This window comes from Canis lupus, chromosome 9 (genome assembly GCF_048164855.1).
Source record: "Canis lupus baileyi chromosome 9, mCanLup2.hap1, whole genome shotgun sequence".
NCBI lineage: Eukaryota > Metazoa > Chordata > Mammalia > Carnivora > Canidae > Canis > Canis lupus.
The window spans coordinates 50,562,330-50,696,383 of record NC_132846.1 but is presented as its reverse complement, the minus strand read 5'-3'; the positions used below and the strand labels follow the sequence as shown (position 1 = coordinate 50,696,383).

General features: G+C 39.7%; 1 protein-coding gene and 2 long non-coding RNA genes across 6 annotated transcripts; 1 reads left to right on the top strand and 2 right to left on the bottom strand.

The window, feature by feature from the left end:
• Positions 1–8,369: 8,369 nt before the first annotated feature.
• Positions 8,370–38,640, bottom strand: LOC140640284 (uncharacterized). The gene is made up of 3 exons (XR_012036953.1): positions 38,059–38,640; positions 33,789–34,011; positions 8,370–8,981 (listed from the first exon to the last, which is right to left on the bottom strand). It is a non-coding gene; the product is annotated as an uncharacterized lncRNA (long non-coding RNA).
• A 29,088-nt stretch (positions 38,641–67,728) lies between these two features.
• GPATCH2L (G-patch domain containing 2 like) lies at positions 67,729–123,360 on the bottom strand. Of its 4 annotated transcripts, none has more exons than XM_072839423.1 (11): positions 123,221–123,360; positions 120,142–120,813; positions 106,433–106,497; positions 100,669–100,845; positions 99,025–99,104; positions 96,080–96,138; positions 93,077–93,131; positions 90,758–90,843; positions 79,035–79,129; positions 76,863–76,990; positions 67,729–72,727 (listed from the first exon to the last, which is right to left on the bottom strand). In XM_072839423.1, exons 2-10 carry the CDS (start codon positions 120,801–120,803, stop codon positions 76,872–76,874), a joined length of 1,398 nt encoding a protein of 465 aa, XP_072695524.1. In that variant the 5' UTR covers positions 120,804–120,813; positions 123,221–123,360; the 3' UTR covers positions 67,729–72,727; positions 76,863–76,871. The 4 variants fall into 4 exon arrangements, with proteins under 4 accessions (XP_072695524.1, XP_072695522.1, XP_072695523.1 ...); XM_072839421.1 differs by lacking the exon at positions 76,863–76,990 and adding an exon at positions 122,575–122,786 and having other exon boundaries at positions 123,221–123,349; XM_072839422.1 differs by lacking the exons at positions 76,863–76,990; positions 93,077–93,131 and adding an exon at positions 93,188–93,227 and having other exon boundaries at positions 123,221–123,359.
• Positions 113,827–118,475, top strand: LOC140640283 (uncharacterized). Its single transcript, XR_012036952.1, has 2 exons — positions 113,827–113,948; positions 118,309–118,475. It is a non-coding gene; the product is annotated as an uncharacterized lncRNA (long non-coding RNA).
• Positions 123,361–134,054: the final 10,694 nt, after the last annotated feature.

Genomic DNA, 134,054 nt, shown 5'->3' with positions numbered 1-134,054 from the left:
CCCACTTGGTCGTTGACAGGTTTCAGTTCCTTGTGGGCTATTGGCCAGAGGCCACCCTAAGTCCCTGAGGCTTCTCCATTGAGTAGTTCACAATGTAGCAGCTTGCTTTGCCAGAGCAACTGACTCAAGAAGAGCTGGAAAGAGAGGGGATGGAGGGAGTGAGCATGACAAAGGGTACAGTCTTCTGTGACCTGATTTCTAAAGTGGCATCCCATTACTTTTGCCATATTCTGTTCGTCAGAGGCAAGTCATTAGATCCAGCCCACACCCAACAGTGAACAAGGGTATGAATACCAGAGGTAAAAATCAGTGAGGGCATCTTAGAGGTGGCCTACCCAACTAGTCATTTGACTTTGGCAAGTTATCCAACCTCTCAGGGCTTCAGTCTCTTCGTCTGTAAAATGTTGATAATTTATAGCACTTAGCCTCTGGAGATATTGTGTGGATTAAGTATATGAACACAGGTAAAGAACTCAGAACAGTGCCTGGGAAGAGCATGTGCTCAATACATGCCAGCAGTTGCAAATATGAGAGGAGAGGAGAAACGACAGAGAATGTTTTTGAGATCCTGGTGTGCACCCATCAACCTAGGTTCCTGCCTGCTCTGCTGCTGCTGCAGATGACTTTCCAGTAGCATGGGGGTGGATGCAAGTTGACAGGTCATCAGGATGAGGATGTTGGGATGAGTGGGGGGGAGTGGAGTTGGGAGAGGGAGGAACTTGGCAAGCTGGGCTACTCCTGGAGCCCAGGTCTTTGCCTCCTAAATAGGCCCAGTGTTCAAGTTTATTTCCCTGGTGGCATCTATGTACTTTGAGCCTTCCCTATGTACTAGGGACTGTGCAAAGTGACCTGCAGGAATTATCTCATTTAATCTTCATGACATCCCTGTCATGTAAGTACTATTATACTTTCAATTTATAGACGGCGCATACTCCTTTGGGGGAGGATTGTAAATCAGAGATTTAGAGCTTGAAAATTGAAGCTCAGAGAGGTTGAGAAACTTGCCTGGGGTCACACAGCTCTGAAGTGGCATAGTAAGGAGTCAATTTGAGGTCTGTTTGACCCAAAGCTAGTATTCACTGGACTAACAGGCAACAGAGAACAGAGAACACACTCACAGTATCTCCATTCTCTAATGCATTGACTCCCACGCCCTGGGCTTCTCAGTGTGACAAGCAGGTTCTCTGGCCTCTCCGGATCTGCACATGCCCTTACCCAGCCTCCTCTCTTCCAGTCCCACAACCCAAATGTGTCCCTTACGTCCAGATCCAGTCAACCAGCCTCAGCCCCCTCAGCCCCTCACACCACTTGTCTTAAAAGCAATCTCAACATGGCTATGAAAACCCTATTCTACTCCTTTAGATTTCTTGAAGTGGACACAATCTGACTCCACACACTTTCCAAAGTCACCTTTCTTCTCCACCCTCACATTAAACCTCTTTCTTGAGATTATATTCATCTATCTTGAGCTCATGAGCTGGCCTTGCTGACCTCGAATCCTTTGAACATCACTGAGACTTTCCTTCCCACCGACCACTAGGTCTAGACCCCTGATCAAGCAACCCTTCACCACATCAATGGGATGCTGGGTGCCCTGACGAGCGGCCCTCCTGGAGGAGAGGAGAATTTTCTCTACCCCATCACCAAGATGGAAGAGAAGGCCAAAGGCCCAGATGAGGGACAAGAGAATGATGGAGATCTCGGTATAGACAGAAGGGGAGAGAGTGTGCTCCAGGGAGGCTATAAATTCCCTTCTAATTCCAAATAATTCCGATTACACGGATGAGTAGTTTTCAATCAGGAAGATAATCTCAGAGATAGATGGCGGGATAATTGTTCGTAGCGCCGACGTAAATATTGTGTCGTTTCTATTAATCTCCGCGAATCGGCTGTCAGAGGTGTCACTCATTCATCACAACAAATTAAAAATAAAATTTTAAGAGAGAAAGTCACGCCTGGGGGTGGGGTGGAAGAGGCTGGAGTCGCTGCAGGAACTGTGAATAAGAGGGGGAGGTGTAGCCAGCAAGCTGTTGCTGGAAATAAATTTGGCTTACCTATTTAATATATTTATTTATGAAAGCAAATGGTAACAACAGTTGTAGATCTCTATTAACCTCCCTATAGTGTGTGCACATATGTGAGCATGTGCGTGTGTGCACATGCATGGGTGGGGGCATCCTGTTAACAGTGCCCTGAAGTGACACAGATCTTCAGACTGGTCTGGACCAGGGCATGTACATCTTGGAGGCAGGTCACCTGAGTTCTGCACTCCCTGGCCTCATCCAATAGGGGTGGTGGGACAGGGGGAGACCTGGGCAGTGAGACTCCCATTCATAGTAGAGATCAATATGGAAAGAACAGGAACTGGACCCAATGCGGTGTTCCTGAAATTAGCTAGGGATGTTCTGCAATGTTGTGGTCTTGCGGGGTTACTTAGGTACTCAGAGGTGTAAATCCAGAATAAAGACTCTTTGGAGATTTACCCAAGCAGTAAGGATAAGAGCTCATTCTTTCGTCTCTTATTTAGATTCCTTGAAGTATGGGGTCCCTCCATGAGAAGGCACACCATTCCTAGGCCTTCCCCTCTACACCATGACCCCTCCATGCCTAAATATCATCCCTGAAGATATATATGTGTATTCCACCCCAGTGGAATTTTGCCTCTGCAATGAGGCATATTTTCCAGCATCATGGCGAAATGATCAGCTCTATTCTTCATATATGTACTTATTTGTAACAATTATACACCCACACATACTTCCAAAATGTATTTGAGAACATTTACCAAAATGCATACAAGGCCAGTGTGTAAGGTCCTTGGGAGCAGGTCCCTAGGCCCCAACACTGAGCCTATTGTCTGGCACACAAAATGCATTCAGTCCACCCATCTTTGTTGAATTAGTGAGTCAGTGGAGCAGTGGATGGAAATCAGGGTGAAACTGAGATAAAGGGGCAGAGTAACGTGTGGAATAAATTCAGTGCCCAGAAATATATACCAGAATGTCACATACAACTGTTTGAGCTGGGTAGAAAATTTAGAGTTAAGTTTCCTAGAGACGAAACAAAAAGGAAAATTCCTTCATTATAAAGTCCACAATGTTCCTAAGATAGTGATCCTCAGCTGTTCAACAGAAGCACAACTAAAGTTTGAGAGAAATTTTAACTTTGAGGCCCATCAAGAGGGCACCAAGCAATAAAGGAAATATCAAGCTCATGTGGGTCTTTTCTCTTGGTTTCACAGAATCCCTCAGAGGGAACTTTTCCACTCTCCAGCTTGGGTTACAACCGATTGCTGTGATTCCTGCTCCAGACGTGTGAGTTCAGAGCCTTTCTGGCTCAGTTTCCCTAGAAATTGAATCTCTCTTCTTTCTCTGGGGTGGGGTAGAGAAATCCCTTGTCCAACCCACCCGGATGGGTTGTCTAAAGGTACCGTTCCACCTTTAAGCCAATCCTCTATTTTTATTTTTTATTTTTAAAAAATATTTTATTTATTTATTGGAGAGAGAGAATGTGCGCACACAAGCTGGGGGGAAGGGGAAAGGGAGAAACAGACTCCCTCTGAGCAGGGAGCCCAACATGGGGCTCAATCCCAGGACCTGGAGATCATGACCTGAACAGAAGGTAGACGCTCAACTGACTGAGCCACACAGGCACCCCGGGCCTCTGTTTTTAGTAACAACTATCTTCTCATTTTCAAAATACCTGGTGCCTCTAATACTTAAGCTCTTTGAGGGCTCCACTTAACCTGCCCTGGGCTCCTCTCTAACCCCTACCTCGACCACCACTCTGGACTTTAGGCTTCAGGGTTCCCTGAAGTGGTCAGAAACCACTTTTCATTTGTTTTCCCACTTTCAATACTTAATTGTTATCATGTCCTCCTCATTCTCTTTATCCTTATGGATCCACACCTCTTGAAAATCCATTTACTACCCATTTAGCTGGGTTGTGGGGAGGAATGGTAATAAATGTATGTGTTCTGGGTTGCTGTACTTAGTCCTGCATCTCAATAGCCTTCTTATAATAAATATACTTGTGTTTTTCCTACAACCAACGTGACAGACAGAGCTTGTGCCTTTGCCAGCCTGTCTTCTCTTCTTAGGCACTCAGAGACTAGCTTTCCCTGCCTCCCTCGTCATTTGGGATCAAGTAGCCAAGTTTTCAGGAATGGAAATGTAAGCTCAATGCATTCTGCTCACTTGTTCCCTACCCCCCCACCCCTGGCACCTTCATCCTCAAGAATGAAAGAAGTCAGAGATAGCTGGGGAGCCAGGCAGAAGCAGCCTGGATCCCTGAGTCTGTTTTGGAGGGGAACCATCTGCTCCACATTAGACTGTAAGGTAAATTCAAAGTCAAGTTTTACCATGTAAAACTCCTAAGACTTTAGGGTTTATTTGCTGTTGCATCATGGCATGGAATATCCTGACTAATACAACTGCTTTTTTTAATAGCATACGCAGTTAAAGCCACAGGCATATTACCAATGGATGGTTGTATGGGGGGAGGGGGGGCGGGTTGCAAAGCCATCCAGTCAAAGTACATAGCTCTTGGGTAGTTCTGGCTTGACCCATGGGTGCAGTTTTAGAATATCTGGAGAAACTATCAGACTGTAAATGCTCCAAACAGTTCTCCATGAGATTTACATTTTATTTTTGTAAGCGTTGGCCAGTTAAATCTTTGAGGTTATATTCCTTATCAAGAATTTATAATGCAGATATTGTGTTTCTAGTTAAGTGTTGAAACATATGTTTTGAAAATGAGCCAGACAGGAGGTGGGATTAGCAACCTCTTATGGAAGTGAAGTTGCTAAACCAGTACTCATGCTTGAACAGAAAACAGCAGACTAAGGAAACCCATCAAACAGAGCCAAAGTGCTCATCAAACGACAGTCTGAACATTTCCCTGAGATCTGCACAGGGAGGTGGAGGTCCCAAGATGGATGGTCACAGTGGACATCTGTGTTTTATCCGCCCATCGCTTCCCATAGCAAGAGTCTCTTAAGCTGCTTCTGAGGACCTCCCTTCTTTCTACCAGTGTGGGTTACGTGGGGTTGACCCTGGCTACCCACGGACAAGTGATGGGGTCTGGCCAATCAGCACAGCTGTTTCTCTAGGCCAGTGATTTGTTCAGAATGAGCATGGGATCTGAGAACGCTTGAGGAGAGTAACCAACCCCTGGGGCCTTTACTGAAACTATTGGGAAAGAACTGTTGTTTCCCTGGGCATTAAGCTGAAGGAACAGGAGCTGGGGTTGCTGAAAACCCTATTGTCACCACGAGGGGAGCAGTTTCCTGGGAATGAAATGAATCCAGAGGAAAGCAGAGCCAAGAGGTAGAGGGGTCAGGCAAACGTAAAGCCCTTTCTGTCTCTAGATCTGGGGGCTGCATTTTATTCTCTTTCTCTCTGTCTCTCCTTCCTTCCTTTCTTGTTTTCTTTTTTTCTTTTTTCCTTGGCCACTCTGGGTTGCGTTTCAGCACTTGCAACGAGAAGGGTCTTGACCCAGAAAGATCTTTCAGTCCACCTGTGGCTCTTAGTAGATGCTAAATACATTCCTGAATTCATAAACAAAAATGAAGAGCTGGAATAAGAAGGGGCCCTAGACACCACTTGAACCCCAAAGATACCCCTCACTACCCCTTCTACATAGTTCACTCCCCTTGCTGTTAATATTAATAGAACACATGCATCTCCAGTATGCTTCTAGCTGGGGTGACTTTGCTTTTGTTTTTGTTTCTAACCAGACTCCTTGGCATTCAGAGAAATAATCAGAAATGTATATGGAGGCAGATCATTAAAAAAAAAAAAAAATCTATGTGGTACAGGGAGAGGAGGTCACATCCTATACCCTTAAACCCTATCATCTAATTTCACTGCTACTTATGGGTCTTGGTAACTGTTTCTCTCTTTTTATAAGTCAAATCACTTCTTTAAAAAAACAAAAACAGAAGTTATAGCAACAGCTGCTCTCATTCATTAGCGCTCACTATGAATCAGGCCCTTAACTTTCACAATGGGCCTGTTAAGTAGATGTCTTTATACTCATTTTATAGGTGAGGATATTCAGTAGTTAAGTAACTTGCCCTGGGTCTGTCAGGGAGTGAGTGGCATAATTAGGATTTTAAAAGCTGTTTCTGAAATATATACATACCATAAGATTTACCCATTTTAAGTGTACAATCCAGTGATTTTAATAAGTTTTATGCAACCCTCCCCACCTAGTTTTAGAACATTTCCTCTCTCCTAAAAAGATCTCCTTTGTGCTCCTTTGTTCTCACTCCCTGTTCATCCCCTACCCCCTATTCCCAGCCCTAGGCAACCACTCATGTGCTTTCTGTATCTAGAGATTTGCCTTTTCTGGACTTTTGATATACATGAAGTCATACAGCATGTGAACTTTTTGCATTCTGGCTTCTTTTGCTTAGCAGAAAGGTTTGTCCATGTTTATAGCGTGTATCAGGACTTCATTTCTATTTATGGTTGAATCGTAGTCTACTGTATGGATCTATCAGATTGAGTGTAGCCATTCATCAGTTGATGGATATTGGATTATTACTGCTTTTTGGCTATTACGAATAATGCTTCTATGGATACTTGCATCTGTGTCCTTGTGTGGACAAATGTTTTCATTTCTCTGGGGTAGATTGATACCTAGGAGTGGATACCGCTGGATCATATTTTGGACTTGAGTCTAGGTCTGTCTTTAACTTACTACCCTATGCTCATTTTTGCCTTCTTCCTTTAAAATCAGTCTCTGGCAACTCAAACCCTGAACATTCCCTTCCAGTCCCTGGCAACTCAAACCCAGAACATTCCCTTCCAGTTATCACCCTTTTCCTACACAGAGAAATGTGATTTCCACTGAGTGAGACACTGAAAAGGTGTGCTTTGATGATAGCTGTATGGAAGAAAACCCCTTCTTAAAAGCACAGGCAGAGAGAAGTGCTGTGGTTGACCCCAGCTGTGACCTCAGCTGCCTTCATCCTCAAGGGCAGAGGGCTGTATCACACTCTGGGATGTTTCAGCACAGCTGCCTTTGCCCTCGGGCCTCTGTCCCTGGTCAGTAGGTTCCTCTCTCCACCTTGCTTCTTCCATGCCTTCCAAATGGAAGTGACACTTTGAGCCTGGGGAGTGACGTAGGGGTCGAGGGAGGACTAGATTGCTGACAGACACTGGCTGTCAAGGGCTGTCAAAACGCTACTGATCATAGCTGAGATCCTCCCGGGTCAGGTTCAGGACTAACACTGCCGCTTTCTGCATGTGGTGACCAGTTCTCAATGGAGTCTTTGATGGGCAGCCCAGTGTTTGTCATCATGGTGTCTGGCCTGCCGGGATGACCCGGGAGCTGTAAGCATGGGGCATGTGGGAGAGAATGGCATGGATGTGGGGTGGGGAAGGGTACAGAAGAGAATGCTTTGTCTTCCCCACCAAACTGTAAGTTTCTTGAGAGCAAAGACTGCTTGCTGCACCCATGGGGCCTCACAGTACGTGACAGATAGTGGGTGCTCAGTAAGTATTTGTGGGTTGAAGGAATCAGTGAGGGAATGAATGATTATTTGGATAGCTTCTGCAAGGAGCAAGTTCCTGGAAGTTCAACAGTGGAGGCGGTTACTAACCAAATAATTATGGTTACTCTCCAGCTAGTTGGGGGTGTCCTATCCTTGGGACAGAGTGTCTCTTCAGAGCACATGAGACATGGGAAGTATGGAGTGGAAGAATCAGCCACTTCTGTTTAGAGCCCCAATGATAAAAGTAGGAGTGCAGCCAGGGGCATCACTGAAATCCAGGCCTCTCTGTGGCTCTGCTGGGGCTGTTTGCTTAGAGAAAAGAGCCTGGGTGGCTTGAGTACCAATCAGCTCTCACCTTTCTTCCCTCCTCCATCTTCCACCTCTCCTTGACAAGCAGCAGCTGGACCTTCCATGTAGGAGCAGCCATCAGTGGTGGGGATGAGTCTCCATGCCCTCTCCTGCCATCAGGGAGATCTGCCTCGAGAACTTGTGTGTTGAGGTCCACTAAGGACATGTTAATGATCATGAAAAAGTCATCAAAATGAGGTGATGAAGGTGTCTTCTCTTCTGGCCAATGTGGCAGTTTAGAATATTCTTTCCTCCCACTGATTCAAGATCTAAACCATGTGGCAGTGTTCTAAGGCTTCCTTTAGAACTTCTAGCCACAAGTCACTCCACAGAAATCAGACCATAATACAATTTACATAATCTCTCTGAGCTTCAGTTCCTTCATGTGTATAATGGAAATAATAATACCTACTATTCCCAGTTATGGTGAGGGTTAAACAAGCTGACATGGGTGAAGTTCCAGGCACAATAGCCAACTATTATTTTTTTTAAAGATTTTATTTTATCTATTTGACAGAGAGAGAACACACGTACAAGTAGGGGGAACATCAGAGGGACAGGGAGAAGCAGGCTCACCACTGAGCAAGGAACCCAGTGTGGGACTCCTCTGGAATCATAACCTGAACCAAAAATAGATGCTTAACCAACTGAGCCACCCAGGTGCCCCAATGGCCAACTATTATGCACATCTTCTCCTCTGCTCCACAAAGCTGGCTTTCTTTCTCTAGGAACTGAGACCATGTTATTCTCCTACCCCACTGCATTATCGCCCCACCATAGAATGTATAATACATTCTCCTTGGCATCTGTGCCCCTCCAAACACTTACTCATCTTGCAACCTTCTAGATGCAAGACCCCACCGCCCCATGGTTTAGTATCAGGTGCCAGTGTGGCTTGCAACAGAGATGCTTGTGATTCCTTGGTACTAAAGCTATAAATCAAAGCTTCAACTCTCCCCAAGAGCATCTTCCTATCAGCCTTGATCACCACCATGATCATTACTATTTTCACAGCTTCTCAAGCACATTTCACTCTGCTATGCTAACAGTCATTAATGTGAGGAATAAATCTTCTGGAAGTCAGCAGGCAGCTCTCCCAGAACTCAAATGGTATCTCTTCAGGTGATTCTGCCTTTAAAAAAAAAAAAAAAACAATGAATGAGTATGTTTTCCAAAAATGAAAGTGGAAAGGCTGAGGCATTGTGCCCTGCTCTGTCTGAGAGGTCATTATCCCTCTATCAACTTAAGAGAAGACTTGGCTTAATGGGATCCTGCATTTTTAAGGTTTGGTTTACCAAGTGATGACAACTCCTGGCAATAAATCAGAACATTTTTCACTCCTCAAAATGTACCTAAATAGTGGATTCATCATTTTGTTGGCTGTCCAGCATAAAATCTCCCTAACCATTACTATCCCAGTGTGGAAAGTCTCCATTGGGTGCCTTCTTGGGAGGATCTGCCATCATTTACAGGGAATCACCCATGGGATACCTTCTTGGGTAAGAGAGTTCCTGCCCATCATAATGGAGAATCCTCCAGAGGGTGACATATTGGGGATAGTGAGAACCTATGGGGATTTCCCATGGGGTGATATCTTCTGGATAGTGAGGGGCTGTCCCTTATTAAGGAAACTGGAGTTGAATACTGACTCTTCCAGTTCATCCCCAACAGTGGGCAAGAATGTGAATCTGAATTGGCCAATCAGATACTCTCTCCCCAGAGCAAGTAAGACAAAGATGTAGGACTGTTGGAGGCCATATTTATCTCAGCAAATACTGCAGGTTATAGACCAGGCAGTTCCTGCTTAGGTGACTGGTTGAAATTCCTGTTGTTCAATCGTCAAAACAGCTTCCTGTCACTGCTTCCTGACATTCCCAAGCCTGGCTTTCCCCCTCTCCTAATACATTTGTGAGCCCTTAGTATTCCTTCAGAAAATTCCCTTTTATCTGTAAGAGAACCAGAGCCTATTTCTATTGCTTGCTACCAAGAATCCTGCCTGATGCAATTTGCATTATAATAGCTAGCATTTATTTAGTACTTTCTGAATGTGGAACATTGTACATCTCATGGTAGGACTACAGCTACAAGACATCCCATCTGGGTGGAAAAATGTGAAAAAATTTCCCCCTCTGGCAGATAAATTGTAAAAGATGCCCCTTCTTCTATGCTGATACAGCTGCGCAAGGAGGCACAGGGCTCAGCAGAACATGTGGTGGGTCCTTAGGGCAAGGACAACCTCCATAGGCGTATCTGGCAGCCTTGATGCAATTCTTATAACTACTCTTCAAAACACTTGTTTCCCACAGTTTCTAGGAAACCAAGGCCCGGAGACATTAAGTAACTTACTCATTTCACTCAGCTAGCAAATAGCAGAGCCAGGAGACAGACCAAATTTGCCTGACTCCAGAGCTTTCCAATAACACAGCGCTGCCTTCCTATAGAGCAGAAGGGAGAGCAGATACATGGAGATGGGCCTAGTTATTGGGGTTAAGGAACCAAGAATGGACAGAATGTGGAGCCAAAAGAAAGATGATTTTAGGGTGAGATCCAGCCCTTCCAGTCAGTGGCACCTGCTGACCAGTGTCCACAGCATTTGTTCAAGGCTGCCTAATCAGCATCTGAGTGGAGTTGGGTCATAAATATGCTGTACCCACTGAAGTTTATCAGGGAGGACAGCAAAGCCATGAGCACAGGAGACTCCATCTCCATGCTGCTTCTCTTTCCAATATAAGCTAGAGTAAAGGTACATAAAATACAACTTCCCGATTACCCAGCAATTCCACTTCTAGATTACCCAAAAGAAATAAAAACATATGTCTATAAAAAGATTTCAACACAAATGTTCACAGCAGTTTTACTCATAATAACCCCAAACCAAAACCAATCTAAATATTCACCAACTAAAATTGGATAAACAAATTATGGTAGATCTACACCGTGGAATTTTATTTGGCAATAAAAAGGAACAAGCTGCTGATATGGACAGCAAGTTGGATGAACTCCCTAAACATTAGGTGAGTGATAGCAGCTGGCCACTAAAGACTACATAGAGTATGATTCCATTTAAGTGAAATCCAAGACCAGACCAAACTAATCTATGGTGAAAGAAGTCAGAACACTGGTTGTCTATGGTGGGGTGGGGACAGAGGACTGACTGGAAAAGGGGACAAGAGAATTTTCTGGGGTGATGGAAATATTTCATACCTTGTTTGGGGTGGCAAAAGTGTATACCTTGTTATAATCTGTGGAATTGAGCTGATCATGCATTTTATTATATATATATTATAACTGAATTGTTATTCTTTGTAAATGTCAGTTTAAGAAAAAAGAAGGAAAAAGTCCAGAAGCTGCTCTTCTCTGGGGCCATGTATCTCCCCCTCCCCCACAGGGGTGGCCAAACCACAGATGACACCTGGTGCTCCCCAGACCTGCTCTCCACCCTCAGGCAAGTCCAGTGATACTGAGCCTCCAGCCTTATCACCCTGAATGATCTAATTATCTCCACAGGCTTCTAGCTGGGAAGAGAAGAGCTACAGAAACCTCTCAACATCCAAAGAAGTTCCTCGGCTTTGGTTACAGTTGTTCTGTGTAGGCTGCCCAACCATCCTGACAGCGCCGACAGATGCAGCCTCAGAGGGTGAAGCCACAGCTCGGGTCTTCTGGTCCAGGGCGGCCCTCTGGGAAAAAGACCCATTTGTCTCAGCCTAAACTGAAGAAGGCAGCTGAAATTCCAACCGCCTGCAGGGAAGCACTTGATGAAGTATTTGGAATTTGAGGGGGTGGAGGGGACTCGTCTCTCCCAAGAGGCCTTGTCTTGTGAGAGAAAGAACACATGCCTTGAGGCAGAGACATGGGCTCAGATGCCAGCTGTGCCACTTACCAGGAGTGTGGCTGGGAGTAGGTGACAGCCTCTCTGAGCTGGGAATGGTGCCCATTTAGACACCTACCTATGAAGTCCCTACCCACCCTCACCCTGACCTAATACATGGTATGCAAAGGGTTCTTGCAGACCTTCTTCTATCTTTCCACAGATATCCAGTAACACATGTGTAAAGGGGGTCTGTGTACATATGAACACCACAGTCCTCGCCTTTGCATCTCAGGCTAAATGCCAGGCCCTCCTAGTCCTCAAAAACTAAATTAAATGCCCCTTCCATATTTGATTTGAAGCACACTTATCCCAAACTATTATTATATATTCCTTTGGGCTCATTTATCTCATGGCTTTCTGGTCCCCAGGCTACTAGAGTTCCATGAAGGCAGAGATCAAATCTGCTCTCTTTACCCACTATTTTCAGCAAGCACATAACACAATTTAAGACATATAGTGAGTGTTCAATTTGTGAATGAACAAATTCATAATCACAGAAAGATAGTTCGAAACTTAATCTTTCCAGAACCAGGAATGTGATAAAACCTGGTATGTAGCTATATATTGCTAAAGATATGAGATGTTTCTGCACAAAGACATATGTTATAGACATCATTATGGTGAAACTCACAGAAATTTATTTGCAGTTGGGATCTAGCCATAACCTAGCATCTGGCAAAAGAGTTATTTTTCATTCAAACAACCTGTATCTCTAAGCGGCACGTGCCCATAACAGAGCATATGCCTTTTTACTTTTAAAAGCTCAATAAATCATTTGTGATATCTTTAATGGAAATGAAATTAAATTAATACTATCAGCTTTTATTTTTTTATGCAGTGCACATTTTCAACATTTATTGAAAAGTAGTTCAAGGTCTGTAAAATCCAGTGCTTTGGAATGGTTTGGGGTTTCAGGGTTAATTTCCATACTAATTTAAGCTATAAACATGATTAGGAAGTAGATTTACTGCCAAATATGTATACATAAATGTATTCTGAAATCAAAGGTGCATTTGGGATTATCAGTGGATATAGATTTCCATGGCAAAGGAACTCTCAATTGATATGGGTGGGGGTGTAAAATTGGTCCGTTTTTACTGGCTACATTTTTATGGAGGTCAGTTTTTGAAGTTTCATGCCACTCCATTGTCCCTCCCCTTTCTTAAAATCACTCCCTATGACTCACTTCTTCTGAGAAGCCTATTCTAAGCCTTCTTCAAGGAAAGCAAACTCAGATATAACCCTGCTTGCCTGCCCATGAGCTCTCTCCCAAAGGACACTATAACTCTGAGTTGAGTTTGCAGAAACATTCTGAACAAGGAGCCAGCTTACCTCTTCTCAGAGCCTGTGCTCTGGGCTGAGCAGCCCCTGTCCACCCAGGCTTCTCAGCCTTGAGTCCGTAATGCCTGATATTTTCATTTCTGAGCATGTAGAGTGAATAGGACACTATCCTGAGAAATTTTGGAAGATTGTCTCTGCTCTAAAAGGCCAACCTCTTCTTATCCCTATCTTACACATAAGGAAACTGAAGCCCAGAAAACCAAATAATTTCCCCAGGGTCACACAACAACTAATGGTAGAGAGTCAGGAAGATCATTTTCAGGCTGGTCTCTCACTCCACTCCAGTGCAATGAACTAAGCAATCTCTGAATTTCATGTTCTTGGGTTTGGAATTCTGGAAAGGTGTCTGCAAAGATGAACAAAGGGAAAGATCTGAAGGAGCCAGGCAGACCCACCCTTACTTACTCATACAGCAGAACTCAAGTTCAAGAGGGGAGAAATGGGTAAATGGGACACAGCAGGGGAATCCCCCAAAAGAGCCACATGTGCACAGGTAAAGCCACGGGAAGTAAATTGTACCTCTTTCATCCACCAACTTGCTAGCTGTATGTCCTTCCCAGTTCTCTCCTCCCCATCCCCCTCACTCTCTCACTCCAGAATTCCTTGTTCACACATCCTCTGTACTCAGCCCTGAGCCTTACCTGCCCCCACCTCAGACCCTGAACACACTTTGCAGCATGCCCAATGTGCAACCAGCTATAATTAACCTCTGGCCTCTATCACCTATTGAGCTCCTATGGTTTCTTACAACTCGGCCAGTTGTTGATGAAGCTGGAAGCTAAATCCTTGCCTAGAAGCTGAAGGAAATGGTATAGTAGGAGAAAGGATGTGGGTTTTGGAGTCACATAGATCAGTACTTAAATCTAGCTCTCAATTTACTAACTATTTGATCAAAGTATCCTCTCTCTGCCTCCGTTTCTTTATTATGAAATGAGAATAACAAAAGCTACCTCTTAGGGTTAGTGTGTGGATCAAAATAAGATGAATAGGAAAGCCTGGAATGGTTATTTATTTTTCTTGCTCTGCATCCTGTCCCCCCTTCTTCTAGAACAATGCCTTGGGTTTTCTGTATGGTGTCACTCTTCCCACTCTTAGTCTATGTGATTTGACTGAGTTGACTCTACCTTTTGACCAGAGTGAGCAACCACGGGGGGGGCGGGGGGGGGGGGGTGTTATAGGCCGAAGTCCAGCTAATTAGAATCTCAGTCATTGGTTCAGTGATGGGCACATGACTGAATCTGGGCCAATGGGAATTGGCCCCAGGACTTTTTCCAGTACCACTAGGATAGAAGCTTTCTTTTTCCTAGAGTTGATAAGTTGGTATAATAACAAGCCAAAAGCCATGTCAGCCACCTTGGCACAAGTGAAGGGAAGCCTGCTTGAGAATGATTTTAACACAGAAGAAAATGGAGATGAAAAAGGGAAAGCACAAGATTCTAGACAAGGGGCTAGGATCCAGCTTTAACAATTTGATCAACCTCAATTTTTCAGATACTGAAGATGAAAAATTCTTTCTTTTGGCTTTATCCACTGTGAGTTGGCTACTGTTATAGACTGAAATGTGTCTCTCCCAAATTCATATGTTGAAGTCCTAACCCCTAGTACATCAGAATATGACTATATTTAGAGATAAGGACTTTTAAAGAGGTAATAAAGTTAAAATGGAGCCATTAGGATGGGCCCCAAGCCAATATGATTGGTATCCTCATAAGAGAAAATTGGATATACAGAGAGACACCACAAGCATGCACAAAAGAAAGGGCATGTGAGAATACAGTGAAAAACAATTATCTGCAAGTCAGAGAGAAGGCCCAGAAGAACCAAACCTGCTGACACCTTGACCCAAGACTTGTAGCCTCTGGAACCATAAGAAAATAAATTGCTGTAATTTAAGCTACCGGTCTGTGGTATTTTGTTATGGCAGCTATGATAGTTAATTTTATGTGTCAACTTGATTGGCCTATGGGATACCCAGATAGTTGTAAAACATTATTTCTGGGTGTGTCCTTGAGGGTGTTTCTGGAAGAGATTAGCATTCCATTCAGTGGACTGCATAAAGAGATCTGCCCTCACCAATGTGGGCAGCACATTCCAATATGTTGGGAAGTCTGAATGAAACAAAAAAGGCAAAGGAAGGTGAATTCTCTCTGTCTTCTTGAGTTGGGATACAGATTCTAGGGCTTTGACTTAGAATAGGGAGTTACACCATCAGTTCCCCTGCTTCTCAGGCCTGTGGGCTTGGACTGAGTTTTTCCTGGTTCTCCAGTTTGCAGATGGCATATTGTGGGGCTTCTCAGCCTCCATAACAACGTGAACCAATTCCTGCAACAAATCTCTTTATCTGTCTATCATCTATTCTGTTGGCTCTATTTCTCTGGAGAACCCTGGTTAATACAGTAGCCCTAGCAAAATAATACAGCTACCAGAAGAATCTTGACTAATACAGCTTTCCTTTCTTACAATCTATGAAGAGAATTGTAAATAGCAACCTTTCAATAACAAGATATGAATATGCCAGAAGTTTCAGAGATGGGAGAGAATAGGGTGCTAAAGTAGTCAGAAGGGACTGGAGGAGGAAAAAGACAAAACATGGGTTGAATTTAAAGAATACTAGAAGAAATAGAAGAAAAGATAAAGGCATTTAAGTGGAAGGAACAACTCATCTGGGAATGAGCATTTTATGTATGGGAAATAAGATAATTAACCAGGGTGGGAGAAAAAAGGAAGACTGGGTATTTAGAGGTTAGAATATGGAGGGTCTTAAAATCCAAACTGAGGAGTTTGGAATGTATATTGCAAATGACAGAGTTCACTGTTGGTCTTGAGGTGGAGAGGTGACAGCCTGAAGGTGGTGTTTGAGGAAGCTTAGCTGCCTGTGGCAACAGGGAGAGGCCAGAGTCAAGGAAGGCATCTCTGAAATATGGACCCTTCCAGAATCCCACAGGGAGATGAAGAGAGTGGAAAGCAACCCACCAATTTGCTTGACACCAAGGTCTAGTTCCAGGCATAGGAACAGTCTCTGTGGGTGGTGGGGAGGCTGATGGAATGCATTGGGGTTAGAATTGGTTGAAGTTTTAGATTTGGTGGAAGTATTAGTTTGCTAATGCTTCCTACATTTCCTACAGAAGCCTCTGCCTCCTGCCAGGGACACAGCTGGATGCCATTGTCACTGGTAAGGGCATCCAGCTAACCCACTCCACCATTTCTGCCCTATCCCTAATGCCAATCTCTGTCAGAGCTTCCCAGCTCCATTAACCCCCATGGACTCTTTGAATATGCCTAATGTAAACATGGTGGTCTTTCTACTCCCAAAAATCCACCCATGCATCCAAAGCACCCTCCAAATCCAACCTCCATCCTGGGAGAGGATCCTTCCAGGATCCTCCTCCTACTGCCTTCTGCAATTGTAACTCCACAGAAACCAGCACCAGAGTCCCTTTCATCCAATGAGTATTTATTGAACATCTATAATGTGGCAAGCAGTGAGGTTGGCTCTGGGGACACAAAGATAGAATTCAGGTAAGATCTAGGTGGGAGTTCCTCTGCTGAATATAAGACTTAGTGTGAAGCTACAGTAATTAAGATAGTATAATATTGGCATAAGGATAGGAAATGGAACTTTAGAACAAAATATTGTCCATAAACAGACCCATACATATAGGGTCACTTGATTTACAACAAAAGTGACACTGAAAAGCAGTGGGGAAAGATGGTTGTTTGAATAAATGGTGCTGAGTCAATTCAATATCAATAAAGAAAAGAAAAAGAAAGAAGACAACCCCTATCCCATACCATACACAAAAATCAATTCCAAGTAGACTATAGCTCTATAAAGAAAACAGAACAATAAAGTTTCTAGAGGATAAGACAAAAAACACTACCCACAAAGGAAGAGATCAATACATTTAACTTTACTAAAATTAAGAACCTCAGTCCATCAAAAGACACCATCAAGAGAGTGAAAAGCAAGCAATGGATTAAGAGAAGTTTCTGTGCCAAACATGTAACCAGCATAAGACTTGAATTCAGAATATATAACTCCTCAAAATCAGTTTTTTTAAAAAAAGGCAAAGATGAAAAAGAAAAATGGGTAAGAGGTTTGAACAGGCAATTCAAAAAGAAGATTCAAAAGAGCCAATAAATATATGAAAATGTTCATGTCATTAAAAATCAGAAAGATGCAAATTAAGGTCAGAATAAGTTACCACTATCGACTTTAAACATGTGACATCCTTAGTGCTAAGGAGGCATGAAGCAACAGGGACTCATATGCTGCTGAGGAAGGGAAATTTGTAAAACCACAGTGAACATAGACATACATTTTGACTCAGAAAGTTCACTTTTAGGTCTAGTTCCATCACCTACTGCTTTTAGATCTACATCCAAGAAAAATATGTGTACATATGTGTACATGGGCACCAAAAGACATAGGATTTCATAACACCCCAAAGCTAGAAACCACCCCCAAAGTCCCTCAACAATAGACCCAATAGTGCTCCTATAATGGAACACTATACCAAAATGAAAACAAATGAATTACAGCTACATGTGACGATATCAAGTGGAGTAAAAGAGGCCAGACACAAAAGAGAATTTGTATGATACCCCATGTAGCTCTATTCAGACACAGACAAAACTATCTGTGGTGCTAGAGAGCAGGGGAGCTGTTACTTGGGGGGAAAGTGGAGGTGTAACAATTAAGAGGAGGACTGGGGGATTTCCTGGGGTGGTGGTAATGTATAGGCAGTGAATACAGAGATCTTTGTTTCATAGCCACTTATTGAGCTTTACACTTTATGTTTTATGCAATTTTCTGCATATGCGTTTTACTTTACAAAATAAAATTTAAAAAAATGTTCATGCTCATACCACCAACAAACTCACAGTCAAGTTGGAGAAGCAGAAACAAACAGGCGCTATGACACAATGAGATAAATGTGATGGCAAGCCAGACTGCCTGGCTTCCCTTCCCAGCACTGCCATCACCTAGCCATGCGATGACAAGTGCCTTCAATTCTGTTGGCTTCTTTCTCTTATATAAAATGGGAATGATAACCATACTTGCCTCATGGTGTTGTTGTGAGAATTAGATGAGTAAATAGAGGTAATAAAGCTACACTACACTTGGCATAAAGTCATAGATCATATTTTTGTCACTTATTACCATCACTGCAGGTACCGCAACTGTTAGTATCACAGGAGCTCACGTGGGGGCACACAACCCAAACAAGAGGCAATAGTTTCCTGCATCTGTTCTGTGTGCTCATGACCATTCTCCTGCCAGTTAATACACCCAGAAAAGTGGAAGAGGAAGGCATTGGGTTATTCTTCCTTCACTCCCCACAGCATCCTGGAATCAGCCATAGCAATCAATTCTCAACCCCACTTTGCTCAGAATCAGGCAAAGAAACACTACAGCTACTATGATGCCCAAGTTATCATGTCAGTGCCCTGTACACAATAGGTGCTCAATAAATGTTTATTGAATTGCTGTAAAATAAGGAGATGAGGGTAAATGAAAAAGTAGGGGAACAGAAAAAACTGCAAAGCAGGTGGGAAACCCATGGGCACCAACAACTGTAATGAGAAACTGAGGTACCAGTTGTCCTTTGGCTGTCCCCCTTTCTCTCCTTGTGACCAAAATCTTTGTTCTCCCATCCCTCATCCTGCTCAAACCTGCTGCTCACCCAGACTAGAGGTCACGTTGTGATCTGCCGAGCCACCTACTGCTCAGATGGCAATGTGAGGGAGTTGCTATTTGTCTTTGTTACTGCTGCAAGTGTCCGAGAAAAAACAGCTTCAAAGATCACGTCTGTTGGGATAACCTATTGATTTGTGTCACGTTTCTCCCAATCCCCATTTTATTGTTGTTCAAGACGGGGTCAGGGTAGGTCAAAAATAACTCTTTCCAATGGAGGCAACAGACTGAGGAATTCTAACAGGAATTCTAAATTCTCTAAAAGGTGTGGGCTGGGGACGTAATGGAAGACCGAGGTAGCCCAACGCCAAATTGGAGACTTTGGGGAGGGACAGTCAGGATGAGGTCTGTGACACACAAGCTTAGGGAGACAAGAAAAAATTAACTAGGAAGATAAAATGGATTACAACTCAGGATCGACACCCAGAACAAGCTTGTAGAAGATTTTTAAAAATCCGTTTTTTGTACTGGCCAGACCAGTTTGCTGAATACAATCTCTAAGTGTTAGCTAACTATTCTATGATCAGTGAAAGGGAAGGCATTTCATATTTATGAAGACCAGATCACCCTCAAATACTTCACCTATTGCAGGGATCAGTGAACTATGACCAAATCCAACCACTGGTTGTTTTTGTAAATAAAGTTTTACCAGAACATAAGCTTGCCCACTCATTTATGTATTGTCTATGACTGTCTTGCTATGGTGGAAGAGTTGAGTAGAGGCCTCAGGGACTGTGTCGCCTGCAAAGCTGTACTTACTATCTGGCCTGTTGCGAAAACAGTTTCTAGGTTCTTAGTTAATTCTCACATCTCCATTTTATATTAGTAAACTTTAATTCTTAAGGGTAAAATAGCTTGCTCAGGATTAGATTTAAAATTGGTGCTGGGATTTGAATACAAGTCTGCTTGATGTACAAAATCTTCCCTTGGACATGTGCTAGGAGAAGGGAAAAATACTATGTTCACTCTGAATAATGTCATCTGTATAAGTCAAATATCTAAGTCACACGTCTATACGAGTTAAATTTGGCCCAAGGATTGTTCAAATCCCACTGTATCACTAGAATGTCATTAGTTGAGTAGCTATTGAGGTTAAGGGAGATATCCTCTTAGGTTAAGAAACCTTTGGGTTATACTGAGATTTTAGGGTGATGGCCCTTGTCACTGAGTTAACTTTTGGTCCATTTCATCTTCACAGCTCCAATTTCCTCCTTTGTCTTGACTAACACTGACATGTTGGATGGGGAATAATTATAAACCCTTTCTTACAGGGGACTCCATAGAGGCAAAAAAAGCCATGACAAGCATAACCAATAGTAGTTAAGGATAGAACCCATGGCCTCTATGCTTTGTGTTTCATGGGCCTCCTTTCCTTGGAAGCAGAGTCATCCCCTCAGACACTGGGCACAGCTAATACAATACTCAGGATGAGGAAAGTGGCAAACTAGAAATATTCAGAATGTAGTGCTTTCCGAAGAATCTCTGTTTCTTTCAGATAACTGATAGGAATAGATAGGATAACTGATAGGAACAGGTAACTGATAACTCAGAGGGGGCGGGAAACGCTCATTGTGGTCAGAATGGAATGAGGAAATACACTACTATTTGACTTCAGGAAAAAAATAATTGCTAAGTGGGGGACGAGAGAAATACAGAGGGACTCACAAAGGAGATGACATTATATAAGCTTCTTGAGAGAGATTGCTTAAGGATAACTAGGAAAGAAGGAATCCACACAGTGTAATTTTTGAATAGCTACTCATTCCAAAGAATACCACTGTACGTCCCAGGCCCCAGGTGCTCTGGAAGTCTGTTATTTTGGAGTCATTTATATAATGCTGCAAGTAGCTTGGTCATGGAGCTTGCAAAAAATAGAGCCTGGGCATTGCAGAAGGATCGCAAAGGCCAGGAGAGAACAACTGGTGGGGTATTTCCTTGGATGGTGTGGAATAATATCCACCAATGCAACCACCATCGCCACCAACTCTAATTCTGAAGCAAAATATCTTTAGGAGTGTGACTCTGTTCAGAGTCAACCTGGGGACCCCGAGAGACACTAACCTTACCTATCTTGGGAGTCAGGATGTCCTCAGAGTAAGCCAGCCCTCTCCCAACTCTCCAAGACACCCTTGTACTCCTCCCACAATTCGATCCCTCCCTTGGATGATCCTGGAACCAGGCTTCTCATCCCATCTCCTTGCTAGCTCGAGAGCACGGACCATGGGACCTTGTGCACACTTTACTCATGCCACACAACTGCCCTACTCAGGATTGCTTGCTTGGACAGCAGCTCTGGCACCCCTGCCCTACTGGGACCCTGGGGAAAGTTTAATTATACTGATGGGAAAACAGGAAGACCCAGGCACCGGCATGCAACTGACAAACACAAAGGAAAGACACAGGGATGGAACAGTGAAACCCCTGCTGAAAAAAAAATCTCAATTTACTTTGTTTCTTCAAATTTCCCACCTTAATACTAAAAGTCAAATGAGAAGAAGCAGACCAAATACGCACCAAAAAATGGAAAATGATATGCGTCCTTAACATCAAACCGAATCCTGTTTTCTCTCCTTGGCAAGACAACCCTTTCCAGTAGAAGAAATTGAACCCTCGTGGTCTTTAAATGCTGCTGGGGGTGTGCATGTTCAGGTCAGAAGTGGCTCTGGTCTCAGGCAGAGGCATCTCAGGAGTTAACCAGGGGTATTTATTTACAGGTTAAAGAGGCAAGCTCCAGAGTGAACGCTGTGCTGAGGAGACGCCGAGCGTGAGCTAACAAGACGCTCTCTCTAGCGGCATTCTGGGCGATTACTCCCGAGCACCCAGCCATACCAAAATCAATAAACAATTTCAGCGCAGCCCAGGGAACTTTGCCACACTTAATAAAAGTCTCCAGCTGCAGTTATGGCTTCATTTCACCTTAACGTCTTCTTTAACTGTCCCTTCTTTTCAAGATCAATTAGAGGTACATGCAAAGAGAATAAAGAAATACGCACATGCAGGTACACGCACTAACACATACACCATAAGCAAACAAGGTCAAGACTAGTTATGTGTGCAGGTGGGCTCTCTCCTCCCATCCACAATTTCTACTTTAAGATGACCAACGGGGAATAAGTCTGGGGGTAGTGTTGGGAGAAGGGAATTGGATGTAGGGGAGAAAGGAGAAGGAAGGAGATGAGAGATTGGCCTCACACTTCCTGAGTACACATAACTAATCCCAATATAAAAGGCACTCTACTCTATTTAGATCTTTTGCTCTCCGAAAATCACTCACGATATTTTTTGACTGCTTCCCTACTCCCCAGAATATCCATTTAAGAATAGATAGAAAAGGGGATCCCTGGGTAGCTCAGTGGTTTAGCGCCTGCCTTCGGCCTGGGGCATGACCCTGGAGTCCCAGGATCGAGGCCCACGTCGGGGTCCCTGCGTGGAGCCTGCTTCTCCCTCTGCCTGTGTCTCTGCCTCTCTCTCTGTGTGTCTCTCATGAATAAATAAATACAATCTTTAAAAAAAGAATAGATAGAAAAAAGGAGAGGAAATGAGGCCAAACTGTATTAATGTTATTGCAGTGACTTGAATTGAAGAATTGGGAGATAGTGCCTGAGATAGAGACGTTGGCCGGAGAAGACGAGGTTCGATCTGTTCCGTAAAACGATGTGTGTTGTTGGACTATTTGTGTGTTTGTTTCACACAATTAAAAACCTACCATTACGTTGACTTTGGAACCAGAACTAGTGCTTGCTTAACTGACCAGTCATATCAGCCATTTTCCAGGCTTGGTTGGATATGTGACAAAACTAAATAAGGATCTGTTTAATTTTTTAAGAATGGTTCTAGTGTATGTTACACTCTATACATCTGAAAGTTCATTATATATGCACATCTCTATGTGCAAACCCTTTCTTCTCACTTTAGAAAATTACTGGACTCTAAGATGAACCATTCACCCTTTTAGGAAGTCAATAACACTAATTAATTCATCATCTTTCTTGGATTCTTTGCCACTAAAGTGTGGTTAGAAACAAGTAGGAAGCTCTATCTGCAAGGAGCATGAAGATAAAGACCTTCCGTGAAACAAACACACTTTAGAAAAACAAAAGGAGTCACTCAGATGACGGGAACAGAGATGGTAACAGGACATTTGGGGTGAATATAGAGAGCAACATTTCCTTCCCCTCCTGCTCTTTCTCCAACCATAACCAACTCTGAGCAGTGAGCTCCAAGAACCTATAAAGAGAGTCATCTTCCTTCAGGTATAAAAGTCTCTGGAGAAGGAGACAGTGTCTCTGGTTGCTTATCTGGTGATCTCTCCTTTCCCTAGACTGCAAAGGCACCCCGGCTACTGGGTATGTGACATTATGCACAGTAAGGGGAAGGCTTTTACCAAAGGCTCTTAGTCCCAGTGTTCCTCCTGCCTCAAGGTGTGTCACTACATCATTGCTTGTTCTCTGATCTGGTCTTTCTCCAGTTTTCTGAGGGCTTGAATCCATCATTGAGACAGCTATATCCTCTATTCAATTCTCTGTCTTCTTTCTCCAAAATTCTCATTCCCACTTGTCATTCCTGGTAGACTCCCATATTCACCAAGTGTATATTTCAATCAGGCTTTGGGTGACCCCAAACATTGAGGAGGGTAGAAGATATTAGAGCAGTAATTATAGCCAAGTTCACATTTCCCCTTGCCAGTATAGAAAGTGGCTCTGTTGAAAAGTTCCATTCATAGGGGTAGAAAAAATATTTGCACGATTCCTAATGCCACTACCACACGTTGGAATGCTAAAAATTGTTGTTTGGTAGAAGATTCTTTAGCAGTTTAGAGTCAAGAATATAGACATACCAACCACAGAAATAAAGCGGAATTTCTAAATTTGTCTACTTTTCATCCAAACCCAAACTAGATATGTCAATTATGATTCAGGCACTAGGCATTTCCTCAGGTTCTGGTGGCCTTTTATTGTTTATTGGGCATGACAGGTTCATGACACCTAGCTTAACACATTAGGCAGGAAATCCTAAACCTACTGGTAGCTCACATAGGATAAACCACAGGCATACCTACCTTTCTAAAACTCAGTCAATAAACACATTTGTAAAAATATTCCACAAAATGAACACTGATCTGCAGGTTCCAGTGGAAAAACCCAACTACAAAGGTGTGTGTTCTTGTGCCTTCCTCATGCCTCTACCCTATTTAATATTTTCATGGTGAGCACAGAAGGGGAGGCTCATGTCTAATTCTATCTTTTGATGCCCTGCAGGAGCTCAGGATGTGCAACTAGCTTTATAAGCAACCTTCACAAGCACACTTGTTTAAAAAATAATCAACTGGGACTTCGGTTAGAGTAATGCTTAGCTACCGAGGACTAAGAAAGGCAAAGTGGAGACTAGTACAAACTATATGAGGTAGCTAAAATGAAGGGGCAATTGGACACTTTGGAGCTCACTGTTCAAAATAAAGGTAAAGACCACCATTATTTTGAGAAGTGCATAAGAGTTGTAGGACAACATACCTTCAAGTGGTGATTCAAATGGCATAAATCACCAAATTCACAAATGACAAGATCTGATCTTTGTATGTTTTCTGATCTCTGTATGGTTCTATATATCACACAGAGCTTTGAAATATATATTTGGAACCAAGCAACATACATAGAAACTGACTTCAGCTATAAATCAATTTCTGGTTTACTGATTACTTTTTAGGGAAATTATCTGACACGTGTATATATAAGCTGTAGGGGGTGATTGAAAATCTTTCTGTAGTAAAAGAGAAGACTAAATATAATAAAACAATGTATTGACCTGGCCTTTCCCAACCTCAGCCACCTCCAACACCCACCCCTAGCCCCCACCACAATATCCTTGGCACTTGAGAGTCTCAATCAAACTCATCCACTTGCTAATACTCCTGGTTCTACATAGTGCTGCACTCTGTGGTTGCTCCTTTGGAGTAGGTCTTTAACTCTTACCATATAGCATCAGTCCTGCAGGAATATTTAAACACCTGCACAAAGAGGATTAGTGGGGCAGCCCAGGTGGCTCAGCGGTTTAGCCCTTGCCTTCGGCCTGGGGCCTGATCCTGGAGACCCAGAATTGAGTCCCATGTCAGCCTCCCTGTGTAGAGCCTGCTTCTCCCTCTGCCTGTGTCTCTGCCTCTCTCTCTCTTTGTGTCTCTCATGAATAAATAAATAAAATCTTAAAAAAAAAAAAAGAGGATTAGTACTTCTACTCCTACTTATTCTAGTAGCACAGGACTCTGCTTCTTAGCAACCATAGTCCCACTGTTGGGCTGGGTGGGATCCCCTGTTGGGCCAAGAACTAGCATGAGTCTTTTCTTGGTTCTTCAGGGCAAATGATGAGCAATTACAAAGAATTTTCTTTTCATTTGACAAGTATTGAAAGTGCTGACCAACTTAAGAGAACACTGATGACTAATGCCACGTTGATAATAAATTGTCCTTTCTAAAAGCTATGGGCATCTTGACTCTGCACATGTATGTTCAGGAGTTAGTCTGCAATATGGCCAAAGACTGTACAGATAGCAGATGGCTTAGCAGATCCTGGACCAGAAATCCCCCAGGGAACCCTGGGAATGTGCTAATGGAAGTTTAGGAATATGAAATTTCAGTCCTTAATACCCTTCTTAGGACCAGTCAAGATTGAAACAAATTGTAATACACATTTTAGCATATACTCTTGTGATTAAAAAAAAAAATTCCCCTGGGGAGCATGGCTTGCTCAATCAGTGGAACATGTGACTCTTGATCTCAGGGTTGTGAGTTCAAGCCCCACGCTGGGTGTGGAGCTTACAAACAAACAAACAAACAAACAAATAAATAAAAATTTTCAAAAACGAAAAACCAAATAAACAAAAATAAATTCCCCAACGCTGAAATGTTTCCCTTTATAGAAATTCTGAAACTTGTCCCTAGTTTGGGAAGAGAGTTTGTAGAAGAGCAGAATTAATATCACTTTGCAAACCAATTTCTTTCTAAAGTTTGAATGAGGAAAAGCATTCAGGAAAAGGTAGTTTGTTGAAAACAGAAATGATTCTAAGAAAATCAATACCACATCTAAGAGCCTCAGCCTGGCAGCTTTTACTGGACTGTTCTCACACACAAATCTTGTTTTTCTTCTCCAAGCATTCTAACTTGGCTCATCTCCCCCCATCCCAGCATTATGAAAGAAAGAAACCCCTTTCTTTCTTTTTTTTTTTTTGAAACCCCTTTCTTTATTAAGTACTCTTCTTTACAAAGGCCTGCTTCCATTTTGTCAACTACTATGAGAAAGAAGTTGTGGCAACTTTCAGAATTCAGACTTGTGAACTACAACTGAACTACACCTGTGGATGAATTCATTGCTGGCCCATATTCCAAATGGGAATGGGGATCCCCAGCCACCCCCAGCTGACCTCATACCCTTTGTGACCCCAGCATAGCATGTTTGACAGTTGGCTTGCTAGGGTAGGGTTCCTATATTTAATTCTATTACATATACAATGAAGATGCATAAGTACACACACATATACATATAATTATATAATGATTATTTGTTAAGTACCCATTATGTGCAGAGTAGGTTGTTTGAGAGGACAGAGACAAGAGAGTATACAAGAGAATGTGAGCATAAGAGTGGGGATAAAAAGATGAATTAAAAAGACAACAGCTGGGATCCCTGGGTGGCGCAGCGGTTTGGCGCCTGCCTTTGGCCCAGGGCACGATCCTGGAGACCCGGGATCGAATCCCACATCGGGCTCCCGGTGCATGGAGCCTGCTTCTCCCTCTGCCTGTGTCTCTGCCTCTCTCTCTCTCTCTATGTGACTATCATAAATAAATAAAATTTAAAAAAAAATAAATAAATAAAAAAAGACAACAGCTGTGGGGCACCTGCCTGGCTCAGTCTGAGGAGCCTGCGACTCTTAATCTTGGGGTTGTGGTTCGAGCCCCAATTGGGTATAGAGATTACTTAAAAATAAATAAGTAAAACTTAAAAAAAAGACAATAGCTGAAAAAAGGCAATATATATATCAAAACTGAGTACACATCCACTCTATGACCAAGTCCAAAGATATGTATACATATATTCACTAAAAGAATGTATAAGAATGTTCAAATAGTTAATTATTTCTAATAGCCACAAACTGGACACAACCTAGATGTCCATCAACAGTATAATGAACACATAAATTATGAGATATTTATCTGATAGAATATAAATCTCAGTGAGAATGAACACCTGATACATATGACAAACTGGATGACTCTCATAGACTTAATAATAAGCAAATGAAGCCAGACTAAAGGAGCACGTGCTATATGTTTTCATTTGCACAAATCTTAAAAGCAGGCAAACTGTTCCATATTGTCAGAAATAAGGATAGTGATTACCCCTGGGAGGAAAGGAAGAGTGATTAAATTGGGGCAGGTACAAGAGTGGCTTCCAGGGTACCTACAATGTAATATTTCTTGATCTGGTGCTAGTTATTCAGATGTGTTACTTGTGAATATTCATCAAACTAGAACTTGGACTTCATGTATCTTCCTCTTTTAAAAACTTTTTTTTACTTTTTAAAATAAAAATAATATATCTAAGATGTACAACATGATGTTTGATATATATGTATATAAAGATTACTAGTCAAGCTAATTAACATATTCATCTCCTCACATAGTTACCTTTTTTTAATGTGTGGTGAAAGCTCCTGAAATCTATTGTCTTAGCACATTTCCAGTACACAATACAATATTAAGTATAGACATCATGCTATGCATCAGATCTCTGATTCATTCATCATTTATAACTGAAACTTTGTATTCTTTGATCAACATCTCTCTATTTCCCCCATCTTCCCATTCCTAATAAACATGATTTTAGACTCTACTTCAATATATTTGAATTAAAAGATCCCACTTAGAAGTGAGATCATGAGGCATTTGTCTTTCTTGTCTGGGTTATTTCACTTAGCATAATGTCCTCCAGTTTTATACATGCTTATTGCAAATGTTGCAAATATTTTTAGGCTTAAAATTCTTTTAAGGCTGCATAATATTCCATTGCTTGCATGTGATGGGGATGCAGATATCTCTTCAGAGTACTGATTTCCTTTACTTTTGGTACATGCCCTGAAGAGGGACTGCTGATCATACTGTAGTTCTATTTTAAATTTTTGAGGAATCTCCAGACTGTTTTCCATAATGGCTGTACTCATTTACATTCCCACCAACAGTGTACAAATATTCCCTTTCTCCACATCTATACTAGGACTTATATCTTTTTCATAACAGCTTTCCTAACAGATGTGAGGTGATATTTCATTGTGATTTTTATTCACATTTCCCTGATGATTAGAGATGTTGAGACCCTCTTCATATATCTGTTGGCCATTTTCATGCCATCTTTGGAAAAATGTCTATTCACGTCCTTTGCCCATCTTTTAATTAAGTTGGGGGTTTTTGCTATTGAGTTGTATGAGTTCCTTATAAATTTGAGATATTAACCCTGCATTAGATATATGATTTGTCAGGTGCCTGGCTGGCTCAGTCAGTAGGGCATGTGACTCTCAGTCTCAGGGTTGTGAGTTCAAGCCCCATGTTGGGCCTGGAGCCTATTTAAAATAAATGGAGACACGGTTTGTAAATATTTTCTTTCAATCTATAGGTTGCCTTTTCATTGTTGATCATTTCCTTTGCTGGACAGTCACTTGTTAGTTTTATGTAGTCCTACTTGTTTATTGTTGCCTCTGTTACTTGAACTTTAGGTGTCATGTCCAAAAAATCATTACCAAGGACCATATCAATGAAATTTTTCCCTATACTTTCTTTTAGGAGTTTTATGGTTTCAGGTCTTACATTTAAGTCTTTATTTTTTTAAGATTTTTATTTATTTATGAGAGACACACAGAGAGAGAGAGAGAGGCAGAGACACAGGCAGAGGGAGAAGCAGGCTCCTGCATGGAGCCCGACGTGGGACTTGATCCCAGGACTTGATCCCAGGACTTCAGGATCACGCCCTGGGCCAAAAGCAGCACTAAACCGCTGACCCACCTGGGCTGCCCTTAAGTCTTTAATCTATTTTGAGTTTGTTTTTGTGTATGGTGTAAGATGAGGGTCCAGTTTCTTTTGCATGTGGAAATCCAGTTTTCCCAATATCATTTTTTGAAGAAACTATCCTTTCCCTGTTATGTCCTTGTCCAAAATTCATTGACCATAAAACTTGGGTTTATTTCTGGGCTCTCCAGTTTGTTTCATTGGTGAATGTGTCTCGTGTTATGCCAATACCATATTGTCTGGATTACTATAGTTTTGTAGTATAATTTGAAATCAGGAAGTATGTTGCCTCCAACTTAGATCTTTCTTAAGATTGTTTCATCTATTCAGGGCCTTTTGTGATCCCATACAAATTTTAGAATCATTTTTCTATTTCTGTGAAAAATGCCATTGATAGGGATTGAATTGAATTTTTGTATTACTTTGGGTGTTATGAGCATTTTTAACAATGTTAATTCTTCCAATCCATAGACTCAGTATAACTTTCCATTTACCTATGACTTCAATTTCAAATTTTATAGTTTTCAGTGTACAGATCTTTTACTGCCTTGGTTAAATTTGTTCCTAAGTATTTTACTCTTGATGCTATCATAAATGGGACCATTTTCTTGATTTTCTTTCTACATCATTGTTGGTGTAAAGAAATGCAACTGAGGGACACCTGGGTGGCTCAGTGGTTGAGCACCTCCCTTGGGCCCAGGGCATGATCTTGGAGTCCTGGCATTGAGTCTCTCATTGGGCTCCCTGCATGGAGCCTGCTTCTCTTCTGCCTGTATCTCTGCCCCTCTCTCATGCCCCTCATGTGTCTCTCATGAATAAATAAATAAAAGTAAAAAAAAAAAAAAAAGAAAGAAATGCAACTGATTTTTTGTATGTTGATTTTGTATTCTGTAATTTTACTGAATTTATTTATTAGTTCTAGGAGTTTTTTTATGGAGTCTTCAGGGTTTTCTATATATAGGATCATGTCATCTACAAATAAAGATAGTTTTAATTTTTCCTTTCCGATCTGGATGCCTTTTATTTCTTTTTCTTGTTTGATTGTCCTTGCTAGTACTTCCAGTGTTATGTTGAGTAAAGGTGGCAAGAATGGGCCTCCTTGCCTTATACTAGAACTTAGAGGAAAAACTTTCAGTTTTCCCCATTCCTTAAGGTATTAACTATGGGCTTTTCATAAGTGGCCTTTATTATGTTGAGGAAGTTTCCTTCTATGTCTATTCTGTTGAGAGTTTTTATCATAAACAGATGTCATATTTTATTGAGTGCTTTTCCCTTTTTTCCCTTCATATTGCATTTATTTTTTAATAATAAATTTATTTTTTATTGGGGTCCAATTTGAGTGCTTTCCTTTATCTACTGAGATGACCATGTGGTTTTTTAATGTGGTATATCACATTGTGTGATTTGCATATGTTAAACAAATTTTGCAGCCCAGAGATAAATCTCACTTGGTCATGTGTTCATGTGTTCATTCTTTTTGATGTGTTGTTAAATTTAGTTTGCTAGTATTTTATTGAGGATTTTTCTTTTATATTCATCAGAGATAGTGGTGTATAATGCTCTTTTCTTGTGGTATCTTTGTCTGACTTTGGTATCAGAGTGATGCTGGCTTCATAAAATGAGTTTGGAAGTATTCCCTCTACTCTTACTTTTTAGAAGAATATAAGAAGGATTAGTATGAATTCTTCTTTGAATGTTGGGTAGAATTCAGCCATAAGCTATCTAGCCCTGGGTGTTTCTTTGTTGGGAGTAGGAATGTATATTCTGCTGCTGGGAGAAACGTTCTGTATATGTCTGTTAGGTCCATTTGGTCTATAGTATTGTTCAAGGTCATTGTTTCATTCTTGATTTTCTGTCTTGATATTCTATGCATTACTGAAAGTAGGGAGTTGAAGTCTCTTATTATTATTGTACTGCCGTCAATTTCTCTCTTCAGATCTGTCGATATTTGTTTTGTACACTTAGATGCTCTGATGTTGGGTATATATATATATATATTTATTATTATTTTAAAGATTTTCTTTTTATTTATTTGAGAGAAAGAGAGTGAGAGCACAAGCAGGGGAGCAGCAAGCATAGGGAGAGGGAGAAGCAGGCTCCCCGAGGAGCAGGGAGCCCGATGTGGAGCTCCATCCCAGGACTGTGAGATCATGACCAGAGCTGAAGGCAGACGCTCAACCAACTGAGCCACCCATGTGCCCCTATATTTATAATTGTTTTATCTTCCTATTGAATTGATCCCTTTATCATGATGCAATGGCCTTCTTCATCACTGGAGATAATTTTTGACTTAAAGTATACTTCGTCTGATGTAAGTATAACCACTCCTGCTTTCTTTTGGTTACTGTTGCATGGAATACCCTTTCTATTCCTTCATTTTCAGTTTATGTGTGTCTTTAGATCTACAATGAGTTTCTTGTAAACAGTATACAGTTGGATATTGGGTTTTTATCTATTCAAACATTCTGTATCTTTTTATTGAGGAGTTTAGTCCTTTTCCATTTAAAGTAATTATTGATAGAGAAGGATTTACTATTGCACTTTTTAAAACAATTTTCTGTTTGTCTTATAGTTCTTTTGCCTCTTTTCTTATGCTGCCTTCCTTTATAAACAAAGTCTTTTATTATTATTATTATTATTATTATTATTATTATTATTCAGTTCCAATTCCTTTCTCTTTTTCTTTTGTGTAACTTCTATAGGTATTTTATTTGTGGTTACCAAGGGGCTTTTTATCTTTTCCTGTATGTATGTCTTACTTCAATAAAAACATAATCCTTGCCCTCCAGATTATGAGAGGATACAAGGAAAAATGAATACAGTGATAATTTTAATATAGGTCTTAAAAAGTATCCTCACCAGGTTTTTGTGCTAATCAGGACATTTTCAGCTGCAAGTAACAACAAAATCAATCTAACTGATTTAATCTAGAATATCTAAAAAAGGACTTCATGTCCATGGCATCCAAAGGCAGGGCAATAACAAGATTGGCTAATTCGTGGTCTGACAAAATCATAAAGAATCCAGGTTCTTCCTATCTAGTGTCCATCCATCCTTTGGCTAGCTCCCTTTATGTTTATAAGATGGTTGCTATGATTCTAGAAATCATACCCACACAGATAATGGCTAGCAGAACTGTTCTTTCCATATCTTTGATTTTAAAATATTTATTTATTTTTTTAAAAAAGATATTTGTTTATTTGACAGAGAACAAGCACAAGCAGGAGGAGTAGCAGAGAGAGGGGAAGAAGTAGTCTCCTCGCTGAGCAGAGAGCCAGATATGGTGCTCAATCCCAGGACACCGGGATTATGACCTGAGTGGAAGACAGATACTTAACAACTGAGCCACCCAGGCACCCCTAAAAATATTATTTTAACCCTTATTTTAAAAAGCCTAGGGGATCCTGGGGTGGCTCAGCGGTTTAGCGCCTGCCTTTGGCCCAGGGTGTGATCCTGGAATCCCAGGATCGAGTCCCACATCGGGCTCCCTGCATGGAGCCTGCTTCTCCCTTTGCCTGTGTCTCTGCCTCTCTCTGTGTGTGTGTCTCTCATGAATAAATAAATAAAATATTTTAAAAAAATAAAAGCTTTTCCCAGAATGCAGACATTTCCTCATTATTCATTGGCCAGAATTATATCACATGACCACTCCTACACCAATCACTACAAAGGGCATTGGGACCACTATAGATGGTTTCAACTAATCAGGGTTTGCCTGTGTCAAAATGAGGAAAGGTATCAGAAGCTAAACCAGGGCTCTGCTCCCATGAGCAAGAAGGAAAGTCTACTGGGTAGGCAGCAAACAGAAGCACAAGGTAACAGTGGAGGTTTGGATGAGGAGAGAAACATCTGGTTGAGAGACTAAAAAATAGTTTCATGGAAAAGATGGCTTTAGGGATAGGACCTGGAGGATATAAGGATTTTTAAAGGTGAAGATGGAGACAAGAGCTGGGGAATAATTTCAGACTAGCTGGCAAAGGTATGAAAGTCTGATGGGTGTTTGAAGCACAGCAAATAGTTCAGTTGGGTCTGTTTAGGAAAGTTGTGGGAGATAATGTAGAAGGGCCTTGGTCACCTAACTGAGCAGTGGCAACTTAATATAAAGTAATGAAGAGTCACTAAAAGTTTCTTTGAAGGAATGTGACAGGATTGGAATCTCAGTAGTGGTGTTATAAAGGTCTGTCTTATTGTAATGTATTAGTTTTACATTATTATATAACAAATTATCTCAAATTGTAATTCCTTAAAATAACAAACTTTTGCATACTACCCAGAGCAATCTATAGAATTCAGTGTAATCCTTAGAAAATGCCAACAGCAGTTTTCACAGAATTAGAACAAATAATCCCAAAATTTGTATGGAACCACAAGATTCCACATAGTCAATGCAATCTTGAGAAAGAAGGACAAAACTGGAGGTATCACAATCCCAGATTTCAAGATATGCTACAAACTGTAGTAATCAAAACAGTATGGTACTGGTCAAAAAAGAGACACACAGATCAATGGAACAGAATAGAGAGCCCAGAAATAAACCCATGTTTATTTGGTCAATTAATCTATGACAAAGGAGGCAAAAATATACGATGAGGAAAAGACAATGTCTTTAACAAACAGTGTTGGAAAACTGAATACTAAATGAAAAAGAATGAAACTGGACCACTTTCTTACACCACACACAAAAATAAACTCAAAATGGATTAAAGACCTAAATATGAGACCTGAAACCATAAAACTCCTAGAAAAAAACATAGGCAGTAATTTCTTTGATATTGGCCTTAGCAATATTTTTCTAGATATGTCTCTTTGAGCAAGGAAACAAAAGCAAGCATAAACTATGGGACAACATCAAAATAAAAAACTTTTGCACAGTGAAGGAAACTATCAACAAAATGAAAAGGCAATCTACTAAATGGGAGAAGATATTCACAAACTTTTATTATCTCACAGTTTCTGTGAGTCAAGAATTTGGAAAGAGCTTACCTGGGCAGTTGTGTCTCATGGTCTTTCATGAGGTTGAAGTCAAAACATTTTCTGGGATTGTAGTCATTTGAAGGTTTGACTAGGGCTGGAGGGCCCACTCCCATGGTGGCTCACTCACAGGCTGTTGGCAGGAGGCTTGAGTTCCTTGCCACCTGGGACTCTCCATAGGGCTGCTTGAGGGTCCTCACAACATGGCAGCTGGCTTCCCCTAAACTGAATGATCCTAGGAGGTGGGGAAGCAGAAAGAAGCTGCAAAGCTTTTATGACTTACCTTCAAAAATTATCAAGTTTCAGGTAAAATATTACTTCTGCCAGATTCTGCTCATTATAAGGGAGTCACTACATAGAGCCAAAAAAATGGGAAATTAAGCTTCACTCTCTAAGGGAAGAGTATCAGAGAATTTAGTGGACATATTTTAAAACTACACACAAGTAGGTATTGATTCCCTGCTCTTGAATTGACTAGCATCAGTAGCAGAACCACAGAAGATATATTGGTAAAGATGGCCAAGAAGCCCAAAGAATGCAAGGTGTTATGGGGCTAAGAAATTCTATTCCTGTTTGATCTTTGTCCTCCTGAAACCCTATTTGGTTGGTGATAGTGGCCAGACTCTGGCCAAAAATGGACTCTGACTAGCAAGTGATTTTAGTTTCAGATGACAGGTTGGGAAAGGAGCCTGAATCTTTACCCAGCAAAACAGAGTTTTTAGTCTGTCACCTGCCTTCATATACTTATATTTAACACACACATGGATAATGTTATCTCTCTAATTTTCAGAAATTCTCAAGCATCTGAGTGGCACCCCATGTTACTTTGCCCAAATGAGAAGTGTGAAAAAAACCAATGTAGTCAGTATAGAATAGTATGGTATGCTATAGTGTAGGGAATAGTATAGTTTAGTAGTATAGAATGGTATAGTATGTTATGGAGTAGTATATTTTAGTATAGAATGTTACTGTGTGGTATAGCGTGGGATGGGATGGGATGGGTTGGGATGAGATGAGATGGGATGACTTGTGATGGAATGGGTTGGGATATAATAGAAGAATAGAATAGAATAGAACAGACATGCATGCTCACAGCCTAAACTTTTGCTTCCTTGTAACATCAGTGTCAGCTGTTCTGAATCTTGCCCAGCCAGATTTCTAGTTTGGGTTCAGATTATTCAGATTATTAGCCAAAAGACAAAGGCGGGATCCCTGGGTGGCTTAGCGGTTTAGCACCTGCCTTTGGCCCAGGGCGCGATCTTGGAGATCCGGGATCGAATCCCACGTCGGGCTCCCGGTGCATGGAGTCTGCTTCTCCCTCTGCCTATGTCTCTGCCTCTCTCTCTCTCTCTGTGACTATCATAAATAAATAAAAATTAAAAAAAAAAAAACAAAAGACAAAGGCTATTTTTGCCTGGCTTGGGATGAAAAATCAGATGGGAACTTCCAGATGGACCACCTGGCTCCTGGCAGTTTAGGGCAAAGGAAATGAAAGGTAGTTTCTTTAAAAACAGTGGTTCTCAAAGTGTGCTGCCTAGACAAACAGCAACAGCACCACCTAGAAACCTGTAAGAAACACAAATTCTCTGACCCAGCCCAGACCTGCTGATTCAGAAACTCTGGAAGTGGGGCCAGATGTTTTTAACAAGGCTTTTAGGTGATTTTCATACATGCTCAAGTTTGAAAATTACACTTTAGAAAAATCCTATGCCCAACTCACTGCATTTAATTTTATAATACCTGAGTGTGAAAATGAATAAAGGAAACCTGATTTAAAATGGAGTCAGTGAGGGCAGCCCAGGTGGTTCAGTGGTTTAACGCTGCCTTTGACCCAGGGCCTGATCCTGGAGATCCGGAATCGAGTCCCACGTCAGGCTCCCTGCGTGAAGCCTCCTTCTCCCTCTGCCTGTATCTCTGCCCCCCCCTCCTCTGTGTGTGTGTGTGTGTGTCTCTCTCATGAATAAATAAATAAAATCTTTAAAAAAAAAAGAACTTTTTAAAAAAAAATAAAGAACTTTATTTTAAAAATAAATAAAGAAGAATAAAGAAATAAGAATAAAGAAATAAAGGAGAATAAGAAGAATAAGAAGGATGAGGGAGAAGGAGGAGGTGGAGGGGTAAGAAGAGAAAAAAAATTGTGTATTTTTAAACTTAAGTCCTTAAGATATCAACTCTTTCTACAATCACAAAATGCAAACACCAGTGATCTTCACAGCAGCCTTAAGAAAGTTAAACATTTTAAATAATTTTATGCCTCCAAAACTCAACATTATCGACAGCATTGTTCACATATTTAAAAGAATAAACATCTGGGATGTCTGGGTGGCTCAGCAGTTGAGCGTCTGCCTTTGGCCCAGGGCATGATCTTGGGGTCCCTGGATCGAGTCCCACCTCGGGCTCTCTGCATGGAGCCCGCTTCTCCCTCTGCCTATGTCTCTGCCTCTCTCTCTCTCTCTGTGTCTCTCATGAATAAATAAATAAAATCTTTTTAAAAAATAAAAAAGAATAAAAGAATAAACATCCTACCAAAGATGTGCTTGGTACGTCAGAACTTTCTCCCAAACTATAGATGGTACCCAACTTATGATGGCTCAACTTACAAGTTTTTGACAATGGTGAAAAAGCAACATGCATTCAGTAGAAACCATACTTCACATTTTGAATTCTGATCTTTTCCTGGGCTAGCAACACTTTCTCGTGATGCTGGGCAGTGGCAGCAAGCCACAGCTCCCAGTCAGCCACAGGATCATAAGGGTTACAACCAATATACTTACAGCGTTCTATAACCACACAGCCATTCTGTGTTTCACTCGCAGTACAGTGTTCATTAAATTACGTGAGATATTTGGGGTGCCTGGATGGCTCAGTCCATTGAGCGTCTGACTTGATTTCAACTCAGATCATGATCTCCAGGTTGTGAGATTGAGCCAGCTATGGGCTCCATGCTCAATGGGACTCTGCCTCTCCCTCTCCCTCTCCTTCTGCCCCTCCCCATCCCCACCGGCCCCTCTCCCTCTGAAATAATAAACATATTTTTATTTTTATTTATTTTTTTTTAAAGATTTTATTTATTTATTCATGATAGTCACACAGAGAGAGAGACAGAGAGGCAGAGACACAGGCAGAGGGAGAAGGAGGCTCCATGCAGGGAGCCCGACGTGGGATTCGATCCCGGGTCTCCAGGATCGCGCCCCAGGCCAAAGGCAGGCGCCAAACCGCTGCGCCACCCAGGGATCCCTAAACATATTTTTTTAAAAATTACATGAGATATTCAACATCTTGTTATAAAATTGGCTTTTTGTTATATGATTTTTGCCCAACTCTAGGCTAGTGTAAATGTTCTGAGCACGTTTAAGGTAGGCTAGGCTGAGCTATGATGTTTAGTAGGTTGGGTGGATTAAATGCATTTTCAACGTACAGTATTTTGAACTTATCATGGGTTTATGGGGATGTAACTTCATTGTAAGTTCAAGGATATCTGTGGTTTGCTTTTTAACTTGTACACACTGTGAAGGGAATTGTTGACTATGCTTTCTTCTTCTAGAAAACTCAGAGTCAAATTAGCAAGTGAACATCAATCAGCCTTTAGCACAGGAGCCTCACGAGGCTATCTTATTTTTCCTGCTTTTATTTCCTCGGCCTGGTGTTCCTCCTTAGTATCTACCTTGCTGTACCATTCATATTTCTGTCAGACATTTAAAATCCTTTTAGGAATGAGGCTGGCAATACAAAAATACATCTAAAGGGTGAGGTGGGGGTGCATAGTTTCTCTCCTCAAGCAAACAGAAAACCAGAGGGGAGAGGTGGAGTGACAGCCAACTGTCCAGCAGCCCCTTCCCTGATGTACTGAGCCGTGGTGGGGTAGGCACTGAAATCAGGGTCAGCTTCTGAAAAATCAGGAGCGGAGAGGGGAAGAACAGCTGTTAGTGGCAGAAGAGCTCTTTGCACTAGTTGTTTCCTGAGGTTAGGAAAAGAGGGTGGGGAGAGGAAATTGAGGTCTAGCTTCTCTATCTTATGAGATGGATCTATTTCTTGTCCTCTCAGTCGTCTCATTTTAAGATTAAATCGGCATCCACACAGGACTGGCAAACAGGATGCAGGCCACCCAGACCCCAGGCATCTCTCCCTTTAAGTGTAATGCACAAGCCACTGATATAGACCACCCTGACCCCACTCTGCTCAGAGTTCCCAGGGAGATCGGCCAGCAGTTTGGGGACAGGAAATTATAGAGACAATAGGGACATCTGGTGAAGGCTTATTGCAAAAGTCAGAGAATACTTACTGTTTTGATTTCCTGTCTTTCTAGTTTGGAACAGATCAAGGGTATTTTTCTTGGGTAGCTACCTTGGAGGGACTTATTCCAGCTTCAAGGCAGGCTGATTGGAAAGGAATTAGGAATCAGCCACAGAGTGGGGGCTGTTTGGAGCTGCCCACCCCACCAGCCAGCAGTGCCTCCCAGGAAAATTTCCATAAACAGCTCCGTCAGGACTGCAGTGTCAACCTTGACCAGTCACTTCTGAGCCCAGTTACATCCATAATGACATTTCTCCACCTTCCCCTTCCCCTCAGAACATGACAGATGAGGGGCTTCATGGAACAAGTCTCCGAGCTGCGATGGGAATCCGTCTCGCTCCATTGCAGGAAAAATATATATCCCTGAACAGCTGTGAGGAATTCTTTCATTATTCATCTACAATATTACTGCTAGCCCTTGCATCCTCTTTTTACAATAAAAAATGAAAACAGATTAAATGGCATATTCTGACAATGATTGCTTTTAAACACCCAGGCTAGAATAAAGGAGGTGGTAGAGAGAATGTGAAAACAGAAGGTTTGTGGAACCCTGGTCTCTGGAGACAGAGAATGGCCCCTGCTGAGTGGAAGTACAAGGAAGTTTCCCAGGGTGGCCTCTCTGCATTGTGACCACACAGGGTCATCAGAAGCTTCCTGCTTATGCCCCACCCAAAGCTTTTTGTTTGGAACAATTTACAACCATTCAGTATCGTACTGGCTATGGTGTGTTTTGAGAAGAAAGTAAATTTTATCAAGGGCAGAAACAGTCATTGGGCAAATAAAGTGGAGACAGACACCCAAAGACCACCTGCTCCATGTCGTCCGCATCACAGAAGGAACTACTAGGTCTATTGAGAAGACTCAAACCTTTAGGAGGGCTCTCATGAGGGGGCTTACCCTCCAGAAACTCCCCCTGAGGTCAGTGGAAGCAGGCTGAGAGGAGATGATGGGGGGAAGGTTTAGGAATGGTGTGAGGCCATGCGGAGGATACCACAGTTGGCCTGGCTTGATGGAGGGCCTGACCCCACTCAAACAGTGAAGATGTGGGGCACAAACCATCTCAAGAGGCAGTGGAGTGGTGGTGGAGTTTGACCATGCGGTCAATGGCTGGAAGACATTTTCAACAGTTAAAAGCACAGTTTCTGACCATTGCCTAACTAACCTCCTTATGTATTCACTCAATCAATTCAACATCAGTTTATTGCACAGCTGCTGCATTCACTTTCTATACCACTTAATTACCAAAAACTCAGCAGCCCTAAACAACACACATTTATAATCTGTAGCTTCTATAGGTTAGATGTCTGCACACAGCTTGGCTGAGTGCTCTGTGTAAGGGTCTCACAATCCAGGTGTTGGCTGGGGCTGTGGTCTCATCAGAGGCTTTAGTGAGAAAACATCTGCTTTCAAGCTCCCACAGATTTTCCTTGTAGTTACCACCTGAGGGTTTCAGTTTCTTGCTGGGATCTACTCTCAGCTCCTAGAGAGTGCTAACTCACAGTTTCTTGCCACATGAGCTTCTCCAACAGGGTCATTTACTTCATGGCAGCCTGCTTCTCCAAAGCCAGTAAAAGGGAGAGGGGGAGGGAGAGAGAAACCGAGGCAGCTAACAAATGAAGTCTTACATATTGCAATCATGGATGTGACATCTCATCCTTTTGCCATATTCTATTGGTTAGAATGAAGTCACAGTCAAAAGCAGGGGATTAAACAAAGATGCAGACGCCAAGAGGCAGGGGTCATGGGAACATCTTAGAGCCTGTCTATCACATCTACTATGAACCCGATTCTGTTTTAGGCAGCAGGGGTACAGCAGTGAACAAGTCATATCTTAAGAGGGAAGTGGTTAGGGGTGGGGAATGGAGGGAAGGAGGGAGAGGGAGAATCTGTCTGTAAATTAAAGGTCACATGTTAGATGAAAAGATATATCTACAGGGACGCCTGGGTGGCTCAGCGATTTGGTGCCTGCCTTTGGCCCAGGGTGTGATCCTGGGGTCATGGGATCAAGTCCCATGTCGGGTTCCCCACAGGTAACCTGCTTCTCCTTCTGCCTGTGTCTCTGTCTCTCTGTCTCTCTCTCTATGTCTCTCATGAATAAATAAATAAAATCTTTTAAAAAAGATATATCTACAAATCTCAATATCTGGACCTCATTTGGATTCTGATTTTTTTAATGTAAAAAACAAACCCTGATAATTATGAAACAATTGGAAATTTGAATGTCAACTAGATATTTGATGACATTAAGAAATTATTAATTTTAGAAGTATTTGTGGTCTTTTAATAGAGTCCTTAGTTTTTTAGAATTTCTTACTGAAATAGTAAAGATGAAATGATATATCTAGGAGATTTTCTTTAAAAAACTATGGGAGTGAGGGTGCCTGAGTGACTCAGTTGGTTAATGTCCTACTCTCGATATTGGCTCAGGTCATAATCTCAGATGGAGCCCTGTGTTGGGCTCTGCACTAGGCGTGGAGCCTGCTTAAGATTCTCTCTCTCCCTCTCTCTCTGCTCCTTCTCTCCTCCCTCTCCTGTGCTCTCTCTCTCTCATAAAAAAAAAAAAAAAAAACTTGGGAGTGAGAGAAGGTGGAGATATAAGTGAAACAGAATTCCCAGGGGTTGGTGGTGGTGTGGTGGGGATGATGGACATATGGAAGCTCATTAAGCTATTCTGTCAACTTTTGTGACAGTAATGTCACAAATGTGCTCAAAATCCTGCATAACAAAAGCTTTAAAAATAAACATATTGGTATATACTCTTGATACTAATCCTAGAAATGCAAATGAAAACCATGTGATGCCACTTCATGTCTATCAATTCACCAGAATTTTTTTTTTTTTGTGATGATACCCATTGCAAGCAAGGGTGTGATAAAACAGATTTCTGATGCATTGTTGGAAGAGGGTGGAGGATGAGTGGTGTACAAATGGGTACACTCTTCAGAAAGCATTTTGAGGGCAGCCCAGGTGGCTTAGCAGTTTAGTGCCGCCTTCAGCCCAGGGCGGGATCCTGGAGACCCGGGATCGTGTCCCAAGTCAGGCTCCCTGCATGGAGCTGAGCCTGCTTCTCCCTCTGCCTGTGTCTGCCTCTCTCTCTCATTCTGTGCGTGTCTCTCATGAATAAATAAATAACATCTTTTTTTTTTAAAAAAGAAAGCATTTTGATAATATGTATCGAGTCTTTAAAATATTCATATTCTTTAGGGCACCTGGGTAGCTCAGTGAGTTAAGCATCTGCCTTCAGCTCAGGTCATGATGCTGGGGTCCTGGGATCAAGACCAGCTTTGAGCTCCCTGCTCAGGGGGGAGTCTGTTTGTCCCTCTCCCTCTGCCCCCCTACTCATGCTTTCTCTCACTCCCTATCTCAAATAAGTAAATTCTTTAATAAAATACTCATATCCTTTGATCCATAATTCCATTTCTGGAAATTTACTCTAAAGAAATAACCTTCAAAGTAGACAGTTTATGCACAAAGATATTTATTACAGAATGTGTAATAGAGAATTCACCTTACCCAAAGAATGTTCTGGTCTTTGTCCTCAACTTTGGGAGGTGCTTCCTAGGTCCTTGGAATGTCCTGACTAATAAGAGTGTCTTTGTTTACCTGGGGATGATTTATGATCAGGTCATTGGGCCATGTGATATCCAATCTATGTCTAGAGGATCTGGAAGCTAAAGATCAGCCACACAGGTTGTCAACCATGGAGCTCCAATAAAAACTCTGGACATCAAGGCTTAGGTGAGCTTCCATGGTTGGCCATAGTCACTCCATGCATGTTGTCATATATTATTCCCAGAAAAGTAATGCCGTCTATGACTCCATGGGTAAAGAACAACTCCATGTCTGGATCTTTTCTGAAATCTCTTCCCATGGCTGTTTTCATCTGTATCTTTTAACTGTAATAAACCATAGCCATGAATATGATAGCTACCTGTGAGCTCTGTGAGTCCCTCTAGGGAATTATTGAAATTCAGGGCAGTCTTGGGAACTCCCAAACTTATCATTGGTGTCACAAATGAAGGTAGTCCTGTGAGCTGTTCCTAACTTTGCAGTTGATATCAGAAATGAGGGCAGGGGTGCCTGGGTGGCTCATTGGCTAAATATTTGACTCTTGATTTTGGCTCAGGTCATGATTTCAGGGTCATGAGATTGAGCCCCATATCCGGTTCTGTGCTCAGCAAGGAGTTTGCTTGAGATTCTCTTTCCTTCTCTGCCCCTCCCCCTGCATGCCCATGCACTCTTTCTCTATCTCAAAAAAAGCTTTAAGAAAATGAGGGCAGTCTTGTGGATTGTTTCCTTTCTAACTTTGCATGGCTTATTTACAAAATAAAAAAAAAAATCCCTGGGAACACAAGAATAATAGTTCAATAATAGCACTACTATGTGTTTCACATATGTAATATTATACAGGCATTAAATACAGCACTTATAAAGAATTTATATATTAATAGGAGGGAGGCTATGCAACATGTCCAATGCAAAATATTCAATGCAGAGTATTATCACTATATGCACGTAGATTTTGAAATACATGTAGAATAATGTCTAGATGAATTATACCAAAATGCCAGTGAGTAGCTATTTTGGGGTGCTAAGATTAAAAAACTTTTCCACATCTCTAAACTTTTCAAATGCTCTATAGTATGCCAATCTGTATGACTTACTTTGATAATCAGAAATGTCCCTGGGACAATGGCAAATCCCTGGGATCACTTCCAGGAGGGTAACTAACTAACTAAGGCTTCAGTCTTTGAGTGAGGCAAAGGGGGTCTTGAATTGAGTGCTCAAAACACTTTCCCAAATAAGGCACCTATTCTCATGGGATTCTGTTCTTGGAAATCTTGGCAGAGTGGAATGTGCACAAAAACTAATAAACAAGATGAGTTTTGGCTTAAAGAGTATCAGAAGGCTGAAGCCAGCAATGAGTTGAAATTTACACACACACACACACAACACACACACACACACACACACACACACACACACAAAGCCAAAAGCATCAGAAATGGCTTCTGCTTTTTAAAGTTAAATTTAGGGCAAGTTGGAAAACAAAGATGACAGAAGCCACTGTTTAGGAATGGTGGTGATTTTTATCAGATAGAAGGCAGAACTTCTACACCACTAATTTGCTTCCATCTTTTCTGTCAAATAACATCTTCTACCACGAAATGGGCAACACAAATGTTGATAAGAGAGAATTAAAACCCTGAGTGAAGAGATTATAAAAAGTGCACCTGTTCCCTAGCTACTCTAATGAATTAAAGTCGCTTACCTCAATGAATTACTTTCCAGGATGCTGATAACCCTTGCAAATGGGATTGCTAAATTATTGTCAGGGATCTTGGAGGCAACCAGGAGAATAGAAGATTTTCAGAGATGGAGATTGGAGCTTTTATAAGAAACTGCAGCCCAGATATAATGCATTACATTTCACTAAGCATTTTCATACAAATTCCTGTTTGTTTTTTAATAATAATAATAATAATATTTATAATGTTTATAATAATAAACAGTATGGTTGGATCAAATGAGAGAATAAAGGCTAAATGGTAAAGCCCTAAACAGAGGTTTGGAATTATAAGTAGGATAGATACAATTATTCCATCCATCTTACAGATGAAGACACTGAGATTCAAATAGACTTGCCCAAGTTCCCATTGCTGGTTCACTTTGCAAATACAGGGATCTAATTACTAACACCCAAGCAAGAGTTTCAAATTCTAAATAACTTCCAAGCACTCAGGAAACAAAATGTCAAACACTAGGACATTGTATGGATTCACTTACAAAACACACACATATAACATGATGACATCATTTCTATCTTTGCCATGGTTATTAGATTCTTGGATATGGTATATCTGTAATTCAACAAAGGATTTCCTAATCCCCTCCCATCAGGCACAATGTTGGGCTGTCCCTTAAAGGATGGTAGAAGCATGTCAGAAGAGGTGCCAACCAGGAAACCTAGAAAATTGTGTTAATGAGGCCAGAAGCTGAGTCAGGGTAGGCTGGGTCAGAGCCCAGTAACTATTAAAATGTGTATCCTATTTTTCTTACAGTTATATTGCTATAAGCAATAGACTCTTCATCTATTGACAGGAAACAGTGGACTTTCCTGAGAAAGTTTTGGTGAACTCACAGGACTGACAGAAAGGAGGAGTGGCAGGGCAAGGATGGACAGGACTTAATTGGCTAGAGAACCATGTTGTCAGGGCACTCCCCATGGAATGTGTGTATTTGGTGTTGTCTTTTGCTATTGGAGGCTGTCCTTACATCCAACTACTCAAGATTGGAAGTTTGGGACACTGAATCCCACTGCTTAGCTTTAGTAGTATTCCCATCCCTTGAGAAGGGGAGGAGAAATTTCATCTAAACTTCATGAAGTGAGAATGGAAGAGGACAGATTCCTTCCCCCAAAAAATTAGAGCTGTTGCTGGAAATAAGGTGAATAAACCATGTTTGGGCCCCAGGGGTAATCTGTTTCCAGAACCCACGCTAATATGTGGAGGGATTTCAGCAAAACAAAACAAAACAAAACAAACAAACAAAAACAAACGCCCCCCCCCCCCCCAAAAAAACACTCTTCCTTCCACAGAACGGTTGAGGCAGGACTGAATGGGAAAATGAATAGGAAAGTGTTTCAGAAATGCTAAGATGCTTACTCTTATTATTAATAGGATGGGAGGGAGAAAACTTCCCTGGTACATTTTGAGAAGGAATAGGACATATTCACCTTCTGGGCTCTCTTTTGAAGCCTGCCTGCCCTCAGGGGTCATTGCTCTCTTATGTGTAGTAACTTAGTGGAATGGGCTCTGTCCTTGTCACAAGGAGGCTTCTTTCAGGAAGTGAAATGTAATTCACTTGGCAAATCTAGAGCCATGCATTCCATTCAGTTGTAAAGCTGACATCTGGGTCTCCATCTCCCTGGTTACTGGGTCTATACCTCAGTTGGTTTGCAACTCGGGAAGGAAAAAAGATCTCATCTATCTACCTATCCCCAAACCAATCACAGTCAAATCAGAGGAGCCATTGAGAGAACAATGGCAAAGAGGGCCAGGCCAGTGCAAGGCAAACTGGAAGAGGTCCCCAAGGTCGGATGCTCATGCTCAGAGTGGCTTTATCTAGTTTCACCCTGGCTTTCATAAGCATGCAGCTGTTGAAGGAGCTAGAATACACAGGCATCTGACAAGGAATTTTACACTGTGGAGGATGAGATATAAATATAACAGAGTGGTTAACAGTATGGATTCTAAGTCAGAATACTTGGGTTCATATTGTGGCTCTGCCACTTAAGAGCTCTGTGCTCTCAGGCAAGTTAATTAACTGCTCTGTCCCTCGTCTGTTAAATGGGAATAATGTTAGTACCTACCCCACTGAGCTATTATGCAGATTAAGTGAGACAATGCACATAAAGCACCAGAACACTGTCTGGCACATAGTAAGTCTCAATAAATAATCTTCATCATTAGGAATACAGCATAGATGCTAGTTTAATTAGGGGGAATCAGTAACTACCATACCCAATGAGATTGCCTCATGAATATTAATCTAAAGAGAGGTTTCTAGAGGTTATTCAAGGGCTCTGTCCTGAATCCCATCCTCTCATTTTTGCCAGTGATGGAGGCCAACACAGAAAAGGTATGCCTCTCAAATCTGCAGATTAACCAAAGCTACGTATGAATCAAGGTGCATGCATGTCATGTCAGGATATGATTTTAAAAGATCTTTAAAAAGTGGAGCAGCAAACTAATCTAAGAAGATTAAATGCAATAGCAGTTGTACTGTTCTTCAAGTAGGTCCAAATCAAATTAAATCATATACATATAGGATGGAAAAATATGGCTTTAGCTATAGCAGGCATCAAAAATGCAGAGAGATTTTAGATTAGTGATAGTTTAAAAGAAGTCCAAAGGATATCTACTGAAGCCAGCAGAGTTAGTCTTCAGCAAAGTAGACACAAGTACAGAAAATGGAAGTGGATGCTTCCCACTTACTTCTGAGGGGAGGAGTGGGGGATTAGGCAGGGATAAGGAGGCTGCTCAAAGAGTTTAAAAGGAAAGGGCCACTGGCACGCTCCTAAGCCAGAGTCTTTGATGAATAACCAAATATAAGGGTTAAATCTAAAGGGACTTAACAGGATTGTGAATGGCAAAGAATCAGTACTTGGGAACCAAGTGGAAACAGGGTCTAAGTGAAAGAAGTAGGAGCATATGGAGAGGATACTAGGGAAATGGCCATGAGCACCATAACAGATCTTCGTTAGTATAAGGAAATACCTTCTAAGAGTTGAGCTTTCTGACTATGGATGAATAATATTAGGAGGCAGTAACATTCAGGCAGCTATTGGGTTTCCCGGGAAAATTGTAACAAATTCACATATCAGATGGGGAATAGGACTGGACCTCAGAGTTAAGTCCCTATTAGTTCTGAATTTCTGTGCTTTTATTGTCAAACAGTAAATACATAGCCTTCTTTTGACTGCAAGCACAGCACCCATCATATTAAGGAACATCAGTCCATTATGGAACCCAGAAATTAAAGTTCAGTAAAGCCACTCCTAAGCTGCCATGTTGATAGTTAGCCAAACTCCTGATACAAGAGTTCAAAGACACTGAGGTCTTGTTTTTCTTGATGCCCGTGGAGAGTTTGCAATCACCTGGCTGTGGGCTGCAGCCCTCTGGATGGAAAGCATGTCTGAGTCAGTGCCTGTGTCAGGAGACAGATGGAAGCTGGCCACATGACCTCTGGTCCCACATCCATTCCACCAAATGGAGAGACATGACAAGCCTTTTATTTTCAGGACAGAACACCATTGATTATTCCCTGTTAATGCTTCCCCGTCGATGGCGGGCCGGGACTAGAGGGAAATGGAAGGATGTGATATCCGGGCCCCCCAAAGGGAAAATCAATGTGATATGGTTTGTATTTCATTCTAGGATAACCTCTTTCTCTGAGTGCCAGCCCACAGGCCGCTGTTTCTCTCTCCACCAACTCCTCCAGACGTTGTCACATCCTCTCACACTCACCGAAGGACAGGGAGGGAGAGGAGAGGAGAGAAGGACCGGGTGCTTCGAATTATTAAACTCTGCTTTCATTCTCTTTCAGGAATTTACAGTCACTAACAGGTTACAGGATGCACAGACTTCCTCGGCAGGTTCAGATCAGAGGGGAAGAGCCTACCAAGCCAGCCGAAGAAACCCTTGTCTGACTTATTACAGATGCATACAGCAGACAGCTCATCTCAAAGGATGACCTTGGAAAACCGACAACCTAGAAACTGCATGCCCCCTGGCACAATGCTGAAAGTTACAAGTTAAGAGAAAGAGGCAAAGACTTGTATTGCAGGGAGGTGAGAGGCAAGAAGCAACCTCTCTTTGTGTGTATACACACACACACACACACACACACACACACACACACACACAAATCAAACACCACAAGTGTTTATGTTCCTCCCTCCCCAAAAGGAACCCAACATTTGAAACACAAATGCTTGAGGATCTTGGATCTAACAGAAAGGGGAGGTTTTGTTCCCTCTAGGGTCTCAGGGTGAAGTTAAAGCAATACTACTTTATTGTCTCAGAAGTGGGGAACCAAACCAGTAATATCCTGATACCTAGAGCTATACTCACCTTTTGGTTCCAGACAGGGCATTTTATTACCGTTTAACCTCCTCAGTATTGCAGCCTCATAGACCCATATAGTGTTGCCTCTGGAAAACTCTAGGATTATCTATTGCTGTTTATCCCCTTCACGTAGGACTTACCCTAGGAGAAGTGAACTCACTTTTCTCCATTTACCTTATTCCCTGGGGCCAAGAATCATAGGAGCTGAGCCCTCTGCCTGGGAGAGGTTGGACCGCGTGACCTCCAGTGAGCTTTCCAACTCTCAGACTCTGTGTCGGATCCCTGTGGTGTAGACCGAAGGGAATTGTTTTCTGCTTGTGGGAGAATGGAGCAGGTCCTGTTTTGCACACCGACACAGTATGGATAACCAATTCCACTCGAGTCCTAGCAGCATGCTTTCCAATGTATTGCTATATGTATAGGATCGTGTGTGTTAAAAAGATGAGCTAAAACATGAATAAATAAAACAAACAGCAGACAAAAAACCATGAGCTACTTTTCTAATAACTTAGCGTAAAAGCTTGTGTCCTAGCAGGTCTATGATTAATTCTGTTACTCGTTTCACAAGTGACTTGCTGTGAAACGGTACTACCAGTGAGGCTGTGGAACATGAACATCCTACAAGAGTCTTGAGACAGTGTCTCTACACATTCTTCTTCCCACAGGGGATCTACTTCATGCCTTGGGCTCTACCCCCCTCAGCTGGTGGCAGTCACTGGTGCCTGAGTCTCCCCTAGGCTCTGGGGCTCCATCAGCCTCACTTTCCTGCTGCCAGGGCTCTTTCCTCTACTCCACATTGACCAGACAAGTGCTCAGGAGCTTTGAGTTTGGCAGGGAGGGGCGCTAAAGACATCTTTGAGTAGCCGCTTCGTCCCACACCAGGGATATCCTGCTGGAAGAGATATATCCCATTCAGAACAGATGGTGAACAGAAGACTCAGGGGGCAGAGTCCCAGTGTGGCCTTTGCTGTGGAAATTCCTTTGCAGACAATGTGACAAATTATATATGGCCCCGTGGCCTGCTCTGAAAGTAAATGCCAGGCACCCTCAAGGATCCCCACACCACAGGGAGGGAGGATCCTTCAGACAGCCCAGGAGCAAGGACCTCTGTCCAGTACTTTGTGCCCAGGTCCTGAGCTTGATGGAGAGATGCAGTCTATACATGCCCTGCTCTGGGCTCTTAGACATACCCTTCGGACACTCAAAAACACTCACCTATGGTCACATACATTTTTGTTTGCTTGTTTTGTGTTGTTTTTATTGAATACAACATACTTCCAGAGACATGCACAGTCATACATGTACAGCTCGATGAATCTTCATAAAGAGAACATACTCATTAAACAAAGGCAAGATTACCAAAACTTCCAGAAGCCCTCTGTCTCCTTCGGTTAATCACACCTACAGCAGGCAAGCACACTCCTTATTTTTCTTTCTTTTCTTTTCTTTTCTTTCTTTCTTTCTTTCTTTCTTTCTTTCTTTCTTTCTTTCTTTCTTTCTTTCTTTCTTTCTCTTTCTTTCTTTCTTTCTTTCTTTCTTTCTTTCTTTCTTTCTTTCTTTCTTCTTCTTTTTAAAGATTTTATTTATTTATTCATGAGAGACACAGAAAGAGAGAGAGAGGCAGAGACACAGGCAGAGGGAGAAGCAGGCCCCATGCAGGGAGACCAACGTGGGACTCGATCCTGGGTCTCCAGGACCACGTCCCGGGCCAAAGGCGGCGCTAAACTGCGGAGCCACCCAGGGATCCCCACACTCCTTATTTCTAACAGCAAATTTCATTTTGCTTGTTCTTGACCTCATATGAATGGAATCACACAATATGTTCTCATGTTTCTGGCTGCTTTGCTCAAGCTTATGTTTCTGAGGTTCATCCATGTTATTGCATGTGGTTTGTTAACTCTCATTTCTATACAGCATTGTATGTATGAAAATTCACAATTTATAAATTCATTCTGTTGACAGACATCTGTATCTTTTCAGCTTGGGCTGCTATGTATAGAGCTGCTATGTGTACATATTTTGGTACACATAAGTTTACGTTTCTACTGAATATATACCTAAGAGTGAAATTGTTAGGTGGTTGGGTTTGCACCCGTACAGCTTTAATAGATATTGTCAAATAAGTTTCTGAGGCAGCTGTACCAACGTACGCCTTGCCAGGTTTAGGAGAGTGCCTGTTGCTCCACATCCTTACCAGTACTTGCCGTTGTTGCTCTTTTTAATTTCAGCCATTCTGGTGGCTCAGCGGTTTAGAGCCACCTTCAGCCTACGGTGTAATCCTGGAGACCTGGGATCGAGTGCCATGTCGGGTTCCCTTCATGGAGCCTGCTTCTCCCTCTGCATGTGTCTCTGCCTCTCTCTCTTTGTCTCTCATGAATAAATAAAATCTGTAAAAAAAATAATTTCAGCCATTCTGTTGAGTGTGTGAGGATATGTCATTGTGGTTTCAATCTGCATTTCATGAATGAATAATGACGTTTAGCACTTTGTCATATATTAATTGGCCATTTGGACATCCTCTTCTGTGATGTTTTGTCCAAGTCATTGGCCCATTATCCCGTTGGATTATTGGTTTAACTGATTTGTAGCAGTTTAAAAAATAGATTCTAGATGCAAGTCCTCTGTCACATCTTTGTATTGCAGGTATAATCTCTTACCCTGTGACTTTTTTACTCCCAATGGGCTCTTTTGACTTTAATGTAACCCAATGCATCAATCTTTTATCTTTAAATATTTTAAGAAATCTTACCCAACTTCAAGGTATTGGAGATACTTTCTTTTTTCCTGGAAGTTTGTTTAACTCTTTCACCTTTATTTTTATTTTTTTAAAGATTTATTTATTTGCTTGAGAGGGAGTGGGAGAGGGAGAGAGGGGTGGAGGGACAGAGTGAGAGTCTCAAGCAGACTCTGATATCTCAGACTCTGAGATCATGACCTGAGAAGAAACAAAGGATCAGTTGCTTAGCTGACTGCACCACCCAGGTGCCCCACTTTTTCACCTTTATGATGCAATCTTTATAGAACTGGTTTCCTTTAAGTAGTGAAAATGGGGATCAAGATTTATACTGCAAATGAATACCCAACTGAGTAAGCACCAGTACTGAAAAGGTCGTCTATTCCTTATTGCACAATCGAGTCACCTTTGAATCTGCTTCTGATCGATTTTGTGTCATTAATGTATCTATGTGTGTACCTATAATATAGAATAGCATTATAGCTTTATAAGAAGTCTTGATACATAGTGGTATAAATCTTTCAGCTTTGTTCCTTCAAGATTGTCTTCTCTGATCTTGGTATTTAACATTTTATCCTTCCTTCCTCCCTTTTTTCTTTTCTTTCTTTCTTCTTTCTCTTTCTTCCTTCTTTTTCTTTCTTTCTTTCCTTCCTTTCTTTCTTTCTTTCTTTCTTTCTTTCTTTCTTTCTTTCTTTCTTTCTTTCTTTCTTTCTTTCTTTCTTTCCTTCCTTCCTTCCTTCCTTCCTTCCTTCCTTCCTTCCTTCCTTCCTTCCTTTCTTTCTTTCTTTCTTTCTTTCTTTCTTTCTTTCTTTCTTTCTTTCTTTCTTTCTTTCTTTCTTTTTTTCTATGCCTGATGTGGAGCTTGAACTCACCACCTCAAGATCAAGAGTCCTATGCTCAAAAAAAAAAAAAAAAAAAAAAAAAAGAGTCCTATGCTCTACTAACTGAGCCAGCCAGGTGCCTTGGTCTTTAATGTTTTTACATAAATTTTACAGTTAGCTTAATTACCTCCCTACTCCCCCAAAGAAACCCAAACTGCTGTGATTTTGACTGGGATTGCATCCTTTCTATAGACTAATTTGGAAAAAACTGACATTTGAGCTTTTCAATTCATGAACACAGCAAATATCTCCATTTATTTAGGTCATTTTAATTTTCTCTCAATAATGTTTTCTCTGTAAAGGTCTTGCACATCTTTCATTAGATGTATTCTCAGGTATTTTATATCTTTAATGCTATTGTAAATGGCATTTTAAATTTTCATTTTGTTTGTTTATTCATATTCTGTTCATAGTATTTATTTTATATATATAAAATATTATTATATATAATATATAATAATATAAAATATTATTAGTATATATATCACTATATATATACTATATATGCCGTATATATATATATAGTCCCCTGAATTTGGGGACTGCTCTATTCTGTATTTCTAATAATCCTAATAAACCATAGATTCTTTAGGATTTTCTACATAAACAATCATATCATCTGTGAATAAAGGCAGTTTATCCCTTCCTTTACAATCTTTACAACTTTTTTTTCTTACCTTATTACAACTGTTATAATCTCTAGCACAATATAGAATATAAATATGATTAGGAGGTATTCCCAACTCAGGGAGAAAGCTTTCAATATTTCACTATAAACCATGATATTTTCTGTAAGATTGTTATAGATGAGATGATCTTTACCAGTTTAAGAACACTTCTTTCCATTCCTAATGTGTTAAGTATCTATCATGAATAAGTATTTGATTTTACTAAGTGCTTTTTCTTCATTATTCTATTAAGATAGTCTCACTCTTTTTCTCCTTTATTATGCTAGTTTGGTTAAATACACTACTTTTTTAAGTTGAGATATATCATGTACCATAATGTTCATCCTTTTAAAGTGTACAATTCGGTGGTTTTCAGTATATTCATAAAGCTGTGCAATTGTCATCAGTATCTAATTCCAGAACATTTTAATCATTCCCAGAAACTCACTCCAATCCCATTAGCAGTCATTCCCCATTATCTTCTTCCCTCAGTCTCTCCTAGCTACTAATCTACTTTCTGCTTACATAGATAGGCCTATTCAGGACACTTCATTTATAAGTGGAATCATATAGTAAGTGGCTTTTGAGTCAGACTTCTTTCACTCAGCATAACGTTCTTACAGTTCACCAATGTAGGATGAATCAGTACTTCATTCCTTTTCATGGCTGAAAAATCATCTCACATATCTATATACCTTATTCTGTTTATCAATTTTCATTAGTTGGACATCTGAGGTGTTTCTACTTTTTGGCTATTATGAATAATGCTGCTATGAATATAGGGGCACAGATTTTTAATCCTTGGGAATTATATACCTAGGAATAAAATTTCTGGGTCATCAGGTAACCTGTATTTAACATTTTGAGGAACTTTCTTTTTTGTTTGTTCGTGTATTTAACATATTATTTTTTCTTTTTTAATTTTTTTTTTTTTTTTTTGCTTTGAGGAACTTTCAAATTGTTTTCCAAAGTGGCTACACCATTTTACATTCCCAACAGCAATTTATGAAAGCTCCAATTTCTTCACATCCTTGTCAACACTTGCTATTGTCTGTATTTTTTTGAGGATTTTTAAAAAAGTAATCTCTGCACCCAATGCGGGGCTGGAACTTACAACCCTGAGATAAAGTTGCATGACCCACTGACCACGCCAGCCAGGGGTCCCTGTATTTTTTGTTTGTTTCTTCTGTTTCTTTTCTTTTTTTTTTTTTTCTTAATTACTTTAAGGGTAGAATTCAGTGATTCATCAGTGCATACAACACCCAGTGCTCATTACATCACGTGCCCTCCTTAATGCCCATCACCCAGTTACCCCATCCCCCACCCACCTCTCCTCCAGCAACCCTCAGTTTGTTTCCTAGAGTTAAGAGTCTCTTATGGTTCTATTATTGTCTTCCTTGTGGGTGTGAAGTGGAATTTCATTGTGATTTGATTTGCATTTCCCTAATGAGTAACCACATTGAACATCCTTTCATGTGCTTATTGGCCATCTGTATCTGTTCTTTGACAAATGTTTATTCAAATCCTTTGCTTACTTTTTTTTTAAGATTCATTTATTTATTTAAGAGAGAGAGCGAAAGAGAGCATGTGAGCAGGGGGAGGGACAGAGAAAAGAGGGAGAGAGAGAATCCCCAAGCAGATGCCCCACTGAGGGCACTGCTGAGCAAGGCTCGATTCCAGGATCCCAAGATCATAACCTGAGCTAAAATTAAGATTTGGACACTTAACTGGCTGAGTCACCCAGGCAGCCCCCAACCTTGACTATTTTTTAGTTGGATTAACTTTTTATTGTTTAGTTGTAAGAATTATTCATATATTCTGGATACCAGACTCTTATCAGAATGTGAGTTACAAATATTGTCTCCTATTCTATGGGTTGTCTGTTTTCTTGGTAGTGTCTTTTGAAGCACAAAAGTTTAAAATTTTGATGAAGTCCAGTTTATCTATTTTTGTTTTGGCTGCTTGTGCTTTTGGTGTCATATGTAAGAAATCATTGCCTAATGAAAGATCATGAAGATTTATACTTGTATTTTCTACTAATAGTTTTATATTTTAGCTCTTACACTTTGGTGTTTTTTTTATCCATTTTAATTTTTCCCTATGGAGTATGAAGAGATCCAACTTTATTTTCTTGCCTGTGGATATCCAGTTGTCCCAGAACTACCTGTTGAAAACACTGCTTGATTTTGTAGTATTAAGACAACATTGTAATCCTGAAATAAATTACACCATTGGACTCTACTTACTAATATTCTGTTTAGGGTATTTATTAAGTATGTTCATGAGAGGGGCAGCCCCCGTGGCGCAGCGGTTTAGTGCCACCTGCAGCCTGAGGTGTGATCCTAGAGACCCAGGATCGAGTCCCGCGTAGGGTTCCCTGCATGGAGCCTGCTTCTCCCTCTGCCTGTGTCTCTGCCTCTCTCTCTGTGTCTCTATGAATAAAATAAATAAAATCTTTAAAAAAAAAAAAAACTATGTTCATGAGAGATATTGGTCCTATAACTTTCATTTTTTATAATGTTCTTCTGATCCTTTGGCATTAAAATTATGGTGGCCTCAAAATGAGTTGGGAATTGTTTGTTCTTTCTCTATAATTTGAAAGTTTGTATAAGGCTAGTCTAATTCCACTAAATGTTTAGAAGAAATTGCTTAGTAAAGACATCTGGACCTGGAGATTTCTTTATGGGAAAGTTTTAGGTCAGATTCAAGTTCTTAGCTATAAAACATTCAGATTTTCTATTTCCTCCTCAGCTGATAAACTGTGTTTTCATAGAAATTCCATTTCATGTAGATTTTCAGATTTATTAGTATAAAAATCTTCATAATACCTACTTATAACATTGGTAATTTGTACCTTTTTTCTTATTTTCTTGATCTAGTAACTTTTTTCTTGCTATCAGTTTATCAATTTTATTAGTCTTTTCATAAAACCCAGCTCTAGATTTTTCTTATATATTTTTTCTATTTCATTAATTTCTATTATCTTTTTTGTTTTCTTTACTCTTTTCAGATTTAATTTCCTATTCTTTCTGTACTTTTTGAGATGGAAACTTAGATTTTTAGTCTTTCTTTTCTTTCATTAAACGCAGATTTAAAGAAACAAATTTCCCTTTAAGTACAGGCCTAGCTTTTTTTTCAAGTTTTGATGTATCATAATTTTTATTTTAATTTAGTTTAAAATATTGTCCATCATTGTAACTTCTTTTGAATTATTGGTTATTTAGAAGCATATTTCCATATGAGGATTTTCTAGTTATCTTTTTGTTATTGATTTCTACCTTAATCCCACTTTAGCCAGAGAACATATTTTGGATGATTTCACTCTTTGGAATTTGTTAAGACTTGCTTTATAAGGACCAGTATTTGGCAAATTTTGGTAAATGTTCCATAGGCATTTGGAAAGAACATATATCCTGACAATGCTGGTTGCAGTATGCTGTGTGCATCAGTTAAAGTTATTACTTATGTTGAAACTTCCATATTCTTAAAGATTTTTCACTGTACTGTTACTTATAGTTCTCTAATTTTGCTTTCTATATTTTGAAACTACAGTATTAGGTGCATTAAAATACAAAATTATTACATCTTCTTGGTAGATTTAATTTTTTATTTTTATGAACTGTCCTCTGTATCTTTAGTAATGCTTCTTGACTTAACGTTTACTTTGACTAATATTGTATAGCTACATCAGATTCCTTTTGGTTAGCCCTTGGTTGGTGTACCTTTTTCCATTTTACTTTCAATCTTCCTTTGTCTTTATACTTAAAAAATGTGCCCCTGAAAGCAATATATAATTAGGTTTTAAAAAGTATTTTTCCATGTGGTAAGCAGCCTCTTTAAGATGATCCCAAATGATCCCCACCTTCTGTATTCAAGCCCTTGGATAATCTCTTCCCCTGAGTGTGCACCAAAACTAACTCACCTGTAGTGAATTCTAATGATCAGCCATGATCATAAGTCATTTTATACATAATACAAGTTTATCTGTAGGAAAAATTCCTAGGATTGTTAGGTTAAAAGATATAATGTGCCTTTGTAACTTTGATATTGCCAGCCTCCACAGTTTGCACTAATTTATGCAAGGTGTGAAAATGCCTATTTAACCACATGCTCACCATTATAGCATGTTATCAAGATTTATTATTTTTGATAGGTGAAAACTTTATCTTATTACAAGTGAGGTTTAACATATTTTCATATGCTTAAGAGGCATTTGTATTTTCTTTTCTATAAAATGTCTATTAATTTATTGGATTGCTGATCTATTGCCTATCTATTGGATTGCCTCTTTTTTGAGGGGCTCTTTTTACATTAGATAAATTAGTCCTTATCTTGATGGAGTTACACATATCTCACCCAGGTTCTCATTGGCATTTGCTTATGATGCTACTGTTATAAAGAAATTCTTTATCTCTATACAGTCTCATCTAGCAATCATTTCTTATAAGGCTTTTGGGTTTTTTTTTTTTTTAATTTTGTATTTATTTATGATAGTCACACACACAGAGAGAGAGAGAGAGAGAGGCAGAGACAGAAGCAGAGGGAGAAGCAGGCTCCATGCACCGGGAGCCCGACATGGGACTCGATCCCGGGTCTCCAGGATCGCGCCCTGGGCCAAAGGCAGGTGCTAAACCGCTGCGCCACCCAGGGATCCCGGCTTTTGGGTTTTGTAGCAGACTCAGGCTGTCCTCACTCTCACGTCATAAGAAAATTTTCTTTTTTTCTAGTACATTGAGAGTTTTATTTCTTATGTTTAAGTCTTAGAACTGTCTGCAAGTTTTCCTGAAATAAGGAGTGAAGTGTGGATTCAACTCAATTTTTTTCCAGAACACTACCCAGTGATCTCCAATTCCTCAGTAATCTTTTTCCTACTGATTGAAAAGTCACCTTTATCATACTTAATTCCCATATGTAATTTCAATCTGTTTCTAAACTGTTCTGTTATACTGATCTGACTATTCAAATTATTACAACTGTTTTAATTCCTGTAGATTTATAAATTTTAAGCATCTATATTATTAATCTCCTTTTATCACCATCCCTTTCTTTCTTGTATACTCTTGCTTGGTTTTCCATATGAACTTCAGAATCAGTCTGTGTAAATCTATTTTAAAAATCTGATTGGTATTTTTATTGGATATCAGATTAAATTTATAGATTAACTAGGGAGAGGTGACAGCTTTATGATGCTAATTGTTATGTATAAACATGGTATGTCTTGTCTTTTCAATTGTTCAGGTCTTGTTTTGTGTCATTAGTATTTTAGAATTTTCTAAAAACAGTATTTCTTGAGTTTATTACTAAGTATTTTATATCTTATGTTTTCTACTGTGGTTATAAAGTGGGTTTTCTTTCCTTATAGCTGTAATTAGACATTGTGTATACAAAGGCTGTTGATTCTGAAAATTAATTTTGTAAGCCATTTAATTTATTGAATTCTTGTTTTAAGTTTTTGGTTACTCCTTTTTAGTTTCTAGGTTGATAATCCAATCATATCAGCCAATTATGATTTTATCCTCTCTTACTAATTCTATACCTTTCATTTCTTTCTCTTGTCTAATTGTTTTAAGTCCTGAAGGACAATTTTAAGTAATAGTGATTATTAGTGGACATCTTTATCTTATTTCTGACTTTAATGAAAGTGTTTCTCTAATTCTCAGTTAAGCATGGTGCTGGCTTTGGATTGAGATAAATATATTTTATCATATTAAGGAAATACCCAGCTAGTCTTCATATTAAATGGTCCTTGTGTTCCTGAAATAAGCCTCATTTAGTCATGGTGAATTCCCCTTATCTGGAGCCAGCCTGACTGGGTTAAAATCCTAGAACCATAACTGATTAGTATTTGAGTTCAGGTAAAATACTTTAATCCCTTTTTGACTCGGTTTCCTTCTCTGAAAAATGGGGATGATAAAAATATCTCATTAGGTTGTGAAAATCAAATAATTAAGAAAAGCTGAGCATCTTTCCACTTGCTTAAGGGACATTTTCCTCTGAAAACTGTTCAAATCTCTTCCCTATTTTCCTATAGGACTTCCTCTATTTTTAAAAGGTCTTCATGGGACACCTGGGTGGCTTAGCAATTGGGTGTCTGCCTTTCACTCAGGGATCCCAGGGTCCTGGGATGCAGTACCTTATTGGGCTCCCTGCAGGGAGCCTGCTTCTCCCTCTGCCTGTGTCTCTGCCTGTGTGTGAATTTATTTATGAATAATTATTATTCATAAATATACTATTATATATTTATTTAATATATAATTATATATTATATAATTTTTATTTATATATAAACATGTAATATAAATTATAATATATAATTTATATATTTTTATATATTAATTTAATTTTATATATATAATTATAATATATAATTATAAATTAATATATGTTAATTATATATTAATATATAAATATATTATATATTTATTAAATATATTATTATAATTTATTTATGGATAAATAAAATCTTTTTTTTTTAAAGGTATTATTTATTTATTTATGATAGTCACAGAGAGAGAGAGAGGCAGAGACACAGGCAGAGGGAGAAGCAGGCTCCATGCACCGGGAGCCCGACGTGGGATTCGATCCCGGGTCTCCAGGATCGTGCCCTGGGCCAAAGGCAGGCGCCAAACCGCTGCGCCACCCAGGGATCCCGGATAAATAAAATCTTAAAAAGAAAGGTGTTCATAAACTAGGAATATAAGCCCTTAATGTGTGGAAATAAACTGCAAATATGTCATCCCAGTTATCACTTGTATTTTACTTTGGTATATTTTGCATGGAAAAGTTTTTGATTTTATTTTTTGGCATAGTCAAATATATCTCTTCGTGTACCTGGATTTTTAAATTACTTGTAATCTGGAAGATTACATTCCTGGCCTCAATCCTGCCCCTTTTTCAGTATCCCCACCCTTTGCCATGTGAATTTACAATCCTTTCCACGAATGCATGAAGACTATTTTCCTAGTGGTCCAAGGAGAATGAAAGACATGTGGTACAAACCTGCCCTAGCTGAGCTCAGGTCCAGAATTATGCAATGACTAGCTAATACCACTAGGAAAGTTTCCTCACTCCTAGATTATAGAGTAGGGGCTGGCAATCTTCTTTTTTATAAAGGGTCAGATAGTAAACATTTGAGGGTTTGAAACCAGGTAAGTTTATTTCCTTTCTCTCCTCCCCCTTTTTTATTGAACACCTTAAAAGTTTTTAAAAATATATTTAAAAAAAAATCTTATTTGGCTCCCAGGAGCCCAAAAATAGGCCCCTGGCCAGATTTAGCCCTCAGGTCAGTTTGCTGAGGAATTCATCTTGTTTTTTCTAGTAATTGTGTGGACAGCATCATACAATTAAACTTCTGATCAATTTCAAGATTATCCTGGTACATAGTGAGGAAGAGATCCAAGTTACTTTTTCCATATAGCTATCCAGTTATCCCAACAAAACCATTCATTTAATTTTAAGAACATTTTTTTAAAAGTAAACTCTACCACCAATGTGGGGCTCTAACTCCCAACCCTGAGACCAAGAGTTACATGCTCTGCCGACTGTGCCTGCCAGGCACCCCTCAACACCATTCATTTTTAGTCCATCCTTCCCCCACTGACTTCAGACATTGCCTTTATTATATCCTGAATTTCTATATGCAGTTGGATCCATTTCTGAATTTTCTATTCAGTTCGTTTATTCATGTATTGGTACACTTTCAGTCTTAGAGGCTGTATGCTTTAATATCTTTTCCCTTCAAGTGCCCTTTTTCAGGCTAGTCTTGCTCATTTGCTCTTCTAAATAAACTATAAGTCAGAGGGATTTCCACTACTTTGGTGGGTCACACAAAATCTTTCTACAAAGAATATACAGTTTCGGATTTTAAACTACTAAATGTTTAGTGTTACAGGACTAATCAAGTTTTCCATTTCTTCTGATTGAGTTTTGGTAATTATCCTTCTGGAAATTTGTCCGTTTTGTCTAAGCTTTCAAATTTACTGTCTAAAGTTTTTCATGGTATTACTTTATTATCTTCTAAGGTATCTATAATTATGTGTCCCTTTTCTTTCCTAATATTGTTAGTGCCTTCTCTTTTTTTTTCTATCTTTTCTTTTTTTTCTATCTTTTCTTAATGATGTTAAAGATTTGCTTGTCATAATTTTTAATTTTTCAATAATGTGTTTATTTCATTTCATTAAATTCAGATCTTATCACTATTATTACTTTTGCCTACAATTTCTGTCCATTTGTCATATTACTAAAAGAAGGTTTTTTTTTTAAAAAAGATTTTATTTATTTATTCATGATAGAGAGAGAGAGAGGCAGAGACATAGGCAGAGGGAGAAGCAGGCTCCGTGCCAGGAGCCCGACGCGGGACTCAATCCCGGGACTCCAGGACCGTGCCCTGGGCCAAAGGCAGGCGCCAAACCGCTGCGCCACCCAGGGATCCCCTAAAAGAAGGTATTTTAAACTTAGTTTTGCCCATTAACTTTTATGTATACTGAGCCTCTATTATCAAGCTTAGTTGAGAATTAGTATGTCTCTCTGGCAAATTGAACCACTTATCAGGGATTGAGCCAACATGTGTTATTTCACAAAGATTATCTTTACTTTCTCTGATTAGCTTCCTCTTCTATTTTTTTTTCCATCCTTTACTTTCAATCTTCCCGTGACTAAGTTTTGGAAGTATCTCTTCTAAATAGCATATAAGTGGATATTTAAAATCCAGTATTACTGGCTTTATCTTTCAACTGGAGAGTCTAGTTCATTAACACTTATAACTGATAGATTTGAATTCTTTTACCAGCTTATTTTCTTTTTCTCACCTTTCCAGTTTGTCTTTTTATCATTTCTTCCCCCCACCCCCATAGTAACTTAAAGGCTATATTCTCTATATTTATTCTTTTAGTCATTACCCCAAATATTTTGACATGTCTTCTTACCTAAAGGCCCCAAAATAATGTCTTTAACTCCTCCTGAACAACTGAAGGGCAGTAGGACACTGTAACTCTCATTACACCCTTTCAAAATTACATGTTTTTTGGTATTTATTTTTGGTAAATACCATGCCTGGTATTTTGAGGCCTTTTATTTCTTGATATAGACTTAAAACATTTAGTTTATATTGTGTGGCAGTAAGTACATCTAATGTGTTTGAGTCTGATTCTCCCGCAGGTTGTTTCTGATGACTCTCCCTTATGGTATCTTGTTTCCTTCTTTGGTTTGTGTTTTTTAACTATGAGTTACCCACATTCTTTATAACTATGTGTTGTTCTTTGATACTGTGATTAAAATTTCGCTCCTCTTGAGAGAATTTGTGTTTGCTTCCACAAGTCATCTGAGGTTACTACTGACCTGAGTCCATTGTAAGTTAAATTCCCATTTGTAGTATTTTAGACTATTCCAACAGAATAAACTTAGGCCATAAACCTCTATAAGGGACAACTTGTTAAACATTTTTAGGCTGAAACAAACTTTTCCTCCACCTAAGGCTGAGAAAGGACTTGCTGTAACTTCTGCTTGGTGGATTTACTTAGTATTGATATTTACGCTGTGAGTATAGCACTTTCAGAGCCTCCATTTTGTGGGAGATCTCAGGCTAACCTCTCTGCTTTGAGCAAGCCCTGCTTTACCTCCTACACTCACCACAGTCACCGTAACAGAGGCCCAAGGGGACCACATCTCTGCAGATACTTTGAGGGTGAAAGATGGCTTTCATCTCACTTGTTGCCTAAGTCAAAGTTGAGCTTTCACAGTAGTTTTGACCTCTATAGGTTCTTTCATTCCTTGTTACTGCTCAGTGCATTCAGAAAGATTTTTTTTGGACCCTTGAGAATCAATGATAAAACTCACCCAAAAAGTAAAAGAATTCAGTAAGGTAGCAGGATATAAAATTAATATACAAAAATCAAAAGCTTTCCTATATAAGAACAATAACCAAGTAGAAGACATAATGGCAGAGAAAACCTCATTAGTAGCAACAAAGAAGGACTACTAGGGGATAAACTTAACAAGAAATGCATAATACCTATCCAAGGAAGATTTTTAAACAGTCCTGAAAAGGCAAAAAAAAAAAAAAATAGACATGAAAAAATGGATATACATCCCTTGTTTTGGATAACTCGACATTGTAAAGACGTCAGTTCTCCCTAAGTGAGCTAATAAATGTAATGCAATCTCAGACATGTTGGTACTAAAGTTTATATGGAAAAACAAGTATGTAAGAATAGCCTGGAAAAGAAAGATTATACAGGGGACTAGCTCTATCAGACATTAAAACATACTATAAAGTTTCTATTATTTAAAACAGTGTGCTACTGTGCACAGATAGACCAATGAATAGAATCGAAAGCTCAGAAACAGACCCAAGTACATATGGATCCTGGATTGAATCCTTAACCAGAAAAAGGACATTACAGGGAAAACTAGTGACACTGAACTAAGTATGTAGTTTAGTTGGTAGGATTATGTCAATGTTAATTTCCTAGTTTCGATAACTGTACCATGGCTATGCAAGCAGTTAACATTAGAAGCTAAGAAAAAGGCATAGGGCAAAACTTTCTATACTATTTTTGCCACTTTCCTAGAAGTCTAAACTTATTTCAAACTAAAAAAAAATTTAAGTTTTAAATTGAGCTCCAAAAAATGAGAAGGGGCTCTAAGTCACACTAATATGGAACACTAGAAAAAGGGCCATACATTACCACTGTTGGCCCAAACCACTAAATTGGTTCCATTTTACAGGGTTCAGCTAACTTTATAGCATGGTATCAATGAGACCCAAATCATGGAATCAGTGCTTAGTATGGGCCAGCTGCATTGGTTTTATCCTATGGACACTTTTCTGCAGCATTGAAATTGTGAAGATTGCAAAGTTCCCCAATATAGAGTGTAAATTGATCAACACCAATTTACTGTGATGACTGAGGAAAAAAATCCCCAAATACATATTTTAGAGTGGCAACTTTGCTACTGAAGCACAGAACTAGCAATTAAGATTAGCATATTGTGCATTAAATTCTACCAAGATAAGGTGCTTTAAGAATAACCTCAGACTGGCATCATGATAGAACACATGAAGAATTCAGTCAGCCATGGTGCAGGGTGATACTTCCAATTCAGCTTCATCTACTCCTAAGCTTGTCAGTAGCTCCTACAAATAGATGGATCTGGTTATATTTCCCAGGGAGGTGATCAAGGGGTTGGAAACCTGTTCACATCTCAGTTCCAGCTTTGTCTGCACAATGGGCCAGTTGCAGTAGGCTTTCCATGACTACACAGCAGAGGAATACTGGGACAGCTCTACAAATCAGGAAGCAAGCTAGTTTACCTAGGGTCCTTCACTTTGTCTCCTGCTCCTGTATACTGTCAGCCATACCAAAATACTTACAGTGCTGTGTACGGACCATGCCCTTTAGGCTGGATGGCCTCATCCTCTCCTGTTCATCCTCCAGGACTCGGTCTAGTATTTTTCAAATCCTCTCTCTACTCAGTTTGAGTTGGAGTGCCTTACTCCTTGCTGCCAAGATACCCTGGTTTTCTTTCTCAAAATTCATCATTCTAAATTGTAATATTTGCTTTCCTGGTCTCTTCCTCAGAAGACCATGAATATCATGAATGCCTTTCTTCATTGTATATTCAGCAGCTAGCAGGATGCTTGACATAAAATGTACTCTTTTCACATCTGAGTGAAGGGACATTTATAAAGGTTAAAACTGTTAAGACAGCTATCTTGCTAGCAGCTCTATGAGATGTTTAGCAAGATGTTCAGAATGGTTCATCATTACCATTAACAATTCAAAGTACATGTCCTCCTGGCTTAGGGATCCATTTTGCTTTGGCCTACAAAGGATAATGTCTGTTTACTGCCATAGATTTGGAAGATTTTATTGACTTTTGCTCTAGTTATTTCTTCCCAAACCAAGAATTGGTCACTATAAGAAGATGCCACAGAAACTGCCTATCTTCTTTCAATGATGTAGGCATAGAGGAGATGAGCCCATTCACAGTTGCTTTCATAGAGAAACAGCCTACCAGGAGCAACAGGTAAATGGAGCAAAAGAGTGTCATGAGACACCCAGTTCCAGGCCTAGTGGCACAGTTTATTTCAGATATACATGGCCACCGTGAAAAAAGCAGTACAGGGTGTTACTGGGAACAGAAAGTCTAGCACCAAACTTGGGAGTTTAAATGCTGGCTTACACTGATTTTACTATGTGACTCTGAGCAAGTTAATCTCTAACTACAAGCATATTTCATTACTTTAAGACAGACATAAATTTATCTACCTTAGAGTTGAAGATTGAGATGCTGTTGACAAATGGCATATAATAATAACTCAGTAAATAGTCATTATTATTATTGTTATTAGGGGCTCTGGAAAGGGTCAGGCTGGCTTCAAGCAGAGTATATCTAAGGACCTTAGGAATATCCTGCTTTGCAGCAGCCACCTTCCCCAATAGGTCCCTGAGGAAGACTGGCTTAGTGAGTGCTCAATACATGTTGGTTCAATCAGTAAATAGGAAAATGGCCCTAGCGGACTTTTGTTATTCTTATCAGCCATCCAGCATCTGAACTTGTCTCCTATGTTTGAGGAATTCATCCAACTCCAACAGAAGCTACACATTCCAGATAACCTCATTCTCCCTTCCAGCAGCTAGGACATAAGCTCATGAGTACTAATCAGAGCCACTCATCCCAGACTTTGAAACAGAAACTAGTGATTGAAAGAAGCCAGGAACACAGGATCCCTTCTGGTCAGAGTGGAACCCCTACATATAGTTCCAGAGGTAGCATGCAGTGATGGTAATAAAGTAGAAAATCAAGTTCCACTTTACCATTAGTAGAGCTAGGTAGGGCCTGAAACCCCAATAAATATTCTCTAATAAAGTAAGATCCAACACAGTCAAATCAAAGGTCAAAAATTGGTGAGGAAATGAGTCTGTCTCCCCCATTAAACCCAAACCAACCTCTTACCAGCAGCAGCAAACAAAAAAACGGAAGTAAGCACTAGGTGGAGGTAGCCTCCTTATATGGAGAAGGCGGCCCAGGCCTCCTTACCAGTCCAAGATCCTGGATAGGAGATAGCAGAAGGAGGACCACAGTTCAAGCCTGACTTTTCATGAATGGCAACTCCAAGAGTAAACAGGGGCAATCCATCTGACCAATGTGGCTGGCAACCTTCCTACCTCAGTGGACCTGGAGGAGAGACAGCGAGAAACGAAGGAAGAAGCGGAGACCTCGAGCATGCTCTCCTCTATGTGCCCAACAATGACTAAGGAATGTAAATGCTTCCCTCTAAGTCCATGCTTTCAGCCAATGCATTAGGTGGTACAGCCAAGGAGCTCATTAGTACATAGGTGTTAACTGAAAAATTGGAGGTGAGAACGGGGACATTCACTCTGTTGGACTGACCTACCAACCGATCTGCACACTATGGAGATGGAAAAAGCAAAGTAGAGAAAAAAAATCAGGAGAGAGCATGGTGAAATAAGCAGAATTCCAAAAAGGGAATAGTTATGCAGTGTGAAGTCATAAGCATCAACCGAAGGGCTACTATATTTTGACAACTGGTGAATCCAGCAAAAACGATTTTAATAGCAGTGAATGTAGCAACCAGGTTTTGGCATGGTGGTTCTCAGCCCCAGCTGCACCATTGTTTTTTTTTTTTTTAAGATTTATTTATTTATGATAGACATAGAGAGAGAGAGAGAGAGAGAGAGAGAGAGAGAGGCAGAGACACAGGAGGAGGGAGAAGCAGGCTCCATGCCGGGAGCCCGACACGGAACTTGATCCTGGGACTCCAGGATTGCGCCCTGGGCCAAAGGCAGGTGCTAAACCACTGAGCCACCCAGGGATCCCCATGCACCATTGTTTTAAAAAATGAAGCCTGTCCCACCTCCCAATACTCATGTAATTGGTCTGTGGTCCAGTTGGGGGAATTAAGATTTTAAAAAATCTCCTGGGGTGGTCCTAACATGCAGCCAGGGTTAAAAAACCACTGCTTCAGTGGATTGAGAATTAATGAACAGGAAGTGTAAGTGTATTTTAGTGGTAGTCAAGAGGTTCAAAGGGTTCAAAAAGGTGTTTTCGTTTCAAGAGGGAATCTTTAAACATGTTCAAATGCAAAGCTGTGTCAGGAGTAAGAAGCTATAGCTAGACTGAACAAGGCATCTGATCCAAGAAGAGGGACTCTGGGCATAGGAGAAGGGATTTGTCTTGGGCAGGATAAGAACAAGAACGAAGTGAGGAAGGGTATATGTAAGGGTACACAATTGGGGGTACTCCTGTCTAATGCTTTATTACTTATTAGGGAACGGGGGAGATTAGCTGCTGAGGTTGAGAGAAGGTAGAGGTAAGAAGAGTTAGAAATGGCCACAGTCTGCAATAGCTACTGACAACAAGATTGGGATAAATACTGAGAGCAGTTCAAAATGTTGCCATGATTTTAGGGTGGCAAAGTCTGCATAATCATGACAATTGTTCATGGAAAAATACATGGCCCACTGGGAGGAGCAAGATGTAGAATCTACACATAGATTCTACATAAAATGGGTTCATTGAAGTCAAAGCCATCAAGGCCATTTATAAGTTTTCTGATATTTTTTTCTTTTTCAGTTAAAAACATTTGAATGAGGGATCTGCGAGGGTCAGAACTCACTTCTGGAGGAAAAAAAAACATTTATTTTCATAATTTACATCTTAAAAATCTTTTTATATTCCCATAGTTTGAAAGCATCCAGTAACAACATTATTGGCCAGAGGTATTTTTAACTGGTTTTCAAGATGGAAAAGAAAAATTACATGGTGTTTTAAAAAACTGCAAAGATTGAAAGGAGAGGTTAGCAGCTTACACATATGTGTTAATCATGGTTTTTTTTGCTTTTCTATAAAGTACAATGTTTTAACAGATTTAAAAAAAAAACCCTTCTGGCTGGGAAAACACTGCCCCTCCCAGGGCTAGCTGATTCTTAGCAAAGGATTCAGCCAGTAGCATGCTTTTGATGTGCAAACTAACCAGGTGTGATGGAGCCATACCCCCTCCATCTGGCCTGTTACATTCCAGAAGCAATCACCCCAGGCCCAGGTACCAGATAACCACAGAGTGTATTGCAGCCCAAAGGCCCCAGAATAAGTCAAACTAGCCATTTCTAGACTGTTCACTATGGTTTGCCTTCCTAGAGGAAACCCCAATAAAGGCTCTGGCCTAAACCTACTGCTTGTTCCTGTCTTCTTTCTGCCTCCTGACCCAAACCTGGTGTTCGTCCTGTGGTCCTGAGTGACAAGCCGTGCCTTGTTTCCAGGGCAACTGTAACAACAAACTTCTTTCAAACAAACTTTCTTCTCCAGATCTGAGCCCTCACTTAATCACCTTTATCAATTAAGCCCTACACACAAAACAACATGAACATCTGAGAAATGATACCAGAGAACTCCTCTTTGGCCACACAAATTCCCAGAGAAAACTTGGGTTTGTGGGCATTAGTCATAAATTAGAGCCTAGCCCCATTCATACAAATAAAACCCAAAGAAAAAAATGGTTGTGATTTCATTACAAAGCTTTAGGATTAGAGTACCATATTCTGAAATGCTGAATCCATGAGTTAGACAACAACAACAAAAAATAGAACATGCGATTGCTATTGGCCACCAAGCCCTGTAGAATCACTGAAATGTAAAACAAAGACAATAGTGTGTGATTAAGTGGATCACTGAAAATTGATTTTTACATGCTCTGAAGTACCAAGATTAAGTCCTAGCAAAAAATCACCAATAACACAACAAGTATTTATTATACAACACTATGTACTCAGGATGGTTTTTTCTTCCAATTATTTTCATTTTTGTCAGCCATATTTTAAAGACTTCATCATTATCATGCTGGAGAATACACGACATTTTCCTGGGAATCTAAGATGTAATGAACAAATATCATGAAATCATGGATGGCAGTACCTTACACAAATGTTTTACTGTCTATTGTGAAAAACGACTATCATTCACAGACTAAAAATTCATTGTTATATTTTAAACCACTTTAAAGGTTGTTTCCATCCACCTAAATATAGCCTTGATGGCATTTTTCTCTACATCATTCATTCTCAGTATTTCCAGGAGATCTTTTAAGGGCTTTAAGAAAAAGCATGGGAAACAAAGACATTAACAGTTTCTGCAAAGAATCATTCACAAAACAGGTCTATAGTTATGGAGGGAAATATAAGTGTACCTCAGAGCTTAGGGGGATGCCCATATATTAAAACATTTAAGTACAGCACAGTCTGTGGTTCTCAAATCACTGGCGTGCACCAGAGTCCCCCAAAGGGCTAGTAAGACTGCCAGGCTCACCCTCAGTTTCCGATTCAGTGGGTCTGGTAGGGGCAAGTACGTACTGCTGCTGGTGGTCAAGGGGCCCCAGCACCCCTGACTAAGCATCTCTCCTTCTCTTCCTCATGCTTTCTCACTTTGGGACTTTGCCAAGATTGCCCTCCCTGGTGAACATCTTTGGGATCCGCCTCATTCTTTTATAGTGTGCTTGGAAAAGTTTTCACTCCAAAAACCCTGCAGTTTTGCCAAGTGCTTATCAGGTCTATTTGCGGTGACAGCCAAAGCTCTTCTTCTGGCCCGAGGTCTGTTTTGCTGGGCTTGTTAAAAACCTTACAATCCACACTCTTCAGCAAGATCATTCACTTCCCTTGCTTCTTTTCAATGCTGCTGTTTCCAGGCATTTGACATTCATCTGTTTTGGGATCTTAATGTAGGTAAAAGCATCTCTGGGCCACCTTGCACTTAGTGTCACAGCAGAACCCACCGATTCCCTCACCTTTTCCCTCTGTACCACTTCTTGATGGGGTAGGGACCCATCCTGACTGCTACCACCATTAGTAACTCCACTAGCTGGCATGACTGGAGCAGGAGATAAGAAAATACTGACAAGACAGCTCAAGCGTTAATAAAGGGAGCAGCTGGCACCAATGGCAAACTGCTTTTACCATCTCTCCTGTCACCCCATGCATCAAGATGCACCCTGCAAACTGCACCCCCAACTGGACCATATCCACCACTGGTAGAGTCTGTTCTAGCCACTGTTTTCACCCAGGCTCTGATAAGGCTCACCAGACTTACAGAACACTGACTACGGCTCCCAATGCTGCTACTTAGCTTTCTCCCTAGGAAACAAAAGGCATATGGTTCAAACCACAGGAATGAAGCCAAACTAAAGAAAAGACCTGAAATGATCAAACTTCACCAGGAGCCCTCACCTGGAGCCAAATGGAGAAGCCCTCACATCAGCAATGACACTGCCAGCCTAGCTCCTTTCACATGACTCTAATTTGTCCGACTCCAAGTGACCTCTGTGATAGCCCTGTTCCTCTGCAGCTCCAGAACTTCCAATGCTGTGGTCCAGACTGTGTTTCTGATGCCAAAATGCAAGAAGATAGATCACAGTCATCTATGTGGGATTCATAAATAGTTTAATTACCTGTCGTCAGTGCGGAGCTTTACTCATTAGCAAAAAGGATGCCACAAGCATCACAGAATAAGAAATTTTATTTCAGCTTTTGGTCATTCTGCTGCCAAATGGCTTTGTTTGCAGCCTGTTTCACAGCTCAGTAAAACAATGTCTGATATTTTTAATTGCATTTGATTTCAAAAGACTTCAAGGTTAAATGCACCTTATTTATCAAGCACACACCACTCAATAAAGATCACACTTTGCCCCACCTAAATTTGGCACCATGTAAACAGCTAATTCCCTCTTCTGCATGGGTTCTTACCAAAAAAGCAACACAAGAGTTGTGATGCAAATGAATCTGTTCCCTTTAAAATGCTGCATCGGGAAAACAATCTCAAATTCCCTTAAATGCATAAGCAACACTAATTTTTAATAATGATGCTCATGCAAGTGGATAATGTCTTGACTTCTGCTCCTTGTAGAAAATACAGAAGATCAGACAGGCAGATTGTGAAGCCAAGCTAGGATAAATCAGAAGCCTGAAATACGTAAGAACTGTGGAACTCCACTCCAGTTACCACTTCTGAGCAGATCAAATACATGTGAGCTCAATGATTATCCTCAAAGGAAGTCATGCTATCAGTTTTTTCAATAGACTATAAAACCTGATTTGAAATTATATCTTTTGTTGAAAGGTAACAGACTACTCAGTGTATGGTATCATACACTTTGCTATATAAAAAATAAATTTAAAATTTATGATTCAAAAAACACTCAATTCTAAGGTTATTCCTTTGGAATTGACTCATAGAAAACAAGCAAAGTAAGTTGGTTAATAATTCTGTCAGCATGCTCATGCAGCAGCTTAAAATGAGGAGCACAATTTACAACCCTGTGTTGCAAAGTATTAATGGCTATTTCTTAGGCAATTAATTTTCTTCCCCACTTATTACAGGGAGATATGGCATTTTTGGATAGTCCCCATTGTATGTATTCAAAATATGTAGAAAAGCATGCCCAAGAAAGATAATAAACATTCATGACACACTGTTTCAAAATTATGGGTCTCAGAGTGACTCAGATCTATCAATGAAAAACAAAAGATTATAACCCAGGGCAGAGGAAGGCTGAAAATCTGGGATTTTAGTCTTGACTCGATCCTGTGATTTTTGGGCAAGTCGCTATACTCTGTGACCATTTTCGTCTCTGTAAAATGGCAGTACATCCTAGAGATGTTTAAAATGTAAACAAAGTTGTATATATAAATTATTTGTAATCACAGGTAGAAAAGAGAACTGCTTGGCAACAACAGTCTAACTGGACTGTGGAGGTCTGAATAAGCCATGATCATAGGACCTATCTCTTAAAGAGCCAGAGCTTAGCGCAAAGAAAATTATGTCCATGGATTTTTCCCTGAAATCCAACAAATTACATCAGAAATGTGTCTGAGGACACGATGGGAACTAGGTAAGAATGCACATATGACAATAAAACCCACCTTCTGCACTAAAACAACTTGGGAGTGCCACTTCATATTCAACAGGCACTTTATTTTCTATACTGCTATGGATACAGCCTCGAGGGATGACAGGAGAACCAGGGGTGACTCCTGGGGATCCTGGGTTGGCTTTAATGCTACTTCTCAACCCCATAATCTCCATCTGTCCCTCCCTCCACCAGACTTCTTGTTATGGACAACTGATGTGTTATCCATCTTACAGAAAGTGCCATTTAAATTAGTTTCAAATCCCCCCTCCAACTAGATTCACACATGTGCCCATCAACAAGGAAATCCTGGCATTAGCACTAAGAAGGACTATCCTTTTTAAAGGGAACAGGAGAGAGCAGCCCACCCTCACATTCTGTATGAGGAAAGAGGACAGCTGCGCTTTGGGGGGAAGGAGGCTCTGTTGCACTCAGCACCTATTCAGGAAGCACAGGAAATACCCAGGGGTGGGGCTGGGAGTTCTGTTAGCAGAGAAGTGGGCATTTAGAGGACCGTTTCTCTGTATTTCAAAGTAAATGTACTCAACTCGTACAAAAAAGAACCCTTCTGTCAACTAGGCCCCTGAATGACAGACACTCTTGATAATACTTTTTTAGAAAGGGCGGCTTCTCTCCAGCAGCTCCAGGCAGTCACTTATTCCTCATTTTGACAAAGGAGCATCCAACTTCAGGCATGGCTGTATATATAACTCCACACGCAGCTGAGCCGTCATAAACACGCCAAGTATAAAGGCGTGTCAAAAAGACATTTTTCTCCCCAAATATGGCCCCCAAGAAGCCATTATTATAATAGAGTGTGAATTTCTGCTACAGGTTATTGACCTATAAGCTAACAATAAAAATCCCATTTAGTACATAAAAGCTTACACTATGACATGAAGTATTAAGACACAATACACAGACTATTTTAAGTTTGCTGAACAACTAAACCATTTCTTCATTATATTATGAATATACATATCCTTCTATGGGAGAACACCAACTCTGGAGATGAGGCAAAGTATGGTGCAGCTGCTGGAGATCCCATTGGGCCATTTAGAAAAATGGAAGAAGTTCCCACCGTCCATGCTGCTGGTGTCTCCTCTGAAGCTCCCAAATGAGGACTTGGTGAATTTGGCTTATTGGCACTCTCAGTGAATCAAGACCATGCTCAAAGGCAAACTCTATCTCTTGTAAACACAATCGCACACACAGGTCTTAACTCAGTGTTTACATCTGTCTAGAACTGGCTACAAATTTGGGACTTCTTCAAATGATATTAAAAGCTCTACATAAACAGTATGCAAAAGCAGTTACTAGTTTTTCAAGAAAAGAGACATACCTGCAAAAAGCAACAGCTCTGTAAAAGGAGCTGTAGGTAGCTGTTGGGACAATGATAACAACATAACAAAGATAGCATAGGATGACCTTTTTTTAAAAAAAAAAAAATTGCTGCTTCAATACTTTACTTTAAAAAAAAACAAAACAAAACTGATTTCCACAACATGATTTTCTAAGAGAAAGTCCACTGCTTTGTTTGGAAGTAGGATCATCCTGGCGGTGAAAGGACTGGGAATGTCAATTATGTTAAGCAAGACTCTGCAATACCAAGTCTAGGATGCATCTCACAACACCCAGTGGCTCCTGGTGGGTGGAATCCTGCTCTTTAGCTGTATCCAGGGCTCTTTTCCGGTGGCATTTTAAAAAATGTAGCTGCAGCTGAGTCAGTGGCTTTCTCTGCGGCAGAGGTCCTGACCAACCACTCAGGGTTTGGAGGTTTCTGGACCTGTGATGCTGGTGTTGTTGGCTCCACTACATCCACGTGCACTGGTAAGGTGGTTACAATAAAAGGAAGGAAGGAGAGATCAAGGGGAGACAAATTAGAATCAGAGACACATCAATGCACAATTCTCTGAATCCTTTTATTTTATAACTTAAGAACCCAAGAGGCCACATAAGGCTTTTTTTTTCCTCAGTAAAGTATTTCTGTACCTGAGAAAAATGGGTTCAACTGAACAAATATATAAATACAGTACAAATTCATATTCATATACTATAAATTCATAATGTAGTCATGATCATTTATTGCACTTATGTGCCAGGTACTATGCTATGTAGATACTGTACAACCATAATCTGATTTCCTAATGCAAACCCTTGGAGGTAGGAACTGTCATCTCCATTTTCTGGATCAAAACACTGAGGCAAAGATAGAACAGATATGTTGTTCAGGAACCCAACAGAGCTGGTTAAGTAGGTAGCAATATTCAAACTCAGACACTGGACTTCAAGCCCTAGGCTCTTTCTGTTACACGCTACGCCTCCAGTAACACAGTGTTTCCAATAAATAGCATATCATAAGAAAAATCACAAACTCAAGTCCAGCATTTTTCAACAAGGACACCAAAGACATTCTCAACATGATAATCATTGCTTGTGCAGGGTTGTCCTGTGTATCTTAGGACACTTACCATTCTGGACCCCATTCACTGAATGCTAAAAGCACTCCTCAGTCATTGTGATGACCACTGTCCTCACATTTACAAATGCCTCCTGAACAGAATGGTACAAACCACCATCACGCCCACTCTGTTTAGAGCAAATGAACATACACTAAAATACAGCAAAATCTAGAAAATTTTCAGTTTTACCTTCTCACTCAAATAATCCTACTCTTAGGAATGTAACTAGAATAGTAATATTTAAATTGTGGGTCACAAAGTCAATTGGGTAGGTCATGACCAGTAATATTTTTCTTAATGAAAAAGAATAAGATATACAAAAGTGAACTCAAGAATTTCAGATTTACATGTACACTCACATACATATTCAAGTATGAGTTCTTACTATAAGTTACTGCAAAAAAAAATCTGTAGGGTATGACTCTATGGCATATATGCAAGAGCTTCTTGAGGGTAACAGCTTTCAAACATTTTGGAACCTCAACCACAATAGCAAGAAATACATTTGACGCCACAACCCAAATCTCGGTCTTTCCCTCTCACACAAACACATGCACATACATGCTCACTCATTCATATTTAGCTGAAAATAAATTTCATAAAACTGTACCTACAATTACTATATGGTATTCAACTGCAGTAGGGAAAAAAACCCTTATCCTAAGAAAACGTTTTTGCTCTATATTTTTTTTACTACAGTAAAATACACATAACACAAAATTTACCACTGTAATAATTTTTACATGTACAGTTCAGTGGCATTAAGTACACTCATACTGCTGTACAAGCATCACCACCATCCATATCTAGAACTTCTTCACTGTCTCAAATGGAAATACTGTACCTATTAAATACCAACTCCTCCTCTCCTCCTTCCCCAGGCCCTGGCAACCATTACTATACTTTGTCTCTACATATCTGACCATTCAAGGTACCTCATATAACGAATGACAAAGTATTTATCCTTTTGTGTCTGGCTCACTTCACTTAGTATTATGTCATCATCCATGCTATAGCATGTCAGAATCTTCATCCTTTTCAAGGCCAAATAATACTCCCATAGCTATAAGTGTAAACCATATTTTGTTTATTGATTTATCCAGCAAGAGACATGTGGGTCACTTCTACTTTTTAGCTCTTGTGTATAATGTTGCTATGAACTTGGATGTACAAATACCTGTTTGAATTCATGCTTTCAATTCTTTTGGGTATACACTTAGAAACTGAATTGCTGGATCATATGGCAGTTCTATGTTTACAATGCTGAGGAACCACCATTCTCTGTTTCACAGTGGCTGCAATATTTTACATTCCCACTGGCAATGCCCAAGGGTTCCAATTTCTCTATATCTTTCCTAACATTTGTTGTTTCCTGTTCCTTGATATAGCCATCCTAAGGAGTGTGAAGTAACCCAGAAACAATTTTGCACATGGCTCTCCCAGAACAATGCAGTTGTTTTTCACAATAGCATAAAATGGGATATAATACAAATGTCCAGGAATGCTTAATTATAGTATGCTCCTCATATCATACAATGGAATACCATATGTACATGGCAGTAAAAAAAAAAAAAAAAAGGACTCTGACAGGATACAACATTAATGATTTTCAAAACATAACTGGATGAAACTTATAACTTATAAAATAAGACATCCCATTTACACAAGTCTCTAAAAAATGCTAACTAGACAATACATTGCTTAGAGAGCTATGTATCTGTTAAAGCTATCTGAAAAAACTCCCAAGGAATGATAAATGATCAACAAAAAACATATTCACATAACCAAAAAACCATATCAGGACAATGGTTACTTAAAAGGACAGTGGGAGGATTTTATAGGTAATGTTCATTTTCTTAAAGTAGATGGTAGGTACATGGATATTTATGCTGTTGTTTTTCTTGACACCTTGTATATCTTCTATAAATGTTTTTATAGCCATTTAATATTTACTGAAAAAAAAACACTTTTAACTTTAAAAACCATTTAAATGTTAAAAAGGAGCAGTAAGAAAAAAAAAAAAGGGCAATAAGAATCTGCCCTATGACACCTGAGACAAGGGCTGACCTACAATGGAACTCCTGAATCCCATCACAGGGTAAGAATAATTTTTAGAATAACTGTTTCAGCTTTAAGATTCTATTCACTTATTCATATGAGAAATATCTACTGAGACCATTATCCGTGCTGAGTATTCTTTTAGATGCTCAGGGTACAGAAGTGAGCAAAAGAGATAAAATTCCTGCTCTTGCAAATGTATCTCTACTAGCACTGGCCTGGTATTTGGAATCTGATCTAACTAGTTAACAGATTAACTGCTGGGTACCCTTCCAACTGCTGCTCTACGGGCACATAACCTACACCAGGGACAGGAAGGTCAGAAGAGGCTTTGGGAATGGCCAAAATAGGGCTCTGAATACAATGTCTTTATCATTCGCTTAATTCTCCTTTACCTAGAGCCATGTGTTTAATTTTTGAAGGAATGGGATTCGTACACCAAAGGTTCCATTCTTGTCATTCTGATGAAGAAAAATCATCTCAGAAATGAAATCTGGTTTTCGGGATCCCTGGGTGGCTCAGTGGTTTAGCGCCTGCCTTCGGCCCAGGGTGTGATCCTAGAGTCCTGGGATCGAGTCCCACATCGGGCTCCCTGCATGGAGTCTGCTTCTCCCTCTGCCTGTGTCTCTGCCTCTCTCTGTGTGTCTCTCATGAATAAATAAATAAAATCTTAAAAAAAAAAAAAAAGAAATCTGGTTTTCGAGTTTCTTATGTTTCTTTCTTATAGCTAATCTCAAATCTTAGAGGAAAATAACCCATCTTTTCTTTTCCAATTACATTCTTTAAGAGCATACAGAGCCAATTCACTTCAGCATGAGGTAAAGACTTCCCCTGTTCTGGGCATTCCCTGTTCTGTTCTGGGCATTCCCTGTTCTGCTATTATGGAAACAGAAGCAGGTTTACACAGTTACTTGCTAAAATCCAAGGGTGGTTCTGTGCAGGTTATAAAGCCATAAAGGGAAGGGGAGTGGAGATAAAAAGAAGAAAATAAAGGTGCTACTCTTTCAAGAAGAATCTACTTAATGACCCTAATGAAAAGGTCTTTTTCTCTGGTCTTTCCTGAGTATTAATATAAAAAGACAAGGAAGACAAGTTACTCTTTTCTGCTCTTCACCTCTCTAGCCTTATTAATACCTTTAAATTCAGTCAATCTCAACTCAAAACTTTCCACCATTGGGGGTGGGGAAAAGGGAAAAGATTTGTGGCTGCATGTTTAAGAAAGAAGCTGAATTCATCACAGTGACAGGGGAGAGTGTTGGCAGAGATCTGAGCTATTTATTCTTTTAGGAAAATCCTATAAAGAATGACACAAGGAAGCCTCTATCTGCAGTCGTGTTCATCACACTGGTGAAGAGTCCGATAACAGATGTATGCAGTAGCGTGATTTAGTGCCAGGAGCTGGCCCCTGATGTGTATTAATACAGCGGCAAAGCGGAACGCACCTCTCTTCATCACTCATTTCTATAAAAGAGGTGGAATCCGAGATGGCCCGATGTTAGGCAGAGCAAGCCCATTTGTTCTACTGACTGATGGCGCGGGCTCGGGCTGTGTCCTTCACCTCCATGGGGCACTCAGGTTGTGGATAGAAAAAAAAGAAAATGTTCAGTGAAGCAGACCTTAGTCAACAAGTGAGAGGAGGAGTTGGGCTCAGTAGGAGAAATGCTTAATGCCGAAGTCTTGTTTAGTACCCCCAGTAACATTTCCTGATTTGAGTATGGAATAGGTTTTTAAACTCTTCTCAACAGTTGTCTTCTGAACATTAAAAGCTAAAAATAGAAGCTGGATATTGAGGGGAAGAAAGAACAAAAGATAAAAGAGGGGAGACTGTGTTTTAATACTTCCAATACCACAGACTGGATTTTGATACAGTCTTAATTTGGAACCAATGCTATCTTACATAACACAAAATACCTGAAGTATGTAAGAGGGCAGGCTCACTAGCGTCATAGGGAAATCAATTTGACCTTGGCCCCACAATTTATCATCCATGTGACTTTGGACAAGGGATTAAACCTCTCTCTATAAGCCTCAATTTTCTCAGGTGTAAATTGGGAATAAAAACAGCATCTCCCTAGGAAAAAAAAAAAAACAAAAAACAGCATCTCCCTTTTACTTGTTGCAAAGATTAAGTGAAATAATCCATGCAAAGTAATCAGCTCAGAGCATGGCCATGTAGAAATCACTAGAAAAAATTTATTATAATTATCAGACATGTGATTAAGATTGTCCAGTAAGAACCATTATCAAGCAGCTGCCCCAAACAGAAGCTCAAAGAGGTCAATTTCAAAGTATGTTGAAACTTTCTAAATTAAGGGAGGGGGACAGAGTTTCCTATTTCTGAACTCTACTCTTCACTCATCAATCAACTGATCTGATCTATATAATACATAGTATTTTCTGAAGAAAATAATCTATGATATACTCAGTTTCCTCAGAGTGAATTCACCATCATCAATAAAGTAACTATAGGTATTTCTGATAGGTCATACAAACAGACATGATCTTTTTATCCGGAGCAATTCATCCTCAACTGTATTGAAATAACACAGTATTTCCTGATTACCAATTATGTTTAACTACCTTTTCTTAACTTCAAAGAAAAATACCTACATTCAGTATTATTTCTGATATAAATAGCAACTACCCCCCAATTTTTTAAGGATAACATACATGTAAAGTGTATAAATCATAAACATACAACTCATATATATATGTAAAAATATACATATATATGTAAAAATATATTCCTACCCAGTTGATGACATAGAGCACTTCTCAGACTTCTGATTATGTCCTCTCTTAGTCACTACCCCTTCACCAAAGATAATCACTATTTTGGTTTCCAACCAACAGGTTTTGCCCAGAAAGCTAAAAGGTTTTAACTTGAAAAATAGTTTTTAATTAGAAATTTCATGACTAGTAAAAGTATTAGCACTCTACTACACATAAAAACAGTGAGAAGTTATTATACTATGTACCAAGTAAGAGAGTAAATAAATCCATGTGACTCCTTGGCTACTGAATAAACCACCACCCTAACTGGATTTTCATTAACACAGACCTAATTTCCTATCTGTGCTAGGACAAAAGCACAGATGACTAAAGATTGCTGATTGTAGAATACCGGGATTCAAACAAGCCACATGACACAGTGTAAAAGCACAGATTTCAGGGTTAGAGAGAACTAGGCTTGAATTCTTTTTTTTTAAGATTTTATTTATTTATTCATGAGAATACACAGAGAGGGGGGAGAGAGAGAGAGAGAGAGAGAGAGAGAGAGAGAGAGGCAGAGACACAGGCAGAGGGAGAAGCACGCTCCATGTAGGGAGCCTGACGTGGGACTTGATCCCGGGTCTCTAGGATCATACTCTGGGCCAAAGATGGCGCTAAACTGCTGAGCCACCGGGGCTGCCCTAGGCTTGAATTCTTAATATGAGTGTGACCTTGGGCAAATTCCTCTCACATTCTCATTTCTCCAAGTAAAATGGAAATAAAATGATCTAGCTTATCATAAAAGTTATATAAAACATAAAGGTATATAAAAGGTATATAAAACATAACTTAGTGCCTGACACACAGTAGGTGCTCAATAAATGATAACTACATACAGTTACCTGCATTTGGGGTAGAGAGAGATGCTGTGGCCACAGGTTTCCGCTTCCTCTTGATGTCACGTGAACATGGGGGTCCCAAGTGTATGTTTGCCTGTCTGCAGATATGAGAAAGAAAAAACATTGTTTTCACTCTGTAATTCTTATTGTAAGACATTATGTTCAGCCCAGATAAAATCCCTGACCCAATACAGATATACACTAACAAGACAGGCACCATTCTTTGTCATCAAGTGTCACGTACAAGATTATTCAGGATTAATCATAACTCATTCTTTATGCACAATATATACCCATTCTAAACTTCTTACCTAATTTCAGAATAGCAGACACTCAAGATTAATTTCAATAAATGTGTTTCATTACATGCTGATTTTTGTACAATTATTTTTCATAAAAACTATAACTGCAATTGTTCTAAACTCACTAATGAAATACCTACTCCCAAGTGGTAATATATTGAAAAGTTTAATGCTGCATGAACACAGATATTTGCATAGAATTTTAATAGCAATTTTAACCCTTCTATCACTATAAATCTGGATTTATAGACACTATTAAGTGTCTGTATCACAAGTTAAATAAGTTTGATTTCTGTGATTTTTAAAAATATTAATTACTTGCTAATAATATAATCCCTCATCTGAATATTCAGCATACTCTAGTAACAAAACAGTGGGTATTTCAAAGCTTGCAAAAAAGCAAAAGACTGTCTGAAAGACAATGGACTTAACACTAAACAGCTGGTATGCTATTTTAGTTGCCTGAAACTTCCTCCTTCTTCAAACTAGACAGATCCTACCCCTGATTAAGGACCTAGTTGATTCTCACCTTTCCTTGAACATTCAAGGCCTTACTCACCATGAATCATTATTTAACTGGTATACATATATCTTGTTTCCCTAATGAGGCTTAATCTCCTAGAGAACAGGGACCATATTTATATTTCTTTCATAATTTTCCAATGATCTACTAACCTCAGCACAAGGCACTTAGCTGACGGCCATTAAATATCTGTTGACAAGAACTGATATGAATGAATAAAAGTTCTAAAAACCAAATAGTCAACTGTACAGTTAAAAGTGGCTAAAATGGCAAATTCTATGTCATATTTATTTAGCACAATTTTTAAAAAATAGAGTATGTAACATATAAAAAGGAATCTAGTAAAATTATACCAGACTGAACTCCTATTTGGTAATCCCAGCTGGGGATTAAGTCTCATGGCTTAATGATCTTAATACTAGAACTTCAGTCAAAACTAAGACCACCTAGTTAACAAAGCACCAAGATAACTGTCTGGACAAATTTTCCTATTCAGAGGGCTCCCAATCTGGCAAGCTCCACAGTTTAGAAGCATGCATGGGGGCAGCCCAGGTGGCTCAGCGGTTTAGCACTGCCTTCAGCCCAGGGCGTGATCCTGGAGACCTGGGATCAAGTCCCACACTGGGCTCCCTGCATGGAGCCTGCTTCTCCCTCTGCCTGTGTCTCTGCCTCTCCCTCTCTCTGTCTCTCAAGAATAAATAAATAAAATCTTAAAAAAAAATAAGTAAAAGCATGCATGTAAATATATATTCTTTTCTCTATATGCAAAATCTTAAGAATCAATTCATTTTTAAGCAAGAAAAGAATTTAACTGAAATCATAAGATTTTCGGAATGCAAACAACATTACAATAGGCAGAGATTTACAGTATAAAGCCCATGTTTGGGGAAATACCATCCAAGTCACCTTGTATTGATAGCCCTCTCTTCCATGTGGGAAAAGAGTTAACTTTTAAGTATCCCAAGCCATGAATAGTTAATTCTGAATGCCCAAAGTGAAATGTAAATATTAATGTGTAAAGTAGGGGAAAACAATTCATTTTTTATACCTTATCAAAGTCCTGAGAATAAATCAGCATGTTGGTTTAATAACAAGAAACACAGATGATGGAATATCATAGATAGGCCTTCAGTCTAAAGGGAGAGGAGGTAATTCCCTCTGAAGCCAAAGATACAGACAGAGAAGAGAGTGATTCTCAAAACCAAAATTTGGTTTTTCTTAAAACAGAGAAAGACTCCCATCTTTTTCATAAACATGGTACTGGAGTACATACAGATCTGACCTCAAAATGACCACTTTGCTCTAATCCTTTTTGGTTTTTTTAAAGATTTTATTTATTTATCCTGAGAGACACAGAGAGAGAGAGGCAGAGACATAGGCAGAGGGATAAGCAGGCTCCATGCAGGGAGCCCGATGCGGGACTTGATCCCAAGACTCCAGGAACATGCCCTGGGCTGAAGGCGACGCTAAACCGCTGAGCCACCCAGGCTGCCCCACTTTGCTCTAATCCAATCATCCTTCTCAAGTACTTCAGAAAGAAAAACAAGTCAAATAAAGGGTAGTAAGATATATTCATGCTTCTTTACCTTAAGCTCATTAAAGGACTCTCCAAAACTTTTTAGATTAAACGTTAATATCCTTTCAATCTAAACTATGTTATTAGATGTCAGGACAGTGGTTACCCTTGAGCTGTGGGGCAGAGGGGAGGAGGGATAGTGACTAGACAAAGCACCAGGAGCTTTTGGGGTTCTTTCTGATAATGCTCTGTTTCTGGATCTGGATGCAGGTTACTTGAATGTGATTTCATCATCCTTCATTAAAAAGTCTAATTTAAAAAACTGCAAAACGAAAAACAAAAACATTGCTTCTTCAAGATCGATGCAAAATGTTTAATTTTATGAGATGCAAAATGAAAAGAGTAAGAAAAGTACTCAAGGCAGCTTAAGATATTAATTCTTGGAGTATCCACTTGGACTGAACAAAATAAATACTGCCTTTTATTTCCACACCATCCATCATTTTCAGCTTCGTATGTTTGATATATTTCAGTAAGACAGTTAAGGGCCCCTATTATCCCTCCTTTACTGACCTAGTCAGTAACATTTATCTCACATTTTCAAGAAATGACACATTTGGGAATAAAAAGATGAAATCATTTATGTACAAAGATATTTAAACTTTTAATCATTTTAAATAGCAATATGGTGTTTTTAAAAACGCTTATTTTAGTAAAATGAAAATAAGTATTACTTACCTACCACTACACATATAGATCATTACACTGTACTACATCTTAGGGGGTTGCTGCAGATACAAAGACTCAGGTGGTCCTTACCATACTCCGCCCCTTCAGGCCTTGGTTCTTGGATCCCCACTCTGCCCTACTCAGTGATGGTAATGGAGGGCTTCAGGGTTACCTGTTCCTACATTAAATGACCTCTGACTGCTAAGCCTCCAACCTGTTACTTGTTTCTGTGGTAAATATCTACTTCTATCACCCCATTCTCATTCTTCATGGTTGGCCTGAACATTCTAAATCCTTCTAACTTTGAAAATTCTCTGGTGATAACTTAGGAATGAACTGAAGGTTTTGTAAGGAACCCAGCCAGGTAATAAAGCTTATGAAGTCAACCACATTATTTTGTTGTAAAAGTATGTATTTTTCCTTTCTGCTCAGGAGGTTCTTTTTGCTTCGTTCATTGTTCACTGCTTTTACTGAGGTGGTGAACAAGAGACAGTCTCATCCCTATAGGACCTAGTAGCCTAGTCTTACTTCCAGCCACACGGCTTTTCTAGTTACAGAATCTGGATAACAGAGAAAATGAGGCAGGGATAAAGAGAAGCCATGTTCATTCCTAAGACTCAGTTTAATGCTCCTTCCCTCTTAACACATTTCTCTTAAGACCATTTCCAGGTTGGAGAGCTATTTCCTAAGAAGTTAAATAACATTACACCTTAGGTCTGAGTACAGAAGGGATATTTGTCTCTCACTACACCCCTTACTAGTTAAGATGTAGGAAAGGAAAAAGAGAAACAGTCAAATTATTACAAAGGACAATAAGACATTTTCCTTCTTTTTGGTTTTAAGTGAATACTACTAATTAGTAGAGTTCACAGCTTGAGAAAAATCTATTTTTCCCTTTGAGGGCTCTGTCTGCCTGGAAGGGACCTTGCAGGACAAAGAGGGAAAGAGACCCAGAAGCCTGGAGACCCAGAGCTTAGAGCTTAGAGCAAGAGGACTTAAAAAGGAGACAGGACATGGAACCTGCCATGCTGTATAGCACATTCCGAACATTAGGACACCCTGTTCAGGAGTGGAGAATAATCCATGTGGTATTGGAAGGGCCCCTTGTGTTATTTTTGGGATCCTGAGCATGGGAGTATGCACCTGCTGCAGCCCCAGCTCCCTATTCAAGAGGCAGTTCCAATTTCCATTTGTCCCAAATAATTCCATATCAATAACTACAGACATAAGAAATTAAGGAAAGGGGAAAAAATATGACCTTCCCCCACTCTTCATTTGGCTCCCTTTCTTCCCAGTGTGTTGTGTCTTTAATTTGTGTTCGTTTGCTTCGATGGTATCTGTCTACTTTCACAAGATAGAAATTGAAAAGGGTCAACACGCAAACAGCTCTCACAAAGGACAGGGAAAGTCAGAGCTTTCCCTTCTCACCAATACACACAGCCCCCTCCCTTGGAGGTATAACAGGTAGAAGATTTAACAAGATTTTAAAAAACTCTTTGTCAAGAGCAGTATACAGTCATTCCTGTGTTGCAAATCATGTACTGTATGTACAGGAAGGGGAATCTTTCAATTATTCAGGGGGCCAAAAGGCTAAGTATCAGTTCGGCTGAAATTTCTACCAGGTGAAAACTTCTTTCTCAATAGAAGTGGCAATGGTTATCAGAATCACGTAAGCAGATTTTTACAAAATATGCATGCCCACCACGCTGGGGTGAGAGAAGAACCAGTAAGCTTCTACCTGCTGTGTAAATTACTGAGTTAAAAAAAAAAAAAAAAAAAGCCAAATTCCCAAAGCCAACCAGTTAATAAAAGATCTAAAAATTTAACCTAAAGAATAACAGAATGATTAAATGAAAATTAATTTAAGTAAAAATGCTGTTCCCTAGTATACAAGCAATTACCCTAGAGAAAAGACAGGCTACCCTGGTTCTGTATCATCTAATCTGGGCCTCGGGAGTTCTTGGGGGCACTCCTCCTTTCACAGGCATAAGTATTTCCCCTAAAAATACCACATCCAGCAGCACTGGCCAAAAAGGACTAATGAGGGGTGGGGTGAGGGGTCGGGAATGAGCATTAAGAGCAACAGATACAGTCTTTAAAAATCTGACTTCAAAAAAAAAAAAATCTGACTTCAGGAAAAGTAACTAAATTCATTTCATAAATGTGAAGGTGAATGCTGAAGATTAGCAATTAATTGAAAGAGTATTCTGTGTATCCACACATAAACACAACATTTCTATTTCACTTTTCAGTGCAGGTAACTGAAAGATCAGGTGAGTTGTTAAAACTGCAGTGTTACTTAGGAAACTGGGCAGATCACTATGTCCCTGGGGCAGGAATGTACTTTTAGGGGGAAAAAAAATTACTTTGAGAAATACATGCATGTTTAATAGAACCAATGTTGGCAAAAAATAACTGAAGTGGCTGCTTTAGATTCAGAACAAAGATGTTTAGAGTCGCTCCTTAGGAGTGAAAACAGTCTTTATCTGTCAATGGCAAGCCAATTTAAGGAATAGTTCACCTTCAAAAAATCACTCAATTTTAAAATCCATTGAAAAGTTCACTTATTTAACATGGAAAATAAAAAAAAAATTTCTTGTGAAAAGGTATTTATTTGCTGTATTTTTTTTCTTAGGCACATACAAACAAGTAATATCGGGAGAAAAAATTATTGATATTTCTAAGGACCAAAGGTCATATATATCATATATTCCAATTATTCTCCTTAATTACTAATCTACTCCCCTCAATTATTGTTAACACAAATTTATGGAGGCCTACCCTATGTAAAGCACTCTGCTGGATGTGGAGAGGGTATACACAAGATGACCGAGCAGAGGGCCCGCCCCCCCAGAGCGACATAGTGAGGAAGGTCGATGTGTAAAGAACAGATACAAGACATTGAGCTGTAATCAAAGAACAAAATGCTAAGGTAAAATGAAGGAAAGGAGGATTAAATTTAGGGAAGTAAATTCCTTCCTTCCTCACATGTGATTTTATCTTTGGGGTTAACTGACATTTATGAAACACCCAGTAAGGGAACTATTTTCTGAGATTTGCACACAGTATAGGGTCTGGGCCTGACATTAGCAGCAGCTAGTGACAGAAAACCACAATTAGAGGACACAGAGGAGGCTTATCTAACAGGAAGAGATCCCAGCAATTCTAATAGTGTTTTCACTCAAACCTAATCCACAAACCTAACCTGCAGCAGTCAGGGCCAAACAGCTCACTAGCACCTGAAAAGTCTCTGCATGCTCCTTCCCTTGGCTGGGCCAAGGTTGGCATATATCTCAGAGTGGTCACATGCCACCCCACAGGAGCAGAAAAGTTCTGCACCGATCGGAAAGTTGGGTCCATTACAGTGGCCGGAGAGGGAAAATGCTTTCATCGCCCCGCTCAGGCAGTAAGATGCCAGCCAGCTGAGAGCTGCTGTCAACAAGACCATCCGGTGAAGGACAAAAGATTCAAGAGCTGTACACTCTATGACAGGAAGTTCCAGTAGGACAGGGCAGCTTTGTGGACAATATCACAGCAGAAACATTTCCTCACACATGGCCAAGGCTAAGGCACTGAAGAGGTGGGCAAGGGCTGCTGTGCATCACAGCATCCCCAGCAGATATGGGACTAATAAAAGGTTCTTTCCCCTTAGCCCTGAGGTAAAACCTGAGGCTGTTTACTATGGCACCAAAGGTCAAAATTAATAGCGTGAATTGAGTCTTCTTCTTGCTCTTTGAAACTCCTTGTCAAGTGGCATAGCCAGCTGGGCACACAACTCTGATATGCAGATCATAACGTTTGTGAACAGATAAAATGAATTACAATGAGCACAGGCTATCACATTTCAACTCTCTAATGGGAGGAAGGTTTCTCTTTTTTACTCAAACACTGTCCAAATGCCTCCTCTTATAGTCCATCTGAGGCTATTTATGCACCTCAAGAATCTGTACGACATCTCATTAGCAAATGACTCTGGAAGCCAACCTGAAGTTTATAAAGCTGTAATTATCCTAAGGACATGGTAGTAGTGGCAATGTAACAAAAATGATATTAGCTACCAGTATGCTAAACGGTCAAATATTTTGTTTTGATCCCCATTAGCCCAATAAAAAATGAATATTTCCATTTTCGAGATAAGAAAATTGAGGTACAGGAGGTTAAGTCATTTGCCCAGATAAAACCAAGATTCTTATCCAGGACTGCCTCACACTAATACCCACTAACATGAAATTAAAAACTTAAAGAAGGGATAAATGGAAGTGGTATCACCACCCATGATAGAGGAAAGGTCAGGAAAGTTGGAGAAAACTCAAAATTGCCACACGACACTCAAAAACCACAACTGGTGACTTGTGCATCATACAGAGATGTAACATTTGATAAGTTCTAGTTATGGTTTTCTACAGCAATCATGGTAAGAAAAGCTATCCTTCACAATCAATAAATCTCTCATTTTAGGAAAAGCTGCCTCCAGCACTAGCTCCTTATTACCATTCTAGAACTGTGTCCTTGACAGCAATACCACTGCCTCTACCAGAACACCAATCACACCATCTGCTGTTTGAGCAGCAGCAATTCCTAACATGGATAACAAGTATCACTACTTTAATACAACATCCCAATACCAGCAACCAAAACAACCAAACCAAAACAGCTGGTTTATGAAGTTCATCCATGTACCCTGCCAACTACCCAAACACCTACCCAGCAAGTGAATCACTATGTGCTGGGCACTGTGCTAGATCCTGACATTCTCTTCTTCACCTCAGAAGTCTTCCAAAGTGAAGATTAGTCCAGCATTCCACCTTCCATAAGGAATCACCACACAATAACAAATCAAAGAGCTCATGCTGAGTATGAAATGAGATTTCCTATTAAGAAAATTACAAAGCACAGTCATAAAATCATATGCATTTAAGACAACAGTTCATAACCCCAGCTGTGTATTAGAGTAACCTGGCAACTTTAAAATAATGCCAATGCTCAGGCCTCATCCCAAATCAGTTAAATCAGAATCTCTGGAGTGGGGTTCAGCATGGCTATATTTTTTAAAGCTTTTCAGTGGATTCAAAAGTGCAGTGAGAGTTGAAAAACACCAAATTTAAGTATTTCTAGAGTGGTATTTCTGAAAACCTCATAGCCCATAAATCTATCAGGTGGTACAAAGACCACAAAGACCCCCTTACTGATCCATTGCACCTGCCATCTGGGCTGTATTAAAATAATACATCAATACAGTGTTCTCTTAAAATCACAGTCCCATCATTTCCTTGTTTTTAGCAATGAAATACTAATCAAAAGAGTACCTGAGGTTACCCATGGCCTCCCAGTGGCCCCCAGGCCTCACCCTGAGAACCAGAGCTGAATGGCTCCAGTAGTGAGAGGGTGGTTGAGGGGTCCTCAGCCTCTTGCAGTTGAGTGTTTGGGTGAGGGGAACAGGCAATGTCCAGGCAAGAAGCAGCCTCAGCTCAGTAACCCGACAAGAAGAAACCTTCACAGTTCAGGCATGATTATCAAACTCTTTGTGCTCTTAAAGGAGAGTAATTATAGGCATGTGAAAAAAGGGAAGCACTCCCTGAGGAACTCTTCCTCACATGCTTCCCAAGAGGCACCAGGGCCATTAAAAATTCCATGATGAAGAGGAAAAACAGCCTGGGAACAGCCAGGAGGCAATACAGCAAATTAATACACCAGCCCTCCTCGGGGAAAGCTGTGATAAAACAGGAAACACTTCTCTCTTCGCAAAATAAAATTATACCACTAATGATAACATAGTCACCACACACACACACACACACACACACACACACCCCGTTCTAATGATAGGTGTGAAATTCCCAAGGCTGCCCAGACGCTTTGAAAGAAATCTTTTCCTACTACAAATAAAATGGAACAAGAAAAAGATAAAATTTCCATTCGAAACAGTTTTTAATACAGTCATTCACCTGCCTCTTCCCTGCCACCACAGCTCTTTAACATTCCTTGCTAGATGCCAGGCTTTGTTAAATGGTGTCCACTCTGTGCAAAGCCAACCATCCAGCTCTGAAGTCCATCTAATCCTTCAGCCACACCAGAGCTAGATGGCTCCTTCTCAACTGACTTCTTGCTGGGCAGGGCCTGCCCAACCCCCTGCCTTCAAAGGAGTGAGAGGATGCCCTGGGGGCTCAGGGTCTCATCACCCAGGGTTTCTTTTTTTTTTTTTTTTTTTTTTTTTCACCCAGGGTTTCTAAAAATTGCTTAGCAGTCACTTCTGCTGACCATTTCCCATAGAGCCATAGCTGCCAAACCATTGACTGTGCTCCCTCATGAGTAAAACATTTCCACAAAACCCTTTATGTATGTAATAAACATTAATATGTATATATGCTACTAGATTTCTCTATGTACAATTTAAAACAAAACAAGAAACCACATTTTTAAAGGATCAGATAAGATATGTAAGTTTAAAAAATGTCTTCCCCTACCCCAAAGAATGCAACCCTCTGTGTATCCATTGCCCTGGGAATGACATCTAGAAGGACAAGGATGAGCTAGAATTGTCTACATTCCCTCACCTTGTTTGCAGCAATGGTCTAAAGCAATAAGCAATATTTCCCTAGAGCTGACTGTACCAGAAACAGAGCCTAGACTTCCTTATATTTCCAAGTCTGGCCACAGCACTGTCAGCAGGAGAACGAAGACAATGATGTGGATAATAAGATACATAAAGAAACAAAAAGCTGACACCCACTCCAGCCAGGATGAGGCTTTAAAAGCAAAAGGAAACCTGATAAAAGTGTGGATACTGATCTCGGCACAGCATGGCACAACTCTAGGTAACAGAGGTAAATGGAGGAGGGCAAAGAATCTACTTTCTGCATCTGACAGGATATGATGCTATTCATATAATCTTCCCAAAGAGTATACATAGCCATTATTTCATGTGGTATTAAGACAAAAAGCTGGAGGACTGCTTTTCTATGCAATGAAATCTTGGGTCTTTCAAAACAAGTTGAGGATCACCTCCTCTAAGAAAACCTCCCTGAGCCTCTGACTTAGAAGCCTGTCTTTTGTGCTTCGTATCATTCTGGTGTACATTTTTACAAACTTGTCACTCCACGCTGTAACTGCTGATTTCCATGCCTGACTTTCTCAAAAGAAACTCCTACGGGTAGTAGCTAAACAAACAGCCTGGCACATGGTATGGAGTCAGTAAGTGCGGATTGAGTGAATAATGAACAAACAGCATGCTACTAACGACAAGGCCTTACAGAAGTAGTTTATGATCATCTCACAAAATTTTCCATGTTCTTAGTAACAACATTTGTGAGGGTCTCTCTTTCAAAAGACTTTCTTCTTTGATATATTACTTCTTCCATAGAAGGGCTGACAGTTGGCAGTAGTAGTAGTATGAATTTATTATAGTGGAAGTTCTCATTGGATCTGTGAAAAGATAATTTCTTGTGCCTGCACACCAATCTATGAACATATCCATGTAAGAATGAATTAAGAAGAAAAAAAGAAAAATCCATATCAGAATCTTGGAAAAAAATTCTCTGTGCTACTAGAAATAATAAAAGTTCTATGGTTCAGCCTATTAGCTCCTCTTTTGTGCGCAATAACCCTGCTAGGAGATGCTACCATTAAAACCACGTTTACTTCCCATGTCATCTAACTCCAGATAATTTATATTGAAGGACACAGGATTCATTCTGCTACACTGGCAAAGGATTCATTCTGACAAATATATACCGAATGTCTAGTAAGTGCCAGACACTGTGTTAAGTGCTAGGGATATTATCAGGAAACAAGATAAAACAAAGTCCTATACTTCGAAGCTTATACACTAGTGAGAGAGACAGGAGAAAAAAGTTGGAGGGGGATGCCCAATGAGCAAATTCATTGTAGACTGTGATAAAGCTTTAGTGGAAAGAAATCGATGAGGAGAGAGCAGTGGAGGTGGAGGTGGCTCCTTTAGATAAGATGGTCTGAGAGGTCCTCCCTGAGTTGAGATGAGACGTAGCCAACCATGAGAAGAGGCTTAATACAGGAGTCCAGACAAAGGGAATAAGTGTGAAGATTCAGAAGCAGGAAAGGGTTGCTATTTTTGATGAACAAAATGGAGCTGAGCTCCCTGGCACAGCTGGACCTCTCCCCTAGTGAGGAGAAAGAAGTATAAGAAAGGAGGCTGGACATGCAGGCAGAAGGTAAATTACACAGAGTTTTGCAGGTCATGGCAAGAACCATTTAGCAGAAGAATAGAAAATATAAGTCAGAAGACTTAGGGGTGCTTGGGTGGCTCAGGTGGTTAGGTGTCTGACTCTTGATTTCAGCTCAGGTCTTAATCTCAGGGTTGTAAATTCAAGCTCCGCATTGGGTTTCACACCCAGCAAGGAGCTACTTAAAAAACAAAACAAAAAAGAATCTATGCTCTAATACAAGTTAGAAGACTTAGGTCATAGTTGAGACTTAAACCACATACTAGCCATGTGATCATAGGAAAGTTACTTCAACATTCTGCCTCAGTTTCTGTATCTGTAAAACATCTACTGGCCTCTAAAAGTTGTTATAAAGATCAAATTGGATACTATACAGAAATACACTTTATAATTTGAAAAGTGTTATAAAAAAGGAAATGGTATTATCTGAAAGAAAACCATCCCTAGAAGACAATTACCTGGCAGAGCAGTGTGCTGGTGAACATCTTCGGTGAGAAGCATCAGTGAGAACGTCCAAGGAATAAAGGGGAGACAGAGGATTAAACTGCAGGAATAAATGAGATTATTTTAGGAAAGCTTATATGAAAAACAAAACAAAACAAAACACAAAACACCCGATCCTAAAGAGTGACCTGCTGTTCGATTACTTTTTGCCTCTTTGACCATTCACAACCCTTTTACCATACAGCAGACATCATTCACTAAAGTTGCAACCATGAATATAGTATACTGATCCCACACACCTCAAAAAAAAGGCTATTCCTTGGGAAGTAACAATTTTTCAAAAACTTTTAGTACATGACAATTACTTAAATGGCAGGAGATAGTACTTTTTAGGGATGCCTGGGTGGCTCAGCAGTTGGGCACATCTGCTTTCGGCTCAGGGCATGATCCTGGAGTACCAGGATCGAGTCCCACATCAGGCTCCCTGCATGGAGCCTGCTTCTCCCTCTGCCTATGTCTGCCTCTCTCTGTGTCTCTCACGAATAAATAAAATCTTAAAAAAAAAAATGATAGTACTTTCTATTTGACATAACAAGAACTTAGGCTATTGATTATTAGCCCTTGTTCCTAAGAAAACTAGTATGAAATTATCTTTTAATTTCCTTATCCTGATCAATGTTTCCAGTAAATAACTGGTTAACACATGCCAGCAGCAGTGTTAGTAGACACAGAACTAGATTAAGAATTAAAATACCTAATATTTAGGGATGTGTGGGTGGCTCAGCAGTTAAGTGTCTGCCTTCAGCTCAGGTCATGATTCTGGGTCCCAGGATTGAGTCCCACCTCAGACTCCCTGAGAGAAGCCTCCTTCTCCCTCTGCCTATGTCTCTGCCTCTGTGTCTCTCATGAATAAATAAATCTTTAAAAAATAAAATACTTAACATATAATTCCAGTCTATCCCTGAGTTGCCATACATTAAAAACTACATAATTTCTTTGAGCTTTACTATCCTCATCTGTATAATGGAAGCACTGCTTATCTGACCTATTTTACAGGACTACTGTGGGGGCTAAGTTAAATACTGTTTTCAGTTTATAATTCCAACTTCTCTTCTGTAAGACTTATCTTAAAAAGTGGTTGTGAGGATCAAACCTGGATACAATATATAAAAATACCTTACCTTCTGTTTTCTAGCTTTCTTTGGACTTCTCCCAGAATAAATAATTCTCTCCCCAAATATCAGAACAAAATATATCTTAAGACCAGAAGAACTCTGAATGATAATTTCAAAAGAATTTACAAAGAAGTATGACTTTTGGCAGATCTTTTAAATCTTATTTGTAAATAACAGATCTGGACTAGGTGATCATCACAGATCTTCTTCTGCCTTTACATCCTCTGATGCAAACACAATTGGTACCCTGGCTTCATGTTTCCCAAGCTGCAGTCTCTCACATACCACCTTCATGACTTTTTCTTTATCTGCTCACCACCTGCACTGTATTTACATATTATTTTTCTTCATACCAATTACTTTTACTCAGCCTTGTCCTCACTGTATTTCCATGGAACAAGATTGATATAATGATTATATTTTTTAAAACAAATTATAACTTAATGTAATAATCGTATGTCCAACACCATCTACAATTATCTCTTAAATACACACCAGTTAGGTGTATCACTGCTCTAATTCATTTTGAAATAGTAACTTCAGGAGGAAAGTTCCAAGTCTAAACTGTACACCAATTTAATACGTCCTAAGTAGTCAAAACACCAAACAAAAACTCTGAGCAACAGGAAGCCTGAGATTTTTACCTACCAGTCTTCATTTATTTTATACCTAATCGACATAAGGCAACCTCTATTCCCACAAAAATCAAAAGCTTCAAACATTAAAGGAATATATTGATAGCTGCTGTCAGTAATTTTTAAATTATGACCCCTACAAAGGCCCAGATTTGCCAGGGGCCCTCTGCTAGGGAGTCCCGAGGGAAGGGACTAAGAGACTAATAAGTCCACTCCCAACAGCCCACCCTTTTTCTGCTCCCTGGGTGCTGGCTTCACCACTGTACTTCTCAGCGCAGGATCCTGGTGCTGAACTGAACCACAAGCAAACAAGGTTTATTCTGATTTCTTACTGCAAAGTTCAAAACTAAAATAAAAAAAACGGATCCCTATGAGATATACATGACAAGTAATAAATCGAAAAACACAGTGGAAGCTAAAAAGGGGACTCAGCTACAGTTCTTATCAGTGAATATCAGATAATCTTAGACAACAGTCCTCTAAAAAAAAAAAATCAGAATAACAGAGGGAACAGGAGCCTTACCTCATGTGCACAAGCAGAAATGTGAGGAAAATCAGAAGCCAATGCTTTATTCTTTCTAAAGAAAAGGAAATCAAATGATAAAATAAAGATGACAAAGAAAAGCGATCTTACCTGATTTCGTTCTCTTTTCCCAGCTGACGGTAACCAGAAACTAAAGACAGGGAGAGAACAGGAAAGAAAACAATAAAAGCAGCGGTTGGCAATTATAGAGGAGGAGAAGAAAACAAATGCTGGGGTAACCAAGTGAAGACCAAGAAAGAACTGGGGAAAAGGAAGAACTGGAGGAGAAATGAAGAGGGATGGTAAGTGCGCACAAACTTTTTTGTGTAAAAAATAATTCTTCAAAGGAAAAAGCTTTGTAATGAAATATAAAACACTGGACTCTAAAAACAGACCAAGATTACAGTGTAACACCAACATACTCTCAGCTGAATAGTGACAACAGATTCCCAAATTCAATGAGAACACAAAGCGTATTCACATCTTGCCTATTTTGTAAATGACAAATTTGACCAGGCTAATGAGTATAGGATCATGAAGCATACAGGAGACATCCAACAGCCAATCATGTTAGGGGACAAAGCTGTCACAATAAAGTGAAGAATAATTTTCCTATCACTGCACACAGGCTTTCCAGTTGCATGTACCACAGTAGTGAAGACAAAAACATATTTCTCTAGATAGAGGTCTAAAAATGGGAAAAGCCTATAGGAGAATATAGAGGCAATCACCCGTTTTGAACAAAAAAAATTTAAGAGACAGAAAAATGAGCTTAAAACAGAATATTCTGTAAAGAAAGAAGTAAAATTATCAGTTTGCAGATGACATGATACCATACATAGAAAACCCTAAGGACTCCATCAAAACAGTGTTAGAACTGATAAACGAAATCAGGAAAGCTGCAGGATAAAAATCAACGTACAGAAACCTGTATTTCTCAACACTAATAATTAACTAGCAGAGAAATGAGAAAACAGTCCCATTTACAATGACCTCAGAAAGAATAAAATACCCAGGAATAAATTTAACTGAGGAGGTGAAGGAACTGGACACTAAAAACTACAAGATAGGGATGAAAGAAACTGAAGACACAGATATATGGAAAGATATTCCATGCTCATAGCCTGGAAGAACTAACATTGTTAAATTGTCCATACAAGAATTAACATTGTTAAACTGTCCAAAGCAACCTACAGATTCAAATCCCAATAGCATACCTCACAGAACTAGAACAAATAATTCTAAAAATTTGTATGAACTACAAAAGACCCCAATACCCACAGCAATCTTAAGAAAGAAGAACAAAGCTGAGGTATCATGCTCCCTGGTTTCCAATTATACTTCAAAGGTATAGTAACCAAAATACTATGGTATGGACATAAAAACAGACACATAGATTAATGGAACAGAATAGACAGCCTAGAAATAAATCCATGCATATATAGTCTATTAATTTACAACACAGGAAGCAAGAATATACTACAGGGAAAAGACAGTCTCTTCAGTAAACAATTTTGGGAAAACTGGACAGCCACATACAAAAGAAGAAAACTAGATCACTATCTTTCACCACACACAAAAATTAATTCAAAATAAATGATTAAGGACTTCAATATAGAATTTGAAAGTATAACATCCCTAGAAGAACACATAGGTAGTAAGCTCCTTGACATGGGTCTCTTTTGATTTTTTTTTATCTGACTCCAAAGGCAAGGGAAACAAAAATAAATAAATAAATGGGACATCAGACTAAAAAGCTTCTATGAGCAAAGGAAATCCTCAATAAAACAAAATGGAAACCTCCTGAATGGGAGAAGATATTGCGTATCATATCAGATAAAGGATTAACATCCCAAATATATAAAGAATTCATATAACTCAACAACAACCCCCCCCAAAAAAAATTAAAAGATGGGCGGGCAGAGGTTGTAAAGAACATCTCCCCAAAGACATACAGGCCTACAGGCACTATAGGCACTACTGAAAGATGCTCAATATCAATGAGATATCACTTCATGCTTATTAGAATGGCTATTTCCAACAAAACAATAACAAGTGTTGGTGAGGATGGGAAGAAAAGGGAATCTTTGTATATCGTTGGTGGGAATGTAAATTGGTGCAGCCACTCTGGAAAACAGTATGGAGATTCCTCAAAAAATTAAAAATAGATCTACCATGTGATCCAGCTATTCCATGTCTGAATATTTATCCAAAAAATATGGAGACACTGACTGGAAAAGAAATATATACCTCTATGTTCACTTAAGCATTATTTACAATGGCCAAGATATGGAAACAACAAAGTGTCCACCAGTGGATAAAAAACATGTAGTGTATACATAAATATACATACACACAATGGAATACTATTCAGTCATTAAAAAAAGGAAGGAAATCTTGCCATTTGTGACAACATGGATGAACCCTGAGGGTTTAGGTTAAATGAATAAATCAGAGAGAGAAGACAGATACTGTATGATATCATTTATATGTGGGATCTAAAAACAAATGAAAGAATAAAACAAAACAAAACACATAGGAAATGGATTGGTAGTTATCAGAGTGGAAGGGGGTTGAGGGGTGGTTGAAAGGGCTCCATTTCAAGCTGATGGATGGTACTTAGATTTATGGTGATGATCACTTTGAGGTGGATAAAAATACTGAAAATTACAATGCTGTACACCTGAAACTTATGTAATGTTATATGCCAAATTCACCTCAATATAAATATATAAGTAGTGACATCCTAATTGGAGGCTACTTTTAAAATGCAATCACCTGTACATATAAACAGCAAAGAAATAAAAACTAGTCTAGAAAGGAAAAAAAAAATCTCTCTCATGAGTTTAGGGTGTTAGCCATGTTAACTGTTGTGAAGTACAAATCTGTAAGATTTTCTCAATCAGCTCTAAAGTCAGATTTCTACGTTCGTTCATAAAACTTCCCTCTGCTTCCTACTCTAAGGAATGGGCTAGGATAATGCATAAATATATAAGCACTTACTCCTTCTGCCGAGGGTCACTAATGATGTGGCCTATCCTCTCAGTACTTATGCTGGTCTCCTGCAATGGCAAGAAGACAAGCATGTCATCTAACCACAGAAACAAACAAAGTATGATCTGTCATCAAGTTCACACTTTCCCAAAACTGTGCCAGCAACCTCAAAGGCACATGTCAAATGTCAATCTTAAAACCCAACAGCAAGTTTATTTCTTTTTATGGGAATCTATTTTAAAAGGTTATTCTAGACTTTTCTCCAGTGTTCCAAAAAAAGTCATTACAAACCTTGTTTACTATATTATATAGCATTTTAATACAGTGAGTTATTAAAGTATATAGTAGAAAAAACAACTTTTAAAAATCCAACAACAGCTGATTTTTAACAGGCTGCACACCAAACTCCCTCAGATCATATGATTACAGCCCCAAAAACCATCATGATGGGAAATTTACCCAGTCCTCACTGGTAACACCTAAAATCTGCTAACTAAATGTACACATATTAAAGGAATTTTGTAACTTAAAAAAAACTGTTACCCTATCTTGTCTGTTAAGCATCATCTCTTAGAGTAAAACAGATGTTTGTACAAATTGGTCCTTAAATTTAGGGTTCTTAAGACTATAATATGAAATCTTACCCGTAACACCACAAGCAAATCAGAAACTAATCACCTCCAAAAAAATTAAAAACTGGCACAAGGCACTCACCCTTCATTTAACTTGAGTACATTTACAATGAATGCCTATGACTGTACCTGGGGAAGTGCGCTGATAGTACATGAATAAGAGTTATACACATATGAGTTAAGTGATAAGATGAGAGAGGATAAGTCATGGGCGTGAATGTCAAGCCTGTTACATTTGTTACTGGGCAAACATTATGATCGGTATTCATTTATGTGTGCGGATTAGCCTAAAATATTAGGGTTACACATTTTAGCAGAACTGACTCTAGAAAAATTGATGCGAGGTCAGATTCTGGGCGGGAGTGGAGCTAAATGAAAAGGCTTCACATACTGTATTCTTCACATTCTTCATCCCTTACACACATACCTCCTGGTCACAGACATAGCCATAGTAGTGGGGCCAAGGGAAAGGATGGGTGAAAAATGAGCTATTTGTTACTGCAGAAAATTATTAACTTAAAGTGCCGTAATGTTTAAATTTACAGTTTATTACTGTGTAAATTACAAGCAGTACTTTGCGTAATTAGCAGCTCGCTGGCAGAGAGCTGTGAATGAAACTCATTATTTATGATTACAATTTAGAAAAAGAGCAGAGAGGTGGGGGAGGGGGAAGTAGGGGGGCAGAACATTGACCTCTGCTAGAAATGACAAATATCCCTTTAAGGTGATGAAGATGAATTAAACAAGTAAATATTATCCTATTCATTTGAAATTCTTAGAGGCACATCCAATAGGCCCTAGAGTTTCCTTTCAGGCAAGCTAAAGGAAGCCTTCAAGATGAACTGATTTACTTCTCTGGAAATGGAAGGCTCTTATAGGAGCTGAAACAAAGTAAGGTAGATAGTAGGTAAAACATTATCTTTCAAGCCTAACTAATACACAGAAAAAATAAAACCATCTCTCTGCTTCCTACTCCCAACCTCCTGCCTCCCTCCACCTCATGTACTCCTACCCTATTAGCTGTCCTATTAACTAAGAATAAGCTCCCAGAACAGCAAAAGGAGCATTTTCTTGTCTGAGAAATCAATGAGCCAAAAGAAGAAGATATCGTTCTTCCAATAATCAAATGTTTTTCTAATTAAGAGATTTGAAATTGAATTTAAAGATTAAAAATATCTCCGTTCACCTGGAAATAAACAGTTCTCTATTTCAACTACAGAACAGTAGCTCCCTGAGGGTAGCCAGGCTGTGGCTGTGATCACTTGTACCTAGCCTGGCACAGAGCCTGACACTTGGTAGGCATTCTAAATATTTATGCAGTGAACGAATTAATGTTCTGAGATGCCTCTCACTCCCTTGCCTTTTGCTCACCACCATTTTCTCTAACTAGGTATGAGCCCCAGGCTCAACTTACCTTCAATCTCAAAGCTAGAGTAAAAGTTAATTAAAATAATTTTTAGGAGTACCTGGGTGGGTCAGTCAGTTAAATGTCTGCCTTCAGCTCAGGTCATGATCCCAGGGTACTAAGACTGAGCCCTGCGTGGGGCTCCCTGATCAGTGGGGAGCCTGCTTATCCCTCTCCTTCTACCCCTCCCCCCACTCATGCTCTCTCTCACTCTCTCTCAAATAAATAATAATCTTTTTCTAAAAATAATTTTTAAAATTTAAATTAGAAAAGATAAAAGTACAACTGAGTTCAATTCTCTCTTCTGCTACTTCCATTTACATAGCTTCTTTGAACCCAAGTTTTCCTCATCTGCTAAGTGGAAACATCAACTCTTCTACAAGGTTGTTGGAAGGATTAAATGAACTGGGTGTCCAGCAGAGCCGCTGGGCAAAGGCAGAACTGCGTAAGTGGTAGAAATTCCTCCCTCATGGCCAAGGAGAAGCTGTGAAATCTGAGGTTTTCTTTCCAGTTTTGTTTTTTTTTTTTAACGAATTCTAGAATCAAAGTTAGGACAGAAGAAGCATTCATGAATTCAGGAGGAGTTATAAAGAAGCCAAGAGTATTTTAACTTCTACAATAATGTTATAAGATTAATCAAAAGAGTAGAAGAGACAAGATCAGGCCTGTAGATTTATAGACAAACTGTCATAACAGTGTTTGCTTTGTCAAAACTTCTGTATGAGTTAAGCTTCATCTTTTATGTGTGTACCATTTATATCCTATATAAGGTTCATTCTTATGAACTTGAAAAATATTTCAGTTGGCTTCATTTACTCCAGGGGAGTTCTGCAGCACCTTTGATTATCAAGGTACACAAATCCCAAAGGGAAAATACTGTCTTCCCAGTGAGCCCAGTAGACAGTGAGAGCAGTTACCTTCCCAGCAAGCCTTCTTCGGCCCTTTCTGAGGCATCGAGCTGCAGCTCCAGGCAGACGATTCAAGCGGGCATGGTACCCTAAAAAAAAAGAAAGTCCTCAGAAACAGAATGCAGAAGACTCCTTAGTGATGATATGCCTCTAGTATACCAAAGGCCTTCCTCCCCAGGATCTTACTAGACTGACCCTTAAGCTAGTATCACTAGTCTATTTGCCAAGGATTTATTATTATCATGCCTTGCAGTATGATCATAGGTGTGTCTTTACCTCTGACCTAGGCATCCTCACCTACAAAGGTGGGATAATCACTTGCTCAGTCCTATCTTACATAGCTGATCTGAAGACTCGATGAAGTAGCACAGGAAAGGTACTCTATAAACTGAAAACACCACACAAATATAAGGCACCATCAACAATTTCTAATTACAAATTAAATGCTAGTTATTATCTCAAAAACATGTAAGTCATAAAATAATAGTAAAAATACCCTGTAGAGTATAAGCCCATTTTTTCTAGTTGCTGTATGTGTTCTACACATTAAAAAAACACAAATGGAAGAATCCACACCAAAGTGTTATCAATGACACTGTCTCTGGGTATGGAATCATAGGCATATACTTGTGTGCATTTTAAGAGGTCCATAAAGAACTTTCAGAAATGGTCACTGAAACGTTTCATGAAAGTTATTACAGTAGCAAACATGTGCCTGCCAGGCAATTATCTTTACCAAGAGCCAACTGTTTTGAAAAGGATTCTCAATCATCCAAATTCATTGTAACAAAATGCTACAGGAAAAAAAAAAAAAAAAAAAAAACAAAATGCTACAGGAGTTAACAGCTCTCGGCATAATTCTGATCACCAAGAGATGCCCAATAAATACTTGATAACTGACTAACCGATTGATTACTGATTACTGGGCACCCTAGAATCATAAATTTATAGAGCTAAAAGAAACCTCTGCAACAGTTTGCTCAAAGTCGCTATTATTTAAACTGATGACCCCGATGGCCCAAGGAAATAAAGTGACTGTCACAGTCCCAGAGCTAAGAAGATAGTACTGGAGAATATTATCACCACAGTTCCTTCCCCTTGTCCTAGGCGCTTTCCACTCTACCTTGCTACATCCTAAGTAAAGGAAGAGCAAAGGGAAAGGAAGTATTTGTGTTTAAGTCCATAATAATAGAATAAAATAAAAGTTATTTAAGGAAATTATTTTAAAATCATCCAATTAAAAAAAAAATGTCATTATACCTTGTATGTGAATGTTCTTACTGAAATCTGTTCTCTTCCAAGATCCAATACTTCAGGTTCCCACTGAGCACTCCATAGCCCATCGGTTTCACAGCAGGTAAGCAGCAGTGACACGCTGCTAGGCTTCCTAAATCTGGCACAAATGGCAATAGCAAGCTGAAGGAATGCCCTGCTAATAGATATCCCAAGAGTCTCCATGGGTTGATTTAGGTACGAATGGAGAACCTCAAGCTTTGAGACTCACCCCTGAATCTTCTAGAAAAATCCCTGGACTAGCTCCAAAATTCAGATAATTAATGCATGCTTAGAGGCATGAGTATGCTTGCCATGGGATGATTCTCCCCAAAGAGAACCATTAAAAGTGTGGAGCATTTTGGTCTTCTCAGAACTTACCTCTTTGAGCTGGTCGAGAAGGTAAAAGGAATGTGGAATCAGAAAGTTTATCCAGTCCAGAATCCATTCTTTCTACTTCAGAGCAATGATCAGGAGCCCACTTGGGCAGAAGATTAGGAACAGTGAATCCTGGGACACACTCTCCCTCATAGAACCAATCACTCTGCTCATCATCCCCTAAAATAAAGAGATCATATCAAAAGCTGGATAAATCTCATTGGCTACGATACTGCCACTACACAAAGCTCGTAAGTTGGAATTTTAACATGCTCCATGGAAAGCCAAATGGGAGGATGGATTCTCAGGGCTATAGATTTGATTATACTTTTCAAATAAAGTCAAAACAAAAAAAAATTGTTTTGATCCTTCTTTTTGATTCATATTATGATGAAGACTAGAGTATCAACTCATTTCACATACTGTTTTACACTGGACCTCTTTTGAGAGTAAAAAACTAATAAAGTTACCATTTACTAAATCCTTAGCACCTATGAGGGCCCATGCTAAAAATCTGTAAGTATGCTATCTCTTCTAAACCCTACACTAATTCCAACTTATAAATGAGGCAACTAAAGCCCAGAGAAGGCAAATCAAGTCAGTAAATGATGAAACCAAGATCTGAACCCAAAGCCTGACTAACTCCAAAGCCTTAACACAAAAATAAACTGCCTCTTATGTACCATTCTATGGTATAAATGGACTTGGGAGTTCAAAGCCCACAAATGTTTCTCAACTCAAAACTAGTATTCCTGAGGGATGTAATATTTGCATTTCTCATAATAGGAGAATAAAAACTGTATACCCATACCTCAATTCTTCCTTGGTACCCCATTAATGGGACAAAAAATTACCTTGACACTAGCAATCCAAGCAACCAGGTAAAAACTAGAGACAAGCAATATAACTCCCCACGGTTTGTCATGAAGTTAACACCAGTTCCCCAAGGCGAGACTCTTCACCACCAACAAAGTCACGACTAGACCCATATAGCCACTCTTAGTTCAAACCTCTTTCTACTGGTGAGGATGAAACATCTCAGTTTGCAACAGAACTCGTTCCCGCCCACAAAAAGTAGTAAGACAGATAAGTTTAGGTCTGCCACTCCATAGTCCTTTCAAAATAGCAAGAATGAAGGAAATTATCCCAAGAATATCTAAAGAGTTCACAATGCATTCATTCTCTAAGGTTTGCTGGATCCCTGGAAAACTGCTCAAGCCAAGTTAAACATATGAAGCATCAGATTCATGAGTTACTAACATGGATGGGCCAGATAATAACTTTACACTCACCTTGGAAATCTCTAAAAAGGAAAATGAAATGCCCACAAAAAAATTACTCAGTGTTCCCTTACAAAACCACACCACCAACAGCTGTTTCTCTAGAACACTGGTTCTCAAACTTCAATGTGCATCAAAAGGAGCAGAAAAGGTTGTCAGAACACAGATTGCGGGCCCCTACCCCCTCAAAGTTTCCAATTCTGGTCCAGGAAGGATCAAAAATTTGCATTTCTAACAAGTTCCCTAGTGATGCTAAGCTTACTCCAGGACTACATTTTGAGAACCACTATCCTGACAGCCTCTCATCAAATCAGGTACACAAATGATAGGCTAAAGAATTAAGAATGATTAGTTTCTTTAGATGAACTAAAGATAGGCTTTAGAATTAACGATTAGCTTCTCTGCATGTCACTATACTAATTCCTTTCTTATTCATAAGCATTCCTTAGGCCATTTATTAAATAGTTAGCTAGAGCATATTTCCTGAAGATAACTGGTATCCCATAATGGGGTTTGTTTGGGGTTTTTTTTGTGGGGGGAAGAGGGGGTTCTTAAGCATGCACTCAAGCTTTTTGAGAACACAAAAAAGGACTCACTGAACTGGAGGAAACCTTGTGAAATCATCTAGACCAACAGTCTCCAACTCTGGGTTCATTAAGATGCATGATGCAGCAGCTCCCCCAAAAACTATTGCCAGAGAATAAGGAAGAGCCTGCTGGGTTAGGCTCCAGACTTCTCTCCTCCTGCTTTAACCAAAATAGATTTAGCTGCTTTATAATCTGAGATTCTACATCTAATTCTGTTTGAGGGAGAAAAAGGAGAATTTCCCCCTTATCTGGGTTTCCCAGTAACTATTTATTAAGATATTACTATATATATATATGCCAGGCATATACATATATGCCAGGCAACATGTTACCCACTGTAGTTGCAAAAAATAAAAAAATAAAATAAATTACTGCTTTGGAGGGTTTTAATGGAAAAGACACATACCTATAAACAATAATGTCATATGGTAAGTGATAAGAAAACACTAAGTACAGGGAAAGAAAAAGTAAGGGTTTGAGAAGATGATACCTGCACTGAGTGTTATCAGTTGGAATCCTCAGGAAATGCAAACATATTTAATGGATAATCGAGACTTTAATGAAGTGACTGTTTACAAAAGTGTAGACAGTATTAAGAGGTACCAATAAGGGATGATGAAGCAACCTGGAGCTGCATGGAATCTTTACCCTTCCTAAACCTGAAGCAGCAAGGAGAAAGAATGGTTATCAGAAACCAGAGAAAGGTGATCCCTGGGTGGCTCAGCGGTTTAGCACCTGCCTTTGGCCCAGGGCGTGATCTTGGAGTCCCAGGATTAAATCCCACATCAGGCTCCCTAATGGAGCCTGCTTCTCCCTCTGCCTGTGTCTTTGCCTCTGTGTCTCTTATGAATAAATAAATAAAATCTTGAAAGAAAGAAAGAAAGAAGAAAGAAGAAAGAAAGAAAGAAAGAAAGAAAGAAAGAAAGAAAGAAAAAGAGAAAGAAGAAAGAAAGAAAGAAAGAAAGAAAGAAAGAAAGAAAGAAAGAAAGAAAAGAAAGAAAGAAAGAAAGAAAGAAAGAAAGAAAGAAAGAAAGAAAGAAAATCAGAGAAAATTTAGGTAATATAGAAGGCTGCCAAATAAAAAGGGAGCCAGGGAAAGCTACAATCCAATGTGGTAGACTGCATTACTGTTTCCAATGCTTCACTACCTCCTTATGATAATACATCCATGCCTTCTGCCTTTTACCATAGAGTTCCAGAGCTTTCTCCTTGAGATAGAGTATACTTTTTCAACCAACTGATACCGGCTTGTCATATAACTTGCTTTAGGTAGTAAAACATGAGCAGGCCTAATTCAAGCATAAGCTTTAAATATGTATGGATGTTCTGGTTTGGTTATTTAGCATTCATGTTTCCCAGCATGACAAGTCCAGCCACATATAGTCATTGCTCCTCTGATGGAGGTCCCAGGATAAGATACGCTGAGTAGATACAAACCTAACTTAAAGCCTGGAGACCAGCTGAGCCCAGGTAGATCAGCTAAACCATAGCCAACCCCCAGCCCCATAGCAAGAAATAAATGTGGTAAACCACTGAAATTCTGGGGCTGTTAACAGTATTATCATGATAAAAACTTGACTAATACACTATCTCATTCACCTTTCTCTATTCCTCTGCTAATGCCTCCTATTGATCAAACCCAAAAAACCCCACTGATGTAGTCCATAAATAAGCACTAGAGGAGCAAAAGGAAAATTGTGTATGACCAACCATTCAAGAAAAGGTAAGGATGGAATTTCTGGCAAAGACACCGGCAGAAACAGAAACATGGAAGCAAGGAATAACATAGCTTTGTGCTGAGAACTCCAAGTATCTAAATATCATCAAATGTGTGAAGTTGACACAGAGAGAAAAGCTGAGGCTATAGAATATTCTAAAATCTTCCATCATAAACCAAGGATTCCTTCAGTAGAAAGGTTTCCCAAAGGCCAAACTTGATCTGTCGTAACAGGTCCACACTTTCTTAACCTTGGATAATTAAACATCATCTTTAAAACACATTATGAGGGGCACCCCTGGGTGGCTGGCTCAGTGGGTTAAGCATCTGCCTTCAGCTCAGGTCCTGGGATGGAGCCTCGAGTCAGGCTCCCAGAAGAGCAGAGAGCTTGCTTCTCCCTATCCTCCCTGTTCATGCTCTTTCTTGCTATGTCTCTCTCTCAAATAAATAAATAAAATCTTTAAAAAGAAGAGAGAGAGAGAGACTTTATAATACTTCATAGAACAGTATATAAGCAAAGAAAAAGGAACATTTGTAATTCTAAATAGAATGCACTAGTTCATTTACAGAAAGACAATCAGACTTCCCTGGTAGGAGACAAAAGAATCAAGACCCTAGCTGCAACATACGTGGGAGTATACACACACAGCCTCTAGTGACACCTAGCTCCCTCAGAATCAGAAAGGGACAGAAGCGCTCCTGGGTGGCTCAGTGGTTAAACATCTGCCCTTGGCTCAGGTTGTGAACTTGGGGTCCTGGGATCAAATTGCACATCCAGGCTTCTCACAGGAAGCCTGCTTCTCCTTCTGCCTATGTCTCTTCTATCTCTATCTCTATCTTCTATCTCTGTGTCTCTCATGAATAAATAAACAAAATCTTAAAAAATTAGAAAAAAGAAAGGGACAAAAATGTACTCACAACAATCTCCATCATAGTAGGAAGTTCAGCAACTCCATCCACACCCACAACTCTGAGGCATGGGTGAGATACCCTCCCCCATGATCTCTCTCCAAAATCAGAACTTGGATCCTGAGTCTCACAGTTCCAGGATTCCTCCAGTTACTAGGAAGCCTATCTGGATCAATCTGGACATTTAGCCATTGTGCATTGTCCTTCAATCACTTAACCCTTAAAGAAAAATTATTAGGTCACAGAGGTAAAAGGGACTTTAAGACATTTACAAATCCCTTATTTAGATCAATAGAACTAAAGTCCAAAGAAGCTATATGAAACTACTATTGGTACAAAATTAGTGTGGTCCTAGCAAGTCCACAGGATAAAACAAAGTTTCAGATTACTATTTAGGTTGTAAAAATAAAGAACTGGTAATTAAGATATCCCAGCCTTATTCACAGTGTTCTATACTAAACTTTAGGAGTTTTAGGGCGGGGGGTGGGGGTGACTGGGTGGCAGGCACTGAGGTGGGCACTTGACAGGATGAGCATTGGGTGTTATTCTGTATGTTGACAAATTGAACACCAATAAAAAATAAATTCATTAAAAATAAATAAATAAATAAACTTTAGAAGTTTTAAAACTAGAAAGATGTTTTCTATAATATATTAAGCTAGAACAATTAAGCTCATTTATAAATAAGGTTATAAAAATAATTTCTTATGTAAAATGAAGAATCTTTTAATATACAATAAAAGGGTATAATATAGAAGATACTTTTTGGTGCTAATAAAATTGGCAACTTCCCAAAGTCCCATCCTTGACACTACATTCCCCTAATCAATGATTCTTTTTTTTTTTTTTTTAATTTTTATTTATTTATGATAGTCACACAGAGAGAGAGAGAAGCAGAGACATAGGCAGAGGGAGAAGCAGGCTCCATGCCCCGGGAGCCCGACGTGAGATTCGATCCCGGGTCTCCAGGATCGCGTCCTGGGCCAAAGGCAGGCACCAAACCGCTGCGCCACCCAGGGATCCCATCAATGATTCTTAAAGTCTGAACTACCTGCATAAAAATCATTGCAGATACTTGTGAAAATTTCAGATTCCACTCTAGACCTATTTGATTTCTAGGAGCTCAGGAATTTTAACAGGTGACTTTTATATGCTCTGAAGTTTGAGAACCATTGCCATAGACAACCACCATCTTCTCAGTAGGTCATTCCTCTAATCATTAGAATCTTCCCAGAAATACTGAACCAACCTCCCAAAGCTGGGATCAAGATTACCTTGCCTTCCTTCGTCGTTGGTAAAGAGTCCTGTGTCACTGCTGCTACACACACTGCTGGTTTCACTGGAAAAAGAGTCAAACACAAGAGAACATATCAGTCCTATGAAAAACAAAGCGGTGCCCTTTCTTCTGGTTTTCAAATTGAACATCCCAAGTTTCCCTAATTTCACTCCAGTTCATTAGCCAATGAGAAATGTAAATTTCACACTCAAGCCATAGAGGAAAGCTTATTAAAGCTTTTACTTATATTTCAAAGTACTTTATAAATATCTAAAGTCACAGAAGTAATCTCAACCTGGCTAGGTATATCAAACAACACAAATTTAAAAATTTACCAACCCATTTTATTTTAAAATACTGTCAACTATCAGTTTCAAATGAAACTATACAACTTTAAGACATCTAACATGTATCAAGTTTTCTCCCCATTTACACAGTGGCTAACAAAAATCCATGAACAGGAAAGAAAGTCAATATGACCAAAATTATGTTTTCTAAACTTAATGTCTCCCTGATATGAAGTGGGTACAACACAACTCATTTTCAAAACAGAAGGTTAAAACTAAAAATATAAAAACAAATGCCATGTGAAACCCATTGAAATAAAAACTTTGCCCTATAGAATTCTGCTCAGTTGGCTTCATTTCCCAACCTATTGCTAACAATTGATTCTGCCTCTTTGGATGCTGTATTTCTTTTGCCTAATCGTCATTAAATTTGATTGATCTGGTTCAAGAAAAATTTCTCTATTTTTTACATATATTATATGAGCTATTTCCTTGATTGGGAGTGTTTCCTTCCAAGCTAGTCAATTTTTTTCACCTACTCTACAAGATGGAAAAAAACCAAAGCAAGGAAGAAACATTATCATACTGTATAAGGAATAGGCCTGGCAAAATCCCAGTCTACATTTCTGGAACAAAATTATGAAAATATTTTGTATTTTGCAACATTTCCACGTATCTTGTCAACACTAAATCCTTAAAATGCTGATTAAATTAAGTACCAATGCTTTCCTCACTTATCTCTGAATAGATCCAAGATATTTGCTATAGCAAGAGCCAATAAAACATACTCGATTTCTTTAAAGATTCTTTCATTTTATTTTCTTCTGTACTTGTAAGTGGGAACTTTCTCACATGTCATTCCAAGAAATGCCCTACAAAACTATACCACTAGATTTTGATGGATTTAGAATCCTCAAAGAGCTGTAGTTAAATCCAGAAGACATCCCCACTGAGTTCTGCACTCTTCCTACCTCTGACTGAGTTCTGCACTCTTCCTACCTCTGAGTTCAAGGAACTGCACCTCTTGAATATAATGGTGTTATTTTTGTGCTTTTGGAAAATTCCTAAGAATATCAGTGGTCTAACTCCCTTGAATTCTACTACACATTTTCTCATATTACTACTTTATTATCCTCCTCTGGCCTTAAAGATAAAGCATATTTGACATTTTTTAACTCCTCTTGAGAGTAAGGAGAGCTTAAAAAGTACATTAGGCCATCGAACAAATATTCTATCCCACCATCATGTTATTTACTTTAGCAGTACCACTAACTGAGATTTAGTGATCAGCAAACAACAGCCTGCCTGGGATCCCTGGGTGGCGCAGCGGTTTAGCGCCTGTCTTTGGCCCAGGGCGCGATCCTGGAGACCCGGGATCAAATCCCACATCGGGCTCCCGGTGCATGGAGCCTGCTTCTCCCTCTGCCTGTGTCTCTGCCTCTCTCTCTCTCTCTCTCTATCATAAATAAAAAAAAAACAAAACAACAGCCTGCCATCTATTTTTGCATGACCTGTGAGCTAAGAGTGTTTTTTTACAGTTTAAATGACTCGGGGTAAAAAAAAAAAAAAAAAAAGAAAAAGGAAAAGGAAAAGGAAAAGAAAAAGAAAAAATATTAAAGAGTATTTTCTGACATGTGGGAATGATATGAAATTCAAATTTCAGTGTCCATAAATAAAATTTTATTGGAACATAGCCACAGTTATTCATTTACATATCATCGATGGCTGCTTTCATACTACAACAGCAAAGTTGAGTAGCTGCAACACAGAACATATCACATATAAATCTCTAAAATATTTACTATCTGGCTCTTTACAGAAGTTTGCTGATCCCTGCTCTACATGTATTACAAGTTCTACTCCGTTGAGTATTTAACAATTAAAAAAACTGTTTGCTTTATTACCAAATCTATCAATTCTTTTCCCCATTCATTTCCAGCCACTTATAACTACTACAAGATACAGTGCTTCCTTGATCCTTTTCACGTGGGTTCCATTCTCTCCTCGTATTCTAAGCAAAGGGGACAAGCTCAAAGAAATCCAGATCAAGAAAGATGTTGGTAACCTGAAGCCTTCCTGTCAACTGTACATTTTCTATTTTTCTCAACAGTATTTAAGACTCATTGTTTTTGAAAATGCTTGGATTAAGCTTTGTCTAAGCTTTCCATATATAGTTAATTTGAGGAATGGCAATGATGTCACAGAAATATCACCAGTATTTTAAGGCTATGAGCAAGGGAGATAGGTATTTTCTTCATAAAGAAAATAATCTGTCTTACAAGATGCTAATTACATAACAGTATCACCAGTCTACTGGTATTTGAAAATGACTATTTCATCAGATAGACATTTGCTAATTCTATTTATTCCCTCAGAAGGACTTGCATTATGGAAACCTAATCGTATGTAAGAAATTGTTAGCATAATTTGATGAAGACAAAAGTGGGAACTTCACGGCTGGAAGTCTGCACATAAACACTATGATACATCATGCAAAAATGTAGTGCTAGCTAGAAAAATAGAAGCAAATATTTCCAAGTTATAGGCCAAAGTTGGCCAGTCTTGCAGATTTCATTCACTTCTGGCTCAGAGATCATGACTTCTCTGGAAAAAAAAAATCAGATTAGTGGAATTTTAATAATGATTTAGTCAACTATAAAATGTTAAGTTAGCTAAACAACAGAATGTTTACTATTTTATTAAAACTAAGCTCCTATCTTTCAATAAACACAAGTTTCTTTTACACTTTTATATATAGTTCACAAGGTCAAAAAGTTAAAAGATGTCAGGATCCTACATGTTCTTCCTATTCCAAAATCTTCAAATTTGTTTATAAGTTTTTTGCTATGACCACAAGTAGTGCCTTTAGTGTCCACTCTACTTGTGGTCTTCCAAAGCTTAGTCAGGAAGACAGAAACTCAGCCTTTGTTAATCTTCAGAAAAAGTAACTAGACAAAACCCACAAAGATAGCAGGTATGAAATCTTGTCTTTTCCCAAAATGGCAGCAACTCATACAGGCATCAATGCCTCCTGTCTTTGCCTTGGGAGCTGTTCTGTACTCCCTATTCTCACGTGATTCTAACTATAAATAGTTTGCATACAAAAAATCTTCCTAGAATCTCTAAAATTTCTAAAAATGTATTAACCCTACAAATAATTTATACAACATTCAAAAAATTCTAAATTGGGGCAGTAAGTTTCTCACAGAAAAAGGAGGAAGAATCCCCACCCCTATTTCTCCTAAACTTTTACTCATTCACTTGGTAAGCATTTATTATTTACAATATACCAGAAACTGCTCTACCCAGTACTAAAACTAACAAGAAAACATGTCAATAACAATATCAAGGTGTACATTTTATTAAAAACCTAGTCCAGACTCTGGGAGAAGGCTGTGAAAACAGAGAAGAATGCTTTCGAATGAATAATACTCTGCAAAGAAGGAGGTGGTCAAGCCTACATTTTAACCTTATGACACTGAAAAACCACATTTCAGAAGCCAAAAAACATCTCAAAAGTACTCCTGTGTGAGTAAAAATAGTTACAATATATCACACTTCTCTACAGTGGTTTTCACTAAAAAATGTTCCCACACTTAATTCAACAGCATTGGCACCAATTTAAATAAGACACAAATAAAATTAAAGCCTGGGTTTTAAACCACCAATTGTGTTACCTAATTACTATAACATTGTCAGAAAAGCAACTGAACCACATCCAACTGAAATAATGGATATGTAAAGACAGTCACCCCAGATTACAGTTCCAGAGGCTTTCCTCCCACAACATTTTATAACAAAAACTTTTAACATATGAAAAAGTTGAAAGAAGTTCCAGTTACCATTCATACTCCATCACATCACCTATTGCACATCACACATTACAACTAATATTTTGCTTTTTCTGTTTCATCACACATCTATACATCTAATCTTCCCACCCGGATATCTTTACAATTCAAGGCACTTTTGGCAGACCAGATGATTGGGCATGGCATCCATTCTCAGAGAAGTAGATTATCATAGGAATCAAGCTTAATAAAACACTATTGATACCCCACATCCACTTGAATAACTAATTAATTCCAGGGCAAACACTCTTAGCTAAACACTGCAAACCCTGGTAAGAACTGTAAAATGCAATCACCTGGCCCGACTGGGTGGCTCAGCGGTTTAGTGCTGCCTTCAGCTCAGGTCATGATCCTGGCGTCCCGGGATCGAGTCCCATGTCAGGCTCCCCGCATGGAGCCTGCTTCTCCCTCTGCCTGTGTCTCTGCCTCTCTCTCTCTCTCTCTGTCTCTCATGAATAAATAAATAAAATCTTAAAAAAAAAAAAATAAAATAAAATAAAATGCAATCACCTGAACTGCTCTTAAAGGAGCAACTAAAGGGTATTTTTTCAAGTTAGCAAAAACTCCCAGTTATAAAGTTTTTAAAACTACAGTATTTTTATTCTACAGAAAAGATCAATGTTTCGGTCTAAGTTCCCTAAATATTGAAACTCATGCTTGTTGGTAAAAGCACAGTCAATGGATTGAAAACCCCATCTCAGTATCTAAAAACATCAGCACTAGCTCTCAACTCAAAGTCAATTTTACCCCCTTTAACCCCCCGCCCCGACCCTTACCCCCCTCTGCATCCACAGGGTCGTTTGGCAATGTCTGGATAAACATTTTTTCAGGACTTGGGAGCAAAGGAGGGGGAAGTTGGTGTCCTACTGGCCATCTACTGGGTAGAGGCCAGAGATACTGCTAAACATCCTACAATGCACAGGACAAGCCCTCACAACAGAGAATTTATCTGGCTCAAAATGTCAGTAGCATCAAAGTTGAGAACTCTCATCTATACTGAACCAACCACAGGATGGAGAGGGCGGAGCATTATGTTAAGGGAAATACCACTTCAGAGGAGGAGAGGAGGCTGTGCACTTCTGCTGGATAAAGTCAGCCTTCAGGGACAGAAGTCAACATCCCATAATAGCAACAATGTCATTCTCTTGTCAGGGCCTCAAAGAGCCTGAGGCCTCTGGATCCCAGGAATCATGAGAAGGTAGCCGGATGGACCTTCAGGCCAACTGATAAACTGCAACTGCTCAAGTAGTACAGATCACCCCTCCCTGCCTAGCCCAGGCAGAAAGAAGATGCTACACAGAGAGAAGAGAGAGAGAGATATCCAGGCTGCGAAAGGAAAGATCTTGCTCTTTTCGATGTCCTCAATACCTAGGCACACAGCAGGCATTCAGCAAATGTTACATAAATGGAATGAACTCCTTCAGATCAACTCTATTGCTTCCCCTTGTATGGCCTTCGCAGCATGCCACTTCAATCTAATCCTACTTCCTGCATGTGAAAGGTGAATGGGCTGTTTTGAGGATGTGATGACATGAAGCATGTGAACCCACGCTGCAAATTCTAGAGCATTACAAAGAGGCAAAGGATGAAAGATTCAAAAGCTACATCTAGGGAGCTAATTCTGTATGTGCCCATTATTATTATTTGAGACATTAATAGTAATTTCCTGACAGTTTTTTTTTTATTAAAATGGTAATCTCAATTCAATAGGACTCTCATTAATACTTCAAAAAGAAAAAAATGCTATGGTAATCAAATCTATTTTCATTTTGAATGGAAAAATAAATGTGGCCTATGAAATCTAGTATTTTCCCTGGGTTTCATCCAAGAGAGGCAGACACAGCTCTAAGCAGATATCCAAACTACATGTGTCTCAAGAAGGAGTTTGGCCTTCCAATTGAGTTTAAGAAAATTATCAATATAATTGTGCCTTGAGACAACTGTAGCCAGGGCCATCAATTTGACTGCAACAATGTAAGTCTGAATCTAAACCATCCAGCAAAGCTGCTTCCAGATTCTGGACTTCAGGAACTGGAAATATTTTTTACTTAAAGCTACTAAACTTTAGGGCAGTTTCTTTCTGCAGCAATAAATAATACTGCATTTTTATGAATTCTTTTTTGAAAATAATTCCCTACTTTCTAGCCCTAACAAGAAGCTTCTAGTTTCCATAAGACAAATCTCTCTGAATTCTCATAATGGGGAAGAAAAAAACACAGCTTGTCTTCTGCCCTGACAGCTTGCTGATTCTTTCGTATTCCTAATCACAAAGGGCTGTAAATTTAGAACTAAATGAGAGTAGTTTATACCTATCTCAATTAAAATAAAGAGGTATAGAATTAGTTTGTCACCTATAATCACAAGGTAAGTTAACACTTCAGTTCTTCACCCATTGAATTTTTTTTAAGTAGGCTCCACTCACCACTCTGAGATCAAGACCTGAGTTGAGATCAAGAGTCAGACACTTAACCAACTGAGCCACCCAGGCACTCTTTTTACATCTAATTTGAAAAGAAACAAGCAGGATAGAGTTTAGGGCCTATACCATCATGTTAAAAGATTAGAGGTTTTCATTTTAATTTTTTATTAAATAATTCATTTAACAAAAGTTTAAAATTATCTTAGAATTCAGAAAAAAACAAAGGAAGTCACTCCTAAACCCAGAGCCCAAAGACATCTTTGCTCAATTTTTTTCCTGGATCAAGGTGATACATTTACAACCATATATAATCAGACTTCAGAGTCTAAAAGTAAATATGACTGAGGGAGAGGTTTTTCAGAGAAATATCGCACATCAACTGCAAAATCATTCTCACAGTAAGTTATAAGTATGTGTAATGAAGAAGTCTTTTCGTTTCATTTAGAGGAGACCATGAAAGAAATCCACCTCACTGGTTTCACAGGCTCATTAACTCAGCCCCTGCAATCAGGTACACTTTGTAAAGAATGATTTTCCTCACAACTCTTCTATTGTGCAGGGGGGCTGTGCCTTAGAGAGACCCACCCACCCTTTTAAGACTTACCTTTCTTTAGAGCTAAAAGTGATTCATCTTCAGTTAGATGAAATGTCTTTTCAGAGTAAATTTTTAAAGAGCATATATTCTGAGACCTGAATGTCTAAGAATGTCTTTCTGCTGCCTATCTATATGAAATCTATCTTGGCTATATATAAAACTCAGGGAGGAGTGGGAGAACAATCTGCCCCCCCCCCACACACACACACACACTCCAAATTCTACAGATAACTGTAGCCCCTCACATTTAAACTGTAGGGATAAATGCTGGCCTTGTTTTCATCCCTTTTGAGATTGTTCTTTATTCCTGTTCCGCCCCCACCACCAATGCAGAATGTAAAATTTTGCCAGGGTATGTCCAGGTAAATGTGTCTTTTCATTTGTTTACCATTTTAATCTTTATACTTAATTTTTTCAACCCAGGAACACTTTTTCTCTTTGGTTGTATTCTTAAAATCGTTATTCTATTCTAATGCTTCAGTGTCTTCCTTTGGAATACTTACATACTTACAGACTGGCCTCTTATCCTCTGTCTTCCAGATCTATCCACTTCTCTGTCATTTTCACCACCTCTCTGCATTTTGGGAGGGCTTCCAAAGTTTTCCACATTAACTCGATTTTCAGCAAAATGAACTGTCCTATTTTAACACTGCAGTTACATTTCAAATTTCCCTACAATTCTCCTCTACGCAAAACTACTGGGTTTTCAAATAGCCACCTTTCTGTCCTTACAATTTACGGCTCCTGTTTCAAAGTAAAATAAGTCAGTCAGAGAAAGGCAAACACCATATGAGTTCACTCAGATGTGGAATTTAAAAAAACAAAACAGATATACATAGGGGAAGGGAAAAAAGAGGGGGCAAACCATAAGGGACTCTTTACTATAGAGAACTAAGGGTTGCTAGAGGGTAGGTAGGTGGGTGGGGAATGGGCTAGACAGGTGATGGGTATTAAGGAGGGTACTTGTAAATAATGAGCACCAAATATTATATGTTAAGTGATGAGTCACTTCCTGAAACCAGTATTACACTTTGTTAACTAGAATTTAAATACAGACTTTAAAACAAACCAACAAAACCAACCAAACAAAAACAAAGTGGCTAAGTCTTCTTGCATCCTAAAGATTTTTGAAAATGTTCTTCTGGTTTCCACTGGCAGTAATTTTCAAAGATGTGTTTTTCCTCTCAACTTTTGAGATGATGTTCCTTTTCCCTTATTCTGCAGGCCTTGTTCAAAAGCCTCTTGTTGAGTACTGGTTCACCTAGAATCTGATTACTTGTCAATAGAAAGGGTATGTAAATTACCCCTGATTCCATTCTCTATTTCCCTGGACGTGGGAAACATGCTCTTCTCACATCTACAACTGGCCAAGACTATGTGCAGAGCCTCTAGCCTAATAACTCAGTGTCACTGGTAGGCTTTTCTTTCATATAGCTATGTTGGACTAAGACAGGATCTTCTAACTCTCATTGCCTTATTCTGACCCCATTCCAAGGGTCTGCGATATATAAAACATTATGATTTCTAGAATGCATCACTAAGAGTGATTTTTCCTTCTCTGCCCATGCCAACTGTAAACTTTATTCTTGGCAAATATATTTCCCAGGACTCAATTTGCTGTGACTACCTCTAACCCAAACACAAATAGACACATAGAAAACACTCATTTCCTATCCAACTGTACTCTGGGAGTTAAAGCCTCCAAATAAAAACTGAAAGATACAGATTGGGAAGTACAGTAGTCCTCCCTTATCCATGGCAGATACTTTCTAAGACTCCCAGTGGCTGCTTGAAACTGTAGCTAGTATTTAACCCTATATATACCATGTTTTTTCCCATACATACATATCTATGATTAATTTATAAATTAAGCACGGTAAAAGATAATAAAATAATAAAATAGAATATGTATAATAAAAGTTTTATGAATGTGGTCTCTTTCTCTCAAAATATCTTGTTATACTCACCCTTCTTAGGATCATGTGAAAGGCTGAAATGCCTAAGAAATGAAATGAAGTGAGGTGAATGATGCAGGCATTGTGAGTGAGTACTAGCCTACTGCTACTACTACTGATGACATGTCAGGACCGGATTGTGGGTAACTAAAACCACAGAAAGAAATGATGGATAAGAAAGGAATACTGTACGCAACAACACTCTAGCTCAAACATCAGCTGCCTCATTTTCTGGCTGAAGTGAACCTTGCACTTTGAACAAAGGTCTGACCATAGAGAAAGGATGAAGGCCCTCACTACCCACCTTCAGCGCAGGCTCAGCCCTGCTGCTGTGGGCTTCCAATGGCACATCTATCAGCCTTGTGGCTTGAGGAAATCTTGGCAAGAGGCCAACTCTAGGCCCTAGGTTCTGGTGATGTGAGTTTACAATGTTTTATGTCTTCATAAGTATTTTAGTGGGCAGCTGATGCTGCTTATCAGATAGATGCTTTTGAAAATACGAAGCTGCAATGACGTATTGGAATGAGGCTGTGATTGAAAAGAATGACAGAATCTCAGTGTTGCAGGGATCTGAGTGGTCACGCAGCGCAACCTCTCCAACTCTGTAATAACTCAGGACATGGTCACCAAGGCCCAGGGTCGAATCCCTTCAGTGACCTAAAAATCATTACCTTGTGAAACAATTCATTTCATTTGTAGAGAGTTCGAATTTGGGGATGTAATATTTTATACTGAGGCAACATTGAACTCTCTGTACTTTCGAGGAGTCCTACCTCTGTCCTCTGGGGTCCCACAAAATAATCCGAACACATTTCTTTCAAGAAACAGATCTTCAAATACAGTAGTATCAAATCCACCTCCAAAGCTGCCTTAGTTGTTCCTAAGGATATACCAGCAGAACTGTGAATAATCCATGTAGGCACACTATGCCGGCTATTCAATATCCTCAAATGCAATAGTACTATTTGCAACAATGGCAAATGTACTCTTGGTCAGCATCCCCAGTTATGGAATACAAACAGAACCACCTCAATCTACTACATATATTCTTTCCCACAGTTCCAGTAGCCCCTGATTAATGACCAACACTTGCAAAGAAGGCTACTTACCTTAACCATGAAATAATGAATGCTATTGATCCATACTGCTATGGAGAATTACTGATCACCCAATCTTTGGTTAAAATGGTCCTCATTTAGCAATTTCTCTGTCACAAATACCTGGAGCAAAGCATGCTCATAATTAAAGAGTTTGGGGGAGTAAAAGTGAAAAGTGATGGACAGAGATCTCAGCTTTCTCCCATTTATTCTTGCTTCTGAGCTATTGTTTGTGTCAGAAGGGATATTGATTTTCTATAAAAATAAGAAAACAAGAGGCACCAAGGGGCCGCAGAAGGTCAGCCTGGGCTGGAGAAGGAGGGAGGAGGTTTAGCACTCTATCTCTGTCACTTGCCTTCTAAGAGAAGGGAATATTTTCTTTCCTGTGAGATTGGCCTCTAATACATCACTCAGGAAGGCTCCTGACTGAGACTTCAGGCCAACATCAAACCAGTTCCCTTATAAAAGAACAGAAGCTAAACTATATTCAAGGGGAACAAACAAATGATGTGTTAGTGAAGAATAGAGCAAAATCATGCTATGAATCACCTAATAGCTGCTATACAGATGATATGAATAAAGACAGTAGAAACTAATTTTACAAAATAATTGCTCCATTTTAGAATGGAATACACATACACAGGAAAATATTAAAATAATAATTGATCTTTTGTAGGCATAAGAAACTTTTACATCATAACCACTTTCAGTTCCTCAGAACTCCTGAAGGACTGGTTGGCACAGAACTGAAGGAAGAATAGAAAAAGTAAAGGAATTACTGGTCAAGCTTAAAACTATTCCATGGTTAATTAGTAAAGTTTAAGGAAATTAGAAATAAAGCTCTTTGGTTGAGACACACATTTTCAAACCTAAAACATCTGATACACATTTTTTAAAAGAACTCTATCCACTGACAAGGCTAAGTTAAGCTTAATGATCAGCCTCATCCTAATAATTTTACCAGTCGGATCATACAGGCTGACAATCTTCAACACCACTAATAAAAGGTAAAGTTCTAGTAGCACCTGGGTGGCTTAGTTGACTAAGCATTCAACTCTTGATTTTGGCTCTGGTTGTGATCTCAGGGTTGTGAGATCAGGCCCTGAGTTGGGCTCTGTACTCAGCAGGGAGTCTGCCTGAGATTCCCTCCCTCTCACTCTGACCCTCTGCACCCACCCTCATTCTTGTGAACATGTGCATGCACTCTCTCTTCTAAAACAAATAAATCTTAAAAAAAAAAAAAAAAAAGTAAAGTTCTACACTTGAGCTGTAGGTGAACAAACAGGCACATCTAAGCAGATTTATGAAAGAATAACCAAGATTCTTTAAAATATCTGTTAATGCAGAAAAAAAGATAGGAAGATTTCTCACAAACCAACTCCCCAAAAATCATATAATATCCAAATTGTAAATTATTATCTACTTAAACACACACTAATGCTAGTCCTATCCACAAGATGGGCTTAATAATCAAGGCAAGATTTTAGTTCCATCTTACTGTTGGGAAGCTGAACATAATTTGCAGTCAACCTCTCTTTCTCCAAAGAGTAGATTTAGGAGGAAAAGGTAAGAAGCATTTCTGTTTTAACTACAGATGAATCAACAGAAGTCAAAGTATATTTAAAACTCCTAAAAAATTAGATTCTAAAGAAGAATTATTCTCATTTTAGGTCTGCTACTACTCCACCAACTACTCCCTCAGAGCTTCAAGGACTTGGGCGTCCATTATTAAAAGAACTCTAAAGTCATGGACCAGGCATACAGCATAAATGGGGTATTTGTGAGAGAGAATACACAAGGTATTCTCAATTTGAAGAGAATAAATATTTCATAAGGATTGCTGCCTACTTCAACTTATTCAGGCTCTCAGATAACTAGAGTGTTTATCACAACCTATGAGCAATAGATGTGGGTGGGGGTGGGGGTGGGGGAGGAACTGGAAAGACTAAAGAGCCTCACTGCTAGATTACAGACTCTATGCCTGGAACCATTCCTGAACTGTTATCTTAAGAGCAGACATAGTTAACAGTCCCTCGCCTACAATAACGTCATAACAAGAAATTCTGGGGAAGAAATAAACACAAGCTATCACAGCAAAAAACAATTTTTAAAAATCACAATTCTCAACAGTAAATTATTATGTTTGATACTGAAACATACTTAAATGACCCAATTGAGGGTTTTGATATTGTGAAAGACTATAAGTTGACTAAACATTTATTTGATTAAAAACAACATGATAAGAAAACTTTTATAACCCAAAATTATACATATAAATTGAGAAAATAGGACTTAGGATATACATTAGAAGAAAATGAGGGAAAGCAAATTATAAGCCTACCTGGTTGTGCAGACTGGCAAATATAAAGCTACTCAGAAAAACTGTTAAAGCTTGATTAAAAGTCGCCCATGAAAGGTACAGGCATAAAGATTAAGGAGCTTTTCCTATTACTGACATAGCTTTACCTCATAATTCCTAAGATTTATGTCTTTGTTTTTCAGACGAACTTCAGAAGCAAAGTCCTAAGAAAGGCCACACATTCTACGGTTGTAAAAGTTGCAATGAGACAGAAAAAGAGCCATGGAAAAGGCAAATTCAAAGGGCAGCAAAGGGCAAATTCATGGTTGTTACATATGAACCTTGGAATCAGGTTCAATTCCCAGTTTTGCTACCGGGTGACCGTGGGCAAATTATCTCAATACTATGAACCTTCATCTCCTCTTCTAAAATATGAACAGCAGGGCCTACCATACAGTGGAGTTCTGACCATTCAACTGGGACTACCAGCCCAAGAGGCAGCACCTACAAAGGCACTTGGTCTGATACTATGAAGGGGATGGGAACAGTGTAAGGATGCCATATATCCTGTAAAGCACAGACACAAATGTTTCTGGCTCAATGGCATTTGGTGTAAGACTAATGGGATTCAGTACCGTTATTCTCAAAGCCCACCATGTGTTCAGGCGGCTTGAATGTCAGCCATAAAAAATAAACTCAGTGCAGTCAAACTGGAGGGAGCAGACAACAGAATGATAGCCCCGTAGCTAAAGCCATGACTCTTAAGGGGAAAGGCAGCTTACCAGGAACATACACAAACTCCATGTGCCTGGCACCAACATTTTCTCACATACACAAACACACACACCAGCCTCTACTGAGACCCTCGTTCTCACAACATCTACATATGATCTACATGGCATAAACTGCAGTAAATTGTTTTTAAAATAAAATTCATGGTTATGCATGTGAGGTATGCATTTTAAACAATTTTTAGAAACAAATGTGTTTCATTATACATAGCTTTCTTGACATAGGGAAATAGAATCATGAATATACTGTAAAAAGCTAGAGACAGACCCTAGCAGATTGCTTAAAGGAGGGGCTACAAAGTCAGCATTACAGTGGCTAGCTCTGAAAGAAGGTTGAACTCCTCAAGACTATGGATTTGTACTCAGGGTAAAAATAACCAGGACAATCTCTGACTTAGTAAGGGAGATCTCACCATTCTGACATGTTCTCATCAGAGCCCTGTTTTTGTTCATCTGCTTCACACTCCATCCTTTCTTTCCTTCCTGTTTTGCTTAGGAAAGTCCTATTTTCTGCTGATTCACACAACCCATGACCTGATGAGGTCCAGGGAGTATTCTCCTTCCAGCGGGACAGACGCTGCTTCTTAGCTGACTTGAACCTGCAGCCTCTCTCATAGCTCCAATCTGACACCTTGAGCTTCTGCTGAAGGCTGGCGGCCACCTCTGATGTCACTCGCTTCACCTTCCTCCGGCGCCGGAGTGGTCGACATGGTGCATTTTCGGTAAAGGAGTCAGATTCATGCCAAGAGTGTTGCTTACTCTTCACAATGGCATTGAGAGCTGGGTGCCGTTTGGCTACCATTGTGTCATCAGAGTCACTAAAATTGGCAACAGGGGCCAATTCTCGACAGTCCTTAATGGCCTCATCGAGACTTGACTCAGAGGCCTCACTGTAGCAGCAGGTATGCTCTGCCAGGTGAGTGAAGTCTGAACGGCGCTTCCGGCCTCTCCTTTTGCGAAGCTGCCGCCTCTGCTGCCGAGGGCTCAGAGCCATCTCCTCCCACAGCTCACCAAGCTTATTCTGCTCAGATGTCTGCTCCAATGCTGAGGCTAAGTCATGTACCAGCTCATCCATGAGGCCACATCTGCCCAAAGAAAAGTTCAGAAAAAGAAAAAGAAAACCTGAATAGGATCTGTTGTTTTAAGGTAAGTTTATAAAATACATCACGAGACTGCAGAGCCTACCTGACTTACAGAAAATAAAATCACCTTTCAACTGGCTACACTTAAGATTGTTCCTACCATCCTTGCTCCCTTAAGCCACTAAAAATAGGTGTTTGGCCCTTGTTAGGAACCTCAAGTCAATATGTTCTTAAAGCACAAGAAAGCAAACTCTCACCAGATCACAAGTAAAATACTGGCAAAAACAAGCAAACCTTGGGAAATAAATCGCCCCTTCCCTTTTTCCCAATTAAATTTGTCACTAAAATATCTGATGATAAAATCCAAAAAGATTAGAGAAAGTCTCATTAGACAGGAACAGAAAAACACACAACTTTAAAATCATGGTTAAAGAACTGCTCCATGGTCTGGGGTCCCTGATAAGAATGCTGCTAAAGAGAGGAGAAAGACAACTTAGTAACACACTTTAAGGATCACTGCTTGCAGTTTTAGTGATCCAAGAAATTGTAGTAACCCAGATTTGTATTCTGAATGGAAAAAAGAGACTAAGTCTGTACCTATTCTGGTCCCAACTACCACCTGGAAGCCAGGAGGAAAGGAAATTTATCGGATATATTGTATATTTTTTAACAATTAGCAACTTCTAAGTTCTTCTCCCAACCTTCAGAAAATTAAGTGATCATCCTAATTATGTGCTTTAGTATCAATCACACAAAAAGAGGATATAGCTGAGGCTGAAATGACAGGGATTGATGGAGTCCCTAAAATTTCTAGCTAACTGCTTTCTAAATTCTATTTTTGCATTCATTCTTGTCAAACCGTCATACATCAGGGGTCACTTCAGAGGCAAACCTTCCAAGGGATGCGGGCAGTAGGAGCAATTTTCAAAACGCCCTTTAAGAGGGAAATGTCCAATATAATTTGTACAACACCTTATTAAATACGTATTAAATTAACACCTCTTCCCTAGCCCTTGTGAAGCCTAGAGTATTTCAAGTCCATAACTAGAATTTAAAACTGTGTGGCGCCACTCGGAGGCCCTATTTCCGTTCATGCAGCTTACATTCTGCAAAGGGCTTTCTAAAACCTATTTTCTCGCTGTCCCCATGCCAACGAATTCAAAGGCAAGAAAAACTGGTGGGCTGGCTTATCTGCCACATGGACGGGAGCCGTGGGGACACCTAGTTCCAAAACTACCAACCACACAAAACGTCTCATCGTGTCAAAAGCCACACAACACAAAATGACCACTGTCCCTTTACGCAATACAAAGTCAGTCTAAAACGCCCTGAATGGGGTTTGGGAGACAACTACCCCTGAAACCAAAACAGATGTGGGGACGGCACATCCAAACCTACTTCCTTAATAAAGAAATAATGCTTTAAAAAATGGGGCAGAACTGTACGCTTTGGGGGACCCCTGGGTTGGCTCAGTGGTTTAGCACCACCTTCAGCCCAGGGCGTGATCCTGGGGACCCGGGATCGAGTCCCACGTCGGGCTCCCTGCATGGAGCCTGCTTCTCCCTCTGCCTGTGTCTCTGCCTCTGTCTCTCTCTGTGCCTTTCATGAATAAATAAATAAAAATCTTAAAAAAAAAAAAAAAAGAACTGTACACTTTAACGTGGAACAAAGTTACAGAACTTGCAGCTGTTTGAGCAAAAATCCCTTCCTAGCCGAAGGGCTGCAATTCCAAGAGCTGGGGACACTACCCTGAGCTTCGCACACCTTCAGTCCTCAGGTGCGCGCTCCAAGACGACCCCCTTGTCCAGCTAGCTCTCGAGGAGAGGAAAGGCTAAGTCACGCAAACACAAGGCCGGGAGACGGAGAGGAGTAAAAAGAGGCAGGCGCACGGTCGCGGCGAAGGCCGGGGGGCGGCAGGAAGCAACTTCTCATTTGGGCTCACCCGGGCAGGGGGGTCGGCCCTTCTCGGGCACAAACTGCCAAAAAAAAAAAAAAAAAAGCAAGTGGTGGCGACTACGCTCCCTCCGTGACCCAGGGTCGCAACATGGCCACATATGTGAGGAAGAGCTGGGTTGGAAGGACCCCCCCCCCCCCACGCCCCGGCCCGCCCCCGAAGACGAAAGCGAACGCGGCTTGGGACACGGAGCTCACACCCTGTCGGCCTGCCCAAAAGAGCCAGAAAGAATAAAGGAGAAGAGGGGACTGCCGCCCCGGAGACGCCCGAACCTCACTCCCCGGGATGGGGGCGATGGGCCCTGGAAAACAAGGCCCAGCCACCCCCGCCCCTCCCGCCAACCTCCGGAGCCCCGCGGCGGCCACGGCCCCCGCCCCGGCCTCCGCCCGGAGCCCCGATCCGCGCTGGCGCCGGCCCCCTGGACCCCGACCCTCTCGACCCACTCCGCCCCCTCACCAGCTGCCGCAGCCACCTCCAATGGCCGCCGCTTTTGGGGCCGAGTCTCCCCGCCGGGGTTTCCCTTTCTGACCTCATTTCCGGTCTGGGCCGGAGGGGTGGGGCAGCGGTGGAGTGGGAGGGGCTGGCTGCTCTAGAGGGCCCGCCCCCGCCCGGCGCTTCCGGTCCGTGGCCGCGCCCACTTCCGCCCCGCGGTGGGCGGGGCCTTGGAGACGCCGGGAGCGGGGGCTGGGGGCCTCAAGGGGCGGTGGTTCGGGGCGGGCGGGCGCGCTAAGGGGCGAGGTCCGCGCCTGGGGCAGATCAGCCCTCCCCAGGCTGGCCTCACCTGCCTTGGGGACGTCAAGACATTGGGCAGTAGGGAGGGACCACGGCCTCGCCCTTGTTTGCTGACCTACTTTTACAAAGGGTGTGTGAAATTGAGAAATGCATCCTCATTCTTAACTGTGAGAGTGGGTCCAACTATAAGCCGGTACCTTTGCAGTGAATCAGTCTTACAGGTACAAATGCCTCCAGCAACAAGGCAGGTACTATTGGATTATAAATCTTAAGTATACAATTGATACCCATGAGTCTGTACTGACATGAGTAAACTAATGAGATGAATACTGACATGAACAAAGTAATAAATGGGGAAGGGGGATAAATCTCTGGTGCAGAAGAATTGTGAAGAATTTATGTAGATAATTCACCCTGAAGTATAACTCCCAGCTCCTTGAATGTGGGCTGTGTGTATGGAAGGTGGGGAAATGAGTATGGTGGAGAAATTAGACAAGCACTACCTCAGCCAGGTGACCAAGGTTAACATGAACAGTGATAAATCATGTGGACCCTATGTAGGCTGGATATGACATGATGGAAGTGGCATTTTATGTCTAAGATACTTTCCTTCCAGTACGCCCACTCTAATCAAGAGAAAAAAAAAATCCAACAACTCCAACTGGGGGACATTGTACAGAATGCTTGACCAATATTCCTCAAAATTGTTAAAGGAAAAAAGTCAAGCAAAGTCTGAGAAGTTGTCATAGCCAACAGGAGCCTAAGGAAATGTGACAGCTAAATGTAGTGTGGTATCCTAGATGGGAGACTGGAACAGGAAAAGGACATTGGGTAAAAACTAAGGAAACTTGGATGAACAATGGACTTCAGTTAATAATATTATCTCAGTGTTGGTTCATTAATTGTGACAAATGTTCTATATCAATGTAAGATGTTAATAATAGGGGAAACTGGGTATGATGTAGACAGGAATGGTCTGTAGTAGCACCTTTGTAATTTTTCTGCATACCTAAAACTAGTCTAAAATAAGGTCATTTTTTTAAAATGCACATACCTTTTGACCCCGAAATTCTGCCTCTAGGGAATTTTTTTCTGAAGAAAAATTGGAAATAGGAGAGAGAGATGAGAAGATTAGAAAAAAAAATCCTACAACAGGAATTAGTTATCTAAATTATGGTACATCTATGGGATGGAATACCTTTGAAGCCTTTTAAAATTGTTGTGAAAGGGGGATCCCTGGGTGGCTCAGCGGTTTAGCGCCTGCCTTTGGCCCAGGGCACGATCCCGGAGTCCCGGGATCGAGTCCCACGTCGGGCTCCTGGCATGGAGCCTGCTTCTCCCTCTGCCTGTGTCTCTGCCTCTCTCTCCTCTCTTTATGACTATCATGAATAAATAATAAAAAAATTTTTTTAATTGTTGTGAAAGTATATTCAATGAATGAAAAGTCATCAGTTTCTGATTGTGTACATTTCTGCATGACTGTTTTACTCCAATAAAAAGGGTATTCTAAAAATGTAGTGTATGGCTGTATTCATGTATATAGGAAATTAAATCTGTACTTGCCCAGAAATAAAAACCAGAATGATACACTACACATCATTCAAAATAGTTGCATTACAAATGACTGAATCTTCTACCTGTTAGTTTTATGGATTTTCAGAATTTTCTACAGATGAAACTTACTATGTAAAGAATTAAGGAAAAGGACAAGAAGGACTGAAGTTTGGAGCCAGCATGACTAAGAGAGTGGTCAGTACTATTTGCACAGCTAGAGGAGTCAAGAAGAGAAACAGATTTATCAAGAAATTGATTAATTCCATTTTGGACACACTGAATTGGTAACTCCCACAGGAAAGAAAGAAATGTTCAAAAGTTGTCCACAGCCATCAGCCTTCTTTTCTGCTTAAGTAAAGTTCTCTCCCATAAGCGACCTAAGTGTCCACTGATAGATTTTTTAAAATCTTTTTAAAAAGATGTGGTGTAAAAAAAAAAAAAAAAAAGATGTGGTGTATACATACACACACACACCAGAATATTAGGCAATGTTTAAAAAGGATGAGATGGTGCCATTTGCAACAACATGGATGGACATAGAGGGCATTAGGCTAATTGAAGTAAGTTAGGCTGAGAAAGACAAACACCATATTATTTCAGTCATGTGGAATCTAAAAATACAAATGATTAAACAAACAAAAAGCAGAATTAGACCTATAAACACAGAGAACAAACTGATGGCTGCCTAGGGGGAGGGGGAAATGGATGAAGGAGAGTGAGAGATACAAATCTCCAGTTAGGGAATGAATGAGTCATGGAAATAAAAGGCACAGCAAAGGAAATATAGTCAATAATATTGTAAAAGCGTTATATGGTGATAGATGGTAGCTGCACTTGCGGTGAGCGTAGCATAACATATAGAGAAGTTGAATCACTATAGTGTACACCTGAAACTAATGTAACATTGTGTGTCAACTATATTCAAATAAATGAATTTTAATAAATAAAATAAAACTATGGTAACAAATTCTCTCCCATTAATCACAGCATCTCCCATGATGTCAGTTGCCTCAATCAGCTCTGGAAGCTCCTGTATTTCTTAAAACCCAGCTTTTATTTTCAGCTTTCTGCTAACTATCTCTACAGGTTTACACAACCAGCATCTCCAACTTAAGACAACAAAACAAAGCTTAGTTTCTCCCATAGTCCCTATCAAATCTTCTCCACTGTTCCCTGTTTGGGAGATGTTATCACCATCATGCAGTCACCCAGGTAAGAGACCTCAAAGTTCTTTTTAGTTCTTGTTTCTTATATCCCTTTATCTAGATACATGCCAAGCCCTATAGATTCTTTTATGGTATTCTTACACTCACTTTCCCTATCTTGCTTTCTCTGTGCCATTGACCTGGGTAGGCAACCACTCTTCTAGATGGTCTGTCCCCAAGCAAGTTATTCTCTACACTGCACCAGAGTGAGATTCTTGAAACACAATTTCACTTCATCCATCTTTCACTACCTCCTGCATCCTACTTGAGCACACCAGATCACTTGCTATCTCTTTTTTATTTTTAAGATTTTACTTATTTATTTATTTATTTATTTATTTATTTATTTAAGAGAGAGAAAGAGACGGAGAGAGAGCATTAGTGGGGTGAGGGGTAGAGGGACAGGGAGAGAGTCCCTCAGCAAACTCCTTGCTGAGCACAGAGCCCAACATGAGACTCAATCTCAACCCTGAGATCATCACCTAAGCTGAAATCAAGACTCAGATGCTTTACCAACTGAGCCATCCAGGCACCCCTCACTTGCTATTTCTTGAATACCACTAAGATTCAGGGTGATTTAAAGGCTGAATATCAATGTCACCTCCATGAAGTCTTCCCCTTGCTTGCTCACTCATTTGGGCTCAGCACTTGCTGGTATTTCAGCATGTTCTTCATTCAACCTGAATTAGAGTCAATTATGTGCAAGTTTGCCTCCCCAACTAAATTACTCATTCAAAAAATATATACTAAGCACCTATGCTCTGGTGATAGAGCTGTGTGAACCAAATGAAGCCAGCCCCGTTGCCCCCAGAGATCCTGTCCTAGCCATTGTATTCTCATCAATGCTCTGCACCTGATAGGGGCTCAGTAACTATTGTCCCAATTTTAATATATGTGCTGCCGAAGCGAGCACAACTATTGTCAATTAAAAAAAAAAAACAAATATTTGCTTACTAAATGGTGAAAGAGGAAATTAGAAGCGATTTTCTCCGTCTTAAGACAAAATTTAAATAAAACTTTCACCTTCCAGTGATAATGGTAGTCAGAGGAAGGATCACTCAAAGAAAGAGTATGGCAAGAGAAGCCTGTGGGGATGAAGGGGACAGTTCAAAAAAGAACTGAGAGCATCTGAAGAGAACCAGTGTCTAGAAGCCAGAAGAGGGAGAAATTTGAGAAAAAGAGAACCAAAAGGAGACATGATAAGGAATAGTTCTCAGGAAAGGCTGTCCCGCTTGGTGACTAGTCATTGATGACACGGAGTTTCGGGCAGACTCAAAGTAAATGACAGCAGAGGCAGGAGGGAAGTCAAGGGTGAAGCTCCAGCATGGACTAGTGTGTCCAGAGCTAACTGCTTAATTTCTTTTTTTTTTTTAATTTTTTTTAAATTTTTTTTTCTTTTTTTTTTTTTTTTTGCTTAATTTCTTTAAGCCTTTGCTTCCCGCTCTGCGAAATGGAGACAATAATAGAACATACACATACCCTCAGAGGAGATTAAATGAAATAATAAATGCAAACCATTTAGCATAGAGCCCAACACAAATTAAGTGCTCCAAAAAATTAGGAGTTACTGAGAAGAGGAAGAGAATCTAATCTACACGTTTCCCTCGATTGACCAATAAAAGCAAAACTGTTGGCTGAATGAAGAAATCACTAGCTGAAAAGGATCTACGTGTAGGAAAAAATCAGTTTCTCCCTCCCGTGCCCTTCCCATAAAACATTTGTGTGTGTGTGTGTGTGTGCACGTGCACACGCATTATGATAAATTGAGAGTCCTCACCATGCATCATGGCCTGCACAGCCTCTGATCTGGCCCCTGCCCATGTCTCAGCTTCATCTTGAACCCCTTTCCCATGCCCACAGTACTAGCTCCCTGAGAGCTCTCTCTCTGCCCCACCACCACCCCGCCCCAGGGCCTTGGCAAATGCTGTCCTGCAACCAAGAATACCTGTCTACACGGCTTTGCAGGCATGGGTTGGGGGATCTCCTCATCTTGATGTCCTAGCTAAAGTGTCACCTTCACATAGAGAGCTTTCCTAACACCATGACCCTAGCCATTTTCTATCTCATCCTCCTCCCTATTGCCTTATGGCTCGTATCACAATCCAACGTGACCTTGTTGATTTGATGTGTACTTGCTTATCTTTTGTCGCCTCCCATTAGAGCATAAATCATAAGAAAGGGGACATTGTCTTTCTTTTTGCCTTTCTGTCCCCTGAGCGCAGTTTGACGAAGGCAGGAATTCCTCATCCTTTCATCTTCACAGTGTTTTTTCCATGTCCCCTTTTCCTTGCTCTAATCATCCCTTAACCGATCCAAGACATTCCAGAATCTTTCCAGAAGTGTTTTCCAACAGTCACTAGAGAAATGTTACTAATACAAGCAGTGTCCACCAAGGACAGCAGGAAGTGTCAGCATTTACTTGAAAAATGAATGACTCGGGGCAACTGGCCCTCCTCTCTGGCCCCAGCACTCATTCCTTCTGCTTTGCATTATAAGAAACCTCCCTGGATGCTGGGATGGGAGTGTGGGGGCCGGTGTCCACCATTCCTTGGTGGCAGTGTCAACAGAAACAGAACTTCTGTAGAGCATACCAGGTGAGGGGATGGCGAAAGAGACTGTTTTGTGTCCAGAGCAGGTAACCACGGGGCATTAGGTGGCAGCAGGCATAGGGCTGCTCAATTTCCTCCTATGTCATGCCTTTCATACTCTCTTATGTACCCTTCTCAACTACAGAATTTTGAGATTTTTGTTGAGGTAACATTTCCCGAAGGCTTACTACAGGTGTTTGTATTAGTTTCCAATTGCTGCATAACAAGTTGTCACAAGCTTAAAATAACACACCCACATGGATAATATGGGAGAGTCATCCCATCTCAAGGTCTTTAACTTTCATCACAACTACACAGTTCACATATTTATCCAGTATATTATCCCCATTTTAGAGATGAGGAAATTTGAAATTTTTAGAGGCTAATGAGTTTATTTAAACCCACGCAGCTAGAAAATGATAGAGCCAGGACCCATCTGTGCAGGTAACAAGGGACTGAAGCAATCAAACACAGATTACTCACCCCCTCTGCTTGGCTGAGCTTGTTCTTACGTGCAAGGCATTGGAAGGAAAGAAAAGCAAGAAGCCAGAGTGCTCAGATGACTGGGCCAAGGCAGATGAAGTTGGCTCTGGTCTAGTTGGGTTCATGTGGTGGTGGGAACCAAGGTTTAGAATATTTACATTTAATATGATTATTTGTATGATTAACGTATTAGTTTGCCAGGGCTATTATGACAAAGTGGCACATTCTTGGTGACTTAAACAACAGAAATGTATTTTCTCACAGTTCTGGAGACTTGAAATCCAAGATCAAGGCATTGGTAGGTTTGGTTTCTTCTGAACCTTCTATCCTTGGTGTATAGATGGATCTTCACTCTGTACCTTCACATTGTCTTCCTTCTCTATTTGTGTATCAAATTCCAAATTCCTTTTATAAGGAGACTAGTCTTTTTATAAGGAGACTAGTGGATTGGGGCCCACACTAACAACCTAATTTTGACTTAATTACCTCTTAAAGATCCTTTCACCAAATATAGTCCCATTCTGAGGTACTGGGAGTGAAGACATCACACATGAATTTGTAGGGGATACAACTCAGCCAGCAAGAGTTGGGTTTAAACCTACCATCTTGCTTTTTTATTTTCTATTTGTCTCATCTGTTCTTTTATTCCTTTCCCCCTCTTTTACTTCCTTCTTTTGGATCGAGTGTATTTTATTATTTCATTTTATTTCCATTGTGGGCTTATTAGCTCTACTTCTGTTTTATATTTTTAATGGGTGCTTTAAGGTTTGTAATATATGTTATTAACTCATCTTGGTATGTCTTCAAGTAACACTATAACACTTTATGCCTAGTACAAAAAGCTGACAATAGGGACACCTGGGTGGCTCAGTGGCTGAGTGTCTGCCTTTGGCTCAGGTCGTGATCCCAGGATCCTGGGATCGAGTCCCATGTTGGGCTCCCCACAGGGAGCCTGCTTCCCCCTCTGTCTACGTGTCTGCCTCTCTCTGTGTGTGTCTCTCATTAATAAATAAATAAAATCTTTAAAAAAAAAAGCTGACAGTAGTATCCTTCCATTTCCTCCCTCTAGCCTTTGTGCTGTTGTCATATATTTTATTGCTAGGTATGGCAGAAATTCCATGAATACATTGTTATTTGTTTGCCTTAAACAGTCAGTTGTCCTTTAAAGAGATTTTTAAAATGAGAAAAGTGATAATTTTACAAAGACCATTTTTTGGTGCCAAATACCATTCCTCTGCCAAGACCCAGATTTCTCTATGATATCATTTTCATCCTGCCTGAAGTATTTCATTAACCTTTCTTGTAGCTCTGGTATGTTGGTGGTGATTCTTCAGGTTTGCCTCAGAAAGTCTTTATATTGTTTTCATTTGGAGGGGAACATGTTTGCTCAGTATAGAAACCTAGCTTAATGGCATTTTTCATTCCTTACCTTAATACTGTTATTCCACTCTCTTCTGACTCACATTATTTCTGAGATAAAGTCTATTGTCATTCTTATCATTTTCCCCTCTATGTGTGATACTTTATTCTGCTGCTGCTGTTCAGATTTTCTTTATTATTAGTTTTAAGTGATTTGATTACAATGGGTTTCAGTGTCATGTTTCTTGTCCTTGGGATTCGGAGCTCTTGTATCTATGAATTTATAATTTTCATCGAATTTGGAACCTTTGGGCCCATTATTTCTTCAAATATTTTTCTCCTCCCACTTCCTTTCTACTTCTGGGACTTCAATTACATTCATTTGAGGTTGCTTTAAATTGTTCTGTTGTTCTCTATATTTTGTTTCCTTCTTCTGTTTTTTTTTTCTTTTTCTTTTTTTCTTTTTCTTTTGAATGGTTTATATTGTTGCCATGTCTTCAAAGTCAAATGTTTCCTTCTGCAGCGTCTGACATGCTGTTAAGTTTATCCAATATATTTTTAAAATCTCAGATGCTGTATTTTTATAGAAGTTAGGCTTTAAAAAAAAATCTTTTGGGACATCTGGGTGGCTCAGTGGTTAAGCCTTTGGCCCAGGGTGTGATCCTGGAGACCTGGGATCAAGTCCCACGTCGGGATCCCCGCATGGAGCCTGCTTCTCCCTCTGCCTATGTCTCTGCCTCTCTCTCTCTATGTCTCTCATGAATAAATAAATAAAATCTTAAAAATCTTTTTAATCTTTCATGTCTCTCTTTAATATGTTCATGTTTCTCTCTGTTAAACACATGAAATATAGTACATAGTTATTCTGGGTTTATTTTTATTGATTGGCTTTTCTTTACATTATGGTTATATTTTCCCACTTCTCTATACCTGGTAATTTTTTATTGTTTTCTAGGCATGGTTAAATTTACCTTGTTGGATACTGAAAATTTTTGTATTCTTTAAATTACTTAGGATGGAAGATTAAATACAGTTCCTATTATTTCATTAATGCAAGAAGCAGAAGTCCTAACTCTTGTATTATGTTGAGAATCTTTTTTTTTTTTTGCACCAGAATGCTTCCTTTTTTATTCATATGTTTTTAAATTAAAATTGTATATATTTAAGATGTACAACATGACTTGATGTACATATTCACAGTGAAATGATTACTACAGTCAAGCTAATTGACATATCATCTCCTCACATAATTACCAATTTTTTGCAGGATGAGTACACCTAAAATCTCTCTAGCACATTTCCAGTGTTCAATACAGTATTATTAAATACAGTCATCATGCTTCTGTATTAGATCTGTAAACTTATTCATCTTACATAATTGCAACTTTGCACCCTTTGCTGCCAGCAATTCCCCAATCCTTGCCACTCCCCAAAAGTCCCTACTAACCATTATTTTAGTCTCTGACATTATGAGTTCAACTCTTTTTTCATTCCACTTAGAAGTGGCATCATACATTATTTGTCTTTCTGTATCTGGCTTATTTCACTTAGAACAATGGCCTCCAGGTTCATCTATGTTGCCACAAATGGCAGGATTTCCTTCTTTCTGATGGCTAAAAAATTCCATTTTTATGTATATATGACATCATTTTACTCATTCTTCTGTCAACAGGCACTTGGGTTGTTTCCTGTCTTGGCTACTATAAATAATACTGCAATGAATATGGATATGCAAATAAGCCTTCTTGTAAGATCCTGATTTCATTTCTTTTTTTTTTTTCCTGATTTCATTTCTTTTGGACATTTATCCAAAAGTGGGACTGCAGGATCATATGGAAGTTCTATTTTCACTCTTTCAGGAAACTCTCTACTGTTTTCTTTAATGGCTATGCTAATTTACATTCTCACCAATAGCATGTAAGAGTTCTCTTTTCTGCACATCCTCACTGTGTTTCTTGATACTAGACATTCTAACAGATGTGAGGTAATATTTCATTGTGCTTTTGATTTGCATTTCCCTGATGATTTGTGATGTAAGCACAAAACATCTGTTTTTGCTTTGTGTGTTTTGAGAACTGTCTATGCAAGTTGTTTGCTCATCTTTAAATCAGGTTGTTTGTTTTGTGTGTGTGTGTGTGTGTGTGTGTGTGTGTGTGTGTGTTTGCTACTGAGTTGAGTTCCTTACATATTTTGTACATTAACATCTCATCAAATGTATGGTTTGGAAATATTTCTTCCCGTTTTATAGATGGTCTCCTTACTCTGTTGATTATGTCCTTCAATTTGCAGAAGCTTTTGGTTTGATGCAATCCCATTGGTCTATATTTGCTTTTGTTGACTGTGGTGTTTGGAGTGATATCCAAAATATTATTGCCCAGACTAATGTCAAGAAGCTTTGTCCCTGTTTTTTTTTTTTCCTAGTAGTTTTATGATTTCGGGTCTTTCATTTAAGTCTTTAATCCATTTTGAATTTAATCTTGTTGTTTAAGATTTTATTTTTAAGTAATCTCCATATCCAACATGGGGCTTAAACTCACAACCCTGTGATCAAGAGTCACAGGCTCTACCAAATGAGCCAGCCAGATGCCTAAGTTTAATTTTGTATATGGAATGAGATAATGGTTCAGTTTCATACTTCTGCATGTGAAAAACCAGTTTCCCTAGTACCATTTGTTAAAGACTCTCCTTTATGTGTTCTTGGCACCTTTGTTGAAGATCAGTTGACCGTGAGTGTGTGAATTTATTTCTGAGTTCTCTATTCTGTTCCTTTGATCTATGTTGTCTCTTTTTATGCTGGTACCATGCTGTTTTGGGTACTATAGCCTTGTAGTATATTTTGAAATCAGATAGTGCGATGCTTCAAACTTTATTCTTTTTGCTCCAGAGTCCTTTGAATATTCATGGCCTTTTGTGGTTCCATATGATACACTGAAAATCTTGAGACTGGAGATGAGAAACAACTTTATCTTTCAATTCAGCAAGTTCTGGGACCTTTATATTCCCTATATATTCTGTTGATAAACAGTTGTTGCCTTTTTAGGGTTCATCTCTTTCTCATAGTCCCTTACCATATTCACTTAGTAAGAGCCAGATGATCCTTCCAACATTCCACCAAATCTCATTACTTAAATCTCTAAGTTCATTAAGTACTTTTTCTACCTTCCAAATTTACCTCAGACCACAGTTTTATTGATTGTTTCACCATACATAATACAGGTCAGCTTTTGTCCAACCTGCTCTAGCAATTTATCATCTTTTCTGGACTCCACTTGCTTTCCAATCCTAAAGCCATTGCTATGTGTCTTAGGATGGGGTTTTGTTTGATTTTGGTTTTGGCAGCATCAAACGTCTAGGCACCAATTTGTGTAT

What these genes read in the sequence shown, in the direction of transcription:
- GPATCH2L (XM_072839420.1), bottom strand. Translation starts at nt 120,803, where the DNA reads ATGGATGAGCTGGTACATGACTTAGCCTCAGCATTGGAGCAGACATCT. An exon ending in CAACGACGAAGGAAGGCAAG is followed by an intron (nt 100,846 to 106,432) that starts GTAATCTTGATC and finishes TCTTTATTTTAG; the next exon opens with GGGATGATGAGCAGAGTGAT. An exon ending in TCTCTCTACCCCAAATGCAG is followed by an intron (nt 72,728 to 79,034) that starts GTAACTGTATGT and finishes CCACCTTACCAG; the next exon opens with TGCACGTGGATGTAGTGGAG.